Source organism: Pinus tabuliformis, chromosome 5_2 (genome assembly GCF_031772625.1).
Source record: "Pinus tabuliformis cultivar Carrire ecotype Pingquan chromosome 5_2, CPIR1, whole genome shotgun sequence".
Taxonomy (NCBI): Eukaryota; Viridiplantae; Streptophyta; class Pinopsida; order Pinales; family Pinaceae; genus Pinus; species Pinus tabuliformis.
Genome location: NC_142306.1, coordinates 969,843,824 through 969,988,002, shown reverse-complemented (window position 1 = coordinate 969,988,002; position 144,179 = coordinate 969,843,824). Strand labels below are relative to the sequence as shown.

Genomic DNA, 144,179 nt, shown 5'->3' with positions numbered 1-144,179 from the left:
CACCAAACTCAACCACTTGAGTTCTAACTGAAGTCCACCATGCAATAGCTCAACTGAATCATAGGAAAAGCGTATTTCCTTCTGACAGCTGCATGTGCCACATCTGTAGCTCAAACTGAAGTGCTCCAAGAGGATAAGATAATGTTTATAGTCCAAATATTATTAAGAGCTAATAATATTTGACTGTTCTATATTTAGACTTGGCACTCTAAAAATAGACTCCGCCCATATGTATAAAAATAGAAGTCCATCTATTTTTACCAACATGACCAATCATCCATAAATAGCATCCTGCAACTCATAGACCATGATCCATATGTCTAAAAATAGACATAGTCTAAAAATAGACTTTGCGCCAAAAATAGCATGTGGGCCCACTTAGTGAAGGCGACTTCTTTTCACTAAGCTCCATCATCTTGTTGCATTTTCAACAGTATGATTGATGATATTCTGAGTGTGACTGTAGTTAATTGAATTTTCCATTTTTGAATATTTGATTCTCATATTTATGTTTCAAAATAATTTATGTTCCTTAGATTTATAATTTGCAGTTGAAGTATTGAATTTGTCATTTGGAGGTTGAAGCACTCTTAATGAACAATTATTGAATTTGGAGCATTTTGGCTTGTACATTTTAAGATCTGAACTAAAGTATTCGAGTTATTCATGAATTAAATTTCTATTTTGCAATTTGAACAGGGTACTATGCAATAAAAAATTATCAATTCGTTGCTTATTGATTGGACAACAAATTAAATTGAGAATGGCTTCATTCTGATATTGGTTTTTTTAGCAGAAACAATAGAAAATGATTAGTATCGCAATTTTTATCTTTGTTGAATGATCTATTGCTTCTGAATCGAATGGTGTTTCTTGTCTTCTGCATTATTGTTAGAGCCAAAAAATTTTGCAAGTTGGTGTTGAGTGAGATTTGATTTAATTGATGACGCTGGGGTTAGAATTCTGAGTGAATGAGTCTTTTAAGTCAAGTCATTGTGAGAATTGCTTGATTAGGGTATGTTATTAATAGACTTTCTTTGAATAAAATATACAACTTGGATTGATTTAAGCAATTATTTCAGTAACACGGTTCTTTGGTTTATGTTATTCGGTACTCTTGAGTGAAATTTATTAGGTTTCTTCACTTCAGCAAGTTTGATTAGAGTAGTGAATGATTTTGGAGTTTGGAGTTAAGACAAAGACTTGAGTTGACTGTTTGTACTTCATTCAGTACTAGGATGATCCTAGGATAAAAAACAGTGTGAAATAGATAGTGGATTTGTACCTAAACCATGATATTTTGCAGCTCGAAGATTATGAACCTCATTTGATATTTTAAGTGAAGGGAATTAATATAAACATATAAAATTCCTAACAATAGATGCAAAAAAACCACCTCCTCTTGCAATATGAAATCAAAACACCATCTTCACTAGAAACTAGAGTAGAAACATTCACACAATCATTTTTCCCTGCATGAATTCATGTCACACCCAAGACATTAGACCCAAGAATAATGGGTTTTGTAATTGGAAACCTTTGCTAATTGTTATTCTTCCAAATTATTTTCTTTATTCCAACTTCCTTGAGATCGGATAGCTAAAAACTATGGCATGTGGTTGCTACGACTAAAAAAATCGAATAATTACAAACATGACTATCAGTTGTGAGCATTGTATATTTTTCTTTTCTATATTATTATTTTAATTGAATGTTAACATTTAATGTACACCTTAGTTTACGAGAAACCAATGCAATAATATTTATGGCATGAATATTGCAACTATATCCATAATCCATGGAAATAAATTTGTTATGTAGTTATCTACATGGTATTGTATTATGAAAAGGCTGAAATAAGACCTTTAAGTTATGGTCCAATCACATGTTTAAAAATAATTATTTTAATATATTGAAAAATAAATATTTCTTTTCAAAGTTAAATGTTATAGGTTGAACTAATAATGGTCACCAGGAAAATCAATTGCTATAATTCTACTTTCTTAGAGACGAATACTATCTAAGTTGGTCATTCAAGAAAGAGTTTCAAAATGCCTTAGGTCTTTGAGGTTAATATGTAGTGTTTATAAACATATGAAAATGTTGAACAACATATGACAACCATGGGTTTCATGATGTTCCCAAAGAAAACAAGTGGCATATTATCCTCTATGTTAATTTTGTTTCACTCCAATAGCCCTTTTATCTCTACTTTTCTCCACCTTCCAAATTCTCTCATTAAATCACCTTTTAACTATTATTCTTTAATTTCCCTCGAAAAAGGATGAACATTTCAATATAACGTTCACTATTAATTACCATACTCACCAACTATGAATAATTATAATACCTCTATAGCATCTTTTAATTATCATTCTTCAATTTTCCTCTAAATTAGAAAAAGACTAACATTTCAATATTATATTTAATATTAATAACCATGCTCACCAGCTATGAATAATTACAATAATTTTATATCTTTTAACCTCCATAAAAAAACAAAAATTTATAATATAATGAAAGAGAAATATGATATCAATCCTTAAATTTAAAATTTTTAATATGCTATTTATAATTAAAATCTAAAAATAATAATCAATAACAAACATATAATAAAAGAGCAATGTGATATCAATCTTTATAAAAGAGCAATGTGATATCAATCTTTTTAAATAAAATTAACGCCATAATTTTTCTATTTAAAAATTTTAATATAATATTTATAATTAAAATCTAAAAATAATAAACAACAACAAATTAATTTAATATTAGACCCTTGTTCATTGTTTATAAGCAAAACAATATAAGATTGTGCTCTAATCACAACTCCGCATGAACTAATAGAAGCTCACTACCTAGATTAGTTTTCAATGTTGGCGTATCTTGAAAAATATAACACTACGCCGTTGTTGAAACGGACGATCTGAGTCACCCACACAACTCTTGAGTCAACCAAAAAAAGAAAATCCAAGAAATTCTCAAATCTATTTGATATCCACAATGGCAACATTGCGCAGAGAAATTTATGTAATTCCTTCATTTTATCGATCGCCAATCTGAAGAGCCGATGGCAACTTCCCGGGATTTCATCCTCATCACCACCACACTAATGCTCATCACAGTTTGTGCAAACACCCATCTGATTGATAATTATCAAAAAAGTTGTGAACAAATACATGTCGATATAGCAGCCCTGCAAGTATTCAAAAGCTCTGTCACACATGATCCTTCCTAGGCCTTGGCCAACTGGGATGTTGCCAATCATGTATGAAATTGGACTAGAGTCACCTTCTACCCTCAGAAACTGCGTGTATCTGCGTTAAATCTATACAACATGAGCCTTCAAGGAACTATACCTCCACATATGGGCAACATCTCGTTTCTTGGCTCGCTTATAACAGTTTCTCTAGCACAATCCCAAGCAAATTGCGCAAGTTGCGTTGCGTAAAAAGTCTGTTACTTAATAACAATGAGTTGACATCGTCCATTCCAGAGGCTTTGAAAGATTGCACAGCTCTCAGGCTGCTTAATCTGTCCTTCAATAATTTGACAGGGAGTATTCCAAGTGGTCTCGGCCAATTGTAAAACCTGCGAAGTCTTTCACTGTACAGAAACGGATTGTTTGGAAAAGTGCCCGGATCCTTGGGAAATTGTTCTGCGTTGGAATTTCTGTTTCTAGAAAATAACTCTGTTAGTGGCACTATCCCTTCTCAGCTTGGCTTGTTCACTCAAATTAAAACTTTGTCTCTTGAAGAAAATCATCTCAGAGGAGGAATCCCGCCGTCACTGCTTAATTGCACGCAATTACGCATCTTAAACTAGTTTGGCAACAGGCTTTCTGGTGAAAATCCATTGGAGATAGGGACCAAGCTCTCCAATTTAGAGATCCTTTTACTGTACACTAACAGATTGACAGGGAAAGTGCCAGAATCCTTGGGAAATTGTTGTGCTATGAAGTTTCTGTATCTCAGAAATAACTCCTTTAGTGGCACTATCCCTTATCAGCTTGGCTTGCTCACTTGAATTAAAACCTTGTATCTTGGAGAAAACCAGCTCAATGGAGGAATCCCGCCTTCACTGCTTAATTGCATGGAGTTAAGCTTCTTATACTTGTATGACAACAGGCTTGCTGGTGAAATCCCATCGGAGATTGGAACCAAGTTGTCCAATTTAGAAAACCTTTTAGTGTTCAGCAACGGATTGACAGGGAAATTGCCCGAATCATTGGGAAATGGTTCTGCGCTGGAGACTCTGGATTTGGTAAATAACTTCCTCAATGGTATTGTCCCTTCTCAGCTTGGTTTGCTCATTAGAATGCAATACGTGTCTCCTGGAGAAAACCAATTCAGTGGAGGAATCCCACCTTCACTGCTTAATTGCATGGAGTTACGCACCTTAGCCTTGCATGACAACAGGCTTACTGGAGAAATCTCGTCGAAGATGGGTACAAAGCTCTCAAATTTAGAAGTCCTACTGCTCTGGGGAAACAAATTAAACGGTACTATTCCAAAATCTTTAGGAAATTGCTCTCAACTTCTAAATCTCGAACTCGCTAGCAATTTCATAACGAGAGGTATACCTCAAGAATTTGGCAAGCTTCAGCTTCTATAGAGACTTCTACTTAATGATAATCACTTGGTTAATGTGGAACCCATTCCCATATTTGGAGCACTTTCTAACTGCACCAATCTGCGAAAACTCAATCTTGCGAATAATGGTCTTAAGGGAGACTTACCTGGAAGTATAGGTCGTCTTTCTCAAAATCTGTTTTATCTCGATTTGGGTGAGAATCATTTCACTGGTAAGATACGCCAGGAGATGAGAAACCTTAGTGGATTAATTGAGTTAAAGCTACATGACAATTTGCTTTCTGGAGGTTTGCCTTTTGCACTAGGAGGGATGTCTACTCTTCAGACGCTGCAACTGTCTGGCAACAACATAGATGGTAATATCCTTATCAATTCACTGGTAAGATACACCAGGAGATGAGCAACCTTAGTGGATTAATTGAGTTAAAGCTACATGACAATTTTCTTTCTGGAGGTTTGCCTTCTGCACTAGGAGGGATGTCTACTCTTCAGACACTGCAATTGTCTGGCAACAACATAGATGGTAATATACCTTATCAATTCAACCAATTGAAAGCTCTGTATGAACTGAACCTATCCTAGAACGCGTTTTCTGGAGAAATTCATCAAGTTTTTGCAAGTTTACAACAGCTAGGAAGATTAGATCTCAGCGACAACAAATTCAATGGTAATATACCGGATAACATCAGGAAATTGTTCTCGTCTTGAGCTTCTGGACCTCAGTTACAACCAGCTAACTCGCTTGATGCCATCGAAAGTGGCTAGCCTTCATAACCTACAGTTCTATATGAATGTCTCACATAATGCACTGGCAGGAATGCTGCCTGCCGAACTGGGAGGAATGCAAATGGTTCCAGCAATTGATCTCTCTGCCAATAATTTTTCCAGGAGCATACCTGTTCACTTAGTGAATTATGTTGGACTTGAATACCTTAATCTTTTTCACAATTTATTGGAAGGCATGATTCCGACATCAATCGATCAAGTTTCTGGCCTTCAAGATTTGGACCTCTCCTTCAATAAGCTTTCCACCCCCCTGCCTCACTCTTTAGAGAAATTACATAATCTTATGCATTTAAACTTGTCATATAATAACTTCACAAGAAAAATACCAATACCATCCTCTGGAGCTTTCACAAAACTGAATTTTACATCATTCTTAGGGAATTCTACACTCTGTCGCAGATGGATAGAGTTGCCCCCATGTAAATCGACGACAAAGCACCATCATGATTCCAAAAGGAGGGTAGTTATGTTGGCCACTTGGGTTGGCTTAACATTGCTATCTTGTCTCGTCTTAATAGTTTTGAAAAAAATTCGTAGTGCAAAGTCTACTTCGGCGAGATTAGGGACGATGCTCAGGAGCGAACTCCGTGAGACGAAGATTTTAAGTGAGGAAGAGGTGAACAGAGCAACCAAAGGATTCAACACAGATAACCTAGTGGGATGTGGCGTCCATGGGTCAGTGTATAAATTATGTTACCAGAAATGAGAAACGGGAAACGAGAACGGTACGAGAAACGAAGTTTGGAGGTTTCACATATAAGAAACGAGGAGAGAAAAAAACACAATATTAAATGTGAAAAATATAAACAAAGCATTAATCATAAACCTACAATGTTTCTTCTCATGAAATTGTAAAACAACAATTGTAAATATTGATTTAGTTTTAAGAAAGAAGTGATAATTTTGTAGATCCAAAAATTTAGCCATCATTAATTCCAAGAAAATAGCAAACATTGATAAGAATAATAGATTTGAAATATAAATAATTAAATTTGTACTTTTGAATATATATGTATCTCTAAAATCACTTCCAACAATTCATATCAAAATGCAAGTAAACCTAATAATCTAGATTTTGAAGCTCATTTTCTGGAATACTTGTTGAGCTTGAGCCAATTCCAAAAGAATTATTTTGGTAAATAGACTTCATGGTATCATCAAGCATGTCTTCAGCATTGTCTTGCAGCACCTCAAGTGGAAGCTTATCATTTTCGTCATCTTGTGAACTAACATAATCCCACATTCTATTCTAGTTGTTGTCGAGATAACAAATGTAGATTTGAGTGTACAAACATCAGATCTTGTGCCATTTTTGTGCCTAGGCGATTCCTCTTTGTTGAATGGATGAAAGCATATTCACTCCAATTTCTTTCACATGTAGAGGAACTAGTCACCTGTAGAATAAAATTAAAATTATGTTAGCCATAGTAATTGAAATCTTATAAGATAAATAATCCAAAATGAGCTTTAGAATTAATTGTTTAAACAATAAATCAATACATTAAAGGTATTTGTTATTAAGAATACCTGTGAAAGCAAACGGATAGCCAAACGATGAAGCAAGGGGTCCCTGTACCATATTGTATCCAAAAGTCGATGAGTCCAAGTCGTTGTCTGTTGTATGTGAAATCTTCATTTGCAAAGTGGTCTTCTGATCTCAAATACTTTCCTAACTCAAACTGTAAAGCAGTGCGATCTTGACGATCATAACACCTACTTATAAAAGTGTTCCAATTTTGCATAACCTCTACATCTGACGATGGTTTCTTATGAAACCATTTAGGATTGAGTAAAAATGCAATTGAATGAAGAGGGCTATGAAGCATTTTCCACCATGTCAGACTAAGTTCCCACACTTCATTTCTGGTGTCTTTGTCGATCTTAGAATTTTCATCTTTCATTATTTCATGAATCTTCTCTCTCATTTGATCCATGCTCTCAAAGGAATCCCCTAAGCATGGTTGATCACTATCAAATATGCGAAAGGTGGAAACAATAGGTGTAATAAGGGTGACAATATCCTCCACTCTCAATCCAAAAATTCTCTGAAGAAAGACCAATAATAATGTCCTCAACTTTGAGGCCATCCCCAGTATGAGAACCCTTCCACCTTTGCCAATCCATTGATACCACCATCTGTCTCAAAAATTGGTGCATTTTAATAAGGCGTTGAAGCATAATAAAAGCAGATGCAAATCTAGTCTTGGCACATCGAAGAAGCTGAAGTTTTGCATCTTTCCTATAAATTGCTATGGATGTTGCATGATTAATAATAAAGTGTTGTAGCATCTTACTTCAGTTATAGTTTTATCAACCCATGCAATGTTATTAATATATTTCAGGAGCAAATTCAAACAATGCATAAAGCAAGGAGTCCAAAAAATTGTTGGATATTCATCCTCAATCAACCCACCAGCAAGGACATTGTTTGAGGCACTATCTGTAACAATTTGAACCACGTTTTCTCTACCAACCTCCTTTATTTCCTCTTTGAGGAGACCTGTTAGATATGGACCATCTTTTGTCTTTCCTATAGTATCATAGGATTTTAAAAACATAACTCCTTTTGGGCTAGAAACCAAAATATTAATAAAGGGACAATGGTTAACATCTGTCCAACCATATGAGACAATGGATACCCCAAATTCCTTCCAACTATCTTTAATGTCTTGAAGTCTAGCTTCAACCTGAGCCTTCAGATAACACAGTTGTCCTCATATTTTCATAACTAGGAGGCTTGTAACCTTTAGGAGCATTGTTAACTATATTTCCTACCATTTATTTCCAATAAGGAGACCTACAAACATTGAAGGATATGCCATTTGCGAAAAAAAATCGTCCAATGGATGCATCGAGATTTCCCCTCCCTTTTGCATCCGATAAGTTTTGAAGGTGAGAAAAAAAAACTTGATGCTGAGAACAAGAGTGTGGACCACCAATTGTCAATCCACTAGGATTGTTGTTAGCTTGAACTAAACCTTCACCAATATGTCTAAACTTTTCAAGTTCATTAAATTGCTTAATTAGAGAAGCTTTCTTTGTTTTAGGTACACTGTCACATAAAGCTGATTGTTCTTTTTTCTCCATTCCAAGTAAATGCCATCGAACTCTTCCTACATTCCCTGATTTTTGTTTTTTACAATAAGGGCACAACCAAACCTTTGAACCAGATGATCCACTTGATCCTTTGCTATAAGATTGAGTACATTTCACAACTGCCCATAGCCTTGCATCAAAGGATTTTTTTGCTTCTTGATATTATTTGCTTTGGAGTTTTTTGGATGCCTCTATGGAAGATTTCTGTTGGGAAAGGGGTGGTCTACTTTGTGACATTAATGAACTTTCTTCCATTGCAATGAGAAATGAGTGGAATAAAAAATAAATGATTCCCCTCCGCAACCAATTTTAATCTGCACAATTTATATCTGAAAACTAGTTATAAAAAATAAAATAAAAAAAATTGTGTTATGAAACCAGCTCAAGAAAAGATAGAAAAGATAGATCAACGCCTTAGAATTCAGCCTCTCCGAGGGGGCAACCTCCTTTACATTACATAAATGAACAATTCTTGGATGATACAAATGAAAATACCTCCTTTCTATATATAAGAGTCTAAGGGGTTATAACATAATCAGAGCCGACATAACAATAATAATGTAAGGGCACAATAATAACAATAGTGGGCTTCTATGGGGCACAATAGTAACAATATGGGCACTACATGGGTACATCAATAAGTGGGTTATACTAATAAAAATAAGGGGTTACACTAGTAGTATAGGGGCCTAACATGCCCCTCTCCTTTAAAAAGCGTTGTCCTCAACGCTTGAGTAGTTCTTGATGCTTCTGTATAAAATTCTTGTCCTCCCATGTGGAATATTTAGTGGGTAAGTTCTTCCACTTGATGAGATACTCTGAAACTGATCGATTTCGTAGCTGTCGGGTTCTTGTTTCTGTGACTTCTCCAGGTTCCAATATGATTTTTCCTTCCTCTTCAATTTCTGGCAATATTGCTTGAATTGGGATCTTTTGCAAATTTTGAATAAGTGGCCATACTTCTTCGTCCTTCTTCCATTCATCCCTTGCTTCATTTATCCAATCTGGTTGGATAATGGAAATAGCACAAAACAATGCTTCCACATCCTCATCCTTGGAGAGTCTTCCCATTCGGTAAGGTCGCCATTTTTTAAGTGCATGTATTATTGCCAACATTTCCTTCTCATAAATAGCTTGTGTTAGATGTAGCAGAAAAATACCCAATTGCCTACATCAAAACATTTTTTACTATGATGTTGATCTACCTGTTGTTTCATTTGATTTTGCACCGAAGTGGCGCTATCTTTTAAAAGTTGGATAACTTGTTGTTGATGCTCGATGTGATCTTTCACTGCTTGAACCTTTTTCTTCTTTATATGTCCTTCTATCTTTAGAGTTTGAGGAGTGGTAATTTCTTCCAATCCTTTACAAGATATGGTCGGATTCATTTCTTGACACTCGATGTGATCTTTCACTTCTTGAACATTTTTCTTCTTGATATGTCCTTCTATCTTGATAGTTTTAGGAGTGGTAATTCCGACCAGTGAATTACAAGATATGGTTGGATTCATTTCTTCTTTCTTGAATGTGATCTTTCACTTCTTGCACCTTTTTCTTCTTGATATGTCCTTCTATCTTGAGAGTTTGAGGAGTGGTCATTCTTGCCAATAGTTTACAAGATATGTTCTGATTCATTTCTTCTTTCTCTGGGGTCAGGTCCTGGTATATATCCTCTTCTTTTGATGTTTCTTGATCCTTTTCTTCCTCCTCTTCATACTCTATGTAAAATAATTTATTCTCGGCACACTTATGACCTTTAATGCATTTGCTATCACAATTATAACAAAGCCCTTTTTCTCTTTTTTCTTCCAATTGTTGTGGTGTAGCCCTTGTAGGTTGTGGAAGGCTAGGAGAAACAACACTTCCATCTTTATAGTTGTGAGGGGTATGCTTCTTGGTTTCCATAATTTTGCTTTCCACTATGTCACAAAGCCCTTTTACTCTTTCCAATTGTTGTGGTGTTGCTCTAAAGAAGGTGTTGCTCTTTGTATCCTCATAATGTGCTATCATTTCCTCGGTGAAAATTGACCACGTAACAAGTTTTTTACGAGAACAAAGCCCCTCATACCATAAAAATTGATCCGGTTCTAAATATGAAGATGCAATACATACCTTTTGTAATAGTTGCACCTCATGTAGATCTAAATATTTCTCCATCTGTAGTATCCAATTTACCGGATCCTTGCCATCAAACTTCCTCATCTCGCTTTTTCTTGATTTTAGGAGCTCTATCTTGAAACGATTGTAACTTTGTACTTTCAGATCTTTAAGTTCTGAAATTGTGGCCTATAGTATCCCTCTGTGTCCTCTTTCCAATTCCACAAGTCTGACCCAATTTGGATTCTCCAAGGAATAGTTATGCAAAATCTCCCACAGTGACTTGATTATAGACTAGTTCAGTAGAGCAAACTTGTACGACGTGCCACGAGTCACTGTTTCGACCTTTGGATCTGAAAAATGCATAAAAAAAACTACAGTCCATTCTCTTTCTTCACCTTTTTATGAAATTTCAATCCGATCCCCAGAGAGAAAGTTATGACTATTCTCCCCAGGTAACCTGTTTGGAATGAAATTCAGGAGTCTGCAAAAAGACCAACTTCCTCAGATCATATCTCTGAAAATATAGCGCGAAAATCTCTGAAATTTGGACCCAAGGTTCAACGCGATTTCTTATCAAATGGGTGTTTTTTGCAACTTCTGAAACGTCGCAGAAAAAAAGTTATAGTGAACATGCCACGATGACCTGTTTGGAGCAACGAAACCCTAGAATCCAAATCTCTGATACCAAATGTTATGAAACCAGCTCAAGAAAATATAGAAAAGATAGATCAACGCCTTAGAATTCAGCCTCTTCGAGGGGGCAACCTCCTTTACATTACATAAATGATTAATTCTTGGATGATACAAATGAAAAGACCTCCTTTCTATATATAGGAGTCTAAGGGGTCATAACATAATCAGAGCCGACATAACAATAATAATGTAAGGGCACAATAATAACAATTGTGGGCTTCTATGGGGCACAATAGTAACAATATGGGCACTACATGGGTACATCAATATAATAAGTGGGTTATACTAATAACAATAAGGGTTAAACTAGTAGTATAGGGGCCTAACAAATTGACACATAATTAGAAAAATATAATTAACTAAAAATTTGAAGAGATAAATTTATTCACGTGTATAATTTGATGTACTATATGATGAATGGTTTCTGAAAACTTTCCATTGGTTGTTTTAGGCGATTGTCTTTCATCAAGGTACCATGCATGCCTATCCTGGGATAGATGGCATAGAAAGAGACATATCTATTTCTTGAACTCTCCCCATCCCTATTGTAAAAATATTCTATATAAAGTATAATAGACAACATCTTGATTATTATTGATTGTTTTAATAAATCAATATAATCTTTTCAATGTACTTGACATTTATTTAATGGTTTTCACATTCATATCATGTCAAGCTTTCAGTTAGCTGTATTAATAGCCTACCCCTCATTTTGAATGGCTAGATTGAGAATTGCATTGCATATTATAATTTTGTCGATACTCCTTTTCTCCTTCTCTTATCCATGTTTTTGCCTATCTTTCTACTTATAATATTTTATTTTTTCGCATAATTCATTCCCACATAAAAAATTGATTTCCCATACTGTAATGCCACGTTTAAATTTTAACATGTAATATGTGTGAGTGCTTCAACCTCTTCTAAATTAACTACGGTTTATGAAGTATATTAAAAGCTTTACATATTTTCTATCATCCTCACAGAGAGACATTGTCCACTAGTTATGAGAAAGATGAACTTATCAAAAATATGCTACATGAATCCACACATTTATCAATTACCTGTTTCTTATTATTTTACAATAACTCATTATGAACCCTATACAAATTGGTGTGTGCAAGGTGATCTAGGTTTTGGGCGTTTTTCAACACAGATGCTCCATATGGCTCAACGCTCTAACACCTTTTGCTTCGTGCCAAAGCGTGAAGGATTCAACTCTGTGGCTCTCCTGGACTCAACTGTAAATGATTCTAGGCTCACATAAAAGGAATTCTTGGTAAATTGGCAAAACATAACAAACTTTCATTTAAGGTTTCATTTTCTATCTTAAATTAAAATTTTATAAGAAACAACAAATAATTAAATTAAAATTTTGGTTTTTTATTAAAATTTAAGATCTTCCATAAATAGAATTAAATTTTTTAATTAATAAATGACTTTTTAAATAATAAAATGTATGTGAAATTTATTTACTTAATGCATTTTAAATTTGATAAGAATCATGTTAAAAACATAATAAATTTGATACGAAGAAACAAATTAAAATATAATAAGAAACAAAAGAATTTAAATCAATAGAATTATATAATGTATTAAGAGTTCAACATTAAGATATAATAAGAAACAAAAGAGTTTAAATCAATAGAATTATATGATGTATTAAGAATTCAACATTAGTGTATATTAAGAATAGGGTTTAACAAGAATCATAATATTGAGTAACAAAATAATTTAAATTAGTAAAATTCCACCCTGTATTAAGAGTTTGGTATTGCCATGTGTTTTAATGGGCAAAAATCATATTAAGGGCATATTCAAAAACAAAAAGAGATAAATCAATGGAATTCTACCATGTATTAATAATTCAATATTGATTCATCTTTATTCTACCACATATTAAGAATTATGCATTGATTTATCTTGTCACTCAAACCTCTGGCTTGAAAGAATGAATATTAAAGTTAAAAAATGGATATTGGATAATCTAATTCCCTTAGTTATTTAATCTATATATAATTCAATGTATATATTAAGTGGAGGACCAAAATTAATAATCCAGAATAATGTTAAGTGGTGGTTTGAATCTAATAGGAAAGGGCAAATTTTCATTCATATGAAATTTATGGTATATTCCCACACTTATTTCTTGATGGCAAAGTAGAGCAATATGTTTTTAGTTTTAATGATGTTGGATTGAGCTAGGAAATCTCTTGTGTTTCTTTTGGTTGACTTTCTAAGTCTTGTAGAGCAACCCATGAAATTGAAGATTAGCATACTAGAATGATTCCTTGTGTTTGTCTTGGTAGACTTCCTAGGTCTTGTAGAGCAACCCATGAATTGAGGATTAACATGCTAGAATGGTGTTTTTTATTGGATGTTTGGAGGTGGAACTTTGCGACCTCTTCAATTATACATGGAACCTAGAATAACTGCATTTCCTATTTTTTTTATGAACTACTTATTCATTCTTAGAATATATTAAATTTTTTGATAAAACCCATTTGCCATGTAAATTTTTATACAAACATAATAACTTTGTAATTGTTTTATTACCAATTAAAACAAGTGAAATTAATAGAAAAGATATTTATACTTGCGAGAAGTTTTAATTTAATAGTTTCATGCAAGTCGAATGGAAAAGCTAAAGAAGTTTTAATTTTCTAGGCATGCATAAGAGCTGCGGCCTCATTCCTCAGATTTTCCACAGCATGAAAAACGCTGGTATGAAAAACCAAAATTTTGCTCTATTGCATAAAGACACAGGATGAAAAAAGTTGGTATGAAAAATGCTTTTCAATCAGAGGCTCACACCATGATTCGACCTTATCGACCTTACCTGCTAAAAATGTCCAGGACGCAGTACCTAAGAACACACATAAAGCTAAAACAGATGGCAATTTGTCCTTATTTTCCACCTGTAATGAAAGTATGGCTCATGGATTCCGTTGTTTTTGACAATGACGAGAATAGGTATATGCAATATTTATACTTTTCCCATATTTCCCATACTTTGCATTGGATGTACTCTGGAGAATTGAACTCCGTAGTTTAAATTTTAATATTTCATAAGAACAACCCTGGTGAAACTTACATTCAAACCATATATACCTAACCAAGCAAGTTTGATTTATGTTATGTGAATTAAAATATCACTGAAGTGGTATGAGTTACAGAAAATCACACAGCAGTCAGAATCACTTTAACGGAGTACATATACATGCATTGATAGTAGATACGGAAGATAGAACAGAGGTTTCATTAAATTAGGCTAAAAGAGGATATTACAGGACTGAACATAGGTATAGCCCATTACGATATGAATAGTTGATTCCAGCAAACCTCATCTACCGGTATAGCCCATTACGATATGAACAATTGATCCCAGTGAACCTCACCTACCCAAATCTTGAGAGAATTATGTGGTCTGGAATGAGCATTCATTAAAAAAAACTAGAGATTGAAGTTTGTAGGTAGTACCTTTTGACAATAGAATTGACAATTCTATTGAAGATAACTCGATGGGGGCGTGAAGTTGCTTGCCTCTGATCTGTGCCTTTCTTGCATCTGAGGAGTGATGGGTTTGCTCTCCTCTTCTGCTTAAATCCTTGAAAAACCATGAGCAACTGCACAACTAAAAAAAACCACTGGTTTGCATGGATCACTACCCAGTTAAAAAAAAATATAACTACTGTCTAAATAAATAGAAATTTCTGAGACATAATAGTAATGCTATTCAACTGAAGTCTAAAACTAGAATTTAATGGCAACTGCTGTTTTTTTTTGGTAGCTCTCTCACAATACCATGCGTTCTCTCAAAAATACAACTAGTTCTTTCCTCAGCTGCTCGCTCACAATACCCTGGAGTACTCTCACTTTGTATGTTTAATTTCCAGAAAACTAACAGTCCACTGCAGCAGACAAACAGTCAACTGCGAATTAAACTGGACTTAACCCTCTGTATGTGTAACTTCCAGAAAACTAACAATCAAGTGCTAGTTAAGCTCGATTTAACCCACGATTTGAAAAAATTAAATTTAACCTGAGTCCAAAAAAATAAATTTAACTACAAGTCTATCCAGAAACGGAGAATTCGTTTCCAAGGAGAAACTGTTTCATTTCGCGGGAAACTGTTTCTTTCCAGTGAAAATGAAAACAGCCATTGCAGATGGCGTTTCTAGTATGGTTGGGTTTCTATGAAGGTTTCTGCCAGAAACGGCGGACATCGTCCCATTTCTGGTAACTAGGTGTATAAGGGTGTATTAGACAATCGCACAATCATTGTTGTGAAGGTTATACAGTCAGCCACATTAGGAGGTGCATACAAGAGACTTATAAAATATGCAAGACGTTGGGTAGAATCTAGTGAGAATGGTGGGCGTATGCTCAAGTTTACAGGTCAAATCTTTGATTATGGAGTTCATGTCGTAGGGGAGCCTGGATAAGCATTTGCATTGCAGGGATAATAATTGCAGATTGGGTTTAAAAAGACGGCTGAGAATTCTCAAGGACGTGGCTCATGGAATGACATATCTTCACCATCACTGCTCTCCAGCCATTGTTCATTGTGATCTGAAACCTTCCAATGTTTTATTGGATGAGATGATGACAACCCATGTTGGATATTTCGGTATTTCACGCCTCATGATCTCGCCGCAAGCGCATGACGATTCAGCAACAGTAGCCTCAGGGGACACCTCCCGTCTTCTAGTAGGATCGATTGGTTACATTGCACCAGGTAAATACTATTACACTTGATTGATTGAGCCATATTGTACATCATACATACATATATATATATATATATATATATATATATATATATATATATATATATATATATATATGAGTCGTTAGTAAACGTTTTATATATAAATTCATTGCAGAATATGGTATAGCACTTGATTGATTGAGCCATATTATATATCAAATATATATGAGTAATTAATAAAAGTTTTATATATAAATTGATTGTAGAATATGGTACAGGAGGGCACCCGTCCATGAAAGGGGATGTATACAGCTATGGCATCTTATTGTTGGAAACAATCACAGGAAAGAAGCCTACAGATCCAGTTTTCTCAGAAGAAGGACAATCAAGTTCGACATTGCAGAGTTGGGTGGGCAGTGCATTCCCTGATAGATTATTGGAGGTGATCGACGACAATTTGGTGGAGGAGATTAAGAAAGAAGGAGATAGATTGTTGGAGGTGACTGATGGGAATTTGGTCAAGGAGATTGGAAAGGAAGAAGATGATGAAGAAGAGGAATCACATGATATAAGTGAAATTATGGGTCATGTAATTGCTATGTGGTTGGAGAATATAGGCATGATGTGTACCAAAGGGGATCCCCATGAACGACCAACACTTCGAGAGGTTTAGGCATCACTGGAGCAGCTGGTCACCAAAATCCACAAGAGTGCAGAGAATGGGTTGAACCACTTTGGACAGGTGAGCGACCAAAGCATTTCAGAATGTGATTAGGACATTTGTTGAAGAAAATGATTAAATTAGTACATTTACTTGGAGGAAAATGATTTATTAGATTTTTATTTAGGGATTATATGTTAGAGGAGTAAAATGTTAGTTTTTAAGGAGGTTGTTAGATTTACTTAGTTTGTTTCTAGTTAATTAGTTTTCTATATTAATATGGAACTGAAAAATATGTTCAACCAGTAGATTATGCAATCCAAAAAATTTCTGTATTTTAAAATAATATAGATGTACTTATGTGTATTTTTGTATTTTAATAAATGTGAACATGTTTTCTAAATTTCTAATTAAAATGTAATAATCTAGTTAATCATTTTATTCAAATAAATTTTTTTTATGCTATTTTCCTTTAATATAGGAAAAGGAAATATACATATTTTCAGTTGAAAATATCTCTTTATAAACTTAGATATTTTTTAGTCATTAAGAATAATGAATATTGATATAAGGTTATTTTTTTGTACTTTAGAATAATTATTATTGAATAAGATATTTTTTAAGAATAATGATTATTGAATAATATATATTTTTAGTGGTTTGAGAGTAACATAATTTATAATACTAAGTGGAAAGAGATTTTGTTGAGAACAATTTTATGAATAGTTTAAATAAGTGCATTTTCTTTCTTTTATATCACATCTTTTATTAGTTTTTTAGTCGTTAAGAATAATTATTATTAAATAAAATTTATTATAATCTAAAAATTATGTATTAGGTTTGGGATTTATGTAGATTTAATGATTCGAGATTTGTTTTCTATTAATTTATTTTGTAAATAGAATTGGAATATTATTTTTTTTTGTGAGTGCTTTATAAAGATTTAATATAATTATGAAATCTTATAATCTTATAAGGTGATAAGTTGGAAGGGCCTAATTCATTTGTAACAATAATGTGGATGATTTTTCTCAAATTTTTTATTACTAATTGTATAGTGGCCCATAACTTATATGCCAACATTATTCATACTCTTACATATTTAGTATTACAATTGACAGACATCATCATACTTTACATCTCCACAAGTGAAATAATGAATAGTATTTTCTTGGATTAACATTTAATTCATTAAAAATTAGAATATTGTGTATTCATTGTAAATATGTATCTTGATTCAATAATTTTTTTATTATTATTCTTAATAAGGATGTGCTTGCTCTAGGCGGGGAACGAAGTAGGAAGAAAAATAGGGTTTCGAGCTATTGCAGAGGCAGACCTCCATGAAAGGATGCACAGGAGGGAGCTCCACTCCCTCCTATAGGTAGGTTGTGGTTAACAGGGGAAAAAAACCAATCGAAGATGACAAAGGGCCCCCAGAGGGAAAGGAGAGAAGAAATGAAGAAGAACAGGAAGGAACTAAGTCAAAGGAGCACAACGATGCATTGGAAAATGAGGAAGAAATCAAGAAACAAAGCACTAAAGACAAAGCACACATGAGGCCATGCAAACCCAAGGCGATAGTAACTCCAAGAGTCATTTTAAATGATCCAGTGCTGCAGGTGCACAGGGATCACATGCAAACTTATGCAATCATTTGTAAATTCTTAGGGATGTGGCCCATGGAAAAAGCTTTACAAATGTGGATTAAATACCACTGGAGACCAAAGAGCAGCATTGACCTACATCTTGGGTCCAAGGGATTTTTCGCTGTAGTTTTTGCAAATATTGAAGATAAGGATAGAGTCTTTGAAGGAGGGCCATACTTTTATGCTACCGCTGGCCTCTATATGTGACCTTGGATCATAAAATTTGTTCTGGAACGTGAAACTTTCTCTTCAGTTCCAGTCTGGGTAAGGCTCTATTCTCTAACTCTTGACTACTGGAAAACAGAATCTCTATCAGCATAGGAAATAAGTTAGGGCATTTTGTCAACGTTTTTGAGGCTACTAGAAGAGGAAAGTATACTTCCTTCGCTAGAATATGTGTGGAGATGGATCTCTCTGGAGCTCTGTTGAATGAGGTTATTCTGGAAGTTTTCGATGAGGAATGGATACAAACAGTAGATTATGAACATATTCCTTTCAGATGTTGCAAATGTCACGAGCATGGACATCTGTTCAGAGACTTCCCTTTCAATAAGATCAAGAACAAAAACAAAGCTAATATAATAAAGGATCCAAAAAGCTTCTCCAAGGTGGAACACAAAGGAAAGGGAGGAAAAAGAGGACTAAGATCACGCAAAGCTATAGGACAGAAAGCTAACTAGAACATGTTCCAAAGCCTCGAAGTAGACGAAGATCCAATATACACTGCTAAAGCAACAGAAGGAAACCCAGTGGAGACGGAAAAAGAAGAAGAAAGTGAACAAATACAAGAAAACAATAAACAAAAAGAACTTATGCTAAGTACTGCAGAACAAGCGATGGATCTTGAAATGACCTAAAGTGAGATGGATCTAGAGGACCATGAACTTCAGTAAATTCTTGAGGAAGAGAACCTAGACTTGGAAAGTTTCTTGAACCAAGGAACCAGAGAAGGGTTAGACTCATTACCCACAGAGGAGTTCAATAGAGTTCAGCAGTTGTTTTTATGGAAGACCCAATCTACAAGGTTGGAAAGTATAAAAAACAAAGACAAACAAGGCAAAGAAGAAGTGAAAACGATGAAAAGCACAGCAGGACTAGCACCCAGAATCCCAGGAAAGAAGAGGGGAAGGAAAAAGCAGAACGAGTTGTTGATGGAATACGAGAAGTTAATGATAGATTCAAGTAAGATGAAAGAACTATCCAACTACTCCTTTACTAATCTTTAATTATGAAGTTCACTTCTTGGAATATCAGGGGTCTTGGTAGTAAAAGGAAACAAAGATTACTGAGTAACAGAATGAAACAAGTATCTCCAGATGTGATTTTCATTCAGGAAACTAAGTGTTCCATTTAGAAGATAAGAGATATCCACAGTAAATGGCTCAATAGATTTGAGTTTCTGGAAGTGAAAGCCGTGATTACAGTTGGAGGCATTCTCACTCTTTGGAAACCACAAAAAATTGACTTAATAGATGCGGAGGCATCTAACGATTATTTATCTGTAGTAATGCAACCTGTAGGTGAAAAGGAAACCTACCTGGTTACAAATGTCTATGGCCCACAAAGAATGGATGACAAACTTAGGCTTCTAAACTCTCTGGAGACTCTTAGAGATAGACATGTAGGAATACCCTGGATCTTAGGGGGTGATTTAAACATGATCAAATCACTCATGGAAAAAAAGGGGAAACTAGTGTTCTGGGCAAAGACTCTTTGGCTTTTCAAACCTTTATTGACAAGATGGAGCCTGTGGACATTGAAATGAATAACGGAATCTTCACCTAGAACAATAAAAGAGGAGGAGAGTCTCAAGTAGCTTCCAAATTAGACAGATTCATAATCTCAGAGGAGCTTATGCTCAATAAAAAGGAAATGGAAGCAAGAGTGCTACCCATTGGCGGCTTTGATCATTGGCAGGTTCAAATGGATATTTAGGGCATTGGTAACCCTAGGAACAAACCTTTCAGGTTTGAGAACATCTCGCTTTCCCACCCAGATTTCATCAGTAACATAATCAAATGGTGGATAGAGGATTTAAACATTCAGTGAACCAGAATGTTCCTCCTACAAAAAAGATTAAAACACATCAAGCTCAGGCTTAAGGACTGGAACAAAAATGAATTTGGCAATATATTTGAAGAGAAAAGAATAATTGAAGGCAGACTGTAGGAACTAAGCCAAACCCTCATCAAAGAGGGCCATGACAAAAACCGAAGTGATCAAGCAACAAATTATTAGCAACAATGGTAGAATATATGCAAACAAGAGGAAATATTTTGGAGACAAAAATCCAGAGTCTAATGGCTAAAAGAAGGCGATCGTAATACCAAATTTCTTCACAAATCCACCATGGCAAATAGAAAATATAATATAATTTCTCTAATTAAGGATAAAAGAGGAAATAATCTCAAATCCCATGAAGATATAGAGGTTGTTCTAGTCTAGTACTTCAGAAACATAGCACGGGAAACCTGTTATGAAAGAGATCTCTACATCCGAGACTTCACTAAGAACATACCCAGGTTAGTTTCCAGAGAGGATAATGTTAACCTTTACAGGCCTGTGACCAAAGAGGAGGTTAGTGGAATTCTCAAAGAAATGCATAATGGTAAGGCGCTAGGCCCGGATGGCTTCAATGTCGATTTCTTCAAAGCGTGCTGCAATATTGTCAAACAGGATATTCTACAGGTAGTGGAAGATTCTAGGAGGCATAGAACCATTTTGAAAGCTCTGAACTTCTCTTTTATAGCCCTAATCCCTAAACAGGAGATAACTCAAACCCCTGATAGATTCAGAACTATAACTCTATGCAATGTGATTTACAAGATAATATCAAAGGTGGCTGCAAACAGACTCAAACCCCTCTTGCCTTCTCTAGTTTCGGGAGAACAGTCAGGATATGTGGAAGGAAGGAAAATTCTTAATAACATCATCCAAGTGCATGAAGTGGTGCACTCTCTTACTAGTAAGAGAAAAGTTGGAATGATCATGAAACTGGACATAGCCAAAGCATATGATAAACTAAGTTGGAACTATATCAGGAAAATTCTGATTACTTTCGGGTTTGATCACAATTGGGTAAGATGGATCCTGGCTTTGATTACTTCTGCTAGTTTTTCAATTTTGATCAACGGCTCTCCTTCGGAGACTTTTACCCCTTCCAAGGGCCTTAGGTAGGGTGACCCTCTCTCTCCCTTTCTCTTCATCCTCATGATGGAAGGATTGGGCAGGGCTATCAAGCATGCAAAAATAGTTGGTAACATCAGGGGGATTCAACTCTCTGACAATGGACAAGCCTTAACTCATCAAAAATTTGTGGATGATACCATGCTTCAGGGAATACCCACAGTCAAAGAAGCTCTTGCTTACAAACAAATCCTCAATGACTTTGCCATGGCCTCTGGTATGGAAACTAATCTTTCCAAATCTAAGATTTTTTTCTTCAATACTAATATCGCTATTCAGAGGAATATATCTATAATTCTTGGTTTCCAAAGAGACTCTCTCCCCTCGAAATATCTGGGGGTTCCATTAACTACAAAACCATTACACAAGAGTATATGGGAACTGATGATTAGTAAGCTGCAAGACAAGACCAGGAAATGGACAATAAAATCTTTAAACTTGGCTGACAGGTTAGTCCTTACTAAGGCAGTGCTTCAATCAATCCCTATCTTTATGCTTTCAGCTATACCTGCCCCTAAAGGAATTCTGCATCAAATGAGAAGCATTCAAAGAAAATTTCTATGGGGAAAGGGGGAAGAAAAGAAGAAATGGGCCTCAGTTGCCTGGGGAAAAATGTGCAAACCCAAGAACCACGAGGGTCTTGGATTGGATGATCCTGAAATTATCTGTAATGTTCTAGGGGCTAAACTTTGGTGGCGATGAATTAAAGAACCAGAAGCACAATGGGCCATCACTTGGAAAGAAAAATATGCAAGTAATTGGCTAGATAATGAATGAATAAGGATGGATGGGAATATAAGAGGATCTCATATTTGGAACAAAGCTTGGGATAACAGAAGCTTAATTCAAGACCATAACTTCCGGGAAATTAGGGAAGGAGACTTAGCCTTATTCTGGGAGGATAGATGGCAACAAGAACCTATTATATTACAGGAGGACTTTGAGAACCTCAAAGCAGAGACTGACACTAAGGATCTCTCCCAGGTAAAGGATTTTTGGGACCACACTAATAGTTCAAGGAAATGGAGAAAATGGAGAAAACTTGATCTCCGAAATGACAGTACTCTAAAAACCAAGGCTGAAAGACTAATGAAAATGTTATAACAAAGGAAAATTCTTGTTTCAAGAGGTCATGATCAGCTGAGATGGGGCAACAACAATGAGGGGAACTTTAATCTCAAAGAAGATAAACTCATTCTCCTTGAGCTTGATTCCCAGGCTCCTACTAGTATTTGGCAAAACCTTTGGAAGCATCAGGGTTGGATGAAAATTAAACTTTTTCTATGGTTTTTTTTGCAAAGGAAAATCCTGACCTGGGATAATATCAGGAAAAGGGGCTTCCTTGGGCCTTCTAGATGCCATCTCTTTGAGGCTCAAGAGGAGACCATGGAACACCTTCTCAACAATTGCATTTTCACTTCCAGATTATGGGATTCTTTTGCAGCTATCTTCCAGTAGTCTGACAGAGATATTGGAAGCGTTTTCAATACTCTCACCAATTGGCGAAAGAACTTTTTGGATAATGATTTTCTTGGTTCAGCTTGGGCTCTAACGCCAAGCTTCATTCTTTGGAATGTTTGGAAAGAAAGGAACAATGGAATCTTCAAGAATATTAAGAAATCTTCCCAGTTTATTTATGATCTGATCCTAAAATAGATTAAGGAAACGGTCAGCACTACAATTTGAGGTCTTCTCTTGAATCCCCCTTTTGCTACAGACTAGAGGATTCTCTGTAGGCTAGAGCTACAGGGTCTTGTTTCTCAGGGCTTAGTCAAGAAAGTTTCTTTAGTGGATCCTGATCTAGATGTCTGGCACCCTCCCCCTAAGGGCTTTCTAAAATTTAACATTGATGGGGCTGCCAAAGGTAATCCGGGCAAGGCATGTCATGGAGGGGTGTTAAGGGATGACAAGGGAGATATTCTATGTATCTTCCATGGCCACTTAGGAAAGGCCACCAACAACATGGCAGAGTTAATGGCCATGGAACAATGTCTTGAGCTCCTGGTTGAGGAAAACTGCCAAAACACGATCATTGAAGCTGACTCTGAATTGGTCATTAACTCAGTCAAAAGAATAAGCAGGGGAACAAAACCGAAAAATCCTCTTCAAACTAGAGGCTAATTCAAGTCTTCCAACAGATTCAAAGTCATCTACAGAGACTGAGAATAGTCAGTTTTGCTCATGTGCGAAGAAGGGCCAATAAACTAGCAGATTTGCTAGCCAATCAAGGAGTGAACTGCATTGATAGTAGGACAATGATGAATTGGTGAGAGTTCCCCAGAAATAGCCTAAAGACGGAGTTTCAAAACCAAGCAAAAGAAGACAATACAGTGTTTCTCAAAAAAGCCATGGAGGCGGGTATAGTTAACCAGCTAGTGACGACTCAGAGGCAAGCTCACAATGAGGTCTTTTGAAAGTGGTCTGGAAAGGTTAAATGGTGATTCCCATTTTAATAAGTTCAACGAGGTTTCTAGTTGTACTGAAGAGGAAGAAAGGCTTCAGGGTTGCAGAAAGGCAGGCATAGATTGTTCCACGCATCGGGGCTTGGAGGGCAGACGATGCGAATAATCGGGAGTAGATTACACCTAAAAACCACAAAACCATAGAATTTCCTTTTTTTCCCTACTCTCTGCATCCTGAGTGGTTTTCTGGTGATCGCGACCCTCACAAGCGGGAAGCAGTTTTTCCCTTTCGGGTACGATCCCACTCGGTGGATGCCACGTGGTAGTGGGGTTAGGGGGAAAACCACCCTTATCGCACTTTATCTTCCATGACTGTTTGTGGGTGCGATATTTATCTCCACCATTGGATCTCTTCTGGTGATTCAATGGTTCAGATCACCCGTGCAGGGTGGCGAACCATTGTGGTAAAGGGTGAGCAGTTTTTCTTGGTGTCTTGAGCTTCTACCATTTGAGAATTTGGTATGATTCAATGATTAAGTTTTTTTTAAAGGAGGGCTTGGTTTGGCGGGAAATGCGTTTCCAGAGAGAAAATTTAAAGTGATTTTCGTGTGGGTAGCCGCACCTTTGTTTAAGAATTCGGACGGATTTCTAGCCTTTATTTGCTAACATCCATAGGTTCTTTCTAGTTCCGAGTCTTGTGTTTTTTTTTCTTTTGAGAAATGTTTTGCTTGAATATAGGGTGTAAGGATCAGTCTTGTGGAGGCTTCTCCCCAGTTTCTGTCCTTGATTGTTTTGATGTATTATATTTTCTTTATTTTGATTAATGAATTGAAAGGTCCGACTCTTGCATTAGTAAAAAAAGAATGTGCTTGCGCTAGACTTAAGTAGATTTCAATCTTGTCTAATTAGATTTGTATTCTTAATATTTTTTAACACTTGGCAAAAGTAAAGATAGCATGTTTTATTTACCTTATTGTTGGTAGGTTGTTTACAAGCTTACAACACTAATGCCCATTGTCTACAAATTCTCACCTTTTGTTAATCTAATCATGATGGTTCGTCTATAATTATTGGTATTTGCATTATTTCTATGAAGATAAATTATAGAGTGACAACTAAATATGAAATTGATATTAAATGAGAAATGCTCACACAATTGGCTCTCAATTTGCACAAATTCCCTATATTGCTAATTTCATTAATAAAAATATTGTGAATATGTTTAATTTCTTCTTGGAATACTTCCAATGATTCCTCTTGTAAATGATGCAATGTTTCCTTTATATCAATCTTAAGGGATGTATAGATAGTAGTTGCTTCTATGTTGAACATACAACTCCTATCAGGGCAAGGAGTAGCATTAATATACATCCATTGAGTGCTTGGGCAAGCAATAAAACTCATAAATTAGGATATTCCAATTTTTTTATTCCTTGAATGATCATATTTAGGAGTAGTTATTTTCTCCTTGATGATAATGCTATATAAGTATGTCAATTTGTGTACTCCATTTTTTACTTGTTGGATCTATTCAATTAAATTACATATAGATTGTAAATAGTTCTTTATGATGATGGAAGTTGAACCATATCAGCTTAAATAAATGAACCCATGTGTAAGTCATGTAAATGTCTCATGTCAACTCCTAGTGTATAGAATGAGGCCAACACATAACTAGTGAGTGGTTAAGCATCTAATTGTGCTAAACATGTCTTCTATGTACCATGTGCAGTGCTTCCATGGTGTACTCAACATATGTAAATATTATTTCAAAATGTAATATAAAGGTCCAAAGTGGCTATGCAAAGAACATAAGAAGGGCTATGGTTTCACTAACGAGGAAGAGGAAAGTAATCCCAAGGGCGATGGTATATAACAATGAGAATTAATAAACATGCATGCACTAAAGGGTAGTTACTTCTTTGATTTTATTGCATTGTGACCTATAGATATCATCTAATATAATAATTTTTTATTCTAAGTGAGTTGTATTGTTATCCTAAATTCATTCCTAATTTGGATATTGACTCAAGCCTCTATTGATTATTCATGGAGCATCCAAAAAGATAACCTCTTATCTTTGATAAATGTAACCATTTATATTCACTTTGGGACTCCCTTTTCCATGTTGAGGGTATGCTACTCACACCATCTTGGCATTTGTAAAGTAGAACTAAACATTCTACTTTTTGAATTTTTGATGGGTATTTATCCTGATCACTTTTACCCAAAATCTAGCTAGAAATTTAGAAGATTGTTAGTTTTGCAATTATGAGTTATTAAGGTTGTACAAGTTGGGCATGAAAAGTTTTTTCAGGGTATTAAATCCCTTATTACATTAAAAAATGCAACTTAAGCAATGGAAATTGCAATTTAACCAACCACTACTTGATTAGATTTTGGTGATGATTACTAGAAAATGCTTATAAAGTAGAATGTGTAGACTTCTTCATTTATAAAGGGGTAATTCTTCTCCAAATTTTCATAATTTGACAATTCCCTATGAAACATTTCCATGTGTCCTTTCTCTATATGGTATTACACCACACCACCTATCATCCATATGAATCATTCACAATCACTTGATTGGTGGATGTTTGAAGAATTGTTTCATCATTATTTCCCATTTTCGACCTACTACACTCTCCTTCTATTTAGTGCAATATGTTTGATGTTTTTTCTATTTGAATATCTAGGATTTGCACCCATTGTTGGTGAATAATGGAAAATTGGGCATCCTAAAGCATTCTGAAAGTGAAATATATAGGTGGGATTTATATTTTTCATATATAAATATTTATTTTCTATTTGCATAATTTTTCCTTCATGGAGTTTTATTTATTTAATTTTGATGTTGCAAAAGAAAAATCATGCATACAATAAACTTATGTAATTAGATGATCTGATAATCACCCTATGAGCGACCTGAGTTAAAGATTTATTAAATGAAGGTATTACAGACTCATATGTTGGTGTGTGTCTATGTTATTTAGGCAATGGATCGATCAGATTGCAAATACACAGACACTTGAAAGGGAAAACAACAGAGAAATGCAGTAAGCAAATACATGAACACAAGAAATTAATAAGGAGTTCACCCTATCCTCCAAGGCTACATCTCCGATCCAGCTCTCAGTGGTGACCTTCTTTTATTGTGTCTTGAAGTAGATAATTACAATGAAGGAGTTCAATATGAGTCTCCTGAAACAGATTGGCCTGGCAGGGTGGTTCTTGGATTCCCCAAGACACTAGAGTACATAGATTCTTTTCCTTGCCATCTCTTTGACCACTCTGGTATGACAAATCCTCTCAGGGATGGCTTGAATCTCTCAAGCTCTCTGGTGCTTGACACTGCTTTTGGTCAGCTCAACCCTTTTGTCTTCTTTCTGCTTTTTGCTTCACTGTTTCTTCTCTTCTCTGTCTTCTGTCTTTTGGTGTTCCTCTCTGGGTGTATTTTCTGTTCTCTGTTCATGGCTTTAAAGCCATTCGAGGTCATGGGTAATCGATTCCTCTTCCACTCCTTCGGATCACCTGCTACAATTGTGCTTGGAGTTCCCTATCTCAACGTCATCATCAGACTCACAGGGAGTGGCCACTTGTCCTCCTGCGAACTGCGCCAGCTTGCCTCGTCGGTTCATTTCTTCAGTTACGTTATGGAATGAGTCATTTGCAACCGTGGCGGTCAATTCAGACTTCAAATTCTTTCATATCGCAAGTTAATCGCTTGTCAATTCCATCTTCTCCATCGAGCGTGATCTCAGTTGTTAGATGTGGAGCCCCCAGATCCAACGCCACCCGCTCGTTTTGCGCGGTTGACTAGCTCAACCATTAGCGTGCTATCAGCGGTAGTTTTCTCTGTCCTTCGCCTGGCACACGTCGGGCACTGAATGGAATCGCTCTGTTTTCACCGAAACTGCTTACCACCCAGGGTTGCCTCCGATCAATACTGCCAGTTTTCAGAGCGCGGGTCCCACCGTTAGCTCTTAGCCTTTTATCCCACTATTTTCGCGGCTCTCATGCAACCGAGTGATCGGGGCTTCCCCCATTTTGAGGGTTTTCGCACATCAAAAACTCCCTCTGTTTCCTAATCTCGGCCTCCCAGGGGCTAATTTCGCCTCCTGCACAGTCTCCATGGGCCTCGGTGAGTGCGCTTTGACCGAGGTCCTCGTCGTTCCACGTTGGCTACTGACCGCCACTGTTTTAGAGGTGTTTTTGATCGTTGTTCTAAATTCTTTGAAGTCTGTCCTGACCTAGTATAGCCATGGTTCTTCTGATTAGTCTTTATGGATCCAATTTGGGTCACTGCCTTCCCACTGAAAAGCTTTTGGACCACCAAAAGTTGGTTTTCAAGCATCGACTAAGTGAGGGTACTATTGTCTCACTTGTCCAATCTCAATCCATTTTGCACTTCTCGGCTTCGAACCTTTGAGTCCAATTCTGAGGTACTCAACATCTCCTTTGAGCGTTGTCCTCACCTTCCTGTCCAGCACTGTGTCTTCCTGTAATTCATTAAGATATTCAGGTAGCAAGTCATCAATAGAAGGTAATTGACTTTGCTCTTTAGGATCCTCAATTAGAGAAATTTCAAACAATCTCAAGCAATCTGCATTTATGACTGAGTAGATGTGCATGTAAGCCGGTAGATCAAGGCGAAAAGCATTTTCACCAATCTTCTCAAGTGTTTTGAAGGGTCCATACCTGATAGACTTTAGCTTTTTACCTTCACCTTGCATCCTGTCCTTGCTGATATACAACCAGACCTGGTCACCAACTTGAAAATTATGCTCCATCCGATGCTTGTCATGCCTAGTCTTATATCTGGCTTGGCTCTTTTCCAGTTGTTCCTGTACTGCCTGCTGGATCTCCTGGATCTGTTCAATGAACCTAGTTGCCTTGTCCACATCACTGTGTCCATCAAATGTGGTATATTTACCAAAGACAAAATCCAAAGGGGACCTTGGTGTGAAACCAAAATAGGTCTCAAAATGAGATCTTTGTGTGGAAGAGTATTTTGCTCTGTTGTGAGCATGTTGCACATAACACAAATGTTCATTCCAAAGCTTAGGATGTTTGCTGTAATATTCTCTGAGTAACTGGATCATTGTCATGTTAACTAATTTTTTGGCCATAGGCTTGTGGATGAAAAGTTCTGCTTTTCTTCAGTTGGATGTCCATCTGCTCCCATAGACTTGACCAAAACTTCCCCACAAATCGGGTGTCTCGATCAGATACAATAGAAGTGGGTAATCCAAAATGAACCCATACATGTTCAAAGAATATTTTGGCAGTTTGTAACTACTTCTGTCTGGCCATCGATTTGTGGATGAAAATTTGTGATTTTCTTCAATTGGGTGTCCATCTACTCCCACAGACTTGACCAAAACTTCCCCAAAAATCAGGTGTCTCGATCAGATACAATAGAAGTGGGCAATCCAAAATGAACCCATACATGTTCAAAGAATAGTTTGGCAGTTTGTTCAGCTGTAATCTGCTTACTACAAGGTATCAAAATGCACATTTTGTTGAACCTATCCACAACCACATACAGATAATCATGACCTTTTGTAGACTTAGTCAGTCCCCCAACAAAATCCATGGAAACACTTTCCCAAGGGTGAGAAGGAACTGGTAATGGAGTGTACAAGCCTAGTTTTCTATTCCTGGGTTTGCTTTTAGCACAGATAGTACACCCTCTTACATATCTAGAAACTGTCTCATTCATTTTCAGCCAATAACAAAATCTTTACAACTGTGAAACTGTTTTACTTACCCCAAAGTGACCTGATATCAGAGAAGTGTGTGCTTCTCTAACTATCTTTACTCTCTCTGCTTGTGGAATGCAGAGTTTCCCACAATGATATAAGAGTTGGTCCTTCACATGATAATCCAATTATTCTACTCTTTTTCCTTGACTCAAAGTTGCATATACATCTTTAAAGTCTATATCTTGAGCATATTGTTCAATGTAACTTTCATGTAGTACAGAATTATGCTTAAGTATAGTAGATGCATTTATAATGGGTCTAGATAACATGTCTACAACTTTGTTATGTATGCCCTTTTTATATCTGATGACTAAATGAAATTGTTGTAGAAAACCCATCCATCTATAGTGTCTTGATTGTTGCAACTTAGTTTGGGAGTGCAGATATTGAAGTGGTTGATGATTAGTATGTATTACTGTCTCTTTGCCCATTAAGTAATGTTTCCACTTTTTCACACTCTGTACTAATGCATATAATTATTTATCATATGTAGGATAGTTAACTATTGCAGGATTAAAAGTCTCAGAATGATAACATATGGTTTTACCATGTTGTTTCAACACTGCTCCCATGGCATAGTCACTGGCATCTATTTGGATCTCAAATGGTCTTTGTAGATCAAGCAGTGCTAGTACAGGTGTCGTACTAATCTTTTCTTTCAAGATGTCTAAGGCTTTCTGATGTTTGCCTCCCCACTGAAACACCTTGTTCAATCCTGTCAAAGCATGTAAGGGAGCTGCATTTGAGGAAAAGTTAGAGATGAACTTCCTCCAATATTGTGCTGCTCCTAAGAAGTTTCTCACTTCTGTAGCAGACTTGGGTTTAGGCCAGTTTACAATGAATGCCACTTTAGAGGGATCTATTTTCAATTCACCACCCCCTACTATATGACCCAAATAATTTAGAGATGTTTTTCCAAATTCACATTTTGAGAGTTTAACATAAAGTTTCTCTCTTTTCAGAACATCTAATGTCTACTTAACATGTTTTAAGTGTTCTTCCCACGTTTTACTAAAAATCAGAATGTCATCCAGATACACAATAACAAAATCATCAAGAAAAGCTCTGAGTACATCATTCATTAATCTCATGAAGGTAGCAAGAGCATTGGTCAAGCCAAAAGGCATAACCAGCCACTCATACAATCCCTGCTTTGTCTTGAAAGCAGTCTTCCATGCATCTTGTTCTGCAACTCTGACCTGATGGTATCCACTATGCAAGTCCAGCTTGGTGAAGTAAACAGCTTCCTTCAATTGATCTAAAAGATCATCTATGCGAGGAAGGGGATAACAATTTTTTATTGTTATCTTATTCAATGCTCGGTAGTCAATGCACATTCTCCACGAGCCATCTTTCTTTCTCACCAAAACAATTGGTGACCCACATGGTGATGTGTTAGACCTGATGAACCCCTTCTCGAGCAACCTGCACATGCTTCTTGATTTCAGCATTCTCTAAAGCATAAAATCTTTTATGCCCATGGCTGCAATGATTGTTTCATCTCCTGAGTCTAACCCCAAGTCTTTCTGAATAGTTGCAGCGGTCTTCTTCTTCTTGCCCTCAGAATTCTTAGGTCTTAGCTCTGGATGTAGAATCTGGCAATGATCATCATCATGCCCCTCCTTTTTACAGTGAGTGCATGAAGCTTTGCTTTTCTGTGCAGTGTTCACCTTCCTTCCTTTCCACTTCTGCTTTCTTTTCTCCTTGCTCTTGTTTGCAGTGCGTTGGGATGGTCCCCCAACTTTTGGATTTCCATTCTTTCCTCTAGCTTCTAGATGAGTAGCTTGTACAAATACCTCATCTATACTAGTGGGATTAAACATGAGGATGGTATGCCTCATGTAGCTGTGTAGGCCACCAATGTACTTCAAAAGAGTCTCTGGTGAGTCTAATGAGATCCCTAGAATCAATGCTCTCTTTCTAAATTCTATAGTGTACCCTTGAATAATTTTCCCTTTCAACTGCCAAAAAATTTTCCAACTCATCATGGCTTGTTGCATGTAGGCCAATGGATAGAACTGCTTCTTAATTTTAGAAACAAAGTCACTCCAAATAGAGATAGTCTTACCATGTCTTTTCATGTCAGCTTGGGTTATGCCTTCCCACAAAACCAAGGTAGTGCCTCCTAGGTGTAGGCTTGCCAGCTAAATTTTGCTCTTGTCTGTGCACTCTGCAATACACATCAATTTGTCTAATTTGTCAAACTTTTCAGCATTTAACTCTCCATCATAAATAGGCAAGTCAAATTTAGCATCTAGCTTGATCAAATATGCTTTCTTATTAGCACAGGGTTATTAGGAGGTGTGAGAAATCTTTCCTCTTTCCTTTTTCCCCTTGAGTGGTCATGGGAATGAGACTCATCTTCTTCTTTGTATTGTTTAGAACCTGATGAATCTTTATCCTTATGCTTTCTAAAGTCCCTATATATTTCTTCTACCATAGACTTTATATCTAGGAAACTTTCTATGAATTGAGGGTCTGGCCCCACAAAACCTTCCTCTGACATTGTCTTCTGAGGATAGACTCTCCCAATTTCAGGATTAGTTTCGACCAACTCACCTTCTCCTAATTTGAGCTTTGATCTAGTGAGCATTCAACAACTAAACCAACACAAGCTTGTCTAACCTTACAACCTAAAGCTCTGATACCACTTGATCTGATAATCACCCTATGAGCGACCTCAGTTAAATATTTATTAAATGAAGGTATTACAGACTCATATTTTGGTGTGTGTTTATGTTATTTAGGCAACGGATCAATCGGATTGCAAATACACAGACACTTGAAAGGGAAAATAGCAGAGAAATACAGTAAGCAAATACAAGAACACAAGAAATTAATAAGGAGTTCACCCTATCCTCCAGGGCTACATCTCTGGTCTAGCTCTCTGTGGTGACTTTCTTTTATTGTGTCTTGAAGCAGAGAATTACAATGAAGGAACTCAATATGAGTCTCCTAAAACAGATTGGCTTGGTAGGGTGGTTCTTCGATTCCCCAAGCCACTAGAGTACACAGACTCTTTTCCTTGCTAGCTCTTTGACCTCTCTGGTCTGACAAATTCTCTAAGGGATAGCTTGAATCTCTCAAGCTCTCTGGTGCTCAATGCTGCTTTTTTGGGGTGCTCGGCCCTTCTGTCTTCTTTCTGCCTTTTGCTTCACTGGTTCTTCTCTTCTCTGTCTTTTGTCTTTTGGTGTTCCTCTCTGAGTGTGTCTTTTGTTCTCTATTCATGGCTTTAAAGCCATTCGAGCTCATGGCTGTTTGATTCCTCTTCCACTCTGTCAAATCGCCTGCTATAGCTGTGCTTGGAGTTCCATGTCTCGGCATCATCATCAAACTTATAGGGAGCGGCCACTTGTCCTCCTGCGAACTGTGACAGCTTGCCTCGTCGATTCGTTTCTTTAGTTACGTTGTGGAATGAGTCATTTTCCACTGTGGTAGTCAATTCAGACTTCAAATTCTTTCATATCGCGGTTTAATCCCTCGTCAATTCTGTCTTCTCCATCAGGCACGATCTTAGCCGTTAGATTTGGAGCCCCTAGATCCAACGCCATCTGCTCGTTTCACGCGGTTGACTTGCTCGACCGTTAGTGCGCAATGAGCGGCAGTTTTCTCTCTCCTCTGCCCGCCACTTGACGGGCGCTGAGTGGAATCACTCCATTTTCGCTGAAATTGCTTACTGCCCAGGGATGCCTCTGATCAATACCACTAGTTTTCAGAGTGCGGGTCCCACCATTAGCTCTTAGCCTTTTATCACACGGTTTTCCTGGCTCTCATGCAACCTAGTGCTCAGGGCTTCCCCCATTTTGAGGGTTTTCTGTTTCTTGATTCGAGCCTCCCAGGGGCTAATTTCACCTCCTGCGCAGTCTCCATGGGCCTCGGTCAGCACGCTTTGAGCGAGGTCCTCGTCATTCCATGCTGGTTGCTGACTGTCACTATTTTAGAGGTGTTTTTGATTGTTGTTCTAAATTCTTTGAAGTCTGTCCCGACCTAGTACAACCATGGTTCTTCCAATTAGTCTTTATGGATCCCATTCGGATAATGAGAGGTGCTAAAGAGTTTTGTAATATTTTCAAGAGATAAGCCACAACCATTGATGACGCAACGTTAACTTAATTTATATAAATTAGTACTTCTCTCATGACTTTTAACTTGAAGGTTAGTCCTTGTTTTGTTATCTTATTAAGACTCTCTCTCTCTCTATCTCATTATATATCTATATATATATATATATATATATATATATATATATATATATATATATATATATATATATATCTATATGAAAAAACTAAATTTTATTGGAGGAGGAACGATGGCGGGACTTCGAGTACCTAGGGTTTCAGAACGATTGTGCTATGCCGCCGCCATCCCTAGAGATCAGCTAGGCTCCGAATTTGCTTGGCGTCTGATTGCTGGGACCTCAGAATTTGATTCATCAGTTTGGTTCTCTCCCGATTCCTCTACTAGAAAGGAGCCACATGAGTCAAATCAAATATTTCAGTGGCAGGAGGAAATATTTCCCTTTATGGTGCAGGCCGGCTTTCTCATGGCGGATCTGGGTTCCTTTCCTCAAAACCCTGGGCGTTTCGCTTTAAATCAACTTGATCCTACACTTATCTGGATATCTGAGTTATCATGTGTGGGTGCTCCAGACTAGCTAGGCAGCGATGTCTATGCATGGTGGAAAGAGATGCGGTTGACGTTTCCTCTGCACCCATCCGGTCTGCTAAGGGAAGTCTGAATCACCTCTTTAGGGATTTCTTTTACAGGTATGGTTGGCGCTAAAGCATGGGGAGGGAGATGGGGGCTGGGTTCTGTGCGGACTGAGGATCCCCTGTTCACATCCGGGCAGATGTGGATGGCTGACATCTCGGCAGAGAAGACAATTATGCCATGGACAACTCTCTCGAATATGGAGTTGGAGGGCTCAGATTTGACAAGAACCAAGCCACCCCAGATAGCCAGGTTCGGTTTCCAAGTTTTTGTAAAGACGCCAAAAGGAAACACAGTTGTGATCTGGACTTATGACAGTGACAGGGTCTCAGTATTGAAGAACAATATTGTCGATCCGACTGACTACCCGGTGTTGAGCCTCGAACCTGCACCTTCCTATACACCCTCTCAGCCTTCTTTTTCCACTCATTTCATCCACCTAGTTGATTAAATCATTGTATTTTAGTTTAAAAAAGAGCTTTTGACATGGTTTTCTAACTACGCTGATGACTGTTGTTTGTTTTAGAATTTTGTTCAGACAGCTGCGGAAGCTTCTCACTTTCCGCAGCCGACACAGGTTTTTGTAGCCAGCACAAGATTCCGCAGCCGTTTTGTCAAACACCATGCTACAGGTGTCCTCTGAAGAAACGAGCCACATGGGCAAGTTACAGGAGTCAAGGACATGGAACGTGTCCCTCTAGATCATCCAGCACGCCCATAAAATCCCACGGTCAAACAAGGGGCAAAGGATAGTCAACGGAAGTGTTCAACGGTGGCACGACTCTGCGTAGCTCTGTTTTTGAGCACGTGAAGCTACGTGGCACAGTCCTTAGCCACGAAGACATCCTGGTAGTGTGAATCCAACAGCCATACCTCTCAGATTTAATAAACATGATGACAGTTACCTAGATCCGGGCTGAAGAGGATTTACATGTCTCTGGCAACGTGGTTAATAGCGTAGATTTAGTTAATTTGTTTATCTATCTTTCCTTATAAATAACACGTCCATGAACGCTGTAAAAGTTAATCTCTTGTAATGTAATTCGAAGTTTTTTTATTTCCCCACTGCACTTTTATATTGCTGTTTAATATATGAGAAGACTGGTTTAAACTTAAGCTTGTAGCTATTCGTTGAATCGGCTGAAGTGCCAGAGGGCCCCTGCTCACTAAAGCCTTGTACAGTTGTCCTTTAACTCTTGCATTACTTTTTTTTCCTGTTCATGTATATTAGCTGTACAGTTGTCATTTAAATGCTGCGTTTTATTTCATCATGTATATTAGCTGTACATAACAAAGCTTTTTGATTTCTGTTGATTTACATTTTCATTGTTGCTCTTTTATGGTTACAACTGATCAATGTTTTCTGCAGGTTTTCTTAGGCAGCTCGGGGCAATTTTTCACCTTTTCTTTTTATAACTATTGGCATACAAGATCATCTTGTCTTTGTCGCTGACTCTTGTTTTCTGAAGTTTGATTTCCAGTACTGTCATTTCCTTAAGTTGTACATTTATTTTCTGCTCTTAGATATCATGTTATTCATCTGTTAACGGTTTCTTTCTATAATCAAATAACTTTATTAGGAACCAAAATATCACTCATTATAGATTAATTTAGTTTGCTTTAGATCTCACATTGCTTGACTTGTTCATGATTGTTTCTCACAGGGTAAATTAAGCTGAAAGGCAAAAGGTCAAGAGAGTTAAAGTAGTGTGATTAGTTTCTTTTATGCAGTTTAACTTCTTTTAGATTTCACATTGCTTAACATTTCATGATATCTTTTCACAAGGGAGATTGAGTTGAAGAGTTGAAATAGTGTGGATTAGTTGTTCTTACTTTTAATTGAATTTAGTGTAGTTTTCACTTTCATTTTCATTTTCATTCAGCAACAAAGATACTGGGCCGATGTCATTAGTTCATTGTTTGATGTCTTTATTTCTTTTCAGGAATTGATTTCATTGCAGTTATTTTAAAGCTTTATTTCTTTTAAGTTTTGAAAAACCACTTAGAGATCACCATAATCATCCATATTTCACTTGCTTTATCACCTTTTCATCATCTCACATTAGGGAAAGATAAATCCAAAAACAAACTTAAAAAAAACTAAAAATGACAAATGACTAAGGAAATGGTTATCTAGTACATATAGTACACTTCACTTCGTCAGTTTACGAACTCAGGGTTGACATTTTAAAGTAGAAATTTAGACCTCACTAAATTGACCAAACATTTTGGCGCCGTTGCCGGGGAAGTGAAATTAGGTAGCCAATTTCTAAAAAAAGAAAACAAGAAAATTTCAAGGAAGGAAAATTGATAACCTCTCAAAGTATGCTCTCCTCTTGCACTTAGTGTGATCTGGAGGATCATAAAAGAGAAAGTTATTGGTTCAATAGTTTCTTGAGTATGCTCTCTTCTTGCACCTAGAGTGACCTGGAAGATCAGAAAGAGAATTATTAGCCCGACTTGAAGAAAAATAAAAAAAAATGACATGCATAGAGCAAGAGATTCTAGGGGAAGGTTTTTAGCTAGAGCCAAGAGTTTGATTTTTACAACTCCATCTACTTCAAGGAATAGAAAAGAGACACCTTCATCATCTCCAAATTACACTCCTAGCCCTAGGATTCCTGGAATTCAAGAGGCAGGAGTCGACTCTCCCACACCTTCCATCGAATCTGAACTAGAAAGAGATCCTTTCCTTCCTTCTACAGAGAGACAAATTGTAATTGAAGAAGTAGAATCATCTGAAGAAGAAGAGGGCGAAATTCCTTCTCATTCACCCTTAGTAGAGGAACCAGAAGACTCTGAAGTCTCCAGGGAAACTACCATGACAAAGGAAGGAGCAACTGGATTTGGTAGAGGTAGAGGTAGAGGAGGAGGAGGAAACAATGGAGGAGGTAGAGGTAACATTGGGGGAAATAGGGATGGGGATAACTCATTCGGATTTCCTATAGTCGATGAGGACTCCCGAGCCACAATGAAAAACATCTCACCATCTGTCCTCCCAAACTTTCATGGGTTAAGGAATGAGGACCATGAAACACTTCTATTTGAGTTTGAGGTTGTGTGTCGAACTTATGATTATCTGGAAGACTCTCAAAAACTCAAACTGTTTCCTTCAACATTGAAAGGAGTAGCCTTGAAATGGTTCATGGGATTACTCACTCAATCCATTAGGACTTGGAATGATATGAAACAAACATTTTTGGATAGGTACCTGGACTATTGTATGCCCACCAATCACAAGGATGAGGTATTCAAAATGGTGCAAAGAGAAGATGAAAACTTGGAGGATTTACTTGAAAGATTTCAATACAACCTGAAAAGAGCAAAAATGAGTAACTTAGATGAGGAGACCTTGAAAACCCTTCTATTAAAAGCCATTAGAGATGAATGGATAGATATTTTGAACATGATGGGAAAGGGATATATATCTCAACTTCCACTTCATGATATAGCAGAGTTATGTGTCCATCTCTCAAGGGGGAAATCTAAAACTCAAAAAGGGCCTAGAGATCCTTCTCTCATCAGAGCAAACAAATCTGCAACTAGATCAGTAAGTAGAGCTGAGATTGGAAACATGCTTGATGAATTCAAAACTGACATCTTAGGGAGTCTTAGTGAGCAACTAGACACCCTTAAGATTCACAATAAGCAGAAAGCAGAAGCTGAGGCTTTGGCCATCTTTTGCCCAAAGTGTAGGAAGAAACATGCTCTAAGGGAATGTCCCTTGGATGCAAAAGTTGTAGAAACATGTGTAATTTGTTCAGAGAATCATGAGACCAAGGATTGTCCTTCAATTCCTGGGCTCAAAGCTATCTTTCAAGAAGATCCAAATACAATCGAATCTCTCTGTTTTGTTGCAAGGAGACCTTGGCAGGGGCAACAAAATCAAGGGTTTAGCAACTCTATGAATTTTCAACCCCCACCAAATTGGAATCCTTGGCAACAACCTTGGTCCCAACCTCAAAATCCTTTTCAATCATGGGTACAAGGTATGCAAAATCCTTATGGGAAATTTGCTCAATTTTATCAATATCCCCCATCTTTTCAAAACCAACAAGCTCCACAACTTCCAAATCAAAATCCACAACTATCATTGCCATTTCCACAACAACAACAACCTTCTCAATAGAATCCAAATTCTCAACTCTTGCTTCCATTCCAACAAAAGTCAAATCAACTTCCTTCTCAGCCATTGCCAAACCCCAATAACAAAAACCCTCAAAATGCTTACATGATGGAAGGTCAACAATTTCTTGCCTATATGATTGTTCCTCTCAATGATGTACAACTCAGATCAGGTAGAGTCCTAGATAAGCCTTATATAAATGCTCAAAAGCAAAGCATTTTTGAGGAAGATTCTCTTGAAGCCAATAAGGGTTCTGAAGCATCTCTTCAAAACCCAAGTACTCAAAAAGAAAAAGAAAAAGAGTTAACCCCCACAACTCCCATAGTTAAGAAACCTGCATCTTTATCCACACCTCCTTTTCCTGAAAGATTACAAATTGACAAAGGAGTGGAAAAACAAATTTGGTTGCCTGACTATAATTTTCTAGATGAATTGAAGAATGTCTGTATCAAGATTCCCTTGTTACAAGCCATTAAAGAGATTCCTATTCTAGCAAAAACAATAAAGGATTTGAGCCTCAAAAGACCAGGAAAGAAACCAAGAGACACAAGAAGAATCCACCTGGTAGGGAAAATTGCAGATATCATGATGGGAAAAATTACTATGCAGAAATATGTAGATCCCGGTAGTCCAATTGTCAAAACACATATCAATGGAATTGAAATTCCAAATACTCTGATTGATTTAGGGGCTGCTATCAACATTATGAGTAGACAGACTATGGAACAGCTAAAACTTACTAATCTTATTTTTACACCTACTTTACTGCAACTTGCAGATCGATCAATTATTAAACCAGATGGTGTATTAGAAGACATTCCAGTCTCCTTAGACTCTTGGGAATATCCAGTCGATTTCATGATTTTAACTCCCAAGGGTAATCTAGGAGGACATCCTCTTATTTTAGGAAGACCTTGGCTAGCGACAGTTGATGCTTTTATCAGTTGTAGGTCTGGGGATATGTATATTTTAGATGGTAATTCAACAAAGAAGTTCAATCTGTATCCTCCAGCAAAGGCAATAACAGAAATAGAAGAAGATGAGTGGGTCGATGATGAAGATACTATACAACCTGTCCTTACCATTTCTGAGATTAGTAAAGATAGTCAAATTCTGAACACATTAGAAAACTTTGAACCATCTTCAGAATATGACCACACACAATTTCAGTTGGATTCTGACATTTAGTGTCTATCATCTAGACAAATGTCTCTTTTCTCTATGGAAGAGTTTGGTAGTTCTGCCATTGAGATTTTTCCAGGAAAAACATTGAATATCAACAAAAACTTGGAAAAATCACAACATGAAGAGCTAACCAAAATCTTGCAAAAACATTCTATTGCATTTGCATGGGAGTATACCGATATGAAAGGTATTGACCCTAAGACTTGCATTCATCACATCTACATTGAGGAAAACAGTAGGCCAATCAGACAACCTCAAAGAAGGATGAACCCAAACCTTATGGAGATAGTGAAAGAAGAGCTCCAAAAGTTACTTAATGTAAACTTCATTTACCCCATTTCAGATAGCTGGTGGGTTTCTCCCTTGGTTATAGTACCTAAAAAGAATGGTAAATGGAGGGTTTGCATTGATTACAGAGAATTAAACAAAGCAACTTTGAAGGATCACTTTCCTTTACCCTTTATTGATCAGGTATTAGATACTTTAGCAGGCAAAAAGTATTTCTCATTTTTGGATGGTTTTAGTGGTTACAATCAGATTCAGGTAGCACCTGAAGATCAGGACAAGACCACATTTACTTGTCCATGGGGAACTTTTGCTTACCGAGTACTTCCTTTTGGATTATGTAATGCACCTGCCACATTTCAAAGGGCAGTACTAGGAAATTTTTCCGATCTAATCCATGGTTGTGTAGAGGTCTATATGGATGATTTTACAGTTTATGGTAATTCATTTGAAGAGGCATTAGAAAATTTGGAAAAAGTCCTTATAAGATGTAAAGGAACAAATCTTTCATTAAGTCATGAAAAATGTTTTATGATGTTTACTGAAGGGATTGTTTTAGAACATCATATTTCGGGAGATGGGATTAAAGTTGATAGATCAAAAGTTGAAGTCATCTCCAAGTTACCTATTCCAAATTGTCGAAGAGATGTTCGAAGTTTTCTTGGATTTACTGGATATTATATAAGATTTATTGAAAACTTCACCAAGATAGCATCTCCTCTCTTCAAACTACTTACAAAAGACTGTGAATTCAATTGGGATCCTGATTGTCAATCTGCATTTGAAGCTTTAAAAACAAGAATATCTGAAGCACCCATTTTGAGAGGGCCGAATTGGAAACTTCCTTTCCATATTTCTACAGATGCTTCAAATATAGCTCTAGGAGCTGTGTTGGGTCAAAAGGATTTAGTTCCTTATGCCATTTACTACACCAGTAAAAATTTGACTCCCACTGAGTTAAATTATACTGTGACTGAAAAAGAGTTCTTAGCTGTTGTTCATGCAATCAACAAGTTTAGACATTATATAACAGGCTATGAAACTTTTGTCCATACTGATCATTCTGCAATTAGATATCTCATGAACAAACCTGTTACTAATGGCAGAGTTACAAGATGGCTTTTACTTTTACAAGAATTCAATATTACTATGTTAGATAGACCAAGGAAACAAAATACAGTAGCTGATTTCTTGTCTAGAATCCAAAATACTAACGAAGATTCTCCTGTAGAGGATAAGTTTCCAGATGAATATTTGTTTGCAGTAACTACTAAAACTCCTTGGTATGCAGTTATTGTTAATTATTTGGTTATAGGGAAACTGCCTCCACATTTATTTCCTAACGAAAGGAGAAGAATTATTCAGGAGACTTCGAGTTATTCATGGATTTATAATGAATTGTTCAAAACAGGGCTAGACTGTGTGATCAGAAGATGTGTTCGGGAAGATGAAATGCCTGAAATCCTCAAGGCATGTCATGATGAGCCATGCGGTGGGCACTTCGCTGACAAGAGGACAGCTTATAAAATCCTTGCTTTAGGATATTATTGACCTTCTCTCTTCAAAGATGCAAAACAATATGTCAGGAGGTGTGACAGCTGCCAAAGAGTTGGGAGACCAACTCTTTCAAATGAAATACCATTATAGCCACAGGTACTCATCGAACCCTTTGAAAAATGGGCTTTAGATTTCATTGGACCTATTAATCCACCATCTAAACAAAAGAAGTATATATTGGTTTGCACTGATTATGTTACTAAATGGATAGAAGCCAAGGCATTGCCTTCTGCCACTGAAAATTCAGTTGTTCAATTTCTTTTTGAGGATATTTTTACTCGTTTTGGTGTCCCAAGAGAAATTGTAACAGATCAGGGAAGTCAATTCACATCTAATTTGATGGAGAAGCTGATGGGAGAATACAAAATCAAGCATAGAAAATCTACTCCGTACCATCCGCAAGAAAATGGCCAAGTGGAGTCTACAAACAAAGTCCTTGAGAACATCATCACCAAAAATATTCATCTACATAGAAGAGATTGGGCAGAAAGGCTTCCTGAAGCCTTATGGGCCTATAGAACTACATGGAGGAATACAACAGGACATTCTCCCTATGAACTTGTTTATGGGAAAGAAGTCCTGCTGCCCATTGAGTTTCAAGTCAAGACTTTCAAGATGGAAGTTCAGTTGGGGATGAATCTATCAGAAGCCCAAAAGCACAGAATGGAGCAGCTGAATGAGCTAGATGAAATAAGACAAGATGCAATTTTAAGGACTGATCTAGTTCAGCACCAAAGAACTAAGTGGCATGACAGATATATCAAAGAGAAAAAGTTTCAAAAGGGAGATTGGGCATTACTGTTTGATTCCAAGTTTAAAGACTTCAAAGGAAAATTTCAGACTCATTGGCTTGGACCATATGAGATTGACGAAGTCTTTAGCAATGGAGCAGTTCGAGTCAAGACCATTGGTGAGTTTCAAACTCCTCTCATTGTGAATGGCCACCGATTGAAAATTTATCATAAGCCACTCTCAAAAGAGGAATTTGTCAAAATGTTTCAAGAAAATTCTTCAATGAGGCTGGTGGAGAGGAATCCTTCTCCTCCATCAGCCTAGTCTTTGTTTATTTCAGTTGAAAAAAAAAAAAAGAAAAAAAAAAAATCTTTTGTATAAGCCTGAAAACCAATCATAGATTGGTAGTCTTATACAGAAAATGTAGAGTGAAAATCAGGGGCACCTGACACTCTATATTTTCGAAAAAAAAAAAAAGTCTCTCTTTCTTTCCATCTTCACTCAACCTCATTTTCCATTTTAGTTCATCCATATCATTTTCATCTCCATCTTCACTGCACTTCATTTCCATCTCATTCCACCCATTTCATTTCATTCCATCAATAAAAGTCCCTCTCAGGACTATTTTATTTAGTTAGTTCTTCTCTAACTATCTTTGTGCAGTTAAAGGGGTGTTGTCTTAGTTTCCGCAGCTAGAAACCGTTTCCGCAGCCAAAACCAGTTTCTGCAGCCAGAAACGATTTCCGCAGCCAGCATCACTCTATCTTTACAGTCAGCATCACTCTGTTTTCAAAAAAATCACAGTCAAAGGTTAGTGTCATCATCACCAAGTGCAGCAGAGACATGGGGCATCTTCAAGATCAAAGAACAACAATGGGTCAGAAGCCTTAATCAAGAAATGATAAACTTCCACAGGTATGATCAAAAATCTCTACCAAATAACAATTCAATGTCATTATTATGCATAGTTATTAAACCATGGAAAGTTCCACTAAATGCAATGATTTGATACGGCAAGCCCCATACCACTCCTCTTCCATGATGTCATTCCACAACGGTCCCATGATCATTCTAAATTTAAACTCGAGATGGACTGCTCTCCCATTTATTGGTCGTACTTTTGAGACGTGACCGACTGTACTACGGCTCTCCTTCACCATAATTCCCGGAGCCGTCTGCTGAGACATGTGTGCAAGTCATCCGATCCAAAAGGACTCAGCCGTTATTCTGCCCATTTATCACTTCACTCCCGCATGCATTCGATGTTGAACTCGTTACTGTTTCTTACCCTTTACTCCCTCAGTACTCATACCATACCCTGTTCTCCATTTCTGCTGCATCCACTACAACTTGCTCCAAAACCTGGCTATAGTCACCACATACATCCTGAACTTCGATTACGGCCACTCCAGTTACCCTAAGAATCTCGTAATCAGCCCATTTTTTTTCCTGAATCTTCATACGCAGTAGAATTTTCAGTTGGAATTTAAAGCCGAGAATGGGAAAACTACTAAGAGCTGAACCGGAAGGACCAAAATACCTGGAGGGTTATCCTCAAACGAAGGATTCGTTGAAGAAAGCAAGGTGGTTGAGATTCATTCAAAATTTCATGGGCTATAACAAAGAAGTGACTAAAGCCTTTGCACGGTCCTTTAATGGACACGCAGTGGAGATAGGAGACTTAAAATTTACAGTGACCAAGGCCACAATAGCAGCTGCAACAAGTCTTCCACAAGAAGGTGAAAGGTGGTTCAAAAACAGAATTGTGGATGATCAAGGATGGAGAATCATGCTCCAAAACCCAGGTATGGATACCTCTGTATTCACAAAAGGAATCCCTATGCATGCAATAAAAGAAGAATGGTCCCCTCTGTTATTACTTATCCAGAAATTTATCACATGCGAGGGTCGTTTTGGTTCCATGTACATGTATTATGCCAGGCTAATGTTGAATTTTATGGAAGGTTATACCCTTAATTTGCCTTATTTTCTGTTATCAAGCTTGAAGAAAATGAGCTCTACTGTTCAAAAACACGTAGGAAATATTGAACCCCATCTTTACCATCACGGGTTCATAAAAATCCTTATTGAAGATCAGTTGAAAAACACTAAGGATACTTGGGAAAAGTTTTTGACAAGAAACCACTTCCAAGAACTGATTGAAGCCTCTGGAAGCAGTTCCCCAAAAATTCCAAAGAGAAGTAGGAGGAAAGAAAAGAATATTACAGCCCAAGACTCTCCTACAATAGACATTCAGGAAACTATTCAGAAAGAAGAAGAAGAGGGAGCTAAAAACAGGAAACAAAAGAAGGAAAAAGGCAAAATAACCATTCAAGAAACCTATCCATCCCCTAAACCATCCATAGAGGAAGATTCTCAAACTTTGGCAGAAAGATTAGTACATCTTCAACCTGCTGCCAGAAAAAAGAAACAAAAAGGAAAACAGAGTGAACAGGAAAAGAGCACTAGTCCACATGTAAGGAGGAGCAGTAGGCTAAAAGGAAAGAAGAGTGTAACCCAAGAAAAACAATCACACTTTATTGATTTAGGTGAAGAAACATCTGAAAAAGCTCCAGCTCAGCCAGACATTGAATCAAGTCCTCCACGTGATGAAAGCCCTTTTCGGCCAGAAAGAGAGGACTGTCTTCCTCCTCCACCAGATTTTGATTTTGAGCCTAGCCCAAGAAAGACACCTGAAGTAGATCCTAATCAGCAAGAGGTATATAACTACCTAGAGTCCTTGGAACAATCAGCTACAGGACCAAGCACCACCTTTCCACTTGATGCACAAGTATAGTCTTTAAAACAGGAAGTGTTTGAATTGGAAGTCCTAAATAGGCACATCAAACAGGAAAACGAAGCACTCAAAGAGCACAGTAAGGTAGACAAGATTGTCCATGATAACACTATGCTCCATTTAGGACTGTGGCAAAAGAAGAACAGGAAGCTGAAGAAAAAGTGTAAAAAGTTGAGCAGGGCATTGATTAATCTTAAGTTCAAATGTCTAGTCAGGAAACCAAGGACCATTTTAGCATCAAAGAGAAAGAGAAGAGGGCTAGATATTCTTGCAGAAGCCTCAGAGCATATGGATTAAGGGAAAATAACTAAGTTTTGGTTGCATGAGGACATGAAACACCTTCACAGTGGGGGTATGTTGAGCCTCGAACCTGCACCTTCCTATACACCCTCTCAGCCTTCTTTTTCCACTCATTTCATCCACCTAGTTGATTAAATCATTGTATTTTAGTTTAAAAAAGAGCTTTTGACATGGTTTTCTAACTACGCTGATGACTGTTGTTTGCTTTAGAATTTTGTTCAGACAGCTGCGGAAGCTTCTCAGTTTCTGCAGCCGACACAGGTTTCTGCAACCAGCACAGGATTCCGCAGCCGTTTTATCAAACACCATGCTACAGGTGTCCTCTGAAGAAATGAGCCACATGGGCAAGTTACAGGAGTCAAGGACATGGAACGTGTCCCTCTAGATCATCCAGCATGCTCATAAAAGCCCGCGATCAAACAAGGGGCAAAGGATAGTCAACGGAAGTGTTCAGCGGTGGCACGGCTCTGCGTAGCTCTGTTTTTTAGCACGTGAAGCTACGTGGCACATTCCTTAGCCACGAAGACATCCTGGTAGCGTGAATCCAACAGCCATACCTCTCAGATTTAATAAACATGATGACAGTTACCTAGATCCGGGCTGAAGAGGATTTACGCGTCTCTGGCAGCGTGGTTAATAGCGTAGATTTAGTTAATTTGTTTAGCTTTCTTTCCTTATAAATAACGCGTCCATGAACGCTGTAAAAGTTAATCTCTTGTAATTTAATTCAAAGTTGTTGTATTTCCCCACTGCACTTTTATATTGTTGTTTAATATATGAGAAGACTGGCTTAAACTTAAGCTTGTAGCTATTCGTTGAATCGGCTGAAGTGGCAGAGGGCCCCTGCTCACTAAAGCCTTGTACAATTGTCCTTTAACTCTTGCATTACTTTTTTTTCCTGTTCATGTATATTAGTTGTACATTTTTCATTTAAATGTTGCGTTTTATTTCATCATGTATATTAGCTGTACATAACAAATCTTTTTGATTTCTGTTGATTTACATTTTCATTGCTGCTCTTTTATGGTTACAACTAATCAGTGCTTTCTGTAGGTTTTCTTAGGCAGCCCGGTGCAATTTTTCACATTTTCTTTTTATAACTATTGGCATACGAGATCATCTTGTCTTTGTCGCTGACTCTTGTTTTCTGAAGTTTGATTTCCAGTATTGTCATTTCCTTAAGTTGTACATTTATTTTCTGCTCTTAGATATCATGCTATTCATCTGTTAACAGTTTCTTTCTATAATCAAATAACTTTATTAGGAACCAGAATATCACTCATTATAGCTTGATTTAGTTTGCTTTAGATCTCACATTGCTTGACTTGTTCATGATTGTTTCTCACAGGGTAAATTAAGCTGAAAGGCAAAAGGTCAAGAGAGTTAAAGTAGTGTGATTAGTTTCTTTTATGCAGTTTAACTTCTTTTAGATTTCACATTGCTTAACATTTCATGATATCTTTTCACAAGGAAGATTGAGTTGAAGAGTTGAAATAGTGTGGATTAGTTGTTCTTACTTTTAATTGAATTTAGTGTAGATTTCACTTTCATTTTCATTCAGCAACAAAGATACTGGGCCGATGTCATTAGTTCATTGTTTGATGTCTTTATTTCTTTTCAAGAATTGATTTCATTGCAGTTATTTTAAAGCTTTCTTTCTTTTAAGTTTTGAAAAACCACTTAGAGATCACCATAATCATCCATATTTCACTTGCTTTATCACCTTTTCATCATCTCACATTAGGGAAAGATAAATCCAAAAACAAACTTAAAAAAAACTAAAAACGACAAACGACTAAGGAAATGATTATCTAGTACATATAGTACACTTCACTTCGTTAGTTTACGAACCCCGGGTTGACATTTTAAAGTAGCAATTTAGACCTCACTAAATTGACCAAACACCCGGCTGAGGAACAACACCTATTAAATGAGGGCAGATCGCTGTAGGAATACAGAACCATGCAAGAATACAACATCAAGCCAGGGTCTACAATCATTCTCAATATGAGATTACGAGGAGGAGCCGACAACGCTGGAACTAGCTCGCAAAGTAAAGGGTCTTTTAAGGAAGCAGTGAAGAGCAAAGGGAAAAACACCACAACCGTCACTGAACCTCTGGGGCAGTACATTGTAGATCAAATGCCGGAGACTCCATCTATCTCCATGGAAATGCCAGAGATAAATAATATATACTCATATCTACAAAAAATTCAGTTATTTGTAGATTTAATGGCTTTTGGCCTCGAACTGATGCATTGTACGAATGGATACACTCGGTTTGGGCAAAAAATTGCCAAATTTACCTATACCCTAAGGTGTTTTTTATAGTATGTTTTCACACAGAAGAAGAAAAGGAAACAGTTCTCAACCAAGGGCCATGGTTCTGGGGCAGTGCCGGACTGTTCATTACCCCATGGTTTCCTGACTTCAATGCCAACACCATGGTGGTATCAAGGATGCCTGTATGGGTTAGGATGCATAATTTTCCGTTACATTTTTGCATTCAAAGGCACTAATAGCAATTGGAAATACTTTGGGGAGAATGCTAAAGATAGATGCGGAGAGACATATAAAAGGAATATTTACTTTTGCCAGAATATGTGTCGAGGTAGATCTCAGTCGAGGATTACCTGAAAGCATCATCCTGAATTTCAATAATACATAGTGGAAACAACCTTTGGACTATGAGAATACAGCTTTCAGATGCCGGGGATGCCAACAAACAGGTCATTTGTACAATGCATGTCCAAGCCTCAACAAGAGCAAGCAACAACAAAGGAAGCTGAAAGGATGGCAGAACATAGACGTTGCATATAAAAAGGCAACCACAGCAAAGAAAGAAGAACAAAAGACAGCAAAGGATAAAGCTCAGGAAAATAAGGATAAGGAGAATAATGAGGAAAAGGAACAAGAGCTCCAACTAGAAATAAGTGGTAATAAACGCAGTCATAGTCCACAAGGATCGGATTCAAATAAGGAACAACCAATGAGTACAATGGAAAACCAGTTAGCCATTATTGAATCCACTCCCAACATGGATGGTTGGCGAAAAGTGGAGAAGAAGAAGGGCATGAAGACTTAGGTCAGCTGGGTTTCTTTTTTGGGCTGCACTCCGGATAATAGGAGCAACACTTTCTTTTTCTACTTTTAGGCAGGGCTGTATACTAAGGGTTGTATGATCCATTTTCACACAGCCAAATTGAATGCTTAACGCATATACTTGTAGCTTTTTTTTAATAAAAAGTTCACTTTTTTCTTTGGATATATATATATATATATATATATATATAATTTTGAATGACATTTAATATCAAAATTATTTTGACTTATAAATATTATAATACCATTAATAATTACAAACAATATGTGTAAATTATTATTACAATCATTAAAATATTAATCAATAGTATTAATATCGATAATAGTATACGATCCCCTCAGATGGGGTGACAAGCTTGATAGATGGGAGGAGAGAAACACCACCACCCCACCTAGCAAACATGTGTGGAAACATCACCTCAACCCCACAAGATGGTAGTGAAGAGTAACCTCAAACCTGGTACTTGGGCGATGTGTGGATTAATGGCATCAAGTATGGATCTATTTCTGTGAGATGTGTATGGTGTTCAGAATCGATGCCCTCCTGTGGAATAATAAAGCGGATTATGATAGATTTTCATTTAGAATTATAACAGGAGGTGGAAAGAGAGTTTTTATAACCCTATTTTCCACTCCATTATAGTGAGAGAAACCAAATATCAACTTACCTCAGTTGTTTGGCTTAAATGCATCCCCTTTCACCTTTTATTTTACTTATGTGAGATTTATCCCATCATAAAAGGGTGAAATTACATAATTGAGCAATTTCTCATAATTATTTTGCCAAAATATTATAATTATGAGATAATATTTATTTCATAATTGAGATAATTGAGAAAAAACTCATAATTATGAAAAAGGTTTCTAGAGTTTTCCATTCCCAATGAGATCAACTTGACCCACTTGTGTATGAGTTGGCTAAGGGTCCATTATTGTAGAAGTTTCCTAACTTCTCAAGCCCCTAGGTGTCTAGATACATTCTCTTGGAGGATGGAATGAGCCTTTATAATCTCACCAAGAGGGAGGGGCGAGAGTGTAAAAAAAACAATAGTACGAGAGCTTTGCTTCCTTGGGAGAGGAGGCCTTACTGAAAGTTGGAGGAGAGGATCTTCTTTGTGTTGATGGTATACATTTGATGTAGTTCCCTTTATATGGTTAATAAAAGTTTGTGTTCCCTTCCTTACTTGAATTTGTATTCAATATATTATATGATCGTATCTATTGGTTTTGATTTAATGATCTTTCGAGGAAGATCAACTGTTTTCCTTGTTTAGTTGTGTTTGTGTGCAGGGATAAAGATCTAGTGCAGATGTGTTGGATCGCTCAAGTGGAGTGCAAGATCTACATCAAACTCAAAACACTTCCCTAACATGTGAGGATTCCAGGTGTGATCTCTTATCTATAGCATAGATTTGATTGCTTGCTGCATGCATGACCATTTGGATTGAGGGGCCATTATTAGATCGCATTAACCATTATATTTCTTTTGTCTGGTGATCTCAATTGGGAATGAGATCATGGAGCAATATCTCCTTGCAGATTTAGCTGCAACATAACTGGTTCTTTCAATGAGAGTATTTTTATTTTTCCCTCTTTGTTTGAGATCTCCTCTTCTTCTTTATGTTTTTTGGTTTTCTCCTATTCCCATTGAGTGATCTGTACTCTTTTGTATCCATTTTGATCTCCTTTGATTTTATTTTCTTTAGATCTAAGTTGATCTTAGATCTAGAGTTTTATTTTTGTTTTTTTTTTTTAGAGAGAATAACAGATCCAAGAATTGAAATCAAATTCGAGAATTTTATGTACATAATTTGATTAAAATAACCATATATCTAAATTATTCTCATATTTTAACAAAAAAAAATCACTGTAAACGGACTCCGTATGAGGTAGTTATGGCCAATTCAAAATTGGGCAGTTTGTGCTTCTTCCGCCCTCGCATATGGCCATTTTTTTAATGTTGTTTAATGTTCCTTTATATAAATAATTAAGTGAAAATAACTACATATATGTAATCTTCTTGATTTTTTACCTCAAAAAAAAAACCACCTGAAATGGAGTCTGTATGAGGAAGATATGGCTAATTGAATAATAAGCTTGTTTTCTATCCATAATTCCCAGTTTTCGTATTTTATTTCATCTTATTTTCTTGATTTTTCAAGTGTGTTCTTCAAAACCTGCTACCATTTGTTGGATTTATTTATTTTTTTTGTTCATAGATGACAATCTCTATCAAATCTAATCCATTTCTTATTTATAAGTTGGGAACATTGATTACTTGTGTTCTTCAAGGTTTCTCTTGCAGAATCCTTTATGTGCTTTGGTTGAGGACTAGTGTTCTCATCTCTAGATCTATGTTTCAAATCTGTTTGGCTGCTTTCGGTGACTGCTTAGATCTCTTTGATATCCCACTTTGGTCTTTTGTTGCCTTTGTGTGGTTTGGTCATTAAATTTTTTTAAGTTACCGATTCTCTCTTTTTTGGGTTATTTTGGTCACATTTCCTAGTGTTATGACTGGTTGTGCATTTGTCATCTAAAAAATTTCTTTTGAGTGTGTTTTCATTTCTTTATATCACTCTCATTTGATCTTTTTTAGGCCTTCCTACCTCTAGGGTTTGATTTTGTCCTTTGTAGAACATTGGCCTTGGTTGGGCCATTGTACTACCACCCTAGCTTGTTGACATTGCCCTTCCTCTTTTCACTTTTGGCTTTCGATTTGATTGCTTCCAGTGTGTCTTTGATTGGGCTTTGTTTTTCCTAGTTGTGACACTTCTAGAGTGCTTTGCGTTCTTTCTTGGGAGTCTTTTCCTTTGGTTTCTTGTTGGATTTCTCGTTTTCCTTCTTAGTTTGTTTTGGGTCATTAATTCACAAAATTTGGGATAATTTTCACTCAAGAAGATTTAGAGGTACATCATAATAGGAATTGGGTTGTTAGAAGGCTCTTACCCTCTTGTAGTTAGCATTCATTGAATTGAAAATTGCATATAGCTATGCTAGGGTGACTAACTAGGAGTCATTCACACCATCTTAGTTTCATGTTGCATCCCACTTGTGTAAACAATAACCACTAAAATCAACGTGATAATAAAATTAACTAGATTCGTCTTTTATTTTCACTAGTAGTACACCAACACTAGCTTAGGCTAGTGTCTTGGAGATAGGAGTTTGAGTTAACTACTCCAAGACTACAAAATTAACTTAGCAGCCTGCGGTAGGGAGTTAAATCCATTTGCAGTAGTGTGGTCTAGGAGGCCCTCCTCACAAAAGGGTCAAGCATGAGGTCACACTTGGGCTAGGCGAATTGATAGAACCCCTTTCACTTAGTTTCAGGTGGTGTGATATAACGAAATATCCACACATACAAACAATGTCATTATCACTTTGGGACCACTTGGTAGGCAACTCTCAAGGGAGGTTTGGTCTTAGCTCCTTTTGGGGTTAAGCTTCTTGCCCTTGCGTGTGGGATTTTCCTACGACTGTCCCCCCAAGTCATGTTATTATACGTGGTTACCATAGTGGCCTATCTTCTTAGGGCTTATACATAGGTGCAGGGTCGGGTTCATCTTCTCTATACCTGGGACAAATATTAGTCATACTCTCTTAGTCCTCTTTGAGAGTGCCCCACAGCTAATAAGGGCACTTGCATTGAGTTAGCAGATAAAAGGGGTGGGAAGCAAGTCACTAGAATAATTGTTCCACCGTCAGCTTCTTTGTATTTTGGCTTACATGTGATATCTTCTAGGACGTTTCTAGTGTGTGTTGTTTGGTCCGAGTTAGTAGTTTTTGCCATAGGGTGTTTGTACTAACACAATTATACTCAAATCATAAGTTACCACCTTGGCTGAATTTGTTCATCGACGATCACATTGTATTCATGCTTTGCCTCCTAAACGAGCTGGACTTCTTACCCCTGCATGGAGAGTACCCATCAGTGCTCAAGACTTAGATCACCACATTGACGTGGATTCTATACCTGGTCCTTCTGGTATTGATTTGGATTTTATCGATATTTTGGCAGACAACTCTAATGCTCCTTCCAACCCACCTTTGACTGATCCATTGGGACCTAAGTTATTGTAGTTGAATCCTGACGGTTCCACACCTCCCTACATTCACGTGCCTTTGTTTGTACATTACCCTATGGCAGAGTCTGAGACGTCCTTACCTTCTGCATCAGCAGTATGAGCTACCATGACATCATTTCCATCTCTTAGTGTGACTAAAACCACTTCTCCATCCACAACTCTTACTTCTTCTTAGGGAATTCCACCAGTTTCTTCTATGACTCCTGCAAATTTCTCAAACATTTCCATGCCCACACCATCTCCTATGCCAACTATGGTACACCATCCTAGTCAGTCGGTAGGTTCAGGAGTCTTTACCCCACATTTTGCATAATTGATTGTTCATGTCCCTTAGTTAGTCATGGTTACGTCCAATAATATGTGTGGAGGGTCATCCGTTGTCCCTAGTCAACCTGGGGACAACGTCTCTTCTAGTATTTCAGAGGCTTGGTACAGTTTTATTTTTGGAGGGGAACCACCTACCAGTACTTTTAATGGGGGACTAGTTTACCTGGGGGAAACCCTGTTACCGTACCATTTCTCACATAGGGTATCCTCCTTATGTTGGTCCCACTACATAGAGTGGTCCTTTTACTATACCTGGGTACAACCCCATCAGCAACCATGCTTTTGGGGGTCCTTTTCTCTCTGGTGGTACTTACCCTTGGGGGCAACCTCCATTTACCAATCATGTTGTCCCACATCAGTCCTATGCCAGGGTGAACCCTTTTCTTCACCAGAAGGTGCATCTTTCCACTCCTCATATGGGGGGACCACATGGTTGGTCAGGGGCCTCTCCCTCCTATGACCCATTTAGTCAGCTCCAAAATCCTTTCTTATCTTCCCTTGATTTAACAGATTTGGAAAAACTAACTAATGACCCCATATGTCATGATCCTTGGTGGCCACCTATGCCCATCAAATTACCGTCCGATATTCCCAAGTTTGAAGGAAAGCCTAGGGAGAATCCATCCATGCACATTACCACTTATCATTTTTGGTGTTCATCTAATTATTTAGTGGATGATTCTATTAAAATTCACTTATTCCAATGTACGTTGACCGGGGATGCCACAAAGTGGTACATTGTGTTAGGTACTACATCCTACAGTGACTTTGCCTCCCTTGCTCAAAATTTCCTAACACACTTCCAGTTACCCACTCAGTATGATATCGATTCTGACCTCTTGTCCAATTTCAAGCAAGATGATGCCATGTTAATTTCTGATCATATTCATGAGTGGCGTTGTCGCAAGAGGTTGGTGAGAACCAAGTTACCTGATGAGATCTTACGTAAATGGTTCATTCGATCTCCCGGACCTCAAATTGTCAGGGATGTGTCTATGTTTCGAGCCCTTACTGAGGAACAAGCTATTTTAACTACCCAACAGTTGTATCTTATCTATTCATAGTCCAGTACACTTTATGAAGTGTTGCTTAATGCCCCTAGGCTTTCCGTTGAGCCTCCAAAACATATTCCTAGCCCACATGTCGATGGTGTGATTGGGTTTGTTTCCAATTCCATGAGCCAACTTGCTTCCCAACATGGGCAATTGATTGTTACATCTCAAGCCCCAACAAGTGCCTCTAATTCTGCTAAAGCACCCACTCCTAGGCTATCCACCGATGTTCTCACGGTGAAGTCCACTCAACCGAAGAACAATCAACAATCTGGTGGTAAAACGAAAAATAAGTGAAATAAACAAAAGAATCAAAATTCTTAGGAGTCTCAACCCAACCCTCAAAGTTAGGGAGGGGGCACTAGTGAACGTCGCCGTAATGTCAAGTTCCCTTGTAAAATTTGTCAAGATGACCATCTTACTCATGAATGCCCTCGAATGGATGAGGTCCATAGGCTTCTTTCACCACCATCTACTCAATAGCCTATTGTTTTAACCCATCCATTCCCTACGCAACCCAAACAACAGATGGTTTCTCAACCTTCTTGCCCTCCGCAAGGGGGCAACGAGGGCCATCTTCTCATAATTCATCCATCTTCATGTACAAGGAATATGTTAATGTGACCACGCGACCCAAGTCTTATGATTTTCCTGAGTTGAGTCCCCCATCTAAGGACTCATCAACTCCACTACCCTCCACTGGACCTCTCACTCTAGATAAGCATGTGGAACCCATCTATCAGCCTCCCAAGGGTGTTCTTCAAAAGAAAACACACAATGCTTCTACCAGGGTTGCTCAACACTACAGTATTGTTGAAGATCTAGCCCAGGTTCCTTGTGCCATGTATGCCTTGGAGGTCTTGCAATGATTTCCTCAGCAACACAAAGCCTTATTGTCTTCCATTTGTGGCGTTGACCCATCTAACTCGAATATCATTTATTTTAATGTTGATAAAGCCGCTCCTTGCCTTTCCCATCAAATTTATTTCCAAATCACCATGCGTGTTTCCCATAAGAATATTCATCGCACCTTGGTGTATGAAGGCTCTTCAACATGTATCATGTCTATATCCTGCTAGAAGGATATAGGTGCTCTGGTGCTCTCCATGTCCAACATGAATCTCCAAGCTTTTGAAAAACACAACTTTGTTCCAAAGGGAGTTCTTCCAAATTTTTCCATCGAGTTAGGAGGGAAAATTGTCCATGTCAATGTCGAGGTTGTCAACGCCACATTAGATTACAACCTACTCCTTGGTGATCGTTGGTTTTATGAAATGACCACAGTCATCTCGGCTGTTTTTCCTGTACTTTTCTTTCCTCATGAAGGAGAAATTGTCACTATCGATTAGCTTGACTTATGGGTGCCATCAGTTCATATGTCCACCACCGTAAATTTTGTACCACTCATGGGAGATAACCCTGATCAGTATGAGAGTTTTGGTGCAAGCTTGTTTTAAATCTCATCCCTTATGGGAGTCTTTCCTTAACTCCCTCCACCCAATACTCCTTCTACTTCTATCACAACTCCTATGCATATGATCTCTTCTGGCACCCGCAAACCCCATAGACCTTCTAAACCTTGGGTGGTGCCGCCTGATTCTATGGAAGTTGATCAAGCTAGTGAGCACCCTCTACCACTTGTTTTGGAAGTGATTGTCTCTCTGAAAATCCCGTTAGTACCTCCTAATGCTGGTCAGAAACTCCATCTCAATATGGAATATGATTAGAATATTTTTCCCACACGGGCCAACCCTCTAATTTTTCCACATCACTCCCTTGATGACGAGTCTCCCTGTTTAATCAAATTGGAGGTTCATGAGCCCCAAAAATGGGTAACTTATTGGGCTCATTTTGCCTACTGTTTTTCGTCAATCCACAATTTTTCATAGTTTATGCATGTTTTTTTGAGTATATTTATGTTAGTTGAATGAATGAGGGTGGTCACTTTACCAAGAAGGCTAATACGTGGTTATTTTAGGTTTTTTGGACAAATTTTGGAACAAGGCCAAGCAATTATGAGCCAGATGACAGCCAAACATGAAGGAACAAGGGTGAGGATTCGTAGGAAGGGTGTATCTTGCATTAAATGGCCCTTCCTCGAAATCTCCACCCTCAACTCGGAGCTCAGCAGGCCACTAAAACGAATCCTAAAGGCAGCCAAGCAGCTTTGTGAAAAGTGACTGTTTACTGGCAGTTTGATCAGCCGAGCCCCTTGAGTTAAGGAGGGCTACTGAGGACCCTTGTAGTGCATAAATAGGAAGGCTTTCAGCCTTCATAGGTTACTTTTTGAACAGGTGTATTTTGCATCATAGTGTTGCTAGTTTCTCAGCTCATTTTCGTAGCTACTGCTGTATCACTTTCTTGTGACATGGTTATTTTTGAGTAATGAAGGGCAGCTTTATTTGGCATCAATTTTGAGTTTCTCTTAGGAGCCTATAGCTCTTGGGGTTGGGCCCAACCCAAGTGCCAAGGCTTCCTTTGTGTACTGTTATTTGCTTTTTATGTCTTTGCAAAATAATTTCTGTTAAGTAGATTAAAATCTTGCTGGTTACCTAGGTCATTGTTGATGACTAGAAGGGATTTTTATGTTCAGATTGAGTTGATAGGTTAATAACAGGGAATATATTCAGAAAAAGGCCATCAAGCAGCTCTGATCTCACCTCTCCCTCGGTAGGATCATGAGTTGGGACAAAGGTGACCTTGCTGCCAACAAAAACATTGTCTTTGCCTCACCATGCAAACATTAGTGTTAGATTCTCATTCGCAGAAATTGATACCATTTGTGGTTACATGTTCAGGTTCATGATTGCTTAGTTTTCATTTCCGTTTCTGTTACTTAGGTCAAATTAGAGTAAAATAGCTAGGTCATTGGTTTTCCAAGTCATTGTTTGTTCAGTTTGAGAAATAAATTGCAGAGCACCTGTAATACCTCTCCATCTACCCATAATCCATCAATCCCATCTACTCCATCCCCTAACTCAGATTCTTGCCTCACATTTGCCTCATTCACTTTTGTCGCCCTGATTTTTGTGTAACACTACTCTACTCCTCCTTGAACAAATCCAACCATCCTCATCGCTCCTCAGCTCCATCCACCAAGTCCTGGACCTCCTCACACCCTTATCCTACCCCCATACTCACTTCTCCACCTTTCTCTCTCCATCCACCTTCCAAAATCCCATTTTTGAACATCCTATAGAAAATTACAGAACATCCTATAGAAATTTCAGAACATCTTGTAGAACCCCTACAGACTTCCTGTAGAAGCTCATGAAAGCGGTTTCTTGATAGCCAAACTCAGTTAAACTCTTTGGGATGGTGCTAGGGACCCCTTAGCCCCTCTTCTAACCTTCCAAACCTCCTCCAAGCATTTCCTCTCGTCAATCCACCTCTGCACAGTCAAAAACCAGTTAAAGCACATGTGTGACAATTCTGACACTTTACTCAAAAAATACAAAAATATGTTTTTTTTTTTCAGATTTTACTGTAGAAGTAGCTTAGACACATGCATTTCCCCTTCTTAGAAGTCAATGGCATCTCTTTTAGTAGCTTTCTTCCTCTTTCTTGCATCAGTAGGATTAGCTGGTAAAATTAGGGATTACTAGGGTTTGCTTTTCCTTTCAGCTTTTCAGTTTCTTTTTGCAAGTAGATTTGCCTCCTTTGAGTTAGCTTCCATCCATCAGTTAGAAAGCTTCTTCTTAGAGCTCATAGAAGTTGGCTTAAGTTCCTAGCGGACTTGTGCCAGGTGACCAAGTGACAGATGTGGCAAGAGCTAGTACTTGTGGATACAGCACCGTCGCTTCCAAGTTTGTTAGGAACTACCGGGTTGATAAGAGTAAAGAAGGAAGTCCTAGGAGTTGTAGCATTATTGCTGCAATACTGAAGCCCACCATTCTTTTTGGCGCCATTGCCGGGGAAGCATCAGAGTATTTGTGATTGCTGCTTTTCTTCTATTTTTCTACTACAACCTTCTACTAATTAGTTTATTTCATTTCCATTCTGCAATTTCATTTCTGCAAAAGTAGAATAGACATTTCCTGCTTTCATAGATTAGCCTTTCAATTCCGCAATTTCAGTTCTGCAAGCGTAGATTAGCATTTCAATTCCACATTTTCATTTCCGCAAGATAGATTTTAGTTAGTTGCAATTCCAACTGTTTCAGTTTTGCATGTACAAGCAGAAACAAAAAAAAAGAAACAAAAGCAACCAAAAATCTTTCATTTCATGCCTCATAGGAATAGAGATAATACCGGAAAATTCCTACGCAACACCCCCACCACATCACTGAGTCACCCTTCTCTCTTGTTTGGTGGCGGTGATCCAAAAGAACCTATAGGTGAACCTCCTGAGATATATGAAGATCCTATAACAGAAGAAGAGCAAGAAAACATTCATTTTGAGATCATGGCTGAAAACAGAAATGGTAGAGAAGATGATTAGAGAATAGAAGGTGCCTTTCCCATCCGAGAGACCAACGGGGACATGAAGATGAAAAACATAAGTCCCTCAACCTTACCTCATTTCCATGGATTGACCACTGAAGACCTTGATACCTTTCTGTTCGAGATTGTTGTCCTTTGTTGAACTTATGACTATGCAGAAGACGAGCAAAAGTTGAAACTCTTTCCCTCTACCCTCAAGGATGCAGCACTACGCTGGTTCATGGGGTTACATAGAAACAGTATCACAACTTGGGCCCATATGCAGCAAGCCTTTAACAAAAAATATCGGGACTATTGTAGGTTAAGGGAAACGAAAGGAGAAATCTTTCGGATCATGGGAAGTGATGAGTCTTTAGAAGACTATGAGGCGAGGTTCCAACTTAGCTATAAACGGGCTAGGTGCACGCTTGACCCTGAATCTCTGAAGCTGGTTATGCTCCGAGGAGTCCTCGATGACCTTCTAAATACCCTCCATCTGCTAGCTGGAGGAGACATCTACCAACTACCTTATGAGGACATAAAGACTGTGTTTAGAAACCACTCTAGGGCAGCCCAGAAATGAGGTAGGGGGAATCCACTCTCAGCTAGTGCCACCTTCTCCAAGCATGAGTTTGCTAATCAGATGGAAGACCTCAAAAGTGAGATGAGACAGACTATTTCCATGCAACTGGATACCTTCCGAATCCAGCAGAAGAAAGAGGAATCTAAGAGGGCTTTGGCCATTTTTTTTCCCAGATGTACAAGGAAGCATCCTAAGAACGAGTGTCCATTGCATTCAGTGGAGGTATGTTTTGTTTGTGAGGAAGACCACCCCACGAACCAGTGCCCAACCTTACCTGGACTTAAAGCCATGTACCAAGGGACTAAAGGGACCACTGAGCCACTTTACTTCCTTAACCAAAGGAGGCCGCATGGGTCCAAACCTTACCAGCATGGGATGCAAGGAACATCTCAACCTTATTACAACCCTAATAAATCCACTCACATGCCTTCTTGGGGACCCCTTGCTCATCCTTCCTGGTCCACACCTCCTCCTTGGTCTTATCCATCTTAATACCATACTCAACCCACTACTCATTCGTTTCTCTCACATTTCCAGTCACAACCTCAGTGGAATGCACCTCAACCGGGGTGAAGGCCCCAATACAACTCCCCTCGAGCCATTCTACCTCCACCACCGGCTCAACCACAACCATTACCTCCTGCTCCTCCAAGACAACCCCAGATGTCTGCTCAACCAAACCCGAACCCCAACAACGAACAAGCCCAACAGGTATACACTGGGGAGACAACATGCCCTACCTATGCTGTGGAGATCCAGGAGATCAACTTGCGATCTGGGAAGGTCCTTCCAGATCACCAACCTCCTCCCTCGAAGGATGAGGAAGAGAAACAGGAAGGTGAACCCAAACCCATTACACCCTTTCCTGAGCGACTAACAGTAACCACGCAACCAAACCCAGAGGATACTGAACTTCTGGGAGAACGTAAACAGTTGTGTGTGAAAATACCACTTCTCCAGGCCATGAAAGATGTACCAATATACAAAAAATTGATCAAAGAGAAGTGTTTCAGGTACCCAGGTAGGCGAAAGAGAGATGGCTCGACTATCAATGTCATCAGACAACTGTCTGATCTAATGTTGGGGCAAGTAATCTGTCCAAAGTATTTGGACCTTGGGAGTCCTGTAGTTGATGTCCACATCAATGGCACCATAATCCCCCATACCTTGATTGGTCTAGGGGCTACCATTAATGTGATGACCAGGGACACTATGCTTAAACTCAACCTTTAGAGTTCCTTAAGGAAGACCTCGACAGTACTGCAGTTAGCAGACCGCTCCACCGTGACTCCCGAAGGGATTGTGGAAGATGTCTTGGTCTCTGTTGACTCTTGGGAGTACCCTGCAGACTTCTTGGTCCTTCAGCCAAAGGCAAAGCTCACTGGATACCCCCTCATTTTGGGAAGGACTTGGTTAGCTACTGTGGATGCTTACATCAATTGTCAAGCTGGAAGCATAACCATCAAGAATGGGCCTATGTCCAAACAGCTAGTCCTATACCCTCCTGCCCAACCTCTGCTAGAACATGACTTACCACTCTGGTTGGAAGAGGGAGATGAGGATGAGGTCTACTCTACACCATTATGCACAGTAGAAACCACCAGGGGAGGCCCTCAAACTGAGGATGCCTTGATTGAGAATTTGATTCAAAATCCACCTCCCAGTGCACTATCCTTAGAGGAGTTGGTAGAAGGTACCCAAGCCAGCACTTCAGTGGACCTCTGTGTGATTGATCCGACCTCTCCTAGAGTTAAGAATGTGGAATTTGGCCCCGAAAGAACCTTAAAGATCAACTCCTCCCTATCTCCCTCCCAGGAGAAGGAGTTGTGTAGCTTACTGAACAATCATCTGGATGCTTTCGCTTGGAGCTATAAGGAGATGAAAGGATTCCACCCTTAGGTCTATACCCATCACATTTACATTAAAGAAGATTGTAAACCAGTCAGGTAGCCTTAGAGGAGAATGAATCCAGCCCTTAAAGACATTGTTAAAGAAGAATTGCAAAAATTGTTGGATGCAGGATTCATCTACCCCATCTCCGACAGTGAGTGAGTCTCACCTTTAGTGCTTGTGCCCAAGAAAAATGGGAATGGAGAATCTGTGTAGATTACCGAGAACTTAACAAAACCACCAAGAAAGACCATTCCCTTTGCCTTTCATAGATCAAGTGTTGGATGGACTGGCAGGGAAGAAGTTCTTCTCTTTCCTAGATAGGTTCAGCGGGTATAATCAGATCCAAATCAGCCCGGAGGACCAAGATAAAACCACCTTCACTTGTCCATGGGGTACCTTTGCCTACCGAGTCCTTCCCTTTGGGCTATGCAACACTCCTGCCACTTTCCAAAGAGCGGTATTGAGCATATTTTCTGAGTTGGTCCACAATTCGGTAGAAATCTATATGGATGACTTTACTCCTTATGGGTCCAACTTCCAAGAAGCATTGACTAACCTGGGAAAAGTTTTAACCAAGTGCATTTAGATAAACCTATTCCTCAGTCTCGAAAAATGTGAATTCCTGATAACTGAAGGGACTGTGCTAGGTCATACAATTTCTCAGCAAGGATTACAGGTGGATCCTAACAAGATTGCTATCATCCAAAAGGTCCCACCTCCTCAAAAGGTAAGAGATGTTGAGAGTTTCCTAGGCTTAGCAGGATATTATAAAATATTCATTAAAGATTTCAGTAAGCTAGCCTCGCCATTTTTTGGCCTCTTATGGAAAGATGTTGAATTTAAATGGACTGACGACTATCAAGGGGCTCTAGATGAGTTGAAATTTAAGCTGGTATCCGCCTCGATCTTGAGAGGTCCAAACTGGGCCCTACCTTTCCACATCCACATCGATGCCTCGAAAAAAGCCATAGGGGCAGCCCTAGGACAAGTTGAGGAGAAACTACCCTATGCCATATACTTCATCAGCAAAAACCTGTCCAAGGCAAAGATGAAATATACTGTAACGGAGAAAGAGTTTCTGGTTGTAGTCCATTCCCTAAACAAGTTCAGACACTACATCATTGGTTATCAAACATTTGTACACACTGACCATACTGTGATTAGACATTTAATGAATAAGCCTGATGTAAATGCTCGTATCATTAGATGGTTACTTTTGTTGCAGCAATTTGATTTGACTATTGTCAACAAGCCAGGTAAGGAAAATGTTGTTGCTGACTTCCTGTCCAGATTGGATTTGCCTGCAAGTGAAGAAGGGACAGTGGATGACCAGATGCAATATGAACACCTGTTTGCTATATCAGTACTCTCTCCATGGTTTTCTAATATAGCCAATTACTTGGTCTTAGCAAAATTCCCTTTGCATCTGTCCTCAAAGGAGAAGAGCAAAATTGTGAGGAAGAGTGCCCCCTTCACTTGGATCGGGGGCAACCTATTTAAACTTGGCCCAGATCAGATCTTGAGGCATTAAGTTAGGGAGGAGGAAGTCTTTGACATCCTCCTAACCTGTCACGACGGGCCCTATGGAGGCCACTTTGCAGCAAAAAGGACTGCCTTCAAAATTCTACAGGCAGGCTACTATTGGCCTACTCTTCATCAAGATGTCAGAAGATACATCATCCAGTGTGATCGATGTCAGAGGATGGGGAAACCGAATCCAAGGGATGAAATGCCTGTCCAGCCTCAAGCAACCTTTGAGCCATTTGAGAAGTGGGGCATGGATTTTGTGGGTCCTATCAACCCTCCTTCAAAGCAAAGGTCTTACATCATTGTGTGCACTGACTACCTGACAAAGTGCGCAGAAACAAAGGCAATCAAAGCAGCAACACAAGAAAAGGTGGATGAGTTCTTAAGGGAAAATATCTTCTACAAGTTTGGCTACCCAAGAGAGTTAGTCACCAATCAAGCCAGTTCACCTCTAACCTGATTGAAGACTTGCTCGCTCATCACAAGATCAAGCACATGACTTCCACCCCATATCATCCACAAGCAAATGGGCAGGTGGAAGTCACTAATAGAGCATTGGAAGGGATTTTGACTAAGGTGGTGAGAAGCAGCAGAAAGGATTGGGTAGATCGCCTGGTTGAGGCCACCTAGGCCTACAACACCACTTGGAAGATTACAACAGGTTTCACACCTTATGAGCTGGTTTGTAGGAAGAAAGCTTTGCTGTCCATAGAGTTCGAGTACAACACATTGAGGGTGGCAGCTCAGCTGGAATTAGATCTTAGCCATGCTCAATGTGAAATATTTCTGCAGCTGAATGGATTAGATGAATAGAGAATGCAGGCCCTCCTTCACTCAGAAGTAGTTCAACTCCAGGGGAAGATATGCCATGACCGACACCTTAATGAAAAGAAATTCCAACCAGGCGATTGGGCACTGCTGTATGACTCAAGATACAAGGATTTCAAAGGGAAGCTGAGGACAAGATGGTTAGGATCATATAAAGTGGAAAAATGCAATGACAATGGTTCAGTCCTTATCAGGACCATTGATGAAGAAGCCATCCCCATGCTTGTCAATGGGCATTGATTGAAAATCTACAGGAAACCCCTTTTGAGGCAGGAGTTCTCTGAAACTTTGGAAAAATAAGTGCTGGTGGTGGAGCAGGGCTGTGCCTCTATTCCACCCACACCTTGATCATCAAAAAAATAAAATAATACAGGAATAACAAGATCCTTGGGTGAAAACCTCTCTGAGGCGCCCAAGGTAGAGAACGAGGGTGAAAACCTCATGGAGGCGCCCCAACTGTCTCTAGAAAAATAAAGAAATGGAATAAACAGATCCTTGGGTGAAAACCTCTCCGAGGTGCCTAGGGCAGATAGTAGGGGTGAAAACCTCATGGAGGCACCCCGGTTGTCTCTCTCTCTCTCAAAAAAAAAAAAAAAAGAGAGAGAAGAAGAAAAAAGAAAAAAAGAAAAAAACAGGCCTAATCTCTGTAAAATAATTGCAGGTTGCAGGGAATACATTGCAGGTAAAGAGGGTCACGCAAAACGAGGGCAGGGGTCTGTACCAGGCTACAGAACATCCTTACAGACACTTCCTCCATGGCCACTCGCCTTTCCTAGGATTTGATCACATTCGGGTCGAGATTCCACCTCCTACAGGAAGTTCTGTATTTTTACAGGAAACATCCGGTAGAACCTTCGGGCGGGCCAAATTCGATTTTGAAAGGGGATCTGAAGCTTGGAATATGTTGGTTAGGCCTACAACCACCCCTCTATTCCATCCATCACCGTATGTCACCCCTGTTTCATCTCTTTCCACCTCCATTGCACCCACCTGGTTATGTGTTCCTGCACAGTCATACAAGGAACCATGTTTTCTTCAGATGGAAAAAAAAAATTTCAAGTGACAAGTCAAGCAGTAAAGGCTCACACACTCTACCTGTTCAAGCTCGATCTAGACTCTTCATCAGTGAATATAGCCCTGCTTGTTTAGCCTGCATCCCAGGAGGAGAAGTAGCTACAGGACATCCTACAGGATCCTATAGTGGATGATCCCTCTGGAAGACATACTCTAGAGGCAGGGGTCACCGAAATCAACAAAGGGAACGTGTAAAAAGACTCCTCCTGGACATGAAAACATCCTCGACGGCTGCAACCCACTAGAACCTGTGCATGCAGCGTTGCGAACTGAAGAATTGGGTTCCAAAGTCGTGCATACAACATCAACGAATGGAGGAATGGGTTCTAACACCCATGCATGAGGCAGCAACAAGCGAAGCAATGGTTCCAAGACCCGAGATCTGCATAACATGTCGATGACCACACAGGTAAGTGTCTAACCTCATTTGTCAATTGCTTAAACTATATCTCAAAAACTGCATGGCTGTGAAAATGGTTTGGATTGAACGGGATCGGTGGCCAGTCAAATTGGCCACCCTCAGCTAGTTACAAAGCCTCGTGGGATCTGAACAAGCCCTGTTACGTTCAAATTTTCCGTCGAGACGTGCAGCCAACACGCGTGGAGTGTCCAGTTAGGGAAAATCAGCTGGACTGGTAGTGGTGGCGGCGGTTAATGGCCGAGGCGAGGTGATGGCGGTTAGAGACACGCAGAAAAATGATGGCTGTGATGTTGGATTAACAGTTCGGTCTGGCCACCTCACTCCCTCACCACGAATTGCACTGCAGTTAAAAAATAATTGGCTAAAGACTCTCACCACCCACTGTTCATTTTCACTTGCAATGTCCTCAGCCGAAGTACCCGTCCTCTACCTCTGAAATTTGTTAACTCGTCATCCTCCACTGAGCTTTTCGACCTGTTTCAAAATTCTACTGCGTACCAGGCTCGTTCAGAAGTGCAGTGACATCCTCCAGAAGCCGGCAAGAGTTCTACAAGAAGTACGACATAGCCTTCCAGAGCAGAGAAGCCTGAACTTTTCTTCGTCAAATTTAGAGTTCCGAGAGAGGTCAGCTCAAAAACACTCTTCCATGCATGGTATATTTTGAAAAAAGTGGTGAATTGAGTTGTCTTCAATTTGAGGGTTAGAGACAAGTCTACCTATGAGTTGAAAATAGTAGTTTACCTGTGTGTTTCACGGAATTTCTCAATTGATTTTTCATCAAAATTCTCCTCCACCGTTCCTGTTAAGAACATTCCTCCTGTAGGGAAGATAAAGCACTGTGAGGGCTAACCTGTGTATGGAGAATGTGAATTTTACATGGTTTTATGTATGCTGGGGATGAAAATTGAGCTCTGCACTCTGTCTATGGAAACCTAATTCTTCCTTTTATACACGGACAACCGAGTTTTGGGCAGCAAAAGCATTGGAACCAGGGAATTGGTGTAAGTTAAAAAATAAACACCTTAGAGATCCTGTCCTGAGGTTCAAAGCAGGAAACCATAAAACCACAATCCCTCTCTGCTTAGAGCATAAAACAGAGCACTCTCACTATGCCAAGGGGGTTTATCAGGAAGGAACCCTCGGATTCCAGAAAATTGCGTGAACATCCCGGGGTGGTGAACCTCTTCACCTGTGCCAATTGGATGACCTTTTGTGAGAAAATTCAGGGTCATGAAGATGAGATAACGGAGGAATTCTTAATGTCCATGCAACCTAAATCAAAGACAATGGCCACTGTGAATTTCAGAGGGTTGACCCTAAAGCTTACCCCTGGACTCATTAGTCGAGTTACTGATCTGCCATTGGGGATACCTTGGAGGAAAGAGGAGAGGGCATTGGGCCAAAAAGCCAAGAAAGAATTCTTCCTACCCGAGGGACAGTTTGCAGAAGATAAGAATGGGGTCTGGAGAGCCAGCTTACATCCATTGTGGAGCGAAGTCTGTTTCCAAATCATGAAATACATTACTTGTGAGGGGCGGTTCAGTATTTTCTACGGCTATCATTTCCAGTTGCTGAGTGAACTCAGACATGGGATGGATTTACCTCCAGAAAAGAAGTTAAGCTCCCTTATTTCCTTTTGCAATCATTAATTGAATGTGGCACAAAATTGAAGGAAGGGACATTGGATTAGCTAGCCCATCATGGGCCAATCAAGATTTTAGTGGAAGATGCCCTCCACACCTACACTGTCCCTCTCTCCTGGGAGATTTTCCGCAACATGTCCAGGGATGACGATATTCGAATTTTGGCCGAGGAACTCACCTCATCCAGTAGTCAAGAAAGGGAACACACTGAGGTAGGAGAGAAAGTAGTGGTAAAGAAACACAGGATAGACCACCATAGAAAGAACAAGAAGAAAAACAAGGGAAAGACCAAGTTGCTGGGACTAAAACTATGGGAGGAACAATGGCACAAACACCCAGGGAGAAACGATTTCAGAATAGAGCAGAGAGGTTTGAAAAAGTCCAAACAAAGGAGGGCACAACCAAGGAAACCACACAGAAATTAAAAGGAAAGACACATCCAGCCAAGCAGACTGAAACAGTTGGAACAGTTTCTACAGGAAGCATGAAAACAGTCGACACAGGACTTTCTACAGGAAGCATGGAAACAGAGCAGCAAAAGGAGAAATCACCTGAGATTTTGGCCAGGGAGGCAGCAGCTGTGCTAGCTGCCTTAAGCACATCTCCAAAGCAAAAAGGGAAGCGAAAAAGGGAGCCTTCCATGTATTTTAAGGCAAGAAGGAGCACTCGAATCAAAGTAGGCAGACCCCAGCCACAGTCAAAAGAGCCAATTATCATCGAGGACACAACCCCTAAACCAAAAGAAGGGTCTCCTTCAAATATTTCCATCACCTATGAAAGAGGAAGCCCAAAGACTTCCACCTGGAGAGAAAGACTGAAGACAATGGACTCCAAGACAGTTCTACAGGAAGCTGAGAAATCTCTATACGAAACTCGGGCTAAGCTAAAAGAGGCCGAGAAATTGGAGGAAAAAGCGGTCAAATAACCACAATAAGAAGAAAGGACAGATCAAATAGTGGAGCCTAGCCCTTAGCCCAGTTTGGGCTCATACTATAACCTGTTAGAGGCTGGGAAAATAATTCCTCAAAAATTTGCGGTGCCATTATTCTTTGCGCTGGAAGAAGAAAGAATTATGACTTGCACTTGGATGAGGATCACCAAGTCCAAGGGTGTGGCAGATATAGGCCCCGTAGAGGAACAACTCAAGGAGTCAAGGAAAGAATTGGCTATGGTAAAACATGTGGAAAGTTGTCAGAGGGTCAAGCTACAGGAAGAAAACGAGCTGCTGAGACAACAACTACAGCTATAGGGACAATATAAGGAAGACAGGCCCCACATCTTGGGAGAACAACAACAACAGGAGGAGCCCACAACAGAGAAAGAAACCCTTGATAAACAGCAGAGAAGAGATGGGTTGCAGGATGAAATTGAGACACTAACAGAACAGTTACAGGAGGAGTTGTAGGCAGCAGACGAGATACAATCTCTAATGCAATAGGTACATGATAAAGAAGCCCCACTGGCCTGCATGGCCAGCTGGGAAATAGAGGCTATACAGTGTAGGTAGCCTGCCAAGTCATACGCCTTGTACCTCAAAGATCAATGGTTGCAGCTCTAGATTAACACCTTGGACAAAGGGGCACTACTCCATTTCAAAACTATCATCAGTTTGTGGCTTTGTGCGACAGTAGTTGATCAAAGGACAGGGCTAAATTATCAAAGTTTTATTTGCACAACTTAGCCCTTCCAAATATGAATTCGTGGGATCCCAACATTGTGCTAGGAGATGTACAACTTATGGCCATGGCCTCTTGGATGAATCATGAAGAAAAAAGAGCAGCAGAGGTCCGAAATATTATGAACAGGGAACTTAGTGAGCCATTGATGATCAGAGCAGAGATGGAGGATCCCTCAGCATTGATAAGTGCCCACTAGTACTTAGCCAACAGCCCTCAGGATTTACCAGATTACATTGAGCGACAGGCTCAAGCTATTGCCCACTTTGAGGACATGGAGAGACTGTTGGGGGATAACTGCCTTCATGCCTGCACCAGGCGGTGGAACACACTACCCCACAGCTTGAAGATAAGAGAATACCACTCTCCCAACGGGATGAGGGGGGCCTTAGCAAGGGTACCCCTCTACAAACAGTCAATGCAAAATCTGCAGGCCAATTGGATCAGCCTGAAATTCAGTCCTCCCTTGCTTTTGGGATTGCTAGAAGGAATTAAGGAAGAGGAGGAAAACAAATAGTGGGAGGAAGTGGAAAGTAAAGCAGGATTTCACGACCAGGAAGAAGACATCACTGCGGAGGCCTGGGACGTGAGAGAGGCAGTCAAAGCTATCAAGGATGATGAGCTAGATTAGTTGCTTGAGCTAGCAGAGATGATGAGTTGCTCAGAGGATGAGCAACCCATTTAGCAGGGGGATGATGATGAGCCCCAAAAATGGGTAACTTATTGGGATCATTTTGCCTACTGTTCTTCATCAATCCACCATTTTTCATAGTTTATGCATGTTTTTTTAGTATATTTATGTTATTTGAACGAATGAGGGTGGTGACTTTACCAAGAAGGCTAATACGTGGTTATTTTAGGTTTTTTGGACAAATTTTGGAACAAGGCCAAGCAATTGTGAGCCAGATGATAGCCAAGCATGAAGGAACAAGGGTGAGGATTCATAGGAAGGGTGTCTCTTGCATTAAATGGCCCTTCGTCGAAATCTCCACCCTCAACTCGGAGCTCAGCATGCCACCAAAATGAATCCTAAAGGCAGTCGAGCAACTTTGTGAAAAGTGACTGTTTACTGGCAGTTTGAGCAGCCGAGCCCCTTGAGTTAAGGAGGGCTGTTGAGGACCCTCATAGTGCATAAATAGGAAGGCTTTCAACCTTCATAGGTTACTTTTTGAACATATGTATTTTGCACCATAGTGCTGCTAGTTTCTCAACTCATTTTCGTAGCTACTGCTGTATCACTTTCTTGTGACATGGTTATTTTTGAGTAATGAAGGGCAGCTTTATTTGGCATCAATTTTGAGTTTCTCTTAGGAGCCTATAGCTCTTGGGGTTGGGCCCAACCCAAGTGCCAAGGCTTCCTTTGTGTACTGTTATTTGTTTTTTATGTCTTTGCAAAATAATTTCTGTTAAGTAGATTAAAATCTTGCTGGTTACCTAGGTCATTGTTGATGACTAGAAGGGATTTTTATGTTCAGATTGAGTTGATAGGTTAATAACAAGGAATATATTCAGAAAAAGGCCATCAAGCAGCTCTGATCTCACCTCTCCCTCGGTAGGATCATGAGTTGGGACAAAGGTGACCTTGTTGCCAACAAAAACATTGTCTTTGCCTCACCATGCAAACATTAGTGTTAGATTCTCATTTGCAGAAATTGATACCATTTGTGGTTACATGTTCAGGTTCATGATTGCTTAGTTTTCATATCCCTTTCACGTGCTTTCATTGCAAATAAACTTTTGTTCATTTCCGTTGCTGTTACTTAGGTCAGATTAGAGTAAAATAGCTAGGTCATTGGTTTTCCAAGTCATTGTTTGTTCAGTTTGATAAATAACTTGCAGAGCACTTGTAATACCTCTCCATCTACCCATACTCCATCAATCCCATTTGATCCATCCCCTAACTCGGATTCTTGCCTCACGTTTGCCTCATTCACTCGTGTAGCCCTGGTTTTTGTGTAACATTGCTCTACTCCTCCTTGAACAAATCCAACCATCCTCATCGCTCCTCAGCTCCATCCACCAAGTCCTGGACCTCCTCACACCTTTATCCTACTCTCATACTCACTTCTCCACCTTTCTCTCTCCATCCACCCTCCAAAATCCCATTTGTGAACATCCTGTAGAAAATTACAGAACATCCTATAGAAATTTCAGAACATCCTGTAGAACTCCTGCAGACTTCCTGTAGAAGCTCACAAAAGTGGTTTCTTGATAGCCGAACTCTGTGAAACTCTTGGGAGGGTACTAGGGACCCTTTAGGCCCTCTTCTAACCTTCCAAACCTCCTGCAAGCATTTCCTCTCATCAATCCACCTCTTCACAGTAAAAAACCAGTTAAAGCACATGCGTGACAATTCTGACACTTTACTCAAAAAATACAAAAAGATGTTGTTGTTGTTTTTTTTTTTTTTTCATATTTTACTATAGAAGTAGCTTAGACACATGCATTTCACCTTCTTATAAGTCAATGGCATCTCTTTCAGTAGCTTTCGTCCTCTTTCTTGCATCAGTAGGATTAGCTGGTAAAATTAGGGATTGCTAGGGTTTGCTTTTCCTTTCAGCTTTTCAGTTTCTTTCTGCAAGTAGATTAGCCTCCTTTGAGTTAGCTTCCATCCATCAGTTAGAAAGCTTCTTCTTAGAGCTCATAGAATTTGGCTTAAGTTCCTAGCGGACTTGTGCGAGCTGACCAAGTGACAGCTGCGGCAAGAGCTAGTACTTGTGCATTTAGCACCGTCGCTTCCAAGTTTGTTACGAACTACCGGGTTGATAAGAGTAAAGAAGGAAGTCACAGGAGTTGCAACATTATTGCTGCAATACTAGAGCCCACCAGAGGTCATGGATCATCCATTGATAACCTTAGGGAGGTTACGCCTCTTCATGCCTCTAATCTCCCTGATATGGAACAAGTGGAATCTAGAACTTTAAATCTTGAATCAACTGAGGGGACATCTCCTCAGCCTTCATTGTAATCCACTCCCATGGACCAAGTCAAGTCTTGGGATTTTAATGTTGAACTTGTTAATGAATTTTCGAACTCCTTATCACTTGTTGACGAGTGTCTTGTACCTTATTTATGTCTTGATCCTCCCTTATGTCCTCAGGTTGATTTTGAGAGTGCGGTTATGTTAGACTATGCCTAGCATGGTCAACCTTTTTGGATTTGGAAGTTTAAATTTATTTGGCATGGCCCCACATTAATGAGCCATTTGGTACATTTAACCTCCATGCATTTTTGTATAGAAACCCTTGGCCTGTGCCTAGTTGTGGGCACACCTTAGTGTGAACTATTACGCTGTGTTATGCTTGTACATATTATACATAGAAGTATGATCCCTTATCTCTAAATTTTTGGTTTGGTGTGATATGTGAGTATTGTCATGTCTTATGTATGCCAAAAATCCAAAAAACTATATTAAAAAAAAAAAACCAAAAAAAACAAAAACAAAAACAAAAAACAAAAAAAACAAATGATATTTTTTTTACCTCCTCCATGTTTATTTCTTTCATTATGTGATTTAAACAAGGTCTAGCCTTTCTATATGGTTTTTACAAGATAGGGTGGTGTTTCTATTGGGACATCCATTGTGCCTAAGGTATGCTTCCTCTTCTTGGCATAAGGGGTGGGTCATATATCACCATAACTGTTGCATTTTGACCATTAGTGCCATCATTATGCCTTAGGTCTAACCCCGTCAAGTTGCAACTTTAGCCAATCTCCTTTATGCATGTCGTAGCTTGGCGGTAGAGCTTACCCAATCATGGATTCCCTAGTTAGCACCTTCTTTCTTAGATGGTGTCCATGTAGTCTTTTTTTACTCTTTGGAATTCCTCCTTCTGACCCACCATGACCTAGAATTTGAGCCTCATGTCCTCTTCTTCGTCATATTTCTGGATTTACCCTAGGATGATTCCATCACTTTTATCCCTTGTGATTTCCATTTTTTATTAGCCTACTTTTGCATGATGAGTCTTGGTTTCTCTCTTCCATTGTCATCATCTGCTTGGCCTAACATCTCCTTTCACTTGGTTTTTACCCTTTCTTGGAGGAACTGTTGCAATGAGTGGTCCTATTAGCTAGCCTCTTGTCCTCGTTATGTCATGAGAAGTTACAATGTTACTCGAACTAGTTGCTACCCTCTATACCACTGGTTCCTCCACGAGGAGTTTTCTTTAAGATCTTTTCAGACTCCTTAATTTAGAAAATAATACCGAGTTAACTTGTCTACTTCACGCTTGTTAAAGTACCTGAAGTGTCATCCACCCAGTATAAGTTTAACTCTTTTCTAGACTGGGATAGACTAGTTACAAAAAAGGAATACCCTAGTCTACTTTGGCTAGGGGGTTCCCCCTTGTATACTTTTATCTCTTTTTCGGTCTTGGGGGACAACTTTACAAAAAAGGAACTTATAAAAAAGAGAAGGGGGGGAACATATTTTTCCATTAGTCATAAAAATGGCAGTGTTAGTTGCATCTCCCTTGAACACGACATCTGTCTATCCCATTATCTTACTGTTGGGTTTTAGCTTGCCTACGAGCCGTACCATCCATATTAGTCTCTTTACTACTCCGACTGGTTATTCTTCCAGTCATACAGAGCGTGCTTCTATGCCACCTGCATCATTTCATGATATCACCTAGTGCTCACTAGTCATGCTACCAATTCACTCTTATGTCATGCCTCTATGTGTTCAAGGGAAGTCTCAGCCTATGTTGGCCATCTGTAGTAGCCACTTGAAATTTTTGAGTTGGCCATCCTTGTGTCAGTTTTACTTCACCGCTTCATGACTTCATCCATTCATCACATCATCCTGGTCCGTTTTGTGTCCATTGAAGGGGGAGAGATTAAGGACCTCCTTCAATGAATCTTCTCCTATCAATTTCAACTCATTATCCAGGAGCTTGATCTAGAAACCAGTAGTACCTCGGATCTTGCAGACCTCAGTGGTAGACTTGTTCGCGATCGACAATGGGTTTTCATCATTGGCTCCTGATTGATCGAGTTCACTAGCATTCGACATCAGCTCATCTATTCACACTTAGTGGACTGTACTAGGTACCTTGGGGTCCATTTTCCTCATTGGCGGATTAACTCGCATCTATTACTGGTTTACCTCAATGGCTGGTAATCAGGCGATTTTTACCATGCTCGACCTCATCTCATCTATTCGCACGGTGTACATCTGTACCATCAGGGTTATGTCGAAGACCCTCGATTAGGGACATCTCACTCTTATATGGCATCCTTGCTAAGCTACGTTGGAGTTATGTATCATTTATGTACTTTGAGGGCTATCTAGACACTTCTTTGTATGTCATGTGTCCATAGTCCTACTGATGTATACTATGACATAGATCCATGATTATATTTGTTAGTGGCTATGCTCTATCTGTTGAGTCACATGGATCCACTATGTATGTCTTCATGGCCGTGTTCTAGTATTTCATTTCATGGATCTGCAATGTATTTTTTGGTGTCCATGTTCCATATCTTTTTATGACCGAGAATGGGTATTCCTGCCTCAGGGATGTTATCAAGCACATATGAGACTTCAGAACTTGAGTTCCTCCAATCCAGCTTCGTATTCTTGGCTCCCTCCTCCCATTTTGAGCATTGAGTATTATTATAATGCATTTCGGCCATCAGTTTTTCTTCTGACCTCATGCATTAGGGGGCATCTGTTATAACCCTATTTTCCATTCCATTATAGTGAGAGAAACCCAATATCAACTGACCTCAGTTGTTTGGCTTAAATTCATCCCCTTTCACCTTTTATTTTACTTATGTGACATTTATCCCATCATAAAAGGGTGAAATTACATAATCGAGCAATTTCTCATAATTATTTTGCAAAACGTTATAATTATGAGATAATATTTATTTCATAATTGAGATAATTGAGAAAAATCTCATAATTATGAAAAATGTTTCTATATTTTTCCATTCCCAATGAGATAAACTTGACCCACTTTTGTATGAGTTGGCTAAGGGTCCACTATTATAGAAGTTTCCTAATTCTCAAGCCCCTATTTGTCTAGATACCTTCTCTTGGAGGATGGAATGAGCCTATATAATCTCACCAAGAGGGAAGGGGGAGAGTGTAAAAAAAACGATAGTGCGAGAGCTCTGTTGCCTTAGGAGAGGAGGCCATAATGAAAGTTGGAGGAGAGGATCTTCTTTGTGTTGATGGTATACATTTGATGTAGTTCCATTTATATGGTGAATAAAAATTTGTGTTCCCTTCCTTACTTGAATTTGTATTCAGTATATTATATGATCGTATCTATTGCTTTTGATCTAATGATCTTCCGAGGAAGATCAATTGTTTTCCTTGTTTAGTTGTGCTTGTGTGTAGGGATAGAGATCTGGTGCAGACATGTTGGATCACTTGAGTGGAGTGCAAGATCTGCATCAAACTCAAAACCCTTCCCCGACATGCGAGGATTCCAGGTGTGATCTCTTATCTATAGCATAGATCTGATTGCTTGTTGCATGCATGATCATTTAGATTGAGGGGCCATTATTAGATCACATTAGCCATTATATTTTGTTGTTTGGTGATCTAAATTGGGCATGAGATCATGGATCAATAGCTCCTTGCAAATTTAGCTGCAACAAGAGTTATATGGTAGATTTAATTGATTAAGAAAAAAATCAACTCCTCCATGTTAGTGAGGAAGTCAAGTATTTGAAAGCGTGAGCAGAGAGGGGTGAAAGGCTTTGAGACGCAGGCATTTTTTATTTACAACTTGGGATAGGGAGTGTTTGTGGAAGTTGGCTGAAGAGATTGGGGAATTGTTGGTTTACAATTTCCTTAGTGTCTTGGACCTCTAGGGAAAATTATATCCCAACGTTCAGGAAGATTAGAAATTGGTGGGAATTATTGAGACTTTTCTACTCTCATGCTATAGGAAGTCCCCCCCCCCCTGGCCACGTTTTGTAAAAATGTTGGGTTCAACTAGGTGATAGGTAGACCTATGGTCTCCTTACAACCCCATGGAACATGAAAGTGATAGGTGCATTATTGTTGCATGGAAAGTTGATATTATGCTTTAGGACTACTAGGTATATTATTTGCCTTCATCTTTATCTCTGTTATTATTTATTCTAGGGAGAACAGGGTTATTTTGGTGCTCATTGGAAAAGCTCAAGTGCTACGACGTTGTTGTGTAAGGATTTGGTCTGATTGGGATCCTAAGGCAAAAGGGTTTTGATTTTAGTGTCTACTATGCTAAATTGGGTGGGGTTGATTGTGTGTGGTATCTGAAGTTGTTTTCTATCAAAGAAATTTATTTCTTTCTATTTGTGATTGAAGGGGGTAGTAAGTCCATTTAGTTTAGTACTTGTATCCTTATTTCATAGTATCAAGAAGGGATGTTGTCTCCATCATGTGGTGAGGGAATCTAGTTCTTATTATGTTACTTTGTTTTATATTTAGGTCATTATAGTAGTTTTTCTTATTGGGTTGAGAAGGGGACTAGATGGGAGCCCTCTATGTGCATAATTTCTATTGGGTTTTTGGGTTATCCAGTTGAGTCAAAGCCCAGGTCTCTAAGGAATTAGGTATACTCTCGTAGTGAATTCACAGGGTGATGGACAAACTTTATTCTAGGCTTGCCTACATTAACATTGGTCTGAGTCTCTCTCCCTAGTAGTATGGGAAATAGTACATGGGTGATGGTCCAATCGGGGAAGTCCCAGTTTAGAATTGTCTATTCTCTCATAATATTGTGGGATTATCTTTGGAGGCTTTTCTATTTGACATGGAAACTATATTATAACCAACCAATTTTTTCCAAGATGCCACAACAATTGGTTAGAGTTAGTAGGGGAGTGACTTATTATCAGGAAATGACCAAAAGGGGGAAAATTCACATGCAACGACAACTATAAGACTTTGCAAGTCAATATAGGGCACTTACTCTGGAGCCGATTCAGGAAAAAATTGCTAGAGAAAAGAGTGAGGCCCCTTCCCATAGATCTTCCCTTTCAAATACTGAAGTGTTGGTTGAATGGGCCAACTGGATCCAAAATACATGGAAAACCAGAGGGTGTTCCACCCAATATTTGCAGAGTATTGATTTATACTAGTAGATGAAGTTTATTTTGGGGTGAACTTTGATGGATAGTGTTTTCGGGAAAACTAGTGTCTTTTCGATCTGCTAGTCCCACTAATATGGGTAGCTATCTTAGAAACAAACAATCAAAGAAAATTGTGATTTCCTTTATTTATGATATATAAGAGAGAAGCAAAGCGCACCAGCTTGAATCTTTCGCTTGTCTCCTTGCTTGTTTCCTCTCTCCCTTGATAGAGTTTGTCACTCTTCTCCTACTTGTCCCGCTTTAGAGAATACATGTAGAGGAAAAGCAATAAAACACCATCAAAGCATCTCGATCTATAATGCCATAAAAAATGCAGAATCAAAAATACATTGACCGTACAATTGCATTCACAAATAACAAGATTCACAAATACACGATTATATGGAGGAAAACTCAAATAACTTTATTAATAGTAGAAGAGAGGATTGCAACCTAGTTGTCTCATCTAGCATCATCCTCCCAGCATCAAAGCCCTCTTCACCTCATGAAAAGCAAGATCACGCAACAATACAATGTTGCTTCTCAAAAAGAAACCAACAACACTTACAAATTACAAAATTCCAGCCTCCGGATCTCTTAGATGAGGGATCCATATATAGATGTCTTTCAAGGGGGTGAGTCAGCTCTGGGTTTTTGATTAGTGTCATTCCACTGATAGTTCTTGGTTCCACTTGGAGATTTTATTGATCTCTTACTCATCCCTGGGTGAATTCAGAGAGGCAAGTGTCACAGGAGAAGTTTCTAGAAGATTCTATGAGCATCCACTTAGCAAACTATCTCTGCCATTTGTCTCTTCTCGCTCATCACACCCCACAGAAGGCTCTTTCAGTATGCATCGCACCTGGCATTGTCTAGTTTTGGCCAGTTCTAAGTGGTTTTTCAAGTGGAACTTCTGGAAAATGATGTAATCAGTTGACCATGATCCTTTAGGGTATGAAACAACACTTTTAGGGGTTAAAGAGCCCTTGGTTTATCAACATATATGATTGGGGTTGCAGTGCCCAAATATGTCTATAACAGTTGCTCCCTAAAGCATGAGGTCGTAATCTTCTGATGTCAAGTGAAATGCTTTATCATGAGGATCTGAGGTATTCAAACTCAAAGGTGACCTGTATAAGATACAATACAATACATCATCATCATATTATTTTCATGATCTAGCAGAGGCAGGCATTCCCATGCTCAATTTTTATAAATTCATTTTCATGTACATGGAACAGATAATCGTCTGCAGTTGCAGACTGGTGATTCTTTATATGTAGAGTCATCATCCCTTAGCTTGGATGATCATCTGTGCAACTTTTGTGTACACTTGATGTCTTTATTTTCCTGAATATATCGCAGCCTGGATGAAACTAGATCTGGGGTCTTCAAACTTGTTCAATCTTTGCTTGATGTACAAGTCGATCCATGTGAAAAGATGTTCTGAAGTCTAACATTGAAAGACATCGCCTGATTACCAACCAATGATGTAAGCTATTAACAGGCACGGGAGGAATCAATGATAATGATAATGACCCTCAAGGTACTACAATACAATTCATGTGGTGTGAATACATGATTCAATGTCGAACACCACGCAAAATCTTACGGTCGAAGGCCATTGATGTAAACCTGTCACTAGAAATGAGAAACTTGCCATTGAGGCATGCAAGCTTCAAAGTACTAAAAAGGGTTGTTTCTAAGTCAACTTCTTGGATAATGTTGACAAGAAGTGACTCGTCGTAGGAGGGCCTTGATGTATCCCACATCTACGACATGAAATGAAGAAAATGATTTTTTGGAGGTGAAAACGATCTAATGATACAAGGTTCAGGAATGGCGGTCATGAAAAATGGAGGGTGAAGGTATTGCAGTGGATGAGGCATTTGGTGGGTGGTGAATTCTCTGAATGACTTCTCTTGGACATGTTAGCGACAATGAAATGGACTGGTAGTGTTAACCCCAAAAGATGGATGGCGTGGAGGACCAATGGTGATATGACCGATGAACAGAATAACCCAACCCGACTCAATCATGGCGATGGAGTGAAAGTGTCATGTTCAAGAGCGACCTACTACCATTAAAGTTCTTCAACTTTTCTTCCCTTTTTTTCCCAGTCATTGCTGACCAGTACCTCTTTATTTTTTTCAAGGTTGAGAAGGATAACATATGCTTGTTATATAATTTTCCCTTCGGGCAAACATGTCGCTACGTTTTAGCGAGCCTAGCGACAGTGAAACTCATTCTTGTCTAGGTGGACAAGTTTTTCGCTATTATTTTAACGAGTTTAATGACAAGGATAACTCAGTCCTTTTCATTTTTAGAGAGTTAGAAAAGGGATGGAAAGGAAACTCCAACAGTCCTTTTTCATCGCATAATCCCTTAAGTATGAAAAAGTATAAAATAATATGAAAGGAATTACTTTTCGATCGCTTTAGTGAGCCGAAAAAGACAAGCACTCGATCTTTTTGTTTGATAATCCCTCAGGTCCCAAAAGATTAAAATGTATAGGAGGGATGGCACTTCCCTTTACTTTAACGAGCTGGAAATTCCAATAGCTCGGCAATCTTTTCATATTTAACGAGTCTAAAAAGAGCTTAAAAGAAACTCGTTTTTGAGGAACAAGTGATGTTTTCAGGTAGTAGTTGGTTCCAGGTAAGTTTGGAACTTCTCGAAACATGGCAGTGTGAAGAGGGTGGCTAACAGAATCACTTGTCGCAGTTGTTCCTCAAAAGGGTAAACAATCAAGTGGAAGCGCATGATTAGTCAAAAGAATGGAGGTGATGGAAGAACACAACCAAGGTTCAAAAGGCTGATAGCATGGCAATCACAGAGGTCGTTTACAGAAGGCAGGTTTATTTTTTAATGAGATTGAATCTTGTGCCAACATGTGCTCAGTGGCAAGTTTATTTTTTAACAAGCTTGAACTTTTAAAAAACATTGTTCATGTCAGTCGTTTAAAGATGTCTCTTATTAGTAGGTTCATTTTTTAGTGAGCTTGCACCATGCGAAACTTTTCTCATTGCCTTTTCATGCAGGCTAGAAATGACCAAACTACAAAGCTAACTACACTAAAAGCTAAGGAACTACTGAGGTTAGGTAGGATGGTTTTGTCCTCTACCAAGGCAAAATCCTTCCTTTGGTCCGTCTGGTGCACAAACATTTCTGGACCAATTACCTAACCTAAGAAGTTGACACTAAAAAGCTAAAAATGATACAAAGCTAAAAATGAAATTGGTCATCTTTTTCTTGCATAAAAAGGGTTGCATGCCCCCAGGTATGAAGAAAAGGAGAGTTTCCAGGTTACCATATGGAAGTCCTTGCGGTTAGGCAAGATCGTTTCTATTTGTGGCTAGACAAAAACACTTCCTTGGCTCTGCCCATAGACAAAGGTGAATGGTGTGAGCTTCCAATCACATAACCTTCGAGGAAATAAATGTTTCAGACCAATCCCAAATCCTACAAGGAAATGGTGTTTCAGACCAATCATATAACCTACAAGGAAATCTATCTTTTCAGCTGGGTTCATTTGTTGAAGTAGACCAGGGTGCATGCCCCCTAAACTTCATTACATTCACCGAACTACTCGTGGTAATTAGGTGGATGAAATGAAGGTTGAAAAGACATTCTTAACACAAAGAGACCATTCAGGGATGATGTTTGACTTGTACCTGTGTTTGAATCGGGAAATGAAAGCTGGTCGATAAGCTGTATCAATCTTCCTTCATGCGGGAAACAAATTACTCGAAAGAGTGTGGAAACAATAGCTTCCATCACGTTCAAGTGAACGGTTTTCCTTTTCAAAGTTATCGGAAACTTCGGAAGGATCCCTAATGGTCAACTGGTTCCTTTGTTAAAGCCTAACAAATTTTGTGTGAAAGGCGCAAGCGATGGTGAACCAAGCGCTTTCCAAGCAGTTGAGGAAAGGATACTCACTGAAGCCCCTTCATCTATGATAGTGCCAAACACGATCATTTTGTACACTTGTACTATGATTCGGAATGGTATACTAGATGGAAGGTGGGGTCTTGCTAGTTGATTCCAATCAAAGGAAACAACTAGACGGCTCGGAGGAGGTACCAGATAAATAGCTGGATGAACCTCCTAAACTGCGGAACTTTCCTTATGTTGTAAAGAAATGGGTGGATTGACCCCAAGTTCATCGGACTCTGTATTAACAAAAAGAATTTGAATGGTGTTGTTCTCATTCTCTTTGGAAATTGTATAATTTGAAGGTGGACCTTCTGACGGCAAGACTAGGTCGACTGCCATCTCGATCTATTGACTTTGGTCAGGTATGGACTCAGAAGGTTTACTTTCAACGATAGGCATTTCAACCGATGACTAAATTATGTTCATCAGATTTTCAAATAGCGATGGACTTGGCAAGAGTTTCTTATATCCAGGCGGAAGTTGTTGCGGTGAAGCAGGACGATTATCCAAGACACTTTTGGCTTCATGAAGGAAAGGACAACAGTGAAGAGCATGATCTCCTTCACACAACCTACAAGGAAATTTGACCTTTCCTTTTTTTCCATTGACTTCATTTTCACCAGTTGATGGTGTTTTGTCAACATGATCGCCAGAGGTTGATGACACCGGATGATGCGAACGGGGAGACCATTCTCTCAAGATCCACAAAATGCAAGGATAATCTCGATGAAAATGGTTTCCTTTGCAAATTATGCATGGAGATCTGGGTTTGGAAAGTCCAGTGTGTGGATTTTTTTTGGATGATGCATGGTTACCCCCTTGCTTGACTGACTTCTTCTTCTTAGCTACTTGGTTTTTAGTATCACTAGTTTCACCAAGTGAAGAGGAAGAAGAATAGGGAGACATAAACGAAGTAGAAGGTGAAGGGACAACTTCAGTATCATCTAGTTGCTAATTCGATTGCTGAGGAATTACGGTGTTTTGAACGACAGAGGTTGAGAATAGCCATACTGGTAGGCTAATTGTGATTCCTAGAAGGGAGAATGTAGCCATATATGGAGCACCAATATCTCCCCATGAAGAGAAATGACTAAGATTCCCCCCAAGGGGAATTCCTTGATTGGTGGACTCCATTACCTCAACCTCAGATCAACGAAGGAATAGGGATGTTATTCCGAATTAAATAAATTTTATGACGCTTTGACACAACTTTGCTTTTTCAATTATTAAGAATCGAGAAAAAGCTAAAGATGACTCTAGTCACCTTCGATTTTTAATGAGCCTGAAATGACAAGAGCTTAGATGGACCTTTTCTTTTAGGGAGTCAAAAAGGAATGAAAGTGACTACTTCAGAAATCTAGACAGAGGGATTACCAAACCAATTGCAAAACTGCAATATACACCTTGGTGGTAAATTAAAGAGGAATTACCAAGGACTTTACATACGGCAGTCAAGCTTCCCAAATGTTGTGTTCAATGCATTGTGATCGATAGGGCGGTAGACATGGCTTCCTAAGGATAAAGGATATTAGCCTATTGTGGTCTCCCAGTATATGCTCGATGGTACGGGGGGCACAAGTCCGTACTGGCACTTGTCATATCAAAGAGGAGGAATCACCTAACCTTCAATGAAAATGATAGTTACCAGGTTTTACAACGCCAGAACACGTCTTTAGCCTAGACTTCTAGATGTGTTGCGTTAGGTTCCAAAGCATTTTTATGTTCATTGAGATTTATTTTAGAGTTGATCTTTTTAGAAGTTTTCCTTTCAAGGTTCACCGCATGATCTAGATGTAAAATTCCTAAATATGGAATCTAAAATGATAAACAGTCGTTTATTTTCTTTTAGCAATGAAAATCTTAGCTACTAAGGAAAGAAGATAGCAATTCTTTCAACAGAGAGAAAAGAGCACACACTAAATGCACTTTTCCTAAATCACCTTTCCCAAGTAGTCTAAATGCAAATGCACTTGCATGTATTTGTTTTTTCGTTTCCTTAATGTGAGAATGCCAAAAAGGAAAACTAAGTATAGATCTGAACTATTTTCTTCAAAGTGACATTTCAACAATTTCTTTTCAAAATCAAAGGAAGACTAAAACAACACTTTCGATTTCGAATGGAAAACTGTTTTCGACACTTCAAATATTGACAATTCAGATCAAATACAATGACAAAAGTATAATAGACTCTCTAGAGGAGGAAGACTTTACGACACTCTTCTTATTGACCCAAAATGACAGTTACGACACTTTTGAATCAAAAAACCACAGTTCGATTAAGCTACTCTTGACAAAGAAGGATTGTAAATGATGAAAAATACATAAAAAAACATTTACAAATCCTAATCAGTGGAGGCTAAATAATGTAAAGGAAGCAGGCTTCAACAATGAGATACTGATCATATGCAGCAAAACTACTGAATAGAGCTGAAAACAAAGAGGAAAAAACCAGTTTCCAAAGAGAGAAACAGTATCACTCAATCATCACACCTGTCCTTAAGGGAAATAGGGATGCATCTCACTTGCAACACACGGGAGGTGTGATGCATATAGGCTGCCAGTTACAAGCAGTGCAATGGGACAGGGAGTGAAACTGAGTTTGGTTTTTCCTCAAAATTTGTAGCTAAGTTCAGTTATTTCAGCTAAGCTATGATAGACAGTGAAAACGAAGTACAGGGGTATGATCTCAGGAGGTTATTGAGCTACCACAAGGGCACTTAGGATGTTTGCAAGTCAGATGTTCAGTTCATAAACCAACCCATAGATTGACTGCAGCAACATTCATCTACTTTGCACTTGCATAGTAAGAGCAGTTCGAAGGCTAGCTAGCTAACTCTAGGCTCTGTCGGTAGTCTATAAAGAAAACAACAATACCAAACAAACAAACTAATTGCTCCCCAGTATGGTCGCCATTTTGTTTCCGAGAAAACTAGTGTCTTTTCGATCTGCTAGTCCCACATAGACGGGTAGCTATCTTAAAAACAAACAATCAAAGAAAATTGTGATTTCCTTTATGTATGATAGATAAGAGAGAAGTAAAGAGCACCAACTTGAATCTTTCGCTTGGCTCCTTGCTTGTTTCCTCTCTCCCTTGATAGAGCTTGTCACTCCTTTCCTACTTTTCCCGCTTTAGAGAATACCTATAGAGGAAAAGCAACAAAACACCATTAAAGCATCTCGATCTATAATACCATAAACAATGCAGAATCAGAAATACATTGACCATACAATTGCATTCACAAATAACAAGATTCACAAATACATGATTATATGGAGGAAAACTCAAATAATTTTATTAATAGTAGAAGAGAGGATTACAACCCAGCTGTCTGATCTAGCATCATCCTCCCAGCATCAAAGCCCTCTTCACCTCATGAAAAGAAAGATCACCCAACAATACAATGTTCCTTCTCAAAGAGAAACCAACAACACTTCCTTACAAATTACAAAATTCCAGCCTCCAGATCTCTTAGATGAGGGATCCATATATAGATGTCTTGCAAGGGGGTGAGTCAACTCTGGGTTTTTGATTAGTGTCATTCCACTGATAGTTCTTGGTTCCACTTGGAGATTTCATTGATCTCTTACTCATCCCTGGGCGAATTCAGAGAGGCAAGTGTCACAAGAGAAGTTTCTAGAAGATTCTATGAGCATCCACTTAGCAAACTGTCTCTGCCATTTATCTCTTCTATCTCATCGCACCCCACAGAAGGCTCTTTCAGTATGTATTTCACCTGGATAGTGTAGCAGCTAGTATGCATTGCACCTTGACCATGGAGCGGTCAGTATGGTCCAGTTTTGGCCAGTTTTGAGTGGTTTTGAGTGGTTTTTTAGGTGGAACTTCTGGGAAATGATGTAATCAGTTGACCCTGATCCTTTAGGGGTTAAAGAGCCCTTGGTTTATCAACATATATGATTGGGGTTGTAGTGCCCAAATATGTCTATAATAGATAGGAAGGAGCATAAAGATGATTTCCTTCACTCATTGGAGCACTTGCATAGCCACCTAAATATCATGGATCACATAATGGTGCATATCAAGCGGCACCTTGGACTTCCTCCTATGGGTAGCATGCTTTAAGAGAAAGTCAAAGCACTTGTTAGTATTGTAGTTTTTGACTCAGAGACCTCATAATTTTATCATAATAATAAACCTAACATATTATTATAAAAAAACTTATACTTCATAAATGATTTACTTTAATTTAATCTTTAATATTTTTTAATTTCTATTAATTATTTAAATTATATTTTTTTTAATTTATAATTTTAAAACTTTTTATGGAGAAAATTGCTAAATATTTTAATAAAAACTATTACAAATATTTATTTACTTTTATATAATATAATATAGTTAAATTACACCATATCAATTTATTAAAAAAATACTTAACATTTTTTTGATCTATTTATTTTTAAAAATATCAAAATTTTAAAAATATTACGAATATATAATAAAATTAGTGCAATTTTATTTACCTGAAATAATATGAAAATCACTACAAATCCATTTTCTTGAAATGATATCAAATTTCGAAAAAGATAAAATCTATCTATAAAAAATTGCAAAGGAGTCGTATTTTTGGTCAACACAAGTCTACAAGATTTTTTGAATCGAGTAATTGCACTGAAGGTGTCTTCGTTGCAGGCTTTGGGTGAGCAGAACCTGTTCACCCTATCCAATTCCATGCTTCGTTTTAGTCATCCTCCCTCCAAAGAACACATATACATGGTGTTATCACTCCTCTAGATCTCCAAGGCTGAGGAAGAGTCTAGCTGAGGTAACCACAGACTAATCTTTGACTTGGTAGCTAGCCCTACCAAGCTGGAGAGGGCTCTCTCCAAAGGATCACAACTAAGAGGGCTAGATAGATTAGGGTATTAGGCTAGATATATCAGCTTAGTGTTTTGTTTGATTTTATTTGGTTTGGGTAGTCACTCAATGAGTGAATTAGGTCAAAGAGTGAACTAGGTTAGGGAAAAAGAGAATCAGAATTGTAGACATATGATGGCTCAAGGTAGGCAAGTTACTTTAACACTTTTCCATATAGTGATGAAATGGTTTAGATTGATGAGGTGCTAAAAAGAGTATGAAAATCATGAATTCTTTTTAAACTGAAGAAATTAACACATTATGATAATTTTCCCAAAACAGAGCATAAGAGATGTATTCTACTTATCACACCTTGAAAATCAAACATACTTAGAGTGAAATGGATCATGAAAGGTACAAAACATTCATACATATGAAACTTAAGAAGAAACAATATCAAAATACCATGCCATGGGAATCCCACCAAAATAGCTGCAACTCATCCAATATATTCCATGCCAAGTCTGAAACACTAATACAATATCCAATGAAGTCCAACCCCTAAAAAGAGTGAAGAAAGGGAATATATAGACCTCAAAACAAACTCCTCCCAACCTCAGGGATTGAATCCATGAGAGGAGGATCAGTTGCACCAAAAACTAAACTAATAGCTAGAGTGTAGGGTGGTCAAAGTGACTCATCCCTCACTTTTGGAAACTGATTCATTACATCATAAAAGGAGCTTTCATCTAATGTATTTACCCTAGGGAATAGTAAAAACATCATTATTACATTTACATCCATCAATTACATTGGTAAAACATGATTTGTCAAGGTGGAAATATCAAAACTGAAACAATTTACAAAATTGAGAAACTCATAAATTTGTGTCAAAAGCGCAGTGCCACTATCCTAAGCGTAGCGCCAACTTCAGCGCCCCTTTTAAGGGGGTTCTCGGTGTCCAACTTGAGTCCAGGATAGCTCATTGGAAATCTTGTCCTGTGTAGTTTCTAGATCCACCCTTAGTTTCCAAAATGGTCTATTTTGAACACTCTAAAATTTGATTCGCCCAAGACTGGTCAAAAGCGCAATGCCAGCCTCCAAAACAGGGCAGAAACATGATTGTTTGGGTGTTTTTTTACCTTTTGACTGCCCAGTTGACCCCAAAATACTTAGAAAAGTGGTTTTCTTGACTGTAATTGGCCTTCTAAATCCAATGGTGGTGGCCATTTTTCATTTGGAGGAACCTAGAAAAAGTACAACGCCCTAGGGCATTGCGCTTTTGGCAGTTTTATTGGTGCACAAATTGCCAAAAATGCACAAAACTTCAAAATTTCCCAAAATTTGGCTTGAGGAATGTTTATGATGTGTGTCAAGCCATGAGTGATGCCTCAGCAAGAATTTCAAGTTTATCTTCTTCCCTTAGCTTGGTTAGGGTTTCAATTTTCTCCTTTGCACCTTTGAGTTTTGCCATGGAAATCCTCTCTTTGTGGGCATAGTGTTTTTCCATCTTCTTTTGAATTTCATTATACCTTTTTGCCTTAATTAGGAGCTTTTCAAGATGTATGTTTACCCTCTTGAGCCAATGCTCCCGGTTCTCATTGATCATCTTGGCGAACTGTTCATTTAGGGTAAGATGAGTGGCTAGTTCAGCCTCTTTTTGTTTTTGTAGCTCCAATGCTCTTTTTAGGCCTCTAGTCCTTGGCCTACTCCTTGGAACCTGTTCCTCCAACTGTTCACCATATTCTCCATATGCTTCATCAAGTAAAGCCTTATCCTTTTCAGCCTCCCTCTTTTCCTTGATGAGCTAAATCTCCATAAGCTCTTGTTTGGTCTCATACTGCTTGTTCTCCTGCTCATAGTATGAAATGATGTATTTTTCCCTCTGCAGGTTGACCTAGAGCTCTCTTATGAGTGCATCCTTTTCTTTGATGACAATGCTTTTCTTTTCACTGTCATCATTCTCACTTAGGTAAACTAAATCAAAATCTTTCTCTGTCTCATGGAGGTCCTCCTCCTGCTGTTGGATCTCAGCCTCTGTTATCTTCTCCTTGCCCTTTTGTACCTACTTTGTTGATGAAGAAGGCAAAGCCCCTCCTACAATCTATGGGGAAACACCTACCTATGGCCTCTTTGATAAGTATGTGCCAATGTGATCACATCTTTCCTCTTAGTTCTGATGACCTCAACTCTGCTGGGTGACCCTGCATGATCATGAAATGGTGATGATGGTGGTGATAATGAGGGTGGCTGATCAAATGGAGGAATAGAAGTAGTGGGCTGAGATGAAGGGGGTATGGCTTCAACATAATGATCAGTGTGATGAGATGAAGAAGGCATACCTTCATCAAGTGGAGCTGGTGGTGCAGTGAAAATTTCATTGGCAATGAAATTGTCCCAATGAAATATGCAACTGATCAAGGTGATGAAGGACAATGATTTTGATCAATGAGTGATGGACAAGGCTATTCCCCTACTGGTCATAATCCCTCTTTTTCATAATGGAGGCCATTTTATCTATGCTTCTAAACAGATAGTATGGGATATTGACAAATTTGACCCTTGTGAAGTGCATAAGTAGTCTAATATGATAAGTATAGAGCCTAGAAAACCTACCTTCACAAGAGAAGTACTTCTTGATGATTTTCATCAAGGAGGCATACCTATTTAGAAGGTAAGCGAAAGGGAACACCTTCCTCCTTTCATTCCTATATATTGATCCTATAAATGGTTCATAATACTGATCCTCCAAATCCTTTGATTTAAACCACTTCTCACCCATGTTTGGAATCCCTGTGGCAGCAACAAGGATAGAAGTAGAGAAAGTGAAGGCCACTCCTACTAGGGTTACTTGATTGCCTTTAAATTGTGATGCAAAGAGTCTAGTCAAAACTGGGTGGTGCTGAACTCTTTCAATCAATTTACAAAAGTCAAGGCAACCCACATACTAAAAACCTGAGGCTGCCATTGGTGAAGCCACAAGTTCTTTGATGCTAGTGGGCTCCAACCTTAGGATTCTACCTCCTTTGTGTCGCCTCCTCTGTTCCCTGTCTTATTCTTCTTGTGTGTCTTCTTCTTCCATATAATCCCTGTCTTCCTCCATAATGTTTGTTCAAGATACCCTAGTGATAAGGTGGGTGAGAATGGGAAGTGGGAAATGGAACTGTGGGAGGTGATGGGGGATGAAAATGTGAAGGGAGTTGGAAATGAGAATTAATTTACAAGTTTAGGGTAGAGGCTGACTAAGGAATTTTTAGAAACCTAGGTTTTAGGGTTTTGTAGGAAAAGTGTTTAGGGTCTAAGGAAAGATAGTGTAAGGGTTGGGATGGTCTCAACAGTGATGTAAGAAGGGGTTCTATGGTCTGTGGGCAACAATTTTTAAAATAGGAGTGAATTTTTTTGTCACTTTCCTAGAGACCAATTTTTCTTAGGACTTCAAACAGTATGAAGAAATGTGATTTGGAAGAGCAAGTGGGTGGAAGAGAGGGTTACTTACTTGGTAGCGGAGGAAAACTCACTATTGTGGAGCTTTGAGAGGATTTGGAGGTGTTTTTGGCACTTTGGAGGCTTACTGGGCAAAAGCACAACACCTAACCCAGAGGCGTAGTGCCAGTGTTGAAAAACATAGCTCCTAGCTTCTAAGCACATCGCCAAGAAATTTTTTTCCTCTGAGCCTGCAAAACTGATTTTTGAGTCAAGGGAGTGTGAGCTCGATCTTTAGGGGTGCAAATGGGTTTTCTTTTGATGTCTTGATGGCTTTTATACATGATGAAATTGATGTTTTGGGCCTTGGGACCCACTTTCTTTCCTTTGTCATTCAATTTAACTTTGGAAACTATATCTTTGCATTTGACCCTTTCTTGTACAAATTGATCATTTGATATACATTGGCATACTTTGACCTTTGACTTTTGGTCCTTTGGCATTTTGGAACTGAGTTGACAGCTTGAAAAAAGTCACTTATTACATATAATCAAATGAAATTACATGAATATAGAAAAAAGGATTATATCTTTGTTTTTTGTAGTAAATTTACAAACTGGAATGAAATTCTTACTTAAAGTCAAAATTGGAACTTTAGCAACCATGGTTGCATGCTTGTAAATCCTTATTTAACTAAAAAGGGATATTATTTGTTTCACTCTCATACTTTGTTGGCCTTACGCTGTGAAATGGTGTTTTATTGGACCCTGGAAAATGAAACCTAGTGACCTAATGGGACCTTGAATGACTGGACTCCAAGTGGACTTAACTGAGACAAAACATGATGAAAGGAGCTTTTATAGTCAATGTATGCTCAACAAGACACATGAAGGTGGGCCAACAAATATCGATTTTTGAGAGGGGATGGGGTTTTAACTTGGGAAACCATCAATGACTAAATTTTTACATCATGACCTAGGTGGAATGATAAAAATTTCAACATGGGACACTAATATGATATAAAAGAAGAGTTTTGATCACTGATGGCAGTATGCAAATACTGACTCTAACACATGGTATAGATTTGTTGAACTCCCTTTTCCTATTAAGGTGAAGGTATTCAACGAAAATAATGGATGAAGTGACCCACTTCATCTGAATATTGGAAACATCATTTCTGAGGCATCAACATGGCCCTTCGCTGAAGACCCGGAAATATGAACCTTGATTGGGTCATGAATTTTCCATTTTCGAGCCATTGTTCTGGCTTGAACTCGTGACAGTCTTCACCCCAGATTCTCTCCATTCATGCCATGGATTAAAGAGGCACAACATCGTCGACCCCATTATCACTTTCGTTTTGTTTGGCAATACGTCATCGTCCGCTACTTCTAATATCTCTATGGGAATCGATGAGCATAATTACATAGACTAAACAGGTCTGGATCATTGTCGTCTTTTGATGTTTGCATTCTCTGACTTATGGTGCATTCAACTCCATCAAAATATCATGTTCCACATGCAGGTACTGTTGCAAGATCCAGAAGAATGAGCCGCATGCAATAGCCATCGTGTCCTGCCCTCCATTATTATGCTTGCACAGGTGCATCTCAACTCATCCTTAGAGTACATGCCACCCTTCATTTCTTTCCCTGCATTAAAACTGGAAACATTTATCCCAAAGAGGAGGAGCTTATTATTCACTTGCATCACTTTGTTCATAATTGATATGGGGAGAATTATTGGATTTGATCTACTTATGCACCATAATTAATCGATTCATCATTGGATTATTAATGCATTGCATCCACAAGTGGTCTATGATAGCAGGATGTTTGCCTAGTTGGAGAGACAACAATATCAAGAATTGTTGGAATACTCATATGAGCAATAAGTTTCACCTATTAATGAAAGAATCTCCATAGAAGATGTCACAAAATATCAGTCCAACCTCAAAATCTCATGTTCCTTTCCAAAATCGCATGTTGAAAGTGACTGCATTAAAAATAACATTGGTTGTGAGAAACTCTGAAGTGGTAAGACCAAATGGTTGTAACTCTGATGGCTACATTAATCATGTATCAGAAGATACGTCAAGGTTGTGTAATGATAAAGAAAATCTGAAGTCCTCTTAGCATGATCTACTTGTGAACAATTCCATCGAAGACAAACAATCTAAATGCATTGGTTTTGTAATGGCATATATTCTTGTTGAAATGACACCTACAATTTCCACCTCTTCCATGTCGTGTTTAGTAGACCAACAATTTTCTCATTACCATCATTTTGCAAAAGATTTAACTACTTTAGTCGATAATTTATTATCTTTAAATGAGCTATTTCTTCCAGAGTGCAATCTACTATGTTCTTCGTCAAAATATTCAACATTCACATCAAAAGAATTGTACAGGGAATGGAAGAATGGTATGATAATGCACAACACGAAGGTTGGATTCCCGGATTCGATTATTTATAGAAATGAATCATGTAGGAATTACAAGAGTTGCAGAAAAACGTAAGTTGTCATCCTAAATAAATCGTATAAGAAGAAATATAAGTAATAAAATTACAGCCCCAACAGGTTTGGGTTGCGATGCGATATCGCAATTGCAAATCACAACACGGTGCAAAAGTCTCGCTTTTTGATTGTCATCAGCTCCCCGTCGATGGTGAAATGTGACAGGTTCCTCAGATGCAATGGGACTATAGGCTGCAATTTAATGGTTCGTTGGGTCCACCGTATTGCAATCGCACATTGTTGCCTTGTTCACAGACCATTAGCCCGCAAGACTCCGCCGATTGTGATAAGACAGTCGGTAATAAAAAAAAAAACATTATTTTTGAATTAATATTAATGCAAAGTTGAAATTTAAGTCATCTAACATATATTAAAGTTAAGTCATCTGATCTTGCTATCCTACTCAATACATACAATCTGACGAGGTATCTCTGTCTCCTTTTGTCCAAAAGACCAGGGTAACCTAACAGTGCTGCCCTGTCTAAAAATAACCCTGTTATTGATCTTCAAATACGAGTCACCAATTCTTCATAGGAATGATCACCATCCATGAAGATCTAGTCCATTAATGCCAACGCATCACCATAATTCCTAACCATAATGCCAAACCATAGTAACATTATCCATATCTCAACCCCATTACAAGTTTGTTTCTTAATTCACGCACTTGCAGATATGTTGGATGTGATTTCAATAAGAAAAAAAAAAATTATTAACACACACTCCGCTTAATTACTAATATTAATCGTAAAGTGTTGACTAATCATTGCTGCCAATGTTAACCATTTTGATTTGGTATATTGATTATTTCTATACCTACTCCTTTTTTATAACAAATTGAGGGTCATGAGAGAAGAATTGTGCAATCGCGGAGGTATGACGTAATATTTTCATTGCATCACATGAATCATATTATTACATATTTACTTGAATGGAATTCCGTAGTCTAATTAGCGAGAAGAATTGCGAGGAAAGTTATGGAAATTCTAGTCATATTTAGAGAGGATTTTTGTAAATCCAAGTTATAGTTGTTAAACTTAAAAGTTTAGGTGTCCTAGACATTTTTCATGGTGCTGAATCCATATCCACCATCAAAAACACGATTCAAACACTACCTCTACATGATTTTTTGAAAAAAAATTCCCGAATTTAGACCACTTTTGGCCATCGAAACAATTCCTCCACCTCGATAGACGACTCCAAATGAAACAAGCTCGACAATGGAGATAGGTAATTGATATGGAAGTCACATTAGATTGTATTTAAATAGTATGATTTTATCCATTTAAATGTTGCTTACATTTTCTCTATCATTACAGTTCTTAATTGTCCTAAAATTGCATGTAGAACATTTATAAATTGAATTGCAGTGAGAGGAAGGCGATTGTTATACAAGTTTGTAAAGTGAATCTCAAACGAAGTCTGAATTTTATAAGTTGTAAAATATTGAGCTTCTTCTTTTAGATTTATTATATAAAAATAATTGTTTCGATTTCTCTTTCACTGATTAACCAAAAGCTAATATTTTCAACTCCTTGACTACATTTAAATTAATTTTAAAAATAAATTATTTTATTTTATTTTAGTAGATTGATTAAATAAATTTCATCATATTGATTCCTTAAATTTTAGGTTTCCTTCTTATTTATTCTCTTGGCTTAATTATATTTTAATTATCTTTTTTTAATGTAACATGATCTTGAAAAAAATATCAACACAATTCAAATTACATTAGTCTTATTTGTAAAATATTTTTTGATTTTAACCTTTCTTTATTTTAAAATATTTTTTATGTTTTTAAATTAAAATATATTGTATTATAATTTATTATTAGTATCAAATTAAGTTTCAGAATTTATATATTTTTAAATCTTAGTGAAAAATGTGAAAGAACTTTCTTTAAAAAATATTGTTATTTAACATGGTTTAATGATGATTTTTTATTGTTTCTTGTTATCGATCATTTAAGAAAAAATTGCATTATCATGTTTATTGAACGATGCAACTATTTGACTAATTAAAAGTAAATATTCTAATCATAAAGAATATTATATACATTTTAAATACAATTGCATTTCAATATAGCTACAATATATCAACAATGAAAAAAATTACATTTATTTATATAAGGTAGTATAATTCAAAATCATGACGTCCAAGTATTTGTCAAATCCATTTTATAGCAAATATAATAGTGTATATTTTATAGGAATTTTAATAGTAAGTACATGTTCATAAAAAGTGGATGGAAAATATGGTTGCCACATAAATAAATTAATTTAGAAAATTAATGAATTGAATAAAATTTGGGTTTGGTACAAATTCAAGATAAAAATTATATAATTGAAATTGTATTTCAAACTAAATTATTAATTAATTTTTATTAATAACAAAATATATTTATTTTTTATTTACAATAAAATCGTTATTAAATATTTCTTCTATATTGGATAATAACAAATTAATTATAAATTTTATATAAATTAAAACAAAAAATATAAAATTTAATTCTAAATTATTTATTATCTTATATTTTAGAAATTATAATTATTTATATATATAAAATATTCTCATACGTTCTCATACCCTTGTCCCTCATATCTTCTCATAGCCTTCTCATAAATTGTAATTTTCTATTTATATGACAATGCATATGCATTCTACACATTGTCTAATATGAGAAGAAATTTTGTCTTTTATAGAGTTGCATACAATCTCATCTTCCTTTTTTCATTAGTACAATTTTCCTCTATATTTAACCCTGGCTCCTTAGCAATAGAAACATGCAGCTCCTTCATTAAAGTTTTAAGAAATAGTGAACCAAAGAACGACATCAAAGATACCACTAACTACTCCTTGTAGGTGTTGTACATGAATTTCAACAACAATGTCTTACCAACGCCCCCCATGTAGCTTGGAAACGAGGATCCTTGAGCCATGTCTATAGTTGATCATAAGTAGTTCGTATGCTTACCCCTTGGAAACCAAAGTGTAACACAGGTTGAAGCAACAAGTCTGCCTGAGGTGTTGCAACAGACATATTTTCTGGAGTCATGACATTTATTAAGTAGACCATATGAAACTCTTGAAGGAGGGCATCACATGTGGCCTTCCAAACTCTAATTTGCATGGGAAGGTTGAGATTTCATTGGAGGCAACATTAATGCTCATACCACACTCTCTCTCTTTCATGTCGATTAGCCTACTTGATCAAATCTTCAACCTCTTGAAAGGCATTCTCCATCTTTTTTAACCATTTTTCAATGGATTTTGCAACCTCTTCCATTGGTTTTGAAGCTGGTTGTGAATATTGTTCAACATGTTCTACATAGTGCTAAAGTTGGTTTCCAAATTTTTGTTGTTTCTCTCCAACATCTTAACATCTTCTAATTTTTGGAAAATCACTGTAAAACAATTGTTTGGGACATTGGCCTCTGCTACCCCCATAAAACCTTTTATTATAGCTGATAGAGATATTGCAAGTTGTAGTAGAGAAAGAATTATAATGGGAATTGTTGGAACAAATGAAAGGGGTGTAAAAAATTGAATGATGTGGAGAAAAGTTATGTCCTCATAAACGAATAGGTGTGATTTATAATTATTTTATTTATTGTGATTTAATTGACTTCAATCCAATATAAGTCCAAAAAAATGAATAACTAAACTACTCCATCCAAATACATTGCATTCACCTTTTTCTTTCTTCTGTATGAGAGAAGAAGACACACTAATTAAATTAGGTAGCCATTATTATACCACTTCGACCCTAATTTCCAACCATGTTTCTACATTTTTCTATTTATTCATAGGCTGAGTCAATAAAGTATCAACCCTTATAGCAAGGGAATCTCAAAATTATTATTACACCAAAGGTGTCTCCCTACGAGGTTGCACTAACCAGACATTGTTCTTCCCAACCAATAACATCCATAGTCTTTTGTCTCCCTCCACCAAACCATTTCTGACCACGTGGCACTCTAAAAAATGCAATGCATCAACCTTACTTCCAACAACTCTTGGAACTATGAATTGTGTAAGTTGTCAACCTCACCACTAACAACTCTGACCTAGTCAATGTAGAGCTTTCCAAGAATGTTTGAAGAAGGTCAGCGGGAAGAAGCCTCACACACCATATCTAAAGATCTTGATTATAATTCAAAACTACACTCACTCTTATAATCCTCGAAGGCACAATTCTCTTATACTCTTGCAAAGTATCCAGAAAAGTGGGATGAGGTCCTCCAAATGCCATCAAAACCCCAAATCTTTGAGCAGATCCAATAGCCATATCTACTTTGAACTCCCCTGGAGACTTTGATATCATCTAAGCCAACTGATTTGGCCATGACAACCTTATCACCATTGGCATGTGCATTCCCCACAAAATCAAAGTAATCCCAGACCTCCCCTTGGATTCTAGGATATTGGACTAGAATCCCAAAAACATCCTTGGAATTACTGTAATCAAAATCCTTCAAAACAACCTTCAATACCTTCATATCAAGGGCACGTACCAGAATCGACATGGCTTTTGCTGCAACAATCCTTTCTTCGTGAATAGAAGTGTTGGACATGGGAAATATGGTGAGATTTGTCATCATTATTTGGAAACTCAAGAGTGGCTCCATCATCTCATTGACAATCTTTTCCTAGTCAATTTTTTGTCTAGGTCTTTGAATTTCTCCTTTGTGTTGTATTAACTTGACTGATAAAAGCAACACTATCAAAACTGATTTATTTTTTTTCCATAATTTTCCTTGACCAACATGGCAACATAATAAACCAATAATTTTCTCAATGCTCAAAGAATAAATAAGGAATTATATAAATTTTGTGATCACTTAGCTATTTACTTGTGTAATTTTTCATTACTCATCTTGCTCTAGACATAACCAAATGCTACAACGAAAAATTTCCATCAACAAGTAAGCAACCATTGAAATAGAAGGTTTCTCTTTGTAATCCAAATTTTTTTGTACTTTCCTTGTAAAAAGAACACTAGCCTCATTCCTTAAGTAATGTCAAATAGATTATTGGAATCTCGTAGGAGGACCCATTATTTGGCATTGAGAATGAGTCGATGGGCTCTAGGACCTCACCGAGGATCACTCTCATGCCCTAGTAAAAGCATAGGCTTGGCGGCACCATGTGGCCGAGAAACGATAGCTAGCAAGGTGTGACACCTGTGGCAAGGTTTGTCAACACTTTGTGCTCACGCATAGGTTGTGAACAGTGGGCTCACCTCATGGCACTTGCATTAGAGAGTTTGGAAGACCTTATGTGCATTCATTCAATAGTGGAATCTATTCATGGCAATTGGAATGGAAAGTTTTTCATTAATTAATATTGTAAACAATTTTATTAAATTAAAAAAATGCTCTCTCTACAAATTTAAATGACGTCTCAGTGATGTTGTTGGCAATTTGGAAATCATATAAATTTGATGCCCTTTCTTGAAAATGCCCCCATTTTTGTTCTTTTACTTGAGTTTTGGAACAACTAAATGTCAGCTGGTGTAAAGAAACAGAGCTAAGAATCGATGCCATTTTCGAAGACTATGTATTCACTAATGCAATGAGATATTAGTGTTTCTAGGTGTGGAACATCTAATGTTTTTGGAGAGGCCCAATGCATCTAGCTATCCCAAAATTGAGTGGGGTGTGGGAGCAACAGAGCATAATAAATCTAGGATTAAGTCGATCCATTATTAAATATACACTATATGAAGAAAATCCTTGGCATGGGTGAAAACAAAAATCATCATCCTCACTAAATTTGTTGTCACTACACACCTATGACACTTGGTTGATTCTTTAGTTTCCACTTTGCAATAATGTTTGCATTATCTACTAGAGATATTTGTCATTCGTTGAATCCATTTTATCTCAATGTAATACATACTACACCAAGTTGATTTGTTAGATGTACATGAAGTCATACATTTTATATATCTCATTTTTTTTCCAAATAATATTTTTATAATATTTATTCTATTATAAATAAGAGTTTTTATATTTAGTGATTAATTTTTTCGAGACAATCTTCCCAAATATTCTATTCATTTAGTGTAACTTTGCACCTTTAGAGGCAATTGCTAGCATATTGATTTTATTCATATACAACATATTGTTGTTTCGAGGGGCAAAAAAAAAATGGCTCTGAAAATTTTTCAAAAATTTTGGCAAGGGGGTTTGATGCCAGACCTAGGTTTTTCACTAGTTTAGTTTTCAACAACTCAAGGTTTAGATAGGGGTTCCCATGGGGAATGGAATGGTGCCTCTGTGCGCACATGGGTTTCATCAGGGTAGCCGTAAAGAGTGGGAAATATTTTTCAAAGGTTTTGTAGGTTAGCCTTTGGTTTGTTTTTACTTGAACCGATCATCATTTTTCTCTTGCTCTGGTTTATCCTTTTCCTTAACAGTTGGCGCAACATCCTTAGCTTGTCTTAGGGTTTTCGTGGATCCCGTGGGGTTCTCGGCGATGTAACGAAGGCTATGTACGGTTACATTGCAGTTTTAAGGGTTTTGACCAAGGTTTCTCACCACTTCCCAAGACTCAATGTCGTTTTACCTTTTTTTATTGTGTGTTAATGAATGGAGGAGGAATTAATTGATTATTCCCTGGACAGTTAACACCTTCGGACATCTAGGTGGAATCATGACCCATGTTGCACGTTGGGCATAGACCGGAGTCAACCTCTTTACTGGAAGAGCAGGTGAATGACTTAGTGTCAGGGATGGCTGATATGGAGGAGTCTTTGCAGGGTCTAGGCCTTTCTCAACCAACTGAGGCGATGGTTGAAGGGTTTATTCACCTAGGAGAAGGCACGCTCACCTTTTCTTTCAATCTGGTCGTTGTTGGAGCTACAAAATTGGACAGCTCAAAACCACCGTGCTGATATTTTTTAGAGTATAGTGGGGGTTTCGTTGGAAGGGTCCTATGGTTTGGGGCATGGTTCAACTGGACCAGCGAACATTCACGATGTGGTGAACATTCCCATATGCAGTTAGGAGTTTTTCTCAGAAGGTTTTCCAAGCTTAGCTTCCTCAGTAATACTCTACCTTTCAGTTATTTTGACGGCATTGCAAGTAAGGACTGCGAGGTAGAAGAGGCCCATGCCTTGGACTCGGATGAAAACCCCGAGGGGGTCGAACGACAAAAAATACACCCTAGGGTTAAAGGGCAAAGGTCGACAAGAAATCCAAATTTTCGAAATCAAGAGAGAGGGGTCATTTTTTTTGTTTGGGGAAGGTATAGGTAGCACTGACAGAAAGCATAGTGCTGGTGGGCAGGGTTCATGGTAGGAACTACTCCCCGGGACGATTGAAGAAATGGATTGTGGAGGTGTGGGGTAGTGCGATGGAGAAACTTCCTATGGTTTTGATGATGTCTAGGGGTTGGTTTTCCCTTAATTTTTCGTAGCTAGAGTAGGTGAATTGGGTGTTGATGTGTTATTGGCATCTTGAAATGACCCCCGTTGTGCTAAAATGTTGGTCACCTCTCTTTGATCTGGAAAGGAAAATCTGGGGGCTGGGTCGATTTGGGTTCGAGTGTCGAGGCTTCCGCTACAATTCTAGTCAGGAGACATCTTCATATGTATAGAGGATGATTTGGAGACTTACCTTGAACATGACATATCTTATCTAGATTCTGGTAGTCTGGCAATGGCCAGCATTCTCGTCCATTTGGATACCCGCGAAGGACTTGTGGAGAGTTACTGATTTCAAATGGGGTACATTATAAGATGGAAGGAGTTGGAATATGAGGGCATCCTTTTTAGGTGTCGAAGGTGCCATGAGGTTGTTCATCTCTACAAATCTTACCCCTTGATAATCGGGCGTAGGACGAGTCCTCCGAATTTCTTTGCCTCTGCAAGTACTCAAACTGAGTCGAGGATGGAAGGTTCTCAAGATGGTCTAGATATGGACACTTGGACCTCTGCTGCATTGATTACCAGAACACGTGCCATAGATATTGCATTGTTTTTGGGTACTTCTCCTCCTCCCCAACCTCTATTTACAAAATATTGTATGTTATTTGTTTCTTCATCTTTTGTATGTATGGTGAGTCTTATTTCTGAGGTCGGTAAGCTAAGACCCATTATCTGTCTTGTGGCTTCTACCCCTTCACCTTCCCTCTGTACCCCTTTCCCTATTGATGAGGATGTTCTTTCTCAATATTCCAAGGGGAAGTCGGCCTCTAGCACCTCCCATCGGTATAACCTGAGCCCTTTACCTCCCACCCTACAGTCTTTCGGATTGGATGAGGACCCTCACCCATGCTTACCCCCAAAGGCCCACTGGGGTAGAAAATCCCGTCTGTCTAAAGTTATCAAAAGGGCCAGCATTGAAGTGGATTCAGGTATTCAGTCTCCCATAGATCAGGTCCTTAGAGAAAATGGGAACCCTACGAAGATTTCCCCATGAAGTGCCTTTCTTTTAACTCCAGGGGTTTGACCAGCTCAAATAAAAAATTGGCGTTGAGAAGACTGTGTATGTCGGAAAAGTTGGATGTTGTCTTACTACAAGAAACCCTAGGCGATGGTTACCTTATCAACAAAGCCTTAAAATCCTTCTTGAAGGATTGGGTTTTCTTTTTTCTAGATGTGAGAGGGAGATGAGGGGGTTGTGCCTTGGGTTTCAATAACAAATCGATTAAGGTTACAAATGCTTGGGGTGGTAATGGTTTTCTAGGGGAAAATATCTCCTCCATCTCACTCAATATCCCCCTAAGGGTCATAAAAATCTATGGGCCCTTCCAAAATGGGGAGGATTACTAGGAGAACCTGCTCTAGGTGAATTTAAAGCAAGCTGAGAACCTACTTATCAGTGGTGACCTCAATTTCTCACTTGAGCTCGCATAATCCTGGGGGCATAGAGCTCAGTCGGACTGTTTAACATGTTTTTTTGAGAATTTGTTGGATTTCCATGACCTGATAGACATTGACATGGCACGTATCATGCCGACCTCGTGGAACTGCAGAACAGGGGTGGATGCCCTAGCTAGAAGGCTCGATGGCTTCCTAATGAAGACCACCTTACTTAATTTCCTTAACACGTTCGACAATGGGTGGGTTCAGGGGGATACTTGGATCATTCACCGATTTTCCCAAAAATTGAGGATGCTAATTTCAAACCTAGATCACCTTTCAAATTTAATTCTTCTTGGCTAAATGACGAATATTTCCTTGTTATCGTCAGGGAAAATTGGATCCTCTACAATCTAGGTTCTGGACCCCCTCCGGCAGTGGTTATATCAAACAACCTATCCTACTTAAAAGAGAAAACTATTAGATGGGCAAAGGACAAGAAAAAACAGAAGGCGAGGAGTTAAATAAGATTGAAAGGGAGTTAAAATATCTTGAGTCATCAGGGCTATCCAGATATTCCTCTCTTCAAGCAAAAGACCATATAATTAAACTAGAGAAAGAGAAGATTAGGCTACTACGAAGGAATGAGAAAACATGGCATATAAAAAGCAGAGCGCTATGGTTAAAGGCAAGTGATGAGAACACAAAAAAATTTCAACAGTTCACAAGAGGTAGAAAATCTATTAATACGATTTGGGAGCTGAAGGACCATACAAGCAGAGAGGCCAGTTATTTCTTTCAGTTGGCTGACATGGGAGTTTGGCATTTTTCAAACATCTATAAGGACCCAAGGGGGACCTCCATCACCGAAATCCTTCGAGTTGTGAAGGCTATGCCAAGGTTTGTTGAGGAGGAGGAAGAGGAGACTCTAAATCAGCCAGTCATTTTGGGGGAATTAGAAGCAGCTATGAAATGCTTCAGCAAAGACAAGAGCCAGGGGCCAAATGGTTAGCAAAAGAAATTTAAAAATTTCCTTTTTGAGCTCATTGGGGACGACCTTCTGCTTGCCATTGAGGAATGCTAGTTATCAAGTAGGATGTCAGAGTTTTTCAACTCTACTTTCCTAGCCCTCATTCCTAAAGAGGAAAAACCCCTTACCTTTGATGACTTTAGGCCCATTTCCCTCTACAATTGTGTCTACAAGATTATCTCCAAAATTACAGCCCTCCGCATCAAGCCAATCCTTTCCAGGATGATTTCCAAGGAACAATTTTCCTTTCTCAGTCACTGCCAGATACATGAAGGAATTGGTACTGCTCAAGAAGTGCTTCACTCTATCAAAAATCTCTCAAAAAAGGTTGTTATCCTCAAGATTGACCTATCCAAATCTTTTGATCGTGTGAGTTGGTCCTACATTCAACTCATTCTTACACACATTGGTTTCCCTCATCCTTTTATCGATTGGATTATGTGTTTCTTCACCTCTTTGTCGTTTAGTGTCCTTATTAATGGGGTGGCTTTAGGCTTCTTCCATGTTGAAAGAGAGCTTAGGCAGGGATGTCCTCTTTCTTCTTTGTTGTTTCTTCTCATTAACGAAGGTTTAACTAGACTGAAAAAATGCACGCTCAGTGAGAGACATGGGAGGGGTTTCAATCACTGATAGGATTGTACTCTCCCATCTTTTGTTTGTAGATGATGTACTTATTTTCTTAAATGGCTCTTTCCGTGATTCCTCATGTCTCAAGTCCATCCTAACTCTGTTTTGTAAAGCGGCGGTTATGTAGCTAAATTACGGAAAATCAACTATCATCTTCAATTCATGTGTACAAAATGAACAAAGATTTGCTACCCAATACTTTGCATTCATCAGGTAGGAGCTAGATTCAGGTCTTAAGTACTTGGGATTCAGGTGAACCCGAATGGATACCGTATTGTTGGTTGGTCGTGGCTATTAGCAAAAATTGAAAGTCGTATCAACATTTGGCAGCAAAAATGGCTCTCTCGAGTTGGAAGGCTCACCGTGATAAAATCTATCCTAGAGGCAATTCCTGTATATTGGATGTCCCTTGCTTGGATTCCTAAAGGAATTATACGCAGAATTCAACAAATTTGTTGCAGATTTATTTGGCGAGGAAAAAACTTGGGACATACATTTGCATGGGTCAGCTGGTACAAGATCACAAAACCTAAAAAGTGGGGTGGATGGGGGCTAAAGGAACCCCAGGATTTTACAAAATCCCTTGAGGAAAAGTTGGGATGGGAAATTATAATGTCTGATAGCCTCTGGAAGGAGGTGGTTTACAACAAGTATATATTCCCTTTATCTATTGTTGAATGGATCTGGAGCCTCTGTCAAAGCATCACGGGAGCCTTGATTATTTGGAAAGTCATTGCCCACTCTTTCGACATTATCAAGGATGGTTTGGCTTAGAAACTTGGCAATGTATCGCAGGTTAGATTTGGCTTAGATGCATGGGCTGGTACTGGGAATGCACACATCCTACCTAGAGAAATGTGTCTAGCCTTGATGGAGGTAGGCTTTACTCGACTTGCTCACATTGTGGCAGTGGGGCGACTAGCTTGGCCAAGGCTGCATTGGCTGGATTTCAAGAATTTGGGAATTGAGGAAAGATGGAGGAGGGTTTGGTTCCGATTGGTGGGGGCTTTGTAGGAAGCCAACATCCAAATTTCAAATAGGGTTGATGATATTACTTGGAAAAGGCCCCAAATGCAGATACTCCCTAAAAGATGTTTTTTCTACGATCATGGAGTCTTGAGTCTTGGGTGGGGTATGCTGGTGGTGGCAACACCTCTGGAAACTGAAGGCCCCCAACAAATCTCACCTTTTCATGTGGTGCATCCTCACTAATAAAATTCCTATTGAAGTAAACTTGAGAAAACGTATGCTACAAGGCCCCTCCTACTGTTGCATGTGTAAAGCTGATTCAGAGGATACTAACCACCTTTTCCTCCATTGTCTAGCCTCGAATGAAATATGGACACTCATTACTACCGTGCTCTCTATTGATATTCATTGGAAGGCCATAATGTTAACAATGCCTGACATAGTTGGTGGTCGAATGTTGCCACTCAGAGAGTCAGGAACCTTCCCCTCATTATTTGCTGGGGTATCTGGCTGTTTAGAAACCACCTGATATTTCAGGAGACGCCTTTCCATTGGGTTGTCTCTTTCAATATGATTCTTGAGGATTTGGTTCAACATTCTATCAGGGTCATCAGCCCTGAGATCATAGACAGAAGTTTTCCTTGGGTCTACTTCAATGGCTCGGCGCAGGTTGATGGTTGTGGTGGCGGGGCAATCCTTCATTTAAACGATTATGTATACTTCAAAATCAAAGTGGGTCTTGGGAGAGGAACAAACAACTTTGCAGAATTAAACAAACTTAGACACCTCCTCCTTTTCGCTAGGGAGAAAAATTGCCACAGGATTCAGATTTTCAAGGACACTTAGCTTATCATTAATTGGATCAATGGGATCTATCTCTGTCACTTCAACACACTCAGGGATTTGTTGAGGATGATTTATATTTAAAATCTCAGTTTGAGTTTTTTGTCTGCTCTCATATATACAGGGAAAGGAATGAAGTCGTTGATATTCTTTTAAAAGAGGCCGAGTAGCTAATTAGAGGACACTAGTTGATTCATGAGTACAGGGTTGGGGTTTTCTTCCAGATCTACCATCAATCGTTCATTGAAGGATAAGGAAACCACTTGGAATGATCTATGGGATCATTCTTTTTTTGCTTTTTGTAGATATTAGTTTTTGAGTTGGGGATTTTAGACTTATGGCTTCTGTAGTCATTGTTTTTATTGTCTTACAGGGCTCTTATGTAAATATTTTGCTTTTGATTTTTGGACTGTTACATGCTAGTTTGAAACATGTAATTTTCTTAAAATTTTAGTGAAAATTACGCTTTTTTCCTTAGAAAAAAGCATATTGTTGTTTCCAATGAATACTTGGAATTCAAAGAAAAACTGAAAAAAATCATACTACATTATTTTAAGCATGGATATTTTATATCACATTATATTGTGATTGAATAAGATGCAACATATTTTTTTAAGACTTCGTTAATAGACTTATGGAATTTACTATTATATTAATTCACTAAGAGACAACATAAAAAATTGAAATTCAATAAGAAATGAATAGTACATGGTATGAAATATGGATATTCATTTATTTTTAAATAATGATATTTTTTTAACAGATAAATTTAGTTATATAATTAATAGTTTATCTATAATAAGTATCAAAATATTTAATCATACATTTTAAGTTTTCTAAAATTAAAAAAAAAAAATCATAAAAATTAATTAAATTGTAAGTTTATTATTATTATTATTATTATTATTATTATTATATAGTAACAAGATTCTTAACCATGGAGATTCAACCTATTTTTATCATTGAGATTCTTAATTTGTAAATAGGCTTTGTTACAATATCATTGGCCAATACCATGGCATACGAAAACTACATGCCAAAAAAACTAATAACTCATTTAATATGAATATTTTTATATACTTGGTTTTTAACTCATTTAATATAAAATGTTTTTTTATATTTTTTGGACTCACTTAAAAGTGCAACATAGTTACCCTATTCCAAAGCATCAACATGTCAACTTATGAGACTTTGACTTGGGTGGGGAGGCCCACAACTATTTCCCCAACCATCCAAGCTAAACTCAATTGAGTATTTCAAATGATACTTATTCATATGACATTTTTTAAAATTAATGAATTTAATTAAAATGACAAAAAAAACATAGCTACTTTAGAAAAAAATTGTATATACTACTAAAAATATTCTAGAATATTGTCTCGAGATTAAATATCTACTATCCACTTAATAATTATTGATAACTAAATTAAAATTTTAAAAGCGTTATTCCAAAATAAATATACATATTGGCATAATAATAATTATAATATAACTTTAATTTATTTCTCAATACTTAATGCTTCATAATTTTTGTCGATGTGTCATATTTTTCAAACGTGGCCCCGCTTAATCACAAACTCGCAATTTTACAAATAGAGTAATAGAGTGCCAAAACATATTTGGTTCACACATGTGACAAAAAAAATATGGCACAGGTTTACAAGACCCCCTCATCCTTGATAATAAAGGTGAAGAATTTTGATTCACCAAATATTTTGGCATGTGACTAGTTCCACGAATGGCAATATAAAATTCCACATTAGGAAAGAGTATAATATTTACTTGCCAATTCATTGTTGACTTTTCATTTCAAGAACACAAAAGAGCACGATGTTTGTAGAAAATTTGACCATTGGTGGGTAGTAGGGTTGGAATTTGACAGGAAAAATGGTCGTCATTGGGCATTTTGGTTGTTAAATATGTTTAAATATTTTACATGGACATATCTTTTGATGTGCCTTAAATTTTGCAAAACGTATTTTTGATGGTCAATTATTTTCCTAAAATGTTATTAATACCCTATGGCACTTGCATAGATAACATAAATAAATTGAATTCACAAACCTTGAAGTTGGCAAGAAGTTTATCAATGATAATGGTTAGATAATCACTGGCAGCCTGACAGTGTGATTTTGCAAGATTAAAATATTATGGAGGATATTTTTAGGAATCTTCCCTAACAAATCTAAGTGTAAGGACACACTTGGACTGCAACTATGTGTAGTAATTAAAGAATAATCACATGCATCATGGAATTCAGAGCTAGCACCACCAATAGTGGTAGGCTAGGGTAACTTGTAAAATAGAAAAAGCCTTTATGTTTTGTTAATGGAGTATAGCGGTAGGCTAGGGTAACTTATAAAATAGAAAAATCCTTTATGTTTTGTTAATGGAGTATAACTTGTAAAATAGAAAAAGCCTTTTGGTTTTAATGGAGGATTTGGTTTCTACATTTTTTTTTCTATGTTTTTAAAAGAGGGATATTTATCTCAATTCGATGGTAACTTTTACTACAATAGATAAAAGTCATTTGACCAGGTCTCAGAGAAAATGAGGTGTTGAAAACTTTCACCATCTCTTGATAAATAAACTTGTGTATAAATCTGTGGTCTATGGAGAATAGGTGGACATATAAAACCATGGAGTATAAGTGGAGGTGAAAAAATCAATTTACTTTGTTACACCTCTCCCACTTTTATTAATACCATTTGGATGATGCTCTAGATCTAGGTTCGATTCCCATACCCTCTTGAATATAATGAAGGGAAAATTATGGGTGGTCTGTATCCAAAATATTTTGCTATAGAAATTTACAGGCACTATAACAAGTTATAGGTGAGTAATGAGTTTATTTTTTTCATTTATACAATTTAGGAATACCACTTCCCTGTGATTTGGATTTCATTTACCAATGGATCTATTCAGGGAAAGTCTATATGTTATGCAGTTGTTCCTTGTAATATTATTGTGTTGGTCAGATGGTTGTGGGGTCTTGCAATTGGAAAATTGGATGAAGCTTTTACAAGTTATGTTAATTTTCTAGATATAGAAATCACATGGATGGGCAATTTAGCTGCTTTTAGTACAGTTATTTTATGAGTCCAAATTTCGATAGTGGATCATTCCCTTTTTGCACCAACGTTAAGATATGAGAAATTGAAGAAAGTAAAAGGGTTAGAAAAATTAACAACTTGTTCTAAATAACTCCGGACATGTGATGTCATAATATTGTCAAAGCATAATCCGAGTTATTTTATGCATAAATTATTAAAGTATCTCTCCGATGTTCATCAATTATAATCCATATTTATGGAATTTCACCCTTTACAATATGTAGAAAAAGTCAGTGTGAAAAAAGTTTTGTTATTGGCCTCCGTTGTTCAGTTTGGCTTGGTTTGGATTTTATGTCGAGTATTTTGATGTGAGGAGGAAGAATGAGCAGCATCAATGGGATGTCAGTGGAAAGACAGGCACAAATTCAGATCGAGGATGGAAAAATGGGAATGGGGCTTGGGATTAATTCGAGTAACATGGGTGGGACTCTAGTTTCCCATTTTGGAATTCTTGATGGAGGTTAACTCTAGAATCTTTGATGGGGATTATGAGAGGAAGCCAATAAGATGTAGATATCGTTTGACCTTGCTAATGTTTCTCTCCATGTACTGAGCCTGGCTTGCTCACGTGTAGCTCTAGTGGCCATGGCCAACAATCAGGAGTTTGGGGTTGTTACTGTGTTTGGGTTCAAGCTTGCTATGTATTCCGAGTGGTCCTATTTTGATTCATTTGAGTGACTCAAGCTATTTTTGCAGTCTTTCATGGCTTGGCTTTGGAATTTGAGGAAGTGAGTGTGTGTTATTTTGTGTTTTTGTAGTGTCTATGCATATTTAGTAACATGGAGAGTGTTTTTTTGTTTTAATAGCTTTAATTGTTTGTACATTTATGAGCATTTTGACCTTAGTGTTTTTGTGCAGATTTTTGGTGGGAGCTTTAGCTATAGTTGTTTCTCATTCATTTCTTCAACTTATGCTATGTGGGTTGAAAATGGTGAAGAAGAAATCTACTATTCTTAGTAGGAATTCATGCCTGGCTATTGTTTGCAAGTGTTCGAGTATCCCTCAAGAATTGTATTCTTAGTTTTGAAAATTAATATTATTAGATATATGGTTTAAACATAGTAATAAAACACACATGTATGTCATTGAAGGTGTCTTTCTCGTGAAGGAAAGGGATAACCTTCCTTCACACATATAAGTATCATTGAAGGCCTGCTACTCATCAAGGAAGGGGATAACCTTCATGTCTCTCAAAAATATATTATTGAAGGCCTGCTCCTAAACAAAGAAAGAGAGAACCTTGGGTAATTTAGCTACCTAAACTTTTGAGTGAAAGGATGGACTTATTCATTCCAGATAAGTAAAGTACCAATGCAAGAAATTTATTCTTCTATCTTGGAATTGAAATGTTTTTGGTGTGAGTAATGTGTTTCTGACATGAAAGTGACAGGAGTGTGGTGTGATTTATGTGTTAGAGACTATTTTTTTTAGAGTTGTTCATAATAATTGTTATTTCTGAACTTATTCCATCTAGTGAGATAAAATATCAATGTAATAAGTCTCTTCTTCTAGCTTGAAATTAACAAGTTTTTGGTAAGAGTAATGTGTAATGTGTTTTTAACTTGGAGTTGACAAGTTTTTGGTGTGATTAATGTGTTTTTAGCTTGGAATTAACAATTTTTTGGTGTGAGTTATGTTTTAGAGACTATTTTTGTTTTAGAATTGTTTATAATAATTCTTATTTTTGGACTTATGCCATCCACGGAGAAAATATATCAACGCAATAAGTCTCTTCTTCAACCTTCGAATTGACAAGTTTTTGGTGTGAATTATGTATAAGATACTTTTTATTTTAGAATTGTTAAAAACAATGGTTATTTCTAGACCTATTCCTTTTAGGGAGATAAAATCATCAATGTAATGTGTCTCTTTGTCTAGCTTGAAATTGACAAATATTTTGTGTGAGTAATGTGTTTCTAGCTTGGAATTGATGAACTTTTGGTGTGAGTAATGTGTTTCTATCATGGAATTGACAACTGTTTTGAGTTAGTGTTATGAGACTATTTCTATCACATGTATAGAGATAGAAACTTTTGTGACATTATCATAACATAATCCTATAACATGATGTTATTAGATCCACATTGTCCATTTATTATAAGTTTAGTCTTTTAATTTTTAAAAGGTTCAGATACTATCCATTCAGTCTTGTTAATACTAGTGTATATCCTATGATCCAAAGCAATGCTAGAATATATACGGTGAAATGCATATTTTATTTTTAAATCCAATAATATTTCTTAGATTATGTAAATTATAACATAAACCATATTAATGAATCTAGTTTTGAGTTTTTACTGATAAAATTCAATAGTTTTACTATGTTGATCATCTTATATGTCCAATAAGATCTCTTTAGTGATATCTCATATATACACATGCTATGGCATGTCTGGGTCAAGGACATTTGATCTCGGGTTCCTAATATTTTATTGTTAGTGTTCCATGAAATTTCAAACCAACATTCAAGATTTAATGAGTCATTTGCATGTCATGATCATTTTGTTTTTTTACGTATGATAAATATGTGAAAAAATTAACATAATTATTTTATTGAGGGGAAATTTGTTTAATCAAACCTTTATTGGTGAATGGTTAATTTATTATGAAAACATCACTCTTGAAGGAAAAAATTTTAAACATAAAGTTTCTTGATAGGAAGACTAAGAACCCAAAACATGAAACAAAATTTGCATGAAGGTAAAAATAAATCCAAATTCCAACCCTCGTGCATTGAAGCAACATTGGAACCCAAAACATTCCCTCCTACTCATGGCAAATAATGAAGTGCTCGCGTTTCATAATATAAAATCAAAGTTGACCGTAGATTAAATTTTTTTGATGTAAGCCCCTCAAGGTTTATCATTAATGTGGTCGTTATAATTTAGAGTAATGGATCCAACCCTTATTAATAAGTTAGTTAGAAAGTGGTTTAGCGGTATATAATTATTACGCGGTAAGGCATTTCTCTCTGGGAAGAACTCCCTTCCATGCCACTTGTGCTATTTTGGACCATTGATTTCGATGTTAGACGATTCAAATAATATCTTCCATATGATTGAAAACATGTATAAAACAAGTATTAGTTAATAGGTATAAAACAGATATTAGTTAGTTACTGAAACAGGTATTAGATAGTTACAATCTCGGGACTCTGTGTGATCCAACTAATCCGAGACAACTATTTTCGTGTGTTCTTTATAATGAAAACCTAAGATTTATACCTCCGATGATAATAGTGCACCACAACCGAGGAGAAATCGTCTTCTTTAATGGAATCCTTCATGCGGATTTCGACTTAGGCTTCGCCATCATCCTGGTGGCCTTGCTCTTATGCGTCCTGTGCACATTGGGGGTGGTCGTCGTTCTATGTTGTAGTAGATGGTGGCGAGCTGTGTCCAAGCCACCACTTGAAGCCAGTGTCGAAAGAAGTAAAGCTGGTATTAAGAAAATGAAAATGCATCTATTTTAAAGGCAACCGAAAATAGGGCAGTGCCAGTTCTCTGGTGCAGGAATATCTATTGTTTTTCTAAATAAGAATGTTATTGTACGTTCAATAGCTTCTCTTACATTGCTTGTTTATTCAAGGAGATTGTTCCCAAATCGGAACATAGTGCAATCATTGGCTCCTATCATCAGCCCTTTCCTAGAGAAGCCAGGTGAATTGACGTAGTTTCTATCTATAGCCAAGGCAGGTTTCAACTCAGGTTTAGCCATTTTAGAAAAGTTTGCTTCCCATTAAACAGTTCCTTTTTTTATTTGGTATTTTACCTTGCAATAATTTTAGAAAATTCTGCTTCGCTTTCGACTCAGGCTCAACCATTTTAGAAAAGTCCGCTTCCCATTAAACAGTGCTTTTTTTTATTTCCTATTTTACCATGCAATAATTTTAGAAAAGTCCACTTCCCAATCGGTTCACAATATGTCAAAATTCCTATTAAATAGTTTTTCTTTTTTCCAATAAAGCGTTGCTCTTTGTACAGTGTACAAAGACTCCTTCCTCTCTTTTTTCTCAAACTTGAAAAACAATAAAGCATTTCAATTTCACTGACAATACCTCATAAATATTATAGAACATTTCACCTATGATGATGTGTTTAATTATAATTTTTTAATATTGTTTTAAGACTTCGGATTAAAATTAAAAAGTGTATTTAAATATTGATTTTTTCAGTAGAGTAATTCATTTCTTTTTGTAAAATTCAGTAGACTAATACCATACTTTATAAAAGTAATTCAATTTTCTTTATAAAATTCAATAGACTTGTACCATACTTTATAAAAATAAGATGATATCGATGTCATAAAATGAACATACTCCTTTCTCTTTGGCTTTTGTAGCATACGAAGACTCCTTCCTTTTTTTTCCTCAAACTTGCAAAACAATAAAGCATATCAATTTCACTAACAAAATCTCATAAATATTATAGAACATTTCACGTGCAATGTTGTGTTTAATTATAAGTTTTTAATATTGTTTTATGACTTGGGATTAAAATTTGAAAGTGTATTTAAATATAGATTTTTTTTCATTTAATGTGTCCACGACAGAGTAATTCAATTTTCTTTATAAAATTCGGTAGACTAATACCATACTCTATAAAAGTAAAATGATATGATATCATAAAAAGAACATTTCACCAGCAATGCAAGAACTTATGTTTAATTATAATTTTTTAATATGTTTTATGACTTTGGATTAAAATTTAAAAGTGTACTTAAATATATATTTTTTTTCTTTAATGTTTCCACAGCAGAGTAATTCAATTTTCTTTATAAAATTCAGTAAACCAATACCATACTTTATATAAAGTGACCTGATTTCTTTATGCAATTTAGTAGACCAATACCATACTTCATATAAAGTAACCTGATTTCTTTATGAAATTCAGTAGACCAATACCATACTTTATATAAGTAACCTGATATCGATATCATAAAAAGAAGATTTCACGTGCAATGCTGGAACTTATGTTCTAGGTTAACAACCATTTCAACTCAACTAGTATCTTCCATTTACATAATTTCTTTCCATTTGGATAATTTTAAACTTTGAAAAAAAAACATTATTATCACATTTATATTTCCATACCATTATTTCTGCGAACATTGAAGCAAAGACCAAACCTACTGCTAACACAGGCCGATGAGGAGAGAAATGATTGAAAAATAATGAAGAGATTCCTGCCTCGAAAAAGAAACGCAATGGAACGAACGTATGCCTCTAATTTCTTAGGTTAATTAGATTTAGTTGTAAGTCATTAATTATGACGTGTGAATATCACATGTAATGTAATTATATGTATATAACCTTGTCTTTCCTTGCTTTGCCTTTCCCTTCCCCAGGTGAGATAGACAGAACGTGATTTTTCGGTCTGTTTTTGCTTTTCATAGTTGCTCAGGGAGATACTAATTTCATTCAGGGATTCAATACTATTTCCATATTACTAATTTCGGATTTTAAAATGAACAGAATTAGTAGGTATTGTACATAGAAAATTCCAAATCTTAGTTAGAAAAATAATTGCCAAAGGTGGAATTCGTAAAGATGAAACAGTGAAAATATTGTACATAGAAAACTCCAAATGAGAGTTAGAAAAGAAATTGTCAAAGCCCAATTATTATTTTATTACTTCTTTGAATGGTATTCAATATTCAAGTTTTGTTTTCCTAATATATTTTTTTAATTTGTATTACTTGGTTTGTAATTTTTTCTACTCAATAATATTTTTTCCTGTATTTTTTTTTATGCTTTGTATGTCTTTCATGAAGTAATATTTAATTTATATTTTTAGTTAATATTTTGAGTGTTTTATTATTTTTATTAAATTAGATTAAATTTTATTTGGTAAAAGAATTAAAATTATTAAGTTTATATTGTTGGTTTCAAGCACATGATATTAGAGATACTTGTTATTGAATTTATGGACAAAATGTAATAAAGTCTTTAAACAAGCTTCAGATATTTCATTATAATGTACTTGGAAATGAACAATAAAAGCTCGTGGTTTTTGGAGGAGAATAATGAAAGCCCACTTAGCATGATTTGATTAAGGTTTGAAATAAAGTATTTAAATAGGCTTGAGATATCTTATTATAATGTGCTTGGAAGTGAACAATAAAAGCTCTGTTTTTTGGAGGAGAATAATGAAATCTCACTTAACATGATTTGATTAAGGTATATCACTATAGGTTGTTGTGAGTATATGCCATTGTTTTTTTTCACTTTTCAAATAGAAATTAAAAATTTATGCATGGCATCACATTTTTTTTAAAATCTATGTTATTCTTCCATATGCTACTCAGTTATATAGTTTCTATAGATTTAAATATCCCATTTCCTACACCTACACATACATCCCAGAAACTGTGAAAATCTATGTACTTGGATGTTGTTTTTTACATTAATCTTGATATTTCACTTTGCTGATAAGGTGTTTGTAAACGATAATCTCTATCACAAGGACTATGTGTTGAAGACTTTGTTTAATACAATATGTTTTCAGTGCCTGGTGTGGGATTCTAACTGTAGTGTTTCTAATGCTATACATACCTTTCAAGATCCAACTCTATTTTTCCTTCCATTTACTTTTTGGTGGCACAAGGTAGTAATGTGCCCTTATACCAAAAATTGGTAGGTACACAGTTGAGACATTCTAAAGAAGCACACATTATCAATGAACACATTTCCTAAAAAGTATACATTGATGGGATTTCTCAAACTATCATCCTTCCTAACTGTTGTAGCTCAATTATGCAAAGTTTAAGTTTCAAATTTTTTGTAAGGAAAACAACAATAAACAAAACAAAATTGCATAAAAATTTTACTTCTTTCTTCTATGCTACTCTTTCCAATGCTACTTCCTTACGGCATTTCCATTGCAACATATGGTGCAATTACTAGTTATACCCTATTATAATAACTTTCTTAAAGCTAACCACTATATAAAAGGATATTAAATATGTTGATGAGCCTAATGTGACTGGACGTAAATGAAGTAAGAAATAATGGATTTATGTACATGGATTTTTGTACACTGAGTTTTTCCATTACACCCTTGGCTTGGATACTCAAAGACTTCGCTTATAAAATGGAATGGGGCTACTAGGATAAGCTTGGATACTTGTGTTTTTATCATTCGATTGTTTTTTGTTATTATTTTTTTTTAATTTAGTATAAAATATTTCTATTAATAAATATTTCTATAAATAGGGATATGTTTGACATTGGTAACATATGTCTTTTGAAAATATTAATTTAGGAGTATATGTTTCGAATCACGTAACAAAAAGTAATCATTAAGACTAAATAACAAAAGAATCAAAATTTACATCTATTGACATCCATTGGCCAAAAGTAAACTAGCCCGCCTAAAGATGGCCATAGACAGAATAGGCCTATTAATTGATCCAGGTGGCTCAAGAGACACACATAGGAAAAAGAGGACTAAGGAAAGCTCAAAAATCAAAATGTTTGGATTACGCTTGAACTAGGACCAGAGCGTAGACCTTGTCGTCCTGATCATGGCCGTGTGAATGGTTCATCAATCCGAGTCCGAATGAGGAAGTTAGAAGCAATCAAAGTTGGGTTGACTTTTTGCTAATTGAGCAGGCTTAAGGACGCCACAATTTGGACAAAAGCAGGCCACCGGATTCTAGCCAACTCTGGCCAAATCCTGGCGAAATTGTGGCCTAGTTAAAAAGACTCCTGTGGCTTAAAAACATAATTTCAAAAAATGCATGGTTTGTTTTAAATAACAAAAAAAAATATACAAACAAAATCCACTTAACAAAATTGTTGTTAATGGATGGTTGAGCCACAACCCCCGACCCCTCCCCACATCCCATGAAACCACCAAACAACAGAGGGGAATTAATGTGGGTTGTTGCCATGGAAGGTGGGCCGGCCCTTGGGGCGCAAGACCCAACCTCCAACCACAAAAAACCATCTGCCGATGAAAATTGAATGCAAGCCGTTGGAGTGGAGGAAGGTACGCTGGGAGGGCCACCCAAGGCAGGCCCGACCCAACCATTAAATTAATTTTTAAAAATAATTCGTTGCAATGTATAAAAAAAAGGAGGATGCAGGGTTTGACTGCCTGACCTCCTCCATATTAAACAGGAGCCTTAACCAACTCCGCCAATAGACAACTTGGAAAAATTTGCTGGCCAAGGTTTACTTAAACGCAGTGTGTCAGTGCGCTGAGGGAGGAGAAGGTAGGGCATGCAGTTTGAGGCAGGCTTTTGTAGGAGGGACGAAATTTCACTTTGTCAAAATTTGACAAATTTTATATGGTTTCAGCACTTCTCGATGCCGTGAACGCAATGGCACTGTCCGTTTCTCCATTAGAGTTCTACACTTTTCAGCCATTTTCAGAATGTAGGTGGAACCATGACTGCTGCAAAAACAGGGAGCGAAACCATGATCCTTGAAATTTTCCCCAGGAGGTAATTTTTCTCCATGTTGAAATATAGTCAAGTTTATAGTTGTTTTTCATGGTTTTCCACAGGGATCGCAATGGCAAGGTCAAATTCACCTTTGGAGTTGCAAATTTCTAGTACACCTGTTAGCCTCCTGTTGCGACAGGTGTTCATTTTTCATGATTGACATTTGACATGCCAAATATGTCATACTTTGCATACTGCAATGTTCCATATTTCCAGAAGAGACCAAAGAAGAAGCCATGAAGTGTGCTAGTCCAAATGCCACTACTGAGTTCCAAATTTTGGTGACTTAACCATTTTTAAAAGAATGTTCTATAAAAAGGAAGGCCAAACAGCTTAATCTTGGCCTCCCTAGGTTTCAATTTCCTGTTTTAGAAAATAGAAAATGATATCTGCCCAAACAGCTTAATCTTGGCAGATCTGTAGATAGGTAGAGAATCAAAGGAGCCCAACTACTTAATCTGGGCCCTTGGCAGAAATAAGTATAGACTTAGATAGGAGAACAAAAAAAAGAAAAAATTGTAAAGCTGGGTTTGCAAGTCTAAGTGCACCAACCAAAAGAAGAAAAAATGTTAGGAAAGTAGGCTGGGTAGGCAGTTTTCAAGGTTACAGAATGATGATCCATGATCAATTTTGTGTTTCGAAGTGTTATATATTTTCAGATCACAGTCAGGATGCAGTTTTTCATCTAGAGGAACTCAAACTGGGCATAAATAACTCCCCTCTCTTCTTATTCCCCAAATCACTCACTAATTTTCCCAAAGAGGTCAAGATCTGCTTGAGCCTCTTAGTCTCATCATGTTCCATAACATTGGCCTTGGTGAAGATTTGCCTCACTCAAGGATTTCCATTCTTCTTTTACAAAGTTCTATTTCCCCAAAATAGCCTAAGGTTCCTTACCTTAGCGCTTTCTCATCATCTTCATATTAACCACTAACTCTATTATGTAAATCCCTATCTGTTTTTCCCTTCCCCTACTAAATCTATGTTAATAACTCCCCTATGTACATACCTCACCTCATAGCACTATAGCTATGTATTTTTTAGTTCTGGGACACAGTAGTCCACCTGGGACTATTGTGAACCCACCCGTGTCATGAAACTGGGATTGGTCTAAACCTCTGGTTAGACCAAGAACCTTTACCCACCTCGTTGTCCTCAAAACCCTATAACTTTACCCCTCCGCATTCATTTGCACAAAGATAATGTTTAAAGTGTTATTAAACATTAAATTTTGTTCTCCTCCACTTGTATAAACCCACAAAACCAAAGTATAAACCCTCCCCGTGGCGTTTATGAAGATCCGAATATTCGCGCGCCCGTCCATTATTCCCCCGTCGATTCACCTATTCTGTCCACCGTCGGATCGGGCCCTCCCCATCCGATGGCTCTCAGCGATTTCGGAGGTGCCCCGCTGCTCGGCCGTTAGCTTCCGATGGCGAGGCGGTTTCTCTGTCGTACTAAAGACACTTGTCCACTTTCTATTGCATCAGAAGGGCTCTGACGGATACCGCCCTCGTACAGAAAGCGGTCCGATGAAACCACTTTCCGCCTTCTGTATACGCGCCCTATGTCACTTATCCAGTTCTACATGTCTGCCTCGTCATTGTGCCATGTTATCTGCACAATATCGGCCTCCTGATGAGTCACCCCTACCACGTCATCCACCGTACATGCTGACGTCACCCTGCTGACGTCATCCTGCCACGTCATCTGTCGTACCATGGTCCCACCCGCTGATGTCATGCTGACGTCATCATCAATTTTGAGGCGAAAGGCGAAAATCGTGCTTAGGAAGCCCGGATTCAAATTCCGAGGTAGTTTTTCATGCGCGATTAGCGCCTAGTGCTAATCGTGCATGGCTACGGGAAAAGGGCCAAAGTGGAAAGCCCCTCATTGCGCAGCCCCCAGCAAGCCCAAAAGGCGCCGAATGACCCGTTTTTCTTCGCGAGGCATACAGAAAGGATCAAAAGAAAGTTCTAAAGGAAACAGAGGGCCGAACAGCAACCATTAAGTTTTGATTTGACCCACATCGAAAGACAGAACCAGCCCGATTCATTCGTCAAAGAGTATTAGAGGAAGGATGAAGCAGCAAAGAGTATCAGTTAAATTTTTTAATGAAAATCTTTAGTTCCCAAAGCAGGTCAACATTGAATGGCCTCCAACAAAGTCAAATCAGGAGGTGGAAGCCCTTCCGAGCTCTCAAATCACAGTTAAAGCACTTAAAGCCACCAAACTACAATGGAGTAGAAGTCCATGCACAGTTATTGTAGAAGCACCGCACCGAGCCACCAAGGACAACGCATTAATTCAATTTTGATACGGTTGCCCTCAGCGCAGCCCATAGATATTTTCTTGCATTTATTTCTGATAGGTTTAGGTTAAAGAAATCTTTTACTTTCAGACCTCTTTAGGTCACAGCTGTAATAAACAATTTTGGAGAATTTTTCCTATATATACCACCCTCTGTATTGTTTCAGGGGTTGGTCGATTGATAACTTTTCATGAGAGACTCGCACTGTATGTCTGAGACTTTTTCTTTAATCAAAGATTGCTGAAGAGATTGGAGAAATGACTGTCTGATGTGTTGTTAATGGTCTCTCGAGAATAAATGATGGAATTCTTGTGCTGCAACATGAATCAATAAGTGCCTCTTACCTCTGTTTTCATTTTTCACCATCTAAATAGCAAAAAGAAAGATTAGCTTAGAACTTGTTCAACTGCACTCTAGGCTCAATTTCTTCTGTTTCTTTATGTTTTCATCTAAAATGAATTGGACATGAATATGAATTCCCCGTGGCTCATATTTACCCTAATTCACATGTGTTTGACAATTATCTAGGGATTCTTTACTTCCCTTAGATAGAGCTCATTCGCCCTTCTCTGTTAAGCTGACTAAGAGATTCTTAATTACCTCTCCTTCCTTAACATTCTTTCCATCCTCTAAACTTTGAAAATTGTTCTGTGTGCAGCTACCTTGCTCCTTATTCCTCCTGTGACCAAGAAAACGCACCAGCAGTCTTACTCCTTGACTCCATGCCCAATGGTTTGAAACTTTCACACTATACCTGCCTCTTTACCTGAAAAAATCAATCTTCCCACCAAAACACAAACGAAACTCCAGAACTCAATAGCTAGCCTAAAATCATCATCAACAGAACTAAATCAGAAAGAGATAGCCCTCTCTGATTGCAAGTGGGCTAGAACCTACAGTCCAAAGTTGGTTTGTGGTTACCTCGGCCGTATCCCTTTACTCCAACCTGAGGGACAACCTGAGTGATAACATAATGGCGACTCCGCTGGGGACTTCCTCAGTTAAATTCACGTAACAGGTTGGAAGTATCCACTGAGAAATCAATTTTCTATTTGCTGTATATTCCTTAAAACTACAGATGAAGCCTGAATGTCACGCAGGTAGCCTTCGAAACTGTTTTTGCTTTGCATTGACAGAAGTAGACAAAAGCTGCTTTAGTCAATCTTCATGATAGTTTTAAGCTATACACAGCCATTCCAAAATTTGATCAATCCCTCGCCGATTCTAAAAGCATTCCCAGAAAAATACCAAAAAACAAATTCGGAAGCTGGCTCCCAAGAAGAATCCACGATACACAAGGTCAAATCTAGACCCAAATCCCCCAGTTGCTTTGGACAATCCGAACTTAATCCCAAAGGTTATTAGGAAGCAAGAAAGACAAGAAGATTTTGCTGAGTTGAGTCCTGAAACAGCTCTCCCAAGTTGTGTTCCAACTCCTGTTAAGGTTTTATTTCGTTCAACCCCTACTTCCCCTTGTTCATCATCCACATCTCAAAGCACTCCATCCACACCTCCATTCACTGCACATACTACAAATACCACAACTGTTGTTCCAGTTACTTCTGTTATCCCTGTTGTTCCTGTTATCCCCATTGTCCCACTTATCCCTGCCAATATGGCTAATAGATATGCACCCCTGCAACTACCCACTAATCCTGGGGCTTTACCTCAGGAGTACCAATCTAAAATTACCTATTTTGACAGTACCGGTCCTTTCACAGCCCTTCAGCATACCAAAAAGATGCAAGACTATTTTGAAAACTACGAAATAGATGATGACAGCATGAGAATGAGAATTTTTGTTCAAAGTTTAACAGGTGATGTAAGAACTTGGTTCAGATCACTTGCTGCAAATTCCATAACTACTCCAGATGAGCTTTACCAATCCTTTACCAACAGATGGGAGAAAAAGAAAGACCCCTTGCACATACTCGCTGAATATGATACAATTAAAAGAGGTCCTCAGGAGACTGTTTTGGAATACTGTGCAAGGTTCAACAATGCCTATAATGCAATACCACAGAACTTAAAACCCCCACCCGACCTTGCCTTGTATAAATTCCCTAACGGATTCGACCCGGATATGGCATACCAGTTAAAATAAAGAGCTCCTCAGACCCTTGCAGATATGCAAAATGTTGCTGTTAGCGTAGAGGCCAACCTAATTGCAAAAAGAAACAGAGCTAAAGTGGAAAGAAGAACCACCTTTAAGGAAGAACCCTCAGGCTTTGATCAAAAGCTTGATGCTATTATCAGTGGCCTACAAAGGTTGGGAGAAAGAGTAGAAAGCGTTGAGAGGAGATCATCATGGGAAGGACAACAGTCCAATACCATAAGGAACCCAAATTTTAGGAAAACGCAGAACACAAATGTTGGTAGGTCAAGCCCAGACCATGACATAAGACCCCCTTTTCAAGATAACTATGTTGAAGGATCTACATCCAACGAGCAAACAGAAGACACTCACATGAATCTGATGGATCTAAAGGGTGAGCATCAGACTTTCCTAAGCCAAGAAGACCAAGATGAGCATAACCTAAGTCAATTTCAGACTAAGTCTGGTGAGTCTTTTGATTTTAAACAAGGTTATGATACTACTGTGTATGAAGTACACAAACAATACAAGCTGAGAACTAGGACCATTGACATTTCAGAACCTAGCAAAACAAAGGATGGCAAACAGCCCAACAAGATTAAGAGCAAGACTGTCATAACAGAACCAGCTGATACAACTGTCCCAAACCCGCATCAAGTGACTATAGAAGACATTACAGAAGCGCAACCTTCTGTAGATCAGTTTTGGCCACCTTCTTCCTCTGAACAAAACTCGAACAATGTTCCAAAAAGCCCTCCTGAAGTTAAAAAACCACAAGCAATCAATTCCCATAACACTGATAAACAAGAGCAAATAGCAGATAATCCAAATGAAATAGAAAAAACTGCCATTATCAACACCAAGACTCCATTGGAAAAGCCATTTAATTTAGAGGCAGAAATAGCTAAGTTGAAGATATCCATCCCCCTCTCAGAACTTGCCAAGAACGATGTATACAGGCAACAAATTCAAAGATTACTTCAAATACCAGAGAATAAGGATGATGTAAATATTCTGGATGATACCCCTGAACTATTGTTTGGCCCAGAAGTTAATGGAAAAACAACATATGGACCTATTCCGCCCTTTTATGTCAGTTTGCATATACATGACAAAGTTTTGCACAACGCTATGTTTGATTCAGGAGCATCACACAATCTGATGCCCAAAGTAGTTATGGAAAAGCTGAACCTTGATATTACAAGACCCTACAAAGATTTGTACTCATTTGACTCAAGTAAAGTCAAGTGTTTAGGCCTCATTAAAGACTTGTGTGTCTCCTCAGTCCAATATCCCAATAAGACCATCCTCATAGATGTGGTGGTGGCTGACATCCCACCAAAATATGGTATGCTCCTGTCAAGATCATGGCGAGCAAAGCTCCAAGGATCCCTTCAACTAGAACTCTCCTATGCTACTATTTCAGTCTTTGGGCAACCAAAGAGATTGTACAAAGAAACACTTATGAAATATGTGGTAAGTAGTGAGAGTAAGCCTGAAAATTTTCCCATTTACTCAATCCATTCTGATATGGATTCCTTTATTTTGTTTAATGACAATACAAATTCTCCAACTGATGATGAGCCTTTGGCTCTAGAACAACAAACACAAATCAACGAAGAATCGATTGCACATACCCAGGAGACTATCACAACAATTAATGCAACCAGCATCCTAGAACAACCTCCCCAAATAGAAATTTCAAATCTGCCCGCTGCAAGAATGCCTGAAACTCTCAGTACTAAACACAAGCAAGAAATCACATGGTATTTAGAGTTTGATGGCTCGGTCAACAAGTTAGGAGCAGGGGCAGGTGTATGGATTCACAATACACATAACAATCATGCGGAAGGTCATGCCTACAGACTGAATTTCAAATGCACAAATAACATGGCAGAATATGAGGCTCTGCTTTTAGGCCTTAAACTGCTCAAAACTCTAGGAGCTGCAAAAGTGTCTATTTTAGGGGACTCTGACTTAATCATACAACAGATGAAAGGTAATTTTGTAACCAATGACAATAGAATGAGGGCCTATAGGACTGCTGCCACTAATATACTTAATGCATTCACAGAATTCAAGCTGGCCAAGATTTCAAGAGAGCATAACATTCATGCACACAACCTAGCCACCATTTCTAGTACATGTAAGCTTCCTTTTGAGCCAAACCATCACTTTACTGCTGAAATAAAACATAGGCCTGCTGTCCCAAATAACGTTAAAGATTGGAAAGTTTTTGAAAATGATGCCCAGATCAACAATTTCCCCACCCTTGAGCAGGAGTTTTCGAATATCAACATTGACATGGATGCTATGAACGATGTCCAACAGCAAACAAATGAAAACCAGCAGGCTGTAACAACTGCAACAACCAAACAAATTCTAAACCCCACTGCTTTTGACAAAACAAACATAGAACGGCTAAAACGAATGCATTTGGAAGAAATTGCCAAAACAGACGCAGAGATAATTGACTTAAAGGAAAATTTTCTGCCTGCTGGCCTAACCCCATTAGAAGACATGTTTGACGCTAATGATGTTCCCAGAAAGCCAAAATTACAACCATTGAACGCTTCTATAGAAGAACACAACATTGGGATAGCAGAGAATCCCAAAATGATCAAATTGTCCAAAAATTTACCACCCGATCAAAAGCCCAAGTACATTGATTTGTTTAAAGAGTTACAAGATGTATTTGCTTGGAGTTATGAGGACTTGAAGTCCTATGACACTTCAATAATTGAACACACCATTCCCTTAAAACCAAACCAGAAACCTTTCAAACAGAAACTTAGAAGAATTAACCCTATGCTTCTTCCCATGATTGAGAAGGAAGTAAAGAGGATGTTTGAAGCAGGCATAATAGCACCCATTAGATTTTCTGAATGGGTATCCAATCTGGTTCCCACAAGAAAGAAGATAGGTGAGATTAGACTCTGTGTAGATCTGAGAAATTTAAACCAAGTCTCCCTAAAAGACCACTATCCTTTGCCCAAGATGGATCACATCCTACAAAGAGTAGTGGGGTCATCTAGAATCTCTTTGCTAGATGGCTTTTCAGGTTTCAATCAAATACTTGTTCACCCGGATGACTAAGACAAGATAGCCTTTACCACACTATGGGGAACATTTAAGTATGTTAAGATGCCATTCGGACTTAAAAATGCTGGTGCTACCTTTCAAAGAGCAATGGATATTGCTTTTGCCAAAGAAATACATGACTTCCTAGTTGTCTATCTGGATGATCTCACCCCATTTTCCAAATCTGATGAAGAACACCTCAAGCACTTGAGGCAAATATTCATAACATGTAGGAAATATGGCATTTCCTTAAATCCCAAGAAGTCCCTGTTTGGCCTTGAAGAAGGCAAACTACTTGGCCACATCATATCAAAAGATGGGATTAGAATAGACCTTGAAAGAATCCAAGCCATCCTCCAAATCCCTTATCCCATAAACATAAAAGAGCTGCAAGCATTCCTTGGAAAAATCAACTTCTTAAGAAGATTTATCCCAAATCTAGCTAAACTGATACGACTATTAAACAATATGTTAAAAAAGGATGCCAAGGTAAAATGGTCTCTTGAAACCAAGCAAGCATTTGAGAGTATCAAAATGGCCTTAACCCAAACCCCTGTCCTCACTAGCCCACAATTTGACAAAGATTTTATCATTTTTTCTTTTGCATATGATCATACTATAGCTGCTATCCTTTTGCAAAAGGACGAACAGGGAGCTGAAAAGCCGATTGCATTTTTCAGCCGAGCCTTAAGAGATGCCCCTTTGAAGTACCCAATCATGGAAAAGCAGGCCTATGTGCTCGTTAAGGCCATCAAGGATTTCATAGTGTACATTTTATATTCACATGTGATTGCCTATGTCCCAAGTGCTGTTGTAAAAGACATACTAACCCAAGAGGGATTAGAAGGCAAAAGAGGCAAGTGGATAGCAAACATCCTTGAGTATGACATAGAAATAAAACCAACCAAGCTGATAAAGGGACAAGGTTTAGCCAAACTGATGTCCGAAACAAACTTTCAAGCCTTAGACATTAACCAACTGGACAATGAACAGGAGCTGGCAACTCCACAGATCAGTGAGACCTTTTTACAATCTCCATGGTATGCTGATATATGTTTTGTACTGTTAAACCTGTTTTCTCCCCCAGGATTGTCCAGAACCACGAAAATATTTTTGAAAATGAAAGCTTTAAAGTTTTGTGTCATAGATGGTGCACTATTTTGGAGAAATCATGAAGGTATATTGCTTAATTGTTTAACCATGAGTGAAACTAACAATGTCATGAAAGAATTCCATGCAGGGGACTGTGGAGGACATCTATATTGGAAGTCCACTGCTGATAAAATCTTAAGAGCTGGTTTCTATTGGCCCTCTCTTTTTGCAGATGTAAAGGAGTTTGCCATGTCATGTCACAAATGCCAAATCTTTGAGGGCAAGAGAAAGTTGTTGCCCCTAGCCCTGAAACCCATCTCAACCGAAAAGCCTTTTCAACAATGGGGTCTTGACTTCATTGGAGAAATCCATCCTTCTTCCTCTGGCCAGCACAAATGGATCCTAACAGCCACCGACTATTTCACTAAATGGATTGAAGTCGTCCCCTGCAGGCAAGCCAATGACATCATCATCATCCAATTTCTTGAGTGCAACATCCTTTCTAGATTTGGCTGCCCTGAGAAAATTATCACTGACAACGCTGTTGCCTTCAAATCCAAAAAGATGGTTAGTTTTTGCCACAAATTTGATATTACCTTGGGCCACTCTACAGCCTATTACCCTCAGGGCAATGGCTTGGCCAAATCATCTAACAAAAGCCTCATCAACATCATAAAGAAAGTGCTAGAAGAGAACAAGAAGAACTCACACAAAAAGCTGGTAAATGCCCTATGGGTAGACAGACTTTGAAGCAAGAAATCCATTGGAATAAGCCCTTATGAGCTGGTATATGGCATGGAGGCTAGATTTCCATCATCCCTGGGCATTCCTACTATCAGACTATTACAGGAAATTTAGGCTGAACCAAATGACATTCAAAGAAGGATTAATCAAACCATTCATCTTCAACAAACCAGAGAAAAAGTTTATGACAGAGCTCAAATTTTGCAAGAAAAACTCAAAAAGATGTTTGATAAGAGAGTTAAAGCTGAGGATTTCTACATTGGTGACAAAGTTCTAAGGTGGGACTCACGAAGAGAAGACAAGGGCAAACATGCCAAGTTTGATTTTTTATGGAAGGGACCATTCGTTATTTCTGTTGTTCAGGGAAATAACACTTATTTTCTCAAGTCTGTAAAGGATAGTTCTGCTGAAGAAGGCCATGTCAATGGCCGTATGCTGAAACATTACCATGATCCCTTTTAAAGGATACAGTGCAGCTTTGTATGTATCTTTTGTACAGTCATATTTGTATATATCAACGTTTTGTTTTATTTTTCTGAATGTTAGAGGAGCAGCAATAAATCTTGTGAGGACACAACCAATACAAGTGTTCCAGTTATAAAAGCTCTGTCTCTATACTAATTTTTGACAAAACAACAAGAGTGGCACAATCACATAACAGCAATTCATGATAAAGGGGAACTGTTTACAATCTTTAGTCAAAAATATCAAAACAGAGGAGTATTTTAGTTCATATCAGCACCCTTGGTCAAAGCAAAGGTAAACCAAACACATCAGTTTTTGATCCATGTTTTGAGAATGTTTCAAAGGCAATGCTCAAGCAACATTCTACATAATAGCAAGCATGCAAAAGAAAGCAGGCATTGCTATGCATTTCACAATATTTCAGTTAAGGAGAAGGATGTTCATATTACAAAGTTTCAATTATCTAACAACCAGCATAAAGAAGCTCCTTCAATCCACAGCAACCACAGAAGATCAAGGCAGTTTGACCTGCTGTTCTTAGCTTTTCACAAGGAAAAGCCATCCCCAAGTGGAGCCACTGTTAGCCTCCTATTGCGACAGTTGTTAATTTTTCATGATTGACATTTTACATGCCAAATATGTCATACTTTGCATACTGCAATGTTCCATATTTCCGGAAGAGACCAAAGAAGAAGCCATGAAGTGTGCTAGTCCAAATGCCACTGCTGAGTTCCAAATTTTGGTGACTTAACCATTTTTAAAAGAATGTTCTAAAAAGGTGAGGCCAAACAGCTTAATCTTGGCCTCCCTAGGTTTCAATTTCCTGTTTTAGAAAATAGAAAATGATATCTGTCCAAACAGCTTAATCTTGGCAGATCTGTAGATAGGTAGAGAATCAAAGGAGCCCAACTGCTTAATCTGGGCCCTTGGCAGAAATAAGTATAGACTTAGATAGGAGAATAGAAAAAATAAAAAATTGTAAAGCTGGTTCTGCAAGTCTAAGTGCACCCACCAAAAGAATAAAAAATGTTAGGAAAGTAGGATGGGTAGGCAGTTTTCGAGGTTACAGAATGATGATCCATGATCAATTTTGTGTTTCTAAGTGTTATATCTTTTCAGATCACAGTCAGGATGTAGTTTTTCATCTAGAGGAACTCAAACTGGGCATAACTAACTCCCCTCTCGTCTTATTCCCCAAATCACTCACTAATTTTCCCAAAGAGGTCAAGATCTGCTTGAGCCTCTTAGTCTCATCATGTTCCATAACATTGGCCTTGGTGAAGATTTGCCTCACTCAAGGATTTCCATTCTTCTTTTACAAAGTTCTATTTCCCCAAAATAGCCTAAGGTTCCTTACCTTAGCACTTTCTCATCATCTTCATATTAACCACTAACTCTATTATGTAAATCCCTATCTGTTTTTCCCTTCCCCTACTAAATCTATGTTAATAACTCCCCTATGTACATACCTCACCTCATAGCACTATAGCTATGTATTTTTCAGTTCTGGGACACAGTAGTCCACCTGGGACTATTGTGAACCCACCCGTGTCATGAAACTGGGATTGGTCTAAACCTCTGGTTAGACCAAGAACCTTTACCCACCTCGCTGTCCTCAAAACCCTATAACTTTACCCCTCCGCATTCATTTGCACAAAGATAATGTTTAAAGTGTTATTAAACATTAAATTTTGTTCTCCCCCGCTTGTATAAACCCACAAAACCAAAGTATAAACCCTCCCCGTGGCGTTTATGAAGATCCGAATATTCGTGCACCCGTCCATTATTCCCCCGCCGATTCACCTGTTCCGTCCACCGTCAGATCGGGCCCTCCCCATCCGACAGCTCTCAGCGATTTCGGAGGTGCCCCGCTGCTCGGCCGTTAGCTTCCGATGGCGAGGCGGTTTCTCTGCCGTACTAAAGACACTTGTCCACTTTCTATTGCATTGGAAGGGCTCTGACGGATACCGCCCTAGTATAGAAAGCGGTCCAATGAAACTGCTTTCAGCCTTCTGTATACGCGCCCCATGTCACTTATCCAGTTCTACGTGTCTGCCTCGTCACCGCGCCACGTTATCTACACAATATCGGCCTCCTGTCGAGTCACCCCTGCCACGTCATCCACCGTACATGCTGACGTCACCCTACTGACGTCATCCTGCCATGTCATCCGTCGTACCATGGTCCCACCCGCTGACATCATGCTGACGTCATCATCAATTTTGAGGCGAAAGGCGAAAATCGTGCTTAGGAAGCCCGGATTCAAATTCCGAGGTAGTTTTTCATGCGCGATTAGCGCTAGCATGGCTACGGGAAAAGGGCCGAAGTGGAAAGCCCCTCATTGTGCAGCCCCCAGCAAGCCCAAAAGGCACCGAATGACCCATTTTTCTTCGCGAGGCATACAGAAAGGATCAAAAGAGAGTTCTAAAGGAAACAGAGGGCCGAACAGCGGCCATTAAGTTTTGATTTGACCCACAGCGAAAGAGAGAACCGGCCCGATTCATTTGTCAAAGAGTATTAGAGGAAGGATGAAGCAGCAAAGAGTATCAGTTAAATTTTTTAATGAAAATCTTCAGTTCCCAAAGCAGGTCAACATTGAATGGCCTCCAACAAAGTCAAATCAGGAGGTGGAAGCCCATCCCAGCTCTCAAATCACAGTTAAAGAACTTAAAGCCACCAAACTACAATGGAGCAGAAGTCCATGCACAGTTATTGCAGAAGCACTGCACCGAGCCACCAAGGACAACGCATTAATTCAATTTTGATACGGCTGCCCTCAGCACAGCCCATAGATATTTTCTTGCATTTATTTCTGATAGGTTTAGGTTAAAGAAATCTTTTACTTTCAGACCTCTTTAGGTCACAACTGTAATAAACAATTTTGGAGAATTTTTCCTATATATACCACCCTCTGTATTGTTTCAGGGGTTGGTCGATTGATAACTTTTCATGAGAGACTCACACTGTATGTCTGAGACTTTTTCTTTAATCAAAGATTGCTGAAGAGATTGGAGGAATGACTGTCTGATGTGTTGTTAATGGTCTCTGGAGACTAAATGATGGAATTCTTGTGCTGCAACATGAATCAATAAGTGCTTCTTACCTCTGTTTTCATTTTTCACCATCTAAATAGCAAAAAGAAAGATTAGCTTAGAACTTGTTTAACTGCACTCTAGGCTCAATTTCTGTTGTTTCTTTATGTTTTCATCTAAAATGAATTGGACATGAATATGAATTCCCCGTGGCTCATATTTACTCTAATTCACATGTGTTTGACAGTTATCAAAGGATTCTTTACTGCCCTTAGATAGAGCTCATCCACCCTTCTCTGTTAAGCTGACTGAGAGATTCTTAATTGCCTCTCCTTCCTTAGCATTCTTTCCATCCTCTAAACTTTGAAAATTGTTCCGTGTGCAGCTACCTTGCTCCTTATTTCTCCTGTGACCAAGAAAACGCACCAGCAGTCTTACTCCTTGACTCCATGCCCAATGGTTTGAAACTTTCACACTATACCTGCCTCTTTACCTGAAAACATCAATCTTCCCACCAAAACACAAACGAAACCCTAGAACTCAATAGCTAGCCTAAAATCATCATTAACAGAACTAAATCAGAAAGAGAGAGCCCTCTCTGATTGCAGGTGGGCTAGAACCTGCAGTCCAAAGTTGGTTTGTGGTTACCTCGGCCGTATCCCTTTACTCCAACCTGAGGGACAACCTGAGTGATAACACCACCTATGGAGTAGAACCTTTGAGGAATCTAGGGGGAATCTAAAAGATTCATTGAGCCCCAGATTCTCAATTTCTCAGAATTCAGAAATTTGACAGTCGATTTTGCACTATTCGACGCCACAAATCTAATGGTGCATTCATATTTTTCATTTTCTCATTCTATTCTTTAGCCACTTTTCTAAGTGTAATGCAGGTGTCAGCATTTATGTGCGAGCAGCCATTTCCATGCGATTGATGCCGTGAGATCGATGGTATGAACAACTTCAGCGATTTGAAATCTACTTCTTCATATGGCCCTTGGTTGTGAGGTATATGCAGTGTTTTCATGTACTTACTTTGCTATGCATTGTGCTGCACAGATCCCTATTTGATGCTTTATGTGGGATCTTGTTTCTTACTCGTTTTCATGATTCCTGCTTGATGTGATGCGAAATCATTTGTCAAATGTACTTGTTGTCATGATTCATCATGTTGTGTTTTGAGATCCCTTTATTGTATGTTGATGGGATACTCATGTTGTCTTCATGCATGTTTGCATTGAGATCCATTTTATGCCATGTTGGCAGGATTCTCATCATGCATGAGTTTGGTGTCACACTGATAGGAGTCTTTTGACTAAGAGTCTTATAGCGGAACATCTCTTAGAGCCACTCTTGCATGAGGGCATTTTCCTTGTATGACAACGACATCACCTCTATGTACATCATCACTATTGATAGCACTTAATGCAGCGGCCTACACCATCTTGACACCGGGGCCCGGAGACGTAGTCCATCCTGGACGAACTCCGTTATCAACAGCTTATGTTTTCATGTGCTGATGATTGTCATGTTCGTCTTCTTTATAGAATGCATATGTATTCATTTATGTTGTTTTAAAAAAATGCAATTTAACACATCACGAAAGTAAAAGGTCTTGGAAGGGTCCTTTGTCACACCCAAACCTGGATCAAGTGGTATTAGAGCGATCTTTGCGTGGATGTGAATTGCAAGCGTGAATAATGGAACATGCAGTGACAGAGGATGAAAAAGCAATGTACGAGATGATGCTCAAAATTTCCAAAAGGGTAGAGATAATGTATGAAACTCTACAGAAAGAGACAGAGGAAAAGGAGCAATTGCAGCTTCAGTTGCAAGCCATGGAAGAGGCCCTGGAAGAATTGAAGCACAACAACCAAAATCTTCAAACAGAGAACACTGAATTGAAGATGCTCCTACATAAAGAGAAAGAGGATAAACAAAGCTTTCTACAACAGTTGCAAGCAAAGGACGAGGCCTTGGAAAAACTGCAACATGACCCATGTGAGGTAAAATGCAATTCTCTGAATTCATGTATGTGTCCTGATGATGATTTCGTTGTTTTTGAAAATCATACCACAGGAATTGGCTCCAAACTGTTGAAGAGAATGGGGTATGAAGGGAAAGGCTTGGGTGTTAATGGCCAAGGCATTTTCAACCCTATCAAAGTAGAGGAATTACTGTGTCAAACAGGACTTGGGTATGTCAGAAAGGAAGTTGGGGAATGCATTGAGACAACAAGCAAACCACCAACAATAGATGATGAACAACCCTCATCAATTCTTTCCAAATCGAAAGAGGAGGTAAAATATGTTGATTTCCTTTCGGTTTCGTCTTCACATAGTATGATTTCTGTTGGAGATTTGGAGATCCGAATTATAGAGACAAATGTGAGGCTCCTTACAAGGATGAGGCATGAGGAGGAAGAAAAACCTTGCGTTAATAACCAAGGCATAGCTCAACCATTGGAGGTTGTGCAGAGACCTCAATTTGCAAGTTCGAGATACACCAAAGCAGAATGCTCGAAGGTGTCATATGCTTCCAAGACATCGTCAAAATTGTCGAGGAAAGAGAATGATGGGAAAATATCCCCATCATCCCATGGCAGTGCCCATTGCAGGGACAGAGTTGAGGCAAGCTCTCATCGCCATACTTACACAGGGGACGGCAAGGAAAGGTATAACCACTTTCGATCTTCAAATCTTCATTTGGATTATGATCATTTTTTTAATTATGGACATAAATCAAGGAATCGAAAAACATGTACCTTTTGTGGATTACATAACCATACATTTTCTAAGTGTTGGACAAGAATGATAGCACACAAAAGGATGAGGCGTGAAAGACCCTCTCAACATTAGGTAAAGCAGATATGGAGGAAGAAAATCTATTGCAGTCATTGCGACAGGAGTGGCCATCAAAAAGCCACTTGTTGGTGGCCCCATCTAGAGCAACGCCTTAAAGACAAAGCGTCGGTGCATGAACCAGGTGAAACAATTGTTCGACAAGCCAAGCCACCACAACGAGGTGACCCATTCACACTGATAAGTGAAAAATGGTTTCTAGACATGTTGTCATTTGATGGTCATGCTTTTTTTAAGCATTTGTTGCATTTTAGAATGTAAAAGTGATGATGTGTTTTCCATCACTTGTTCGGCAACAATGATGTCTGGTCTTATTTTTTGTTGCATGATAAACTACGAAAGTGATGTCTTGTTTCCATCACTTGTCAAGCAAATATTTTATGGCCTTTGTAAATCATGTGTTGCAATGATGATGAGTTTTCCATCACTTGTTGAAGCAACAATGATATGTTGGCCTTATTTTCATAGCTGGGGTATTGCGCCCATCTTGTTGTAAACTTAACGACAAAGTATGTGTTATAAACTCGTGGCAAGTGTGGGATGCTTGGGTCGTTAATGGGTCAGTTAAGACAAGCATTTAATTTGCAAAACAATGTAATGCAAGTTGCAGAGGTTGCAGGTGTGGGCTCATCACTTAAGGCTCCGAAGAACAAAGGTGAAGGAGATGGAAGTGAGACCTTTCAGGACACTTGTGATGCAGACAAGGTACAGAGAAGTTGCAGATTATTTTTCATGGTTTTTGAGGACCAAAAGCTCCTTAGTGGGGAGGATTGATCTAGGTGGCTCCAGAGACACACACAAGACAAAGAGGACTAAGGAAAACTCAAAAATAAAAATGTTTGGATTATGCTCGAACTAGGACCAGAGCGTAGATCGAGTCTTCCTGATCGCGGCGATGTGAACAATTTGTCAATTTGAGTCCGAATGAGGAAGTTAGAAGCAATCAAAGTTGGGTTGACATTTTTCTAACTGGGCAGGCTTAAGGAGGCCACAATTTGGACAGAACCTGGCCACCGGATTTCGGCCAACTCCAGCCAGATTTTGGGTGAAATTATGGCCTAGTTAAAAATACTCCTACGACTTAAAAACAGAATTTCAAAAAATGCATGGTTTGTTTTAAATAACAAAAAATATATATAAAAAAAGGGTGGCGGGCCACCAACCCTACCACCCCAACGGAATCCACATAACAAAATAGTTGTTAATGGAGGGGCACGCCACGACCCCCAACCCCTCCCCACATCCTGCGAAACCACCAAACAACGGAGGGGAACTAATGTGAGCCTGTTGCCATGGAAGGTGGGCCGGCCCTTGGGGCACGGGACCCAACCTCCAACCACAAAAAACCATCCGCCAATGAAAAGTGAATGTGGGCCATTGGAGTGGAGGAATTTATGGTGGGGGGGCCGCCCAAGGCGGGCTCGACCCAACCATTAACTTAATTTTTAAAAATAATTTGTTGCAATGTATAAAAAAAGGAGGCAGGTTTTGATCACTCAACCTCCTCCATATTAACCAGGAGCCTTAACCAACTCCGCCAATAGACAACTTGGGAAAATCCGCCAGCCAAGTTTTACTTAAACACAGTCTATCAGTGCGCTAAGGGAGAAGAAGGTAGAGCATGCAGTTCGAGGCAGGATTTTGCAGGAGGGGCGAAATTTCACTTTGTCAGAATTTGACAATTTTAATATGGTTTCAACACTTCTCGACACCGCGAACGCAATGGTGCTATCCATTTCTCCATCATAGTTATGCATTTTTTGGCCTTTTTCAGTATGCAGGTGGAACCATGACTGCTATAGAAATAGGGAGCAAAACCATGATCCTTGAAATTTTCCCGAGGAGGTAATTTTTCTCTATGTCGAAATATAGTCAAGTTTATAGTCGTTTTTCATGGTTTTCCATAGGGATCACAATGGCGAAGTCAGATTCACCTTTGGAGTTGCATATTTCTAGTCCACCTGTGGAGAAGAATCTTTGAGGAATCTAGGGTGAATCTAAAGATTCCTTGAGCCCCAGATTCTTAATTTCTCAGAATTCAGAAATTTGACAGTCGATTTTGCACTATTCGATGCCACAAATCTGATGGTGCATTCAGATTTTTCATTTTCTCATTCTATTCTTTAGCCACTTTTCTAAGTGGAATGTAGGTGTTAGCATTTATGTGCGAGCAACCATTTCCATGTGATTGATACCGTGAGATTGATGGTATGAACAGCTTCAACAGTTTGACATCCGCTTCTTCATATGGCCCTTGGTTGTGAGGTATATGCAGTGTGTTCATTTATGTTCTTTTAAAAAAAATGCAATTTAACACATCACAAAATTAAAAGGTCTTGGAAGGGTCCTTGGTCACACCCGGACCTGGATCAATAATAGGCCTAAGGATGACCATGAAACAAAGTACATAACACATATATAAAACAAAGAACAGAAACATAGAAATGACCTAGCTTGGGGTTGATCAACAGTGCATCCTTTATTTCCATTCATTTTTGCTACTTTGATCCAACCTTTTGTAGGAGTGGCTACCAAAGTGATATGATTTAGAATATTATATTTTTGTACTAAGATCCTCCTCAGATTAGAAACAAAATGCTTGCATTGTGCTTAAGGATTCATGGATTTTTGCAAGTGAAATGATGAGTTTTTATGTTAATTTTATGAGAAATTTAACATAAATAAGAGATTGAACAACAGCATAAACATGTACAAAACAACATCAAAAACATATTACAACATGAACATGATAAAGGAGTTCACCCCTCCAGGGCTACGTCTCCTTGGTCCATCTTCCAATGGCTTGGGCCTCTCTATTATGCTCAAAAGTGTAAAAAGATGTGTTTGCAATGCCCAAATTCTTCTGAAACCTGCTCCAATCAGTCCAAAATCTCAAAAAAATGGCTATCTAGCCTCCTTTTGCATTCCATTTGGTCGAAAACTAAAGAATTTATGACCTCTCCTAGTTAGCCCACTATTCACTCCTCAAATTGCTCCAAATCCGACATGATCCTCCAATTTCGCCCCAAAAAGCATTAATTGTGCGAAGATTTCACCGCGCAATGAATGAAATTGTAAGACGACTAATTCCACCCATCACCTCATCGACGGTTACAAAAAAATGTCATGGCCTACAGATAAGGTGGTCACATGAGTGTTTGGATTGGAAGTTGGCGGTGCGGTTACCATGGCAGAAACATAACTGCTGCAGGCCATGGACGAGGTGTTCACATGGGAGTGTCGCCTATAGTGATGTTGGTGGTCTACCCCAAACCTAATGGTCAACATAATTTAAAATATAATCAGTGAACATAGTTTGTTAGGTCACATGCCACGAGCTCAACTGTAAACCTTGGTGTTGTTGTATGGGACATCATAGGTTTGACCCTGGCCTCCGACTTCTCTTGCCAACCAAAATTTTAACCGACCATTAGGAGGACACGTGGTGGCCATAATCTATCACAAATCGCAATCGGCTAGAGAAGGGGTGATTCTCCATAATGGGTTGATGTGTTGTGCGATATGTGATTGTGATATCGCAATCTCAACCTTACTTTGTCGGGGTCGATTCTGTAAACACACTTGATCCATGCGATGTGTGATTGTGATTTATCGCATCGCACTCTGGCTTCACTTTGGGGCTGATTATTTACCATCGACCTACCTCTGATCTACGATTGCAATATTGCAAATCGCAACCCGGTAGTGCAGGGGACTAATTTCCTTAACAACGGACCTCTTCCTTCTGCGATTTGTGAAATGCTGGTCCAATGACATCCTGCCACTTGGCACTTTACCATTCACTGAAGACTTTCCCATGTCATTTCCTCTACCATATTTTTTTTATTTTACCTATTTTTTAATCCTCCACAATGTCCCAAGTTGAGAGGAGACCAATGAAAGTAATCACAAACTAAGCTTTCAGTTTGGTATCTAGCCATACAAAACGAAGAGGGCTTTCTCTAAGATCAGAGCCAATGAATTGACTGGAAAAGGAATAGATTTTAGGCTAGGTATACTAGGCTCAGATAGGGTTTGAAATTTTTTAGGGTTTGATGCTGGATAAGGGAGAAAAACTCGGTAGCTAGGTTAAAGGATCAAAGGGTTACAAGAACAAAGATATGGAGGAGCAAGGTAGAAATAATTCTGTGATGGATTTAGGGTTTTTTGGCGTGTAGTGTAGTGTTTGGAAGATGCAAAAGGGTCTTAATGACCATGAGCACATGAGTTCATTAAACAAGAAGGAAATTAACACATAATGATATTCCCTTAAAAACAGAGCTTTATGCAAAGAATTATGTTTATAAATTTTAAGGAAAACCACTGAAGAACTGATGAATGGAAAGAGAATATGAATATCTTTCATATAAAGCTATAACAGAGAAAAAACAACATCACAAACTTACTGCACATGAATTCCTAGATAATAGCTACAAATTTTATGCTTTGATTTCCAGAAAATGTCCAAGTAAAAGCTATAATACATCTCTCCTCTGATGTCCAACCTGTTCTCTAACTAAGAAAATGATATATAAAGACCAAAAAAACATCTTCCCACTCTCATGGGTTCAATCCATGACTTGTGGAGTTGTTCCCCAAAAGTCTCAACTAAAACCCTAATGACTTGGGAGGTTAACAAACTCTCCCTCAATTTGAGAAATTGTTTCATTTGACCCAAAACAAGTGAAATTTGCATGTATCTACCTAATTTTACATTCATCAAGAATAATTACACCTAAAAGACATCATTGTGTGCTCAATTGCATCATTTACATAGGTAAAATGTCAAACTAGGTCAAACTGATGAATAAAATCAACCCCTTGGAAAAAGCACAACGTGTCTGAGGAAAAGCGCATCATGCGATTGCAAGCCACTTTTGGAGGCCTTCTTGAACTCCAAATTGAGCTCATGATAGCTCATTGGAAATATCTCTTTGTCTAGTTATTCGTATAGCCCTCAAGCATGGAAAATGATTAATTATATCTCCTCAAAAGTGACTTCTCGCAAGACTAGTAAAAAATTATAGCGTGGCCTCCAAAAATAGGGCAGAAAGGTGTTTTTTAGGTGGTTTTTCGCCATTTTCACCCTGTAAAAGTTGATGAATTGGGATGCTAGGTGTCAAAATTTGATGTATGAGTCAAAATATATCCAACCATGTAGAGTTTTTACCATTTGGATCTCTCTAGAAAAAGCGCAGCATGGCCCACACTACGCTTTTGGCAGGGTGGTTGTGCCAAAAATTGCCAAATTTGACCAAAAATTTGCAAATGACCAAAATGTTGACCAAAACTTCTCAAAATTTGTGTATAAGGTTAATATGTTGTACTACACTATCATAGATGCAGCAAACAACAAATAAATCTTACCCTTCTCCTTTTGACTGATTAGGGTTTTGCTTAGCCTTGCTTTCATTTGTTTGACATTTTCTCTCAAAATCAAGTTCCTTGTGTAATAATGGGCAGCCATGTGTTTTTGTAGCCTCTTGTCTATGTTTTCCCTTTCAAGAAGCTTCTAGAAGTGGCCATTGACCTTGTCAAGCTAATATTCTCTGTCTCCACTGATTTATTTGTCAATGAGATTTGATGTAGGATTGGTGAAATTGGGCATCCAACTCTTGAGTTTCGAACTCTTTCTCACCAATATTTGGTATCCCTGTGGCTACTGCTATGATGTTAGTTGATATAGTGAACTTCACCCCTGAAATTGTGACTTGATCCCTCTTAATATGTGTGGAAAATAAACCAATTAACCTAGCGTGATATTTGACTTTTTTCAACTTGCTCACAAAACTCAAGGCACCCTGCATGCTGAAAACATTGCTTGGAGAGGTGAGGATATCAACTCCTATGTATTGAGAGGTTCATACATTACCATTTTCCCACCCTTGTTGTAAGGCCTCCTTTCCTTCTCCATATGAAACTTGTGAGTGAAAACACTAGGGGCCAAAATAGGGCAAGGGAATGAGGGAATAGGATGAAGGGGTTAGGGAGTAGGAATGGGTGTAGGAAAAATTTATGAGATGGCGAGGGATGTTAGGAACTTAGGGAAGTGGAGGCAAGTGAAAAGAGTGAGGGAATAGAGCTAGGTAATTTATACACAGTCCCAGCTATGAAGGTTGTTAGATGATCCAAAAATAAAATATTATCATAGGTTATAAAGTTGGAATAAATTAATTATTAATTTAAGATATTAAATTAATAATTATTCTAGAATATTTAATTATTTAATAGAGAGATTTAGAATTATTATATTGTTGTAACAAGATATGACTCTCCAAATGTGTCTTATCTTAGGCTCTATTTTAGGAGATTTGTTAGCTAGTTGTTTTGAATAGCATTTATTGTAAGTGGACACTTTTTATTTAATAAGTGATCCATAATTAGAGGTAGTTAGGAAATTGAGCTTATAAAATAGCTCATTGCAAGAGTGTTTTGTTGTTCGGGTGTAAACTCTTGCAAAATCAATATGTAATTGTTTTTTTCTAATTAATAAACTTACGTGTTTGAGGACACTTCTGCCATTATTGTGGTATCAGAGCATCAGTAATGCTGCAGTGGATGTGAGGAGGAGATTCCAGCTCTACAAGTTTTTGGAAAACTCTATTGAATTGATCAACAAATGATTGGTATGAAATTGTCCAGTTTTGTGTTCAACAAACAAACAAAAAAAACTTATTGATTTTAGATATTTAATCTGCAAATCAATTTGTGTATTATTATTAGATTTCTTTTTCTGCTATTCACGTTCCATGATTGTCAGTGTTTTCTACCATCTGTTTTCCATATTAAGCTTCACAGCCTTCCTTTTTTGAAGTCGAGAACCAATGTAAATGTAAAGCTTGTGATAATGAGTGTTTGGTTAGCCACAAAACTTGGTTGAGATCTTGCTGCATAGCTGCGCCCTGCAAATTCTACCATATCGCCATCCTGTTACCATAGACAGTAACAACTCTGTCGCTTTCCATTTCGACTCCAAATAAAGAACCTTCCAAATTTCCAATTAAATGAGAATTCGGCCAGCCATGGCGCCATACTGTAGCATTGTTCCTAGAACTTGATTCTGTTTTCTTTGTAACTCTATATTTGAGAGAATTAAACAGAGTTTTGACTCTTGTTTGGTATCTTTGCGTGTGATTCAAATCATGACTATGTTAACCCTTTGATGCTGGAACATACGCCCATGCTAGAATATAATGCAAAGTTGGATGGTATTTCTTTTTTATTGAGTGTAATATTGAATGTTTGATACGTTAATCCAAGCGTTGAAGAAATGAGGTGTTGAAGTCTGAGTTAATAGTACATAAAGGGAATCTAATGCAGAGTTACATATAACACTTCAAGTTGTAGTCAACTTTCCAGTAAATAATGAATGGTTAAATATTTGGGTAAATGAATTGTGATTGAAAGCCCCAAAATTCGAGAACTTTGCATCCTATAAATTAGAAGATGAGAGGTTTTTAAAAAGGTTGATGTCTTAGTTTCATTCTTCTTTGAAATGGCTTATCCCGCCATAATTTACCGATTCTGACAGTGTGAGAGCCAGCCAACACCACAGTCAGCCAGTGTGAGAGCCAGTTAGTCAGTGCCAGCCAGCGTGAGAGCCAGCCAACCAGCGTCAGCCAGTCAAGAACTAGCCTGAAGGACAAGTAAAAAAAATCTAGCGTTTGACAGTGTTTTTTTTTTTTTTTAAAGGTGAATGTCAAAAGTCTTTGCTAAAGAGATAAAGAATATTTTTTTTTAATTTTGTAAATTTTTGGAGAGATAAGTCATATTTTATTTTTGAGAGATAAAGTATGTATTTTTATGTAATGTTTTATTGGAGTAATAAGGATTTTGTAATATTTGTGGAGTAATAAGGTTATTTGTAATTTTGTTTTTGGAGTAATAAGGAGATTTTTTCTTTGTAATTTGTCTCTGGAGAGATAAGTGTGACTCAAAGTAATTTTACTTTGAGGGGGGGTAACATTTTTTACCAGATTTTTCAAGAGCATCATTGTAAAAGTCAAATTTTGAAAGTTACGTTGTAAATATTTGAGAAATTGACTAGAGCCAAGTGCAAAGCTCAGTCATTTTTCTCCTGTTTCAACGACTATACGAGGGTCAAGGCCAAGCCCTGATAGATCGTTTTTTGCGTAGTGTGTTGCATGGTGTGTTGCCCATCTTGATATTTTTTCTGAGCCTGAATCTTGGTGCGAAGCTTCAACACTACAATGTCAAAGTTGATTAATTTGTTTTCTGATTCTGACAAAATTGAAGGTACAAAATCTTATAAAACATGGCAACACCTCATCGAAAGCACTCTCATTTATAATGAATTGTGGTAGGGAATATGTGATGGTGATATTAAGCCGAATAAACCCACAATGAAGCTGCACTACCAAAATGGGAAGTTAAGAATGCCAAAGCATTAGATCTCATTAAATCTTCTGTCAATGATGAAATATATGTCCATATAGAAAATGCTATAGAAGCATGGTCTGATTTGAAAACTTTTAAAGAATTCTTTGATACTCAGCCTGAATCAAAGAAATTTGATCTACAATTAAAATTGTTGCAACAAAAATTGACTGAAGGAGGTGATGTTATTGAATATATCTCAATACTTAAGAATATTAGGCAAGAAATCATTAATGCTGGGTTTCCAACAGTAGATGATAGTTTAATGGTCACAATTTTAATTGTTGGACTTCCTTCTTCCTACACACATTTTTTGGAGACTCTACAATTAACTGGAAAGTTAGAGAAACTAAAGTTTGATGAGCTCTGTGAAATGTTGACCCAACATGATAAAACCTTTGGGAAGAAAAAGAAAGTTGGTGAAGATATCTTTTTCACAAAGGCTAGCACTAGTAAATCATCGACCGACAGCTCTAGAAACAGAGGAAGAGGGAATTTATATCAGAATCAAGCAGTGCATAATGTACAAAGTAGAGGTCGAATCCAAAGCAGAGAAAACAACTTTAATAGAGGCAACAGTTTAGGCAGGAGTAATTTTCAAGGTAGAGGAAACAATCAAAGAAGAGGCAATTTTCAAGGACAAGGAAATAATAATCAAGGTAGAGGACAACCTCAAAATAGAAGTCAAAGTAGAGGTAGAGGAAAATCTTCAGGAAGAGGAAGAGACTTAAGTCAAATTGTGTGTCGGAGATGTAACAAAGTTGGACATTATGTTGAAGGTTGTCAAACTTCACTTAATAAATTCCCAAGTTTCATTTGCACTCAACACAATTTGAAAATGATCAAGATGATGATAACTTAGAATATGTTTTTACTTCCTCGCCGGCATTACAACTTTCATCCCATCTTAGAAGTGATTATGAAGATGCCTAGACCTTGGATTCAGGGGCAACTCAGCACATGACTTGTCGACGTGATTTTTTTTGGAATTTTCAAGATTGCCAACTTAATTCCATTTTTCTTGTAGATGATACAAAACATACTTCTTATCGAAAAGGAGCAGTTAAAGTTTTTCTCCCTGGCATTGGAGAAAAAATGATTTCAAATGTATGGTATGTACCAACCTTTAAGAAAAAATTGTTGTCTTTAGTCACGATTCGACAAGCAGGACATCAGATAATTATGGAAGGTGGATTAGTTAAGATTAATACAGTCAAACAGAGCTTGCAAACAGTGATGATAGGTTATGAAGATGGAAAACTGTTAAGGATGAAAGGGACAGTTATTCCAAGGCATTCTGATTTTGCCGGGGCAGTGACTATAGGAATTTCACCTATAAGATTATGGCATGTAAGATATGGACATTTAAATTTTGATAGTCTTTCTCAATTGCAGAAGCAAGGGATGGTTAAGGGACTTCTAACTTTCAAAAAGGAAAATGCAAAATGTGAAGCTTTCATTTATGGAAAACAAAGTCAAGAAAGTTTTTCAACGAGTTCATGGCGTGCAAACAGGTGGCTACAACTAGTTCATAGTGACATTTATGGACCACTACAAACTTCATTTGGTGGTTGCAAATATTTCTTACTATTCATTGATGATTTTAGTAGAATGACTTGGGTTTATTTCTTAAAGCAAAAGTCAGAAGCAATTGAAAAGTTCAAAAATTTTCGCCAACTTATTGAAAATAAAGTCAAAGAAAAGATAGGTACTCTCAGGACAGATAATGGGGGAGAATTCACTTCAAGTGAATTGAAAACTTATTGTAGTGATAATGGCATAAAACGACATCTTACCAATGTTTACACTCCACAGCAAAATGGAGTAGTAGAAAAAATGAATCGCACCTTGTTAGGAATGGCGAGATCTATGTTAACATTCAAGAGGTTAAGTCCAACATATTGGGTAGAAACAATTCACACAGCTATCTACTTAAGAAACGGGTCTCAACTGCTTCTTTAGACGGAATCACACCTTATGAAGCTTGGTATGGGTTCAAACCATGAGTTAAACATCTTAGAGTTTTTGGATCAGTACGTTATGCCTTAGTTCTGAAAGAAAAACGAACTAAGCTTGACTCAAGAAGTTTAAAATGCACAATGATTGGCTATTCTGATGAGAAGAAAGGGTACCGCCTTTTGACCAATGGAAAATTTGTTGTGAGCAGGGATGTAATTTTTGATGAAATAGAGAGTAAGAGTGTTGAAGAAATCGAAAGACTTCTTCAAAAATTAGAAACTAAAGGCAGTCGAAGAAAAGGAAATACACAAAGGCAACCAAATTCGCCAAATTGGTATGAACTTGATTTTCCTTCATCTGAAGATGATTCATCGAGTCTGTCTACTTCAACAACACCATTTGGATCTTCTAGCAGTTCATCCGCATCTCCAAGCAGCAACAGTTCTTCTGACAATGATTCTTCACCTCCAGAATCTCCACCTAATTGACGAACATCAGTTTATATTAATCCTCTTTACAATGATTCCAAAGACTTTTTAGAATCTCAAACAACTGAGCATCAACTACCAAAATGGGCAATTCAACTTTTGAAAGATGTAAAGCCTGATGAGCAGAATAAAACAGGCACCAGAAAGTCACATAGAAGTGAAGGCAATTTTGCCTTGATAGCAAATGATTTTACTAAACCTTCCACATACAAAGAAGCAGTAAAACATAGAGAATGGCAATAGGCTATGCTTGAAGAATATCAAACAGTAATTGATAACAACACTTGGAAACTTTTTGATTGTCCACAAAATATTAAACCCATAGGATGCAAATCGGTTTACATAATTAAGTACAACCAAAAGGGCGAACTTGAAAAGTATAAAGCAAGACTTGTCGCTAAAGGTTTTGCACAGCAGGAAGGCATTGATTATGAGGAAAAATTTGCTCCTACAACTAAATGGAACACCATCTGAGTAACACTTGCATTGGCCACTCAGAAAGGATGGAAAGTTCATCAAATGGATGTGAAAAGTGCTTTTCTTAATGAGGATTTACAGGAAGATGTGTATATGACACAACCACAAGGTTTTGAAATTGAAGGGAAAGAACATAAAGTCTGCAAATTGATCAAGGCTTTATATGGGTTAAAACAAGCTCCCCGAGCTTAGTAAGCAAAAATGGATATCTTAGGAAAGTTGGTTTTCAACGAAGTGAATCTGATGATACTTTGTATGTGTGACAATAGGGAAAATATCTGGTAATTCTAGTTATGTATGTAGATGATTTGATCATTACTGGAAACAATGATGATCATATTGCACAGGGGAAAAAGAAGTTACATGCAGATTTTAAGATGAAAGATTTGGGATTACTTCACTACTATCTTGGAGTTGAAGTCTTCCAACGTCCACATCATATTTTCATTTCTTAGAGTAAGTATGTAGCAGAGGTTCTTCAAGGATTTGGAATGCAGAATTGCAAGCCCATTCTTACCCCCATGGAGCAAAACTTGAAACTTTCAAAATTTGAATGGGGGGGAAGGTGGAAATTACTACTTACAGACAGTTGATTGGCAGCTTGATTTATTTGACAAATACTCGCCCTGATCTATCTTATGCAGTCAGTATTCTTTCACGTTTTATGCAGGAACCACGAGACAGCCACTAGAATGCAGCCAAAAGAGTTCTTCAATATATCCAAGGAACAAAATATTTTGGTCTTCTTTACACAAATACTAAAAAATTTGTTCTTGGTGGATATTTAGATGCTAACTTTGCTGGAAGTATTGATGACCGAGCATCAACATCAAGTTATTTAATGAATATGGGGTCAGCAACAGTATCTTGGAGTTGTAAGAAACAAGCTACAGTGGCCACTTCTTTAGTAGAAGCAGAGTACATTTCAACATGGTAAGCAGCATGTGAAATTGTTTGGTTGCACAGAATCTTACAGGACTTGGGCATTTCTCAAGCAGAAGCTACATCATTATTTACTGATAGCTAGTCAGCCATCAAACTTGCCAAGAACCCAGTTTTTCATTCAAAGACAAAGCATGTGGACTCCAAGTATCATCATATTAGATCTCTCATTGCCAAATATGTCCTCAAGCCAATGTATTGTCCTTCAGAAGATCAGATCTCTGACATTTTCACAAAACCTCTTAGTAGAATAAAATTTACTAAGTCCAGGGATTAACTTGGTATCTGTTGTAATGTATCTTTGGATCATAGGGGGGAATGTTAGATGATCCAAAAATAAAATATTATCATAGGTTATAAAGTTGGAATAAAATAATTATTAATTTAAGATATTAATTTTTGTTTTTTTTGTAAGCTACGGCATTTCTATTATCTACATTAAATTTAAAAGTACAAACAAAGGAACCTCAATCCGCCCAACTGGGAAACCGGATCTGTTGGCTCCTATTCATCAGACAGTCAATAAAGTTTTCCTTGCTGTTAAATGTCAAAATACTTTTCAAGACATTAAGCCCTATCTCGCCAGGTTTTTCCAAAAAGCTGTTCATTTCAAGTACTACTAACAGACCCAATTTAACTACTACAGCTATGGCATACAGACTAATTTTCAAAAACCAGAGCTATATCATTCTAAATTCAAAAAGAAGACAGATAACAGGCCTCTCAATTCACCGCATTTCCTCTTTCGGATTTATTTTTGTCGTTGGTCTTCCCCAGCTCCTTCAGCATCTCTTGGATTTCCTTGAGTTGCTCGTTCTGTTGACGAAGCAGCCCTTCCATGTTCGCCACCTCCTTTTTCGCTGCCACCGTTTCCTGCGCCATTTCCACCATCTTAGCCACGACTTGATCCATGGCCTTTGCCAAGAGGTGCTTCAGCACCCAGTAAGTGTGGAGAGCGCGGTGGTAAAGGGTTAGCCTGCCTCGCGTGTTGCCTAGGTCCGGCAGCTACGAGGTCCATTCATCCATCTCCGGGTCGGACGGTTCTTCTAATACCCTATCCTCCATGACATCAATAATTTTCCTTATGTCTGGATTTGTCTCCAAATTGTAAGCCTGTTCAACTTCATGCACCGCCATGCTGATCGATTTCTTCCCCCTTTTCCGTCTTCTCTGCGCCTGATTACCCTCCTCATTGATGGTTGGTTGTCGGGGTCTACCTCTGCCTCTCTGTTCATGTGTCTTCCATCTTCCGCCCTTTCTACCTCGCTTAGTTCCTTTGCTGCTCTGCCCTATTTCAAAGTGTTTGCTCCTGAAACCTTCCCCCTAGCTATGCTCCATTTCATCTGAGCTTTCTATTTCGATTTTTACGCAGTCCTGTTCGAAATGCCTGTCGCCTACTGCCTCCCTCTCTGCCTGAACTATCTTATCCCCTCTCTCAGCCATTTTGGTGCGATTGAGGCATCGATTATGGTTCCTCTGCTAGGTCTCCCCTTCTCTCGCCACCTTCTTCGAATTCTTATTGCCTGTCATTCTTCTCCTGTTCCGCCTTATAGAATTCTCGCCACCTTTTCGCTTATGATGGGTTTGCTCTCCACTTCTTAGCTCCCTTACGCCTTGAATGATGGTTCTTTTGGTGATTTCCGATTTTCGTTTTGGGCCGCGTCCC

The 144,179-nt window shown here is 38.1% G+C and overlaps 1 protein-coding gene across 1 annotated transcript; it reads left to right on the top strand.

Annotated features, from left to right (window-relative positions):
• The first annotated feature begins 15,429 nt into the window (after positions 1-15,429).
• Positions 15,430-16,645, top strand: LOC149162529 (putative LRR receptor-like serine/threonine-protein kinase At3g47570). The gene is made up of 3 exons (XM_089435208.1): positions 15,430-15,500; positions 15,722-15,999; positions 16,239-16,645. Exons 1-3 carry the CDS (start codon positions 15,430-15,432, stop codon positions 16,643-16,645), a joined length of 756 nt encoding a protein of 251 aa, XP_089291334.1.
• Positions 16,646-144,179: the final 127,534 nt, after the last annotated feature.

Bases quoted from the DNA above. Each gene is read 5' to 3' on its own strand.
- LOC149162529 (XM_089435208.1), top strand. From the start codon at position 15,430: ATGGCGTTTCTAGTATGGTTGGGTTTCTATGAAGGTTTCTGCCAGAAA. The intron at 15,501-15,721 runs GTAACTAGGTGT...TTTGCATTGCAG, and splicing joins CGGACATCGTCCCATTTCTG to GGATAATAATTGCAGATTGG. The intron at 16,000-16,238 runs GTAAATACTATT...AATTGATTGTAG, and splicing joins GATTGGTTACATTGCACCAG to AATATGGTACAGGAGGGCAC.